Source organism: Eulemur rufifrons, chromosome 2, assembly GCF_041146395.1.
Source record: "Eulemur rufifrons isolate Redbay chromosome 2, OSU_ERuf_1, whole genome shotgun sequence".
Lineage (NCBI taxonomy): Eukaryota > Metazoa > Chordata > Mammalia > Primates > Lemuridae > Eulemur > Eulemur rufifrons.
The window spans coordinates 16,684,770-16,822,284 of record NC_090984.1 but is presented as its reverse complement, the minus strand read 5'-3'; the positions used below and the strand labels follow the sequence as shown (position 1 = coordinate 16,822,284).

The 137,515-nt window shown below is 55.8% G+C and overlaps 5 protein-coding genes and 1 non-coding gene across 8 annotated transcripts; 3 read left to right on the top strand and 3 right to left on the bottom strand.

Annotated features, from left to right (window-relative positions):
• The first annotated feature begins 14,089 nt into the window (after positions 1-14,089).
• ATCAY (ATCAY kinesin light chain interacting caytaxin) lies at positions 14,090-46,448 on the top strand. The gene is made up of 12 exons (XM_069491764.1): positions 14,090-14,166; positions 26,578-26,636; positions 30,287-30,508; positions 32,850-33,035; positions 33,411-33,513; positions 34,750-34,881; positions 36,296-36,382; positions 37,537-37,635; positions 40,047-40,082; positions 40,961-41,032; positions 41,957-41,989; positions 46,328-46,448. Exons 1-12 carry the CDS (start codon positions 14,090-14,092, stop codon positions 46,446-46,448), a joined length of 1,227 nt encoding a protein of 408 aa, XP_069347865.1.
• Positions 46,449-53,276: 6,828 nt separating this feature from the next.
• Positions 53,277-57,161, top strand: NMRK2 (nicotinamide riboside kinase 2). Of its 3 annotated transcripts, XM_069497458.1 has the most exons (7): positions 53,277-53,320; positions 54,723-54,813; positions 55,243-55,291; positions 55,379-55,535; positions 56,047-56,118; positions 56,412-56,518; positions 56,826-57,161. In XM_069497458.1, exons 1-7 carry the CDS (start codon positions 53,295-53,297, stop codon positions 57,116-57,118), a joined length of 795 nt encoding a protein of 264 aa, XP_069353559.1. In that variant the 5' UTR covers positions 53,277-53,294; the 3' UTR covers positions 57,119-57,161. The 3 variants fall into 3 exon arrangements, with proteins under 3 accessions (XP_069353559.1, XP_069353568.1, XP_069353578.1); XM_069497467.1 differs by lacking the exon at positions 56,047-56,118 and having other exon boundaries at positions 53,295-53,320; XM_069497477.1 differs by lacking the exon at positions 56,412-56,518 and having other exon boundaries at positions 53,295-53,320.
• A 13,449-nt stretch (positions 57,162-70,610) lies between these two features.
• DAPK3 (death associated protein kinase 3) lies at positions 70,611-83,645 on the bottom strand. The gene is made up of 9 exons (XM_069480420.1): positions 83,608-83,645; positions 82,304-82,459; positions 75,808-76,168; positions 75,548-75,677; positions 75,182-75,230; positions 74,655-74,681; positions 73,405-73,557; positions 72,565-72,610; positions 70,611-72,107 (listed from the first exon to the last, which is right to left on the bottom strand). The coding sequence occupies exons 2-9, from the start codon at positions 82,363-82,365 to the stop codon at positions 71,571-71,573; spliced, it is 1,365 nt and encodes a 454-aa protein (XP_069336521.1). The 5' UTR covers positions 82,366-82,459; positions 83,608-83,645; the 3' UTR covers positions 70,611-71,570.
• A 2,983-nt stretch (positions 83,646-86,628) lies between these two features.
• Positions 86,629-95,611, bottom strand: EEF2 (eukaryotic translation elongation factor 2). The gene is made up of 15 exons (XM_069480405.1): positions 95,526-95,611; positions 94,307-94,521; positions 93,258-93,439; positions 92,951-93,162; positions 92,428-92,606; positions 92,144-92,249; positions 91,517-91,630; positions 91,106-91,244; positions 90,795-90,990; positions 89,940-90,198; positions 89,348-89,455; positions 88,469-88,822; positions 88,052-88,234; positions 87,831-87,963; positions 86,629-87,333 (listed from the first exon to the last, which is right to left on the bottom strand). Exons 1-15 carry the CDS (start codon positions 95,526-95,528, stop codon positions 87,140-87,142), a joined length of 2,577 nt encoding a protein of 858 aa, XP_069336506.1. The 5' UTR covers positions 95,529-95,611; the 3' UTR covers positions 86,629-87,139.
• On the bottom strand, positions 92,692-92,756 carry LOC138381200 (small nucleolar RNA SNORD37). Its single transcript, XR_011233112.1, has one exon. It is a non-coding gene; the product is annotated as a small nucleolar RNA SNORD37 (small nucleolar RNA).
• A 15,999-nt stretch (positions 95,612-111,610) lies between the features above and the next one.
• Positions 111,611-136,041, top strand: PIAS4 (protein inhibitor of activated STAT 4). The gene is made up of 11 exons (XM_069497446.1): positions 111,611-111,662; positions 116,290-116,716; positions 126,264-126,348; positions 127,548-127,589; positions 127,962-128,052; positions 128,140-128,268; positions 128,345-128,450; positions 131,328-131,401; positions 131,553-131,713; positions 134,055-134,185; positions 134,301-136,041. Exons 1-11 carry the CDS (start codon positions 111,636-111,638, stop codon positions 134,558-134,560), a joined length of 1,533 nt encoding a protein of 510 aa, XP_069353547.1. The 5' UTR covers positions 111,611-111,635; the 3' UTR covers positions 134,561-136,041.
• Positions 136,042-137,515: the final 1,474 nt, after the last annotated feature.

Here is a 137,515-nt window from a genome sequence, read left to right as displayed (position 1 = left end):
CACTTGAACAACGCAGACCCTCGACCACAACCCACACTGGTGCCGACTCCTGAACACAGAGCCCTCAGGACGGCCCTGCCGACTGGCCCGTCGGGATGGGAGGCTCCTGCCGGCTGTGAACCGCACCGCGCCTTTGAATGACCAGATGCATCCATGACAGCGTCCACACCATCCTCTTGCGACAAAGCTTTCACACACGAAGCCGGGAGGGACTTCTGAGAGATCCGACTGGGTCATCTTTGCTTCCCAGCGATGCCGGGCTGGGCGCTTTCTCGGCTTTGCCACCCTGGAGAGGGGTTTCTGTTTCCTTAGTGTCTGAAGAATACAGTCCAGACCACACACCTGGCCAGCCCCAGGTGAAGGTGTACGGAATGGCAATGACACGGTCTCCACCAGCAGGCACGATGTCTACACCGATGTTGTCAAGGCTGGGCTGGCCACACGACCACCTCCCCAGCCTCACGCGTGCCCCACTGCAGGGCAAGTTGCTTGCTGGCTGGGGAGCCACGCAGCCTGGACTCGTAGCCAGACCCTCCGTGGTCACTGCACCCCTGGGCCTCACTTTCCTCGTCAGCAAAATGGGCACAATAACACCCACCTCAAAGGATTACTGTGAGGACTCAATGGACACGGAGTGCCCGGGACTCACATAGTGCAGAGAACCAACAACCAGCAATTGTCACCATTAGCTTCCACCCCCAGAGCCTCACAGGATTCCAACCACACTGCCAACTTCCTGACATTCTGCAGGGGAAGGAATTTATGCTGAAAGTTATTAAGACAGAGCTTCTTTTGACAGGAAATCAAGTGTTCACCCAAATCCAGCCATCCTTGCGTTTAGATTTAACAAGAACACGAAGGCACAGCAGCCGGCTGTGCGACACCGGTGGAACTGTGACAGGACTGCTGGATGAAGACAGAAATGCAACAGCAGAGACGCCGGCCTGGCACTCTCCACGGGTCTGGACTGTCAACGTGCAGCTCTGTGCTCATTAGAAGCACCGTCCAAGCCGATTTTCCACATGGGATGAATCCATAATTCGGAACACCTGCAGCACTAACTCAAGCCTAACAAGGAATCATGTGATTCTTAAGACCACGGCCAGGGGTGGTGCTACACCTGCAATCCCAGCACTTTAGGAGTATCACTTAAGGCCAGGAGTTTGAGACCAGCCTGGGCAATGTAGTGAGACCCCCGTCTACAAAAAAATAGAAAAATTATCCAGGTGTGGCAGTGGCACCTGTAGTCTCAGCTACTCAGGAGGCTAAGGCTGGAGGATCACTTGAGCTCAGGAGTTCAAGGCTGCAGTGAGCTATGGTGTCACCACTGCACTCCAGCCTGGACATCAGAGCCAGACCCCATCTCTAAAACAAGTAAATAAATGAATTGATAACAAAATAAAATAAAATTTTTAAAAAGATATCTGTAAGACCATAATAAAGAAAGTAAATGATAATCAACATTAATGATAGGCACTCACAAACTTTTCTTATGCCGTGCAGAGTTAATACGCATGCAATTCCTACTGGCCAGCAGCTGAACAGCTCAGACCCGACTGTGCTTACAGGTGGCAACATCGGGAACATTCCTAACCAGGGCTGTGCTTAGCACTTTTATAAGACAAGAAAGCCCACCAAACACTCCCCAGAAATAAATTGTTGTCTTCACTTTGGCGATTCAAGAAATGGACTTCGCAAGTACTGCTGTCTAAATCTACCCTAAAGCTGGTACTCACGAGACCAGCCATCAAGCAGCTTTCCTACGGCACATCGTTACATAAAGCACGTGTACTTTAAAAGCAGCGAAGTTTCCAAGCAAAAGTCGTTTCCCCCAAAGAGAGAATTTCTGGTTAATTTAAAATCATTGAAATAATGCAGATGATCTTGTGTCCAGGTCTGGTGAGACTGAAATTTATTTTGCTATGATTCACGTGTTATTTTTAGTTTTAGCAAATAGCTACTCTTTTCTCAAGGAGTAACACACTCTCTTGGAGACAATTCTAAAGACAGACTCCACATGTGGTTCATGACAGTTTCACATCCTTGGTTACATGTATACTGTATCACTTACATCATCAGGGTACAGACAGGAGCACGCGTAAGTACAAATTCCACTCAGTAATTCAGCAGATGACACAGACAGCTCAGTAATTACCTATTTGAACAGGATAAGCATTCAATTTCCCCTCCAGAAGGTAACCTGAACGGAAAGCATAACATTCAAGGGACTGTCCACATCTGACTAAGGAACACAACTGGCGGAAGAGAGAAAAAGAGAGAAAGAAAGAGAAAGAAGTTTCTGACAATGAGCCCTGGAGGGTGGAGTGGGGGGAGAAAAAGAAGGAAGAAAGCGCTAGCAAGGAAAGAGACAGGCCAAGTGTTTCCAAGCGTCCGGTCTCCAACGCCCTGTGACTAGCTGAGCCCTGCCTGGGAATACCCCTGAGGGCAAAGGAAACCAAAGAGAAGACAAAATGAAAATTAAACCCCCTGTCCCAGGCAAACAACAGGTGACAGAGTCTTTCCTTGACAGAAAATCCATGAGTAGCCAAATACTGCACGGCAGAAACCACTCCGGGTACAGAAAACATTAGGAGCCCTCCTAATTGTCACCGTCCTCATATCCAAGCCCTGGGTGGTTTCTCTATGGCTCCACGAGAAAGACCACAGCAGAATCTCAACCATCCGGCCGATGGGACGGTGGTGCTAACTTGCCACAGCGTGAGACTGAAACACTAGCCTCAGTCTACCTTTGACGCACTGAAATAGAGTGGTAACGAGAGGTGTGGTCACCTATGAAATAGAGTAGTAATGAAAGGTGCGGTCATCTACTCATACCAGGTACCTAAGGGGTGGCTAGCATCTGTGGGGACTCAGCAAGGGCTGTGAGAAATCTGGCCCAGGTCATACCAGCTGGAAACTGACACAGGGGTCTTGGGTGACACGTGGAAGGACTGAGGACAGTAGAGTTGCTCCAAGGAGTACACAGAAGGGTGTGGAGTGTGTGTTTTTATATCTGGGCTACAGACCTACACCCCCCATACCTACCCACTGAGCCCTCCTGCCCTGCGGGTTCCCAGCCTTTGCCCCCCTCATCTCTCCTCCAGCCTCCCTCCCCTCCCACATGCCTGGGTCCCCATCCTGTACTAGGTCATAAATATCCACACACCCAGGTCCCGCTCACCCTCCTCTCTGTCCTGGCAGGGCCCCGGCTCCCTGGAAACCTCAGGTGCCCACCGGTATTGGGCCTCAGGACCTACCCCCCCCACCCCGTGTGGAGTCTGCTCCCCACCAAGTCTCAGCCCCTCTCCCCCACCTCTGTCTCTGCCCCTCCCTCTGTCACCGTCCCAGGTCCCTGTCTCCTCGTCGCCATCCCTATTCCACTCCCCATCCCAGGTCTCTTCCCCTGTCAGGTCAGGTCCCCTCCCAGGACTCTGCTACCCCAGCAGGGGTCAGCTCCCGCCCCTCCCCCGCCCGGCCAGGTACCGCCCCCCAGGTCTCCACCTTCTCCTTCCCGGCCTGCTGCAGGTGCAGCCCCCCTTGGGGGCTGGGTCCCGCCCGGCCTGGCCCAGGCTCCATCCCCCCACCCACACACAGGCCCGGGCCCCTCTCACGTCAGGAGCCCCCTCCCCGCTCCCTACAGACACAGTCGTCTCCGCAGCCATCTCAGCCGGAACCAGCCTCCCTGCCCGCGACCCGCCGGTTCCGACCGAGAGGCTGCCCTGCGGCTCCTCCCGGCGCGGCTTCCCCCCGGTCGGGGTCGGGGTCGGGATCGGGGCCCGGGCTGGGCGCGGGGGGCGGGAGAAGGGCCGTTACCTGTGCTGCGGGCCAACAACCTGCGCGGAACCCCAATGGCTACTCGCCGCCATCTTGGCGTCCTCCCAGCGCCTGACGGGCCGGTGACGTCACCGGCCCCGCCCCCGAGCCGCGGGCCGCTCGCGCCCCGCCACGCGCCCCAGGCCCCGCCCAATGCGCGAAGCCGGCGCCTTCTCACTTCTCTGCCAATGGGGGGCGCTGTCTCGAGCCCCGCCCCGTGAGGGGGCCCCCGCCTTCCTGTTAACCACCTATATGGGAGGGCCTGTATTCAAGCCCCGCCCCCCTCAAGTCCCGCCCCTTAGTCTTAGCCCCGCGTTCCCTTTAACCACTCAAGTGGAGAAGTCTGCATTGAAGCCCCTCCCCTCCCTCAAGTCCCGCCCTGGTTCGGAGACCCGCCTTCCTTTAACTACTCAGAAGGGGCAGTCTGCATTCAAGCCCGCCCCCTCCTTCTAGTCCCGCCCCTTACTTGGAGCCCTGCCTTCCCTATAACCGCTCAGACGTGGGAGTCTCTGCACCCCAGGCCCGCCTTGGAAGGGGTCCTTGCGGCTTCCTGCTTGGGAGCTGGTCCTTCTGTCCTGCAGGGTCCTCGCAGCCACCTGAATGTCCCGTCCTGCATGGATGGTTTTTCTCTTTGTCCCAGATGGGTGGGTTTGGGAGCCCTGCTGACCACCCTCTGGCTGGGTGGACGAGGCCCTACTGACGTGGCCAAGTCCTGAGTGTCCCTCCAGCACCCCCTGGCCACCAGCCTTTATTTGGGGACTTCGAAAAGCCCACTCAGTGCCCCAAATTCAAATATTCGGTGCCGCTAAATTGGTGGTTCTCAGCCAAGGGCAGTTTGCCACCAAGGGAGGCTTGGAGCTGTATGGAGACATTTGTGGTTGTCCTAACTTAGAGGGGGTGCTGCTGTCATCGAGTGGGTGGAGGCCAGGGAAGCTGCTCAGCACCCTGCAGTGCCCAGGACGCCCCGCCACAGAGAGTGACGTGGCCCTACATGTCCACAGTGTCGTGGTGGAGAGGTCGTGCTCTAAATGTGTCTGGTTTTGAGAGATCTCTAATGAGCCGCCTACTGTGGGCTGGGCCATTTGCAGGATGCAGCAGGAAGCAACAGTGACATTGTACCGGCCCTTGGGGAACTTAGAAGCAGGAAGGCAGATCTTAATCAAACTTTGCATTACCATTATGGCACTTTAAAAGTTAATAACAGCTTTATTGAGATATAATTCACATATCATACAATTAACCCATTTCAAGTGTACAATTCAATAGTTTTTAGTATATTCATAGAGTCATGCAAGAACCACCACTGTCAGATTCCAGAACATTTTCATCACCCTAAAAAGAAATGCCATATCCATTAGAAGTCATTTGCTTTTCCTCCTTCCCTCCAGCCCCCGGCAACCACTAATCCACTGCCTGTCTTTGTGGATTCGCCTGTTCTGGTCATTTCATATAAATGGAATCTCACACTAGATGTCCTTTTGTGTCTGGCGTCTCTCACTGAGCATGATGTCCTCAAGGTCCATCCATGCTGTAGCCTGTGTCAGAGCCTCATTCCCTTTATTGGCTGGGCATGGTGACTCATGCGTATAATCCCAGCACTTTGGGAGGCTAAAGCAGGAGGATCACTTGAGCCCGAGAGTTCAAGACCAGCCTGAGCAACATGGTGAGACCCCATCTCTACAAAAAAATAAAAAATCAGCCAAGCGTGGTGGTGCCTATAGTCCCAGCTACTGGGGAGGCTGAGGTGGGAGGATCGCTTGAGCCCAGGAGTTGGAGGCTGCAGTGGGAGCTGTAATTATGCCACTGCACTCCAGCCTGGGTGACAGTGTGAGACCCTGTCTCTAAGAAAAAAGTCTTGTCCTTCTATTAACTTTTGTTTTGCTGAAGTCTTTCAAATCTTTTGGCTTTTTGACAATGAAGTATTGCAAGAGAGTTAGAGTAAAAAGCACATTGGCTGGCTGTAGAGGAGTGGTGTTCCTTTGTCACCTTATAGTGACCAGATACAGGACTAGTTATTTCTTGGACAGACACCATGGAGAGCCCAGGGTGCCAAGAGAAGCCACATTTGGCAATTTAGTAGATGGCATTCTTCCATCCGTGTCTTCACGACCATGTGTGGCCACTAGGTATGGTCTGGCGGGTCTGGCCAATGCAGCCTCTCCTGCCATGCCCTGGCTAGGGTCCAGCATGGTAATTACATTTGGCCTCTTTCCAAGTCCCTGCAGTTCTAATTAGATAATGAAGACTGCATCCTCATCACCAAAGTGGGCCTGTTGTAGTGTTTTCTCTGGGTGGCATAATATATTTTTTCCTATTATTTACTGCAAGCACTGTGCTAAATACTTTCCATGTACAATCGGATCTAGTCCTCACAGCAGCCCTCAGAAGTAGATACAGTCAGTTCTCACTAGTTCTGCTCTATAAAGTCACTGTGAACACCGAGCTTGCGAGTACTGACGATCGCTTCTAAGGGAAACACGGGTTAGTTCCTGTGAGCTTCTGGTCACATTTTTGCCAACCAATCAATACGTGACCTCATTTTATGTCTGTTTCTGTTTAAAGACATCTTATTTAGCCCAAGTGTGGTGGCTCATGCCTGTAATCCCAGCTACTAAGGAGGCTGAGGCAGGAGGATTGCTTGGGCCCAGGAGTTCAAGGTTGCAGTGAGCTATGATGATGCCACTGCACTCCAGCCTGTACAACACAGCAAGACCCTGTCTAAGGAAAAGGAAGAGAGAGAGAGAGAGAGAGAGAAGGAAAGAAAGAAAGAAAGAGACAGAGAGAAAGAAAGAAAGAGAGGGAGGGGAAGGAAGGAAAGGAGGGAGGGAGGAAGGAAAGAAAAGGGAATGAAATTAGAGGCATAATAATGAAAAAGAACATCAAAATTTTAAACATAAGTTTTCAATATATATGGCACCTGGGTTCCACCAGAAAGGTGGCACCAATTGCATGCCCACCAGTAGCATAGAGTCCCCATTTTCACAACTGCATTTTTAATGTAAATTTTATTGAATGTAAAGTACAAAAAATGTGCTTCATTGGGAAAGAATAATCTTTTCAACAAATGGCACCAGGACAGCTGGATATGCGCATGCAAAAGAATGAATTTGGACCCCCATGTCATATGCAGGGGTCATATATTAATACAAAAATTAACTCAAGGCCGGGCGCGGTGGCTCACGCCTGTAATCCTAGCACTCTGGGAGGCCGAGGTGGGCGGATCGTTTGAGCTCAGGAGTTCAAGACCAGCCTGAGCAAGAGCGAGACCCCATCTCTACTAAAAATAGAAATTATATGGACAGCTAAAAATATATATAGAAAAAATTAGCCGGGCATGGTGGCGCATGCCTGTAGTCCCAGCTACTCGGGAGGCTGAGACAGGAGGATCGCTTGAGCTCAGGAGTTTGAGGTTGCTGTGAGCTAGGCTGACGCCACGGCACTCTAGTCCGGGCAACAGAGTGAGACTCTGTCTCAAAAAAAAAAAAAAAAAAAAAAATTAACTCAAAACGAATCAGAGACCTAAACATAAGAGCTAAAACTATAAAACTCTGAGAAGAAAACACAGGGGTCAGTCTTCCTGGCCTTCAGTGACACAGCAGTTTCTTAGATGTGACACCAAAGCCCAAACACATGAAAAATAGATAAATTGGACTTTACCAAAATAAAATACATTGTGCATCAAAGGACTCCATCAAGAATGTCAAAAGGCAACCTACAGAGTGGGAGAAAATTTTGCAAGTCATATATCGTATAAGGATCTAGTGTCCAGAATACATAAAGAATACTTATAACTCAACAACAGAAACACAAACAAGCCAACTCAAAAATGGGCAAAAGATATAAATACTTTCTTCTCCAAAGAAGGTATACAAATGGCTGATAAGCACATGGAAAGAGACTCAATATTATCTATTATTAGGAAAATGCAAATCAAAACCACAATAAGATACCACTGCATGCCCACTAGGATAGGTTTATTTAAAAAAAAAATGAAAAATAACAAGTGTTGGTGAGAATGTGGAGAAATTGGAACCCTGTGCATGGCTGGTGGGAATGTAACACGGTGCAGGTGCAGTGGAAACCAGTCGTGCGGTTCCTCAAAAAGTTAAACATACAATTCCCATAGGACCCAGCGATTCCACTCCTGGGTATCTACCCAAAGGAACTGAAAACCGGTCTTCAAGCAAATACGTGAACATACGTGTTCATAGCAATACGAGTCACAAAGAACTAAAATGTGGAAACAGCCCAAATGTCTATCCACGGTTGGATGGATAAACACAGCATGGTCCCTCCACACGCTGGAATATCACGCAGCCATGAAAAGGGACGAGGCTCTGACACAGGCCACAGCGTGGATGGACCCTGAGGACATCGTGCTCAGTGAGAGACGCCAGACACAGAAGGACATATCCTGTGTGATTCCACTCACAGGAGGTTCCTGGAGGAGTCAGAGCCACAGAGACAGGAAGGAGGATGGTGGGTGCCAGGGGCTGGGGAGGGGGCGGGGAGTGAGTGTTTCATGGGGACAGAGCGTCAGTTTGGGAAGATGAGAAAGTTCTGGAGAGGGAGGCTGGTGATGTCTGCACAGCACTGTGAATGTGCTTAATGCCACTGAGCTGTGAACTTAAAAATAGTTAAAATGTAAATTTTATGTATATTTTACCACAATTTAAAACAAAACAAAACAGAACAAAACCAGACAGGGAACCAAGCTCAGGTCACCCGAAGCGGCTCCTTAGTGGCAGCCGCAGCACCACGGACAGCTCCCAGGGCCGTGCCATTGGCCACAAGCTGCTGTTCCTCAGAGCGCCCAACCAGGTCCGGGCAGGCCTGTCTGTCCAGAAAGCCTTTCTCCCTCTTCAGCCTTCTGACTCCTGCTCACTCCTCCAGGCCTGGCTCACATCGCCATCACCCTGTCCCGTACGTAGCAGGAAATCTGGCCCAAAGAGCCCTCTCCAAGGATGTCCTCAAATCAGCGCAGTTGTTTGACCACCTGCTTCTCCCAAGCAAATAGGAGTTCTCTGAAAGCAAAGTGTTACTCACACCTTGTGCTTGGGGACCGGCCAGAATGTCTCCTTCAACTAACACAAGTGTCTCTTGCAAGAGCTCCACTTCCTCCAGCCAGGAGGTGAGAAGTCCAAACCTTGTGCCGAGGTCTCAGGGCTCTTTCTGTCCCCAGCAGGGCCCTCTGGCCCCTGCTGCGGGACAGGTTGCCTTAATGCCTGTGATCGGAGGGCCACAGACTCCGTGAGTGAGGGGCCAGCGTCAGTCATCAAGTGTCCGTGAAGGGACCAGCATTCGTGCATCCTCCCTGCATTTCCTGTGCCTCTCCTTGGCAGCAGGAGTCGCTGCCCTGGGCAGAGAACTTATCGGTAAATGAGACCAGCTAAGTCTCTGCTTTCTGGAAATTTAGATCCTAGTAAGGGCCAGGCGCGGTGGCTCACGCCTGTAATCCTAGCACTCTGGGAGGCCGAGATGGGCGGATCGTTTGAGCTCAGGAGTTCGAGACCAGCCTGAGCAAGAGCGAGACCCCATCTCTACTAAAAAAATAGAAAGAAATTATATGGACAGCTAAAAATATATATAGAAAAAATTAGCCGGGCATGGTGGTGCATGCCTTTAGTCCCAGCTACTCGGGAGGCTGAGGCAGGAGGATCCCTTGAGCTCAGGAGTTTGAGGTTGCTGTGAGCTAGGCTGACGCCACGGCACTCACTCTAGCCTGGGCAACAGAGTGAGACTAGGTCTCAAAATAAATAAATAAATAAATAAATAAAAAATAAAAGTAGATCCTAGTAAGGGTGGAGGGGCAGAGGATTGACAAAGAAATAAGTAAGTAGTTTCAACTAGTGGTAAGCGCTGTGAAAAAAAATCAGATCCCTTAATGAGTGAAATGTAGAATTACAGTATGATCCAGGAATTCCACGCCCAGGAAGGCACCCAAGAGATCAGACACAGGGACTCAGGCACTTGTACACACGGTCGCAGCAGCCAAGGGGTGGAAACAACCCAAGTGTTCATCAAGGGATGAATGGAGACATAAAATATGGTCCATCCACATGTGGAACATCACTCAGCCAGGAAAAGGGACGAGGCTCTGACACAGGCCACAGTGTGGATGGACCTTGAGGACATCGTGCTCAGTGAGAGACGCCAGACACAGAAGGACACACAGTGTGTGACTCCATTTATGTGAAATGTCCAGAACAGGCAGATCCACAGAGACGGGAGGTGGATTCGTGAGTGCCAGGGTGGGGGAGGGGTGGGGTAACAGCTAAGGGGGACAGGACTTCCATTTAAGAAAAAGTTCTAGAACTAGACAGCAGTGATGTTCGCACAACAGTGTGAATGCCCTTAATGCCACTGAGTTGTACAGTCTCAATTGGTTAAAATGGTAAATTGTAAGTTGTGTGTATTTTACCACGTTTTTTTTTTAAATTTCATCATACTAAAAAAAAACAAACTGGGCAATGGATGGAGGGTGATGGGGCGGTAGAGTGGAGGCTGGAGGGGGATCTGGGAAGGCTCCTGTGAGGAGGTGACTTCTGAACTGACACACGAATAACACGAAGTTCTGGAGAAGCTCGTTCCTGGCAGCGGACACAGCACGGGCAAAGGCCCTGCGGTAGGAATGCACTTGGTGTGTTCGCTCAAAGAACAGGCGAAAAACCACCCCAGTAAGTCAGAAGAGCAGGAGAGAACAGATCCCAATTCTTACTTAGGGTCATATACTTTGCTTCCTGCGGCTGTTGAAACAAAATATAATAGCACTGCATGGGGTGGCTTAAAACAATAGAAATGTATTCTTTCACTTTCGGGAGGTGGGAAGGCTAAGATCAAGGTGTCCACAGGGTTGGTTCTTTCTGGAGTCTCTGCAGGAGAATCCATTTCGTGCCTCTTGCCTGCTTCTGTCGGAAGCTAGGAAACCCTTGGCCAGTAGGAGCCTCACCCCGATCTCTGCCTCCATCTTCACACAGCCACCCCGTCTTGCATGTCTTCTCTTCTATTCTAAGGACACCTGTCATCGAATTTGGGGCCCACCCTAATCTAGGACAGTCTCATCTCAAGATCCTCAACTTAATTCCATCTGCCAAGACGCTTTTTCCAAAGAGACCCTACATCATCCCACCGTCCCCTCCAACTCCTCCAGGTGGGCGCCACTCCGCGTGCACAACTGCAGGGGGCGCTGTTCGCGGGGCGAGTCTGCCTGAAAAACTCCTGCCTCCCAGGGACCCAGTCCGGTTCAGGGCGCACAGCTGCATCAGCACCGCGTGGGTGTCTGATGGACCCACAAAACGGGGTCCCTGGGACATTTTTCATCTCTTTGCCTACTTAGGGGACACCTCCCACCCTGCTGCCTTTGAAAGGGGAAGTGCCCCCAAGACCTCCTTCCCCGACCCCCCATTCTCTACAGAATGAGGCCATCGCACCATTTATTTATTTGTGTGCGCCCTGTTTTGTTTTTGAATCTGTGGTGCGCCATCAGAAAATTATTTCTGCCTGGCGTGGCTCTGGGCGATGCTTTCTCCTTCCAGCCAATGGCGAGGCTGGGACTGTGGCAGGGGGCTGTGCTCTGTGGTCAGGCCTGCCCCCTGCCACCACCCTCCAACCCCCTGCACACAAAAGCAGCGTAATTAACTGTCTTAAGGAAGCCTGAGCCTCTGTCAGCTGGGAGCCGGGAAGAAGGAGGTATTTTCCTCAGCGACAGGGCGCGGGCGGGCGATGGTGACAGGGGACGCGGCTGCCACAGCCCCTTGTCGGGGAGCCCACCGCTAACTGGGAATCGTGCTCCCCACTCCCTGGACAAAAGAGCCCGCGGGCGCTGGCCACGTTGCCCTCGGCGACCTTCCTCGGATGCAGAACCCGCCCCTGCGAGCATCTTCCTCCTCGATGCTCTGAAGGCCTGGGGACCGCGGGACATGCCCGGCTGCGCCAGGGCCGGGCCGGTCTTTGTTTGCCAGTGAGGAGGAGGAGAGGCCGCCGCTGCGGAGGTGAGTGCAGGCACCTTCCGGTGGCATCTGCTGCTTCTAAATCCCTCTGCGGCAGAGCGGCTGGGTGGGAGCAGAGAGCCACAGTCCGGTGACTCTTCCAAGGCCCCCGCATCCGTGTCGCTGGTGCTGTCTCCGGGTTCGCTCGGGCACAGCTCACCTTCACCACCGGCCCCGGAAGGCAGAGCTTTGCACCATTTTCAGGACGCTGCTTAGAGCTTAGGCGGATAAAAAAACACCTGGGCGGCTGAAACGGACCGTCCCGCCTCTGTCGTCTCCTATTTATAACCCCCAGAGGGACCGGGACGGCCACCGGTGGTGGATTTGGAAGAAGGTTTCCCTAAGCGTGTCGCTAAAGGCTCACCTGGGGGGTGGGGAGGCAGGGAGATGGTTACAGACACAGACCCCCACCCCCGTTTCGGAACCTGTATGTGATGCCCTAATAATTCAACATCCGAGCTCAAATGAACGCCTGTCACCTGTCCCCTCCTTCCTGCCTGCCTCTCTCTGCCCCCTTTGCTGTCCCCAAACGTGAAGCCAGGATCTCAGTGCGGGAGTGTATGGGGTCCACGGGGGACCCGCCACACCCCATCTTTAAAGGATTGTGGACCCAACACATGTGGCTCCAGCTGTGGGCTCCCCCACGCCCCCGAGGACTAGGGAGCTTGTTCCTGGGGCTCAGAGGAGGCGACAGACCACTCCCTCCCTCCAGATAGCAGATGAATTTCCACGGACATGACGCAAACTGTCCCTCGCAATAAGGGTCTAGGCGCTTGCCGTTGCGCGGAGCATCCGGAAGGGATTTTTTTTTTTTTTTCCATACTGCATGTTACTGTCCCTCCTCCAAGAATGAATGACGACATTCAGGACAGAGAATGGAGTGAGAATCTCGCACCCTGAGTGGGGGAGGGGCTGGCTCTAGCCCTCCCCTGCCGCCTCCCCCCTCCTGCCTGGCACTCGCCTGACCTGGGCTCCCTGGCTGAGCCACAAGCCCAAACGCAGAGCCGCCATCTAGTACGTTGGGGGCTCCGGGTGACACACTGTTAGGCATGCACCAGGCCCACGGAGGGCAGCCGGGGCGTGACTCAAGTCGGGGGCCTTAGACGCTGCAAAGGGGACATGACAAGACAGGAGCTGTCGGGAGGACGGAAGGAGGTAACGGGGTGACGCGGCCTGAAATCTTTTCACTAACGTGCGAACAGAGAAACAGCCATTCCCTTTAAAACAGGGTTTCTCAACCTCGGAGCTAGCGACAGCTGGGGCCGGATCGTTCTCGGTGGTGGGGGCCGTCCTGGGCACTGCGGGGTGTTAGGGAGCATCCCCGGCCTCCACCCTAGAGCACTCTCTGCCCCCAATTGTGACAATCAGAGAGGCCTCTAGACATTGCCAAATGTCATAGGGGGTGGGGGAGGGGTGGCAGACTCTCCCCTAGGTGCCAACCGCTGGTTTCAAGGCACAAAACAGGTGGCGTTGGTTGAATCATAAGATCCCGGAATGTTCTGCCCGGACGGTGTTGTAGGGGTCACCTCTCATTCAACCCTTTCATTTACAGACAGGGAAACTGAGGCCCAGAGAGGTGAGTGGTCTGAGACTCTGCCACGCCCCGGGACAGACCCAAATTCAGTCTCACTTGGTAGCTCTGATCCTGCCCAGACCACCACCCAGAGCGCCACCCCTACCCCTACCCCACCGTGGGCTCCTCAGTACGATAAACACAAAATAGGCATTTTGTAGTTGGTGGTGATGATGATCTCTTTCCACACTGCCTCTGTTAGCCCCAGGGTCAGCAGGCTGTTAGGACTTGCTTCCCGGGAGGACAGAGGGGCAGACCAGGTGGCTTGGTGGAGATGAATTGGAGTTAACCAGGACCTCTTTGAAAGTAGGGAAGCTTAAGCATATCAGTCATTCACACTTTAGTATAAATGACTATTGGATTTATTGTTTCCCAGTTGAGGTCCAAGGTAAGGGAGGGAGAATGAGTCTATCTGGGTCCTGGCTCTCCCAGGAGAGGGTGGAACTCAGAGCTTCCCAGGGAGAGGTGCTTGCAGCTGAAGGCTCAGCCCCTCACGCAGGTTCAAACTCTAGACCCACCTGGGTGTCCTCAGCTCTCTACGCCTCTGTTTTCTCACCTGTAATATGGGGAAGCCCCGGGGAGCTGGGCGGTGATTCAGCAAGCCGTGCTGCACGTGGGGGGCTGTCATTACGATTATCGCCCAGTAAACCCCGTTCCTCTGCACATCCCCTTCAGAGCTCACCCCTGCTCCAAGCCGGCACCCCCCCCTGCTCCCATGGGGACCACCGAGGCCACGCTGCGGATGGAAAACGTGGACGTGAAGGAGGAATGGCAGGACGAGGATCTTCCCAGGTAGGACTTCCAGGCTCCCGAGTCGGCCATGGAGGGAGTGGGCGCGGCACGTCTCCCAGGAGGGTGCAGGGGATACGCAGGTAGGGGCAGGGGATACTGCAGGTGGGTGCAGGGGATACGCAGGTGGGCAGCAAAAGCCTCCTCTGGAACTGCCGCCTGGCCGGGGCATCTCTAGGCAGGAGCTGGCCAGGGGCTGGCCCGGATCTAATCTGCTCACATCCTCACCTCCACACTCCGTGAGAGCTGAGACCACGTGGGCAAGACCTCCCTGTGGCCTCATAGAGGACTATCTGGGCCAAACACATGGTGGATATTTAAGACTGATTTCCCCTCACCCAAATCTCCAAAAGAGCCCCCACCCCTACACTATTTTAAGAATTCTAAACATTCTCCTAAAACTATCTCATTGATACTACAGTATTCTTACCTGGTTCCCATGAATCCAGGTGACAGCGTATTTTTCCATGCAGCAGCCGGAGGGACCATGTCCTATCCTAGCTTAAATATCCTCAGGCAGGCCGGGCACGGTGGCTCATGCCTGTAGTCCCAGCACTCTGGGAGGCTGAGGCGGGAGGATCGCTTGAGCCCAGGAGCTGGAGGCTGCAGTGAGCTGTGATGACGCTACTGCACTCCAGCCTGGGTGACAGAGCAAGACCCTGTCTGAAAAAAAAAAAAAACCCCAAAAAACAGGCAAATGCTCATTCCATTGAAAATCCGGTGTCTACCCTCCCCCCAGGTCTGCAACCTCCTTTCCCCTCGCCCTTCCTGCCCTGGTAGCTGCAGTGGCTCTTACCTATTTCTTCTTGACAGGCTTACTCTTACCTTCAAACTTTGCACTGGCTGTTCTCTTGGCTCAGAATGCTTTTCCCTCATGCCCAACCTCCCTTACTTTGGGTCTCTCTGCCCATGGGCCACATTTTCAGGGAGAGCCTCCCTAGCCCCTTTCATCACCTCCTTGCCAATTGCCTGAATTGTTTCCATCCTGAATAACGGCTTTATCATGGCCCTCTGCAAAGACAGCCACGTCCTGATCTCTACGACTTGTGACTATTATGCTACCTGGCAAAAGGCACTTTGCAAATGGGATTAAGTTAAGGATCTTAAAATGAGGACATCATCCTGGATGACCCGGGGGCCCAGTGTCAGCACAGGGTCCTCCCACGAGGAGGCAGGAGGGTCGGAGGCAGAGAGACTGGAAGACGCTGCGCTGCTGGCTCTGGAGGGGGAGGAAGGGGCCCGAGCCGAGGGACGCGGGCGGCCGCTAGATGCTGGGAAAGGCGGGAGACGGTTCTCCTCTGGAGCCCCCAGGAGGGACCTGCCCTGCCCAGTGAAACTGATTTCAGGGTTACTTCTGGCCTCTAGATTTATGAGACGACAGACGTTGTTTGAAGGCACTCAGGTTGTGGTATTTAGTTAGGGGGATGCTCACACCACCCCACATGCTGAACAAGCCACCAGAGGCCCACAAGAGCAGAGATCTTTGTTTTGATCACTGTTGTATCCCAGCCTGATGATAGTGCCTGGCATACAGTCGGCGCTCAATAGATATTGAGTGAATGAGTGATGGACACTGGTAGGGACAAAAAATCATGTGGGAAGGAAGCTGTATGCATTTTTCTTTTTCTGAGACAGGGTCTTGCTCTGTCACCCAGACTGGAGTGCAGTGTCGGTCGAGATCATAGCTCACTGCAGCCTCCAACTCCTGGGTTCAAACGATCCTCCTGCCTCAGCCTCCCAAGTAGCTGGGACTACAGCCATGTGCACCACAACCAGCTAATTTTTAAAAACTTTTTTAGAGATAAGGTCTTGCTATGTTGCCCAGGCTGATCTCGAACTCCTGGGCTCATGTGATCCTCCCGCCTCAGCCTCCCAAAGCTCTGGGATGACAGGCGTGAGCCACCACGTCCGGCCAAGATGCGTGACTCTGACTCCCTGGCTGAAGACAAGTGCTCATCCCTCTCTCTTTTAATGCAAGAAACTCACCCGCAGGCCATGACGCGGAAGAGTTTGTTACGTAAACTATCTGGGGAGTTGTAGTCTAAAGGGCTGGGTGTGTTCAGCCTGAAAAGAGAGAATTTGAAAAAGCATTTCCAGCTCTGGAAAAAATCTCATTTGGGGAGGGTTCCGGAAGGCAGAACTAGGGCGAATGGACAAGCCTGAGAGTCGGGTTTAAACGCAGTACAGAAGACTGCTTTAAAACACAGGTCTCCCATCCAAGCACTGACCAGGCCTGACCCTGCTTAGCTTCCGAGATCAGACAAGATCGGGCACGTTCAGGGTGGTATAGCCGTAGAAAAAAATAGTTTAAAAAGTTTTCAAAATATAATAAAACAACAGATCTCCATTGGGCTGATGTGGGACGTTTGAGCTTCTTGTCCACTGATGTCCAAGCAGAATGTGGCACCCACTGGGGAAGAGGGGTCCCCCATATTTAAGGACTTCAGGCCTCTTCTGGACTCAGTCATTTCCAGGCCTCTGAATCCCAGGCACCTGTGTGTTTCTCTGTGACAAGGGGTGCCTGTTCTCAGAGGAGCTGAGCCTCTCCTGCCTGCCTGGTACCAGTGTCCGTGGGGTTTACACTCAGGGTCTGCAAGTTTTGGCAGAGAGATGGCCCCTCGGTCAGCACCTACAGCTCCTGTCCACACACCTTTGCAATTTCTTTCTCCCTTCCACAGGCCCTTCTAGAAGTCTCTCTCTCTTCAACTCAATATGAATGATATTGATGCCTGAATATGTAAAAAGGGTCATCAGGCCAGGCACAGTGGCTCACGCCTGTAATCCCAACACTTTGAGAGGCCGAGGCAGGAGGATCATTTAAGGCCAGGAGTTTGAGACCAGCCTGGGCAACATATGAGATCCCATCTCTACAAAAAATAGAAATAAAAAATTAGCTGGGTGTGGTGGTGCCTGTAGCTCTGGCTACTCAGGAGGCTGAGGAAGGAGGATCGCTGGAGTCCAGGAGTTGGAGGCTGCAGTGAGCTGTGATGAGGCCACTGCACTCCAGTGTCCTGGACCTTGAAAACCTTCTTCAACCTGGTGTCTCCAGGCAGAAAACTGTCCTAGACATAACAATATTCTCCCAGCAGCACAGATTCCCTGCCGTACGTTCTGATGTTATTCACCAAAACAGCATCATTTTTTGGAATCTGATGGCCGCAGTTCAAATCCCAATTCCCCAACAGGTTTGCTCTGCCACCTGGGGCAACTTTTGGGGCATCCTAGCGTCTCTGTTTCCTTAACTGTAAAATACGAATCATAATCTTTCACTCACGAAATCATCCTGAGATATTGGTGAGGTAGCTGGGATGGGCTCTCGAAATGGTGAAGGCCGAACAAGCGAACGATCATCTCCGGTGTTACTATTGTTATTAGGTTGTATCTTGTTCACTCTAGTTCTCTGTTCTGCCACCGATATTTTAAAAGCTATCCCAGCCCGGTGCTGTGGCTCACGCCTGTAATCCCAGCACTTTGGGAGGCCAAGGTGGAAGGGTCACTTGAGCTCAAGAGTTCAAGACCAGCCCGAGCAACACAGTGAGACCCCGTCTATATAGAAAATTTAAAAATTAGCAGGGCGTGCTGGCGCGCACCGGTAGTCCCAGCTACTCGGGAAGCTGTTGTGGGAAGATCGCGTCAGCCCAGGAGTCTGCGGTTGCAGGGAGCTATGATCGCACTCTAGCCCAAGCAACAGAGTGACACCCTGTCTGAGAAAAAGAAAACTAATTTTAAAAAGTATTTTCTTAATTTAAAAAAGCTATCCCCGCGCTCAAGCCTGCGTGAGACAAACCTGGGGCTGAAGGCAGCTCTGATGTGGCCTGGAGGCCTGTTCTGGGAGAGGGTGAGCCCTGTGAACACAGGGTGAGCGTGTCTTTCAAACGGGCTCCTCTTAGCTGCAGGGGCTGCCCCGGGGGTCAGTAGCTCAGTGTCTGCGGGACAGCGGCCTCGCTGTGCAGCCTGGGCCTTGAGCCGTGACTTCGCCCACGTGGCTGCTGTCTTCCTCGTCTCTGGAAACCAGTGCGGCCCCTTGGCGCCAGCGTCCAGCTGTGGCCGCACACAGGCCCCTCTGTCTGGGGTCAGACAGCTTGCGATTCTATTCCTCCCAGCTCAGGGCCCCTCGCCCGGGGAGGTGGGCTCAGAGAAGGGTCTTTGTGCTTCCCCGTGGGATGTCAGAGCCCTGTGCTCTCTGCCTTCTGGCACTTTCCTTGACTCCTTCAACCCCCCACCCTCACCCCCACCCCCCCTTCTGCAGATGCCTCCAGAGCTACAGCTGAGAGCTGCCTTGATTTCTCCACGCATTCCTTCTAATAATAGGCACCCACTGTATACCAGTCCCTTATAGCCTCACAACCCAGTGCAATACGGCAGCTGGGTTCACGGCACTGCGAGGGCCCCTGGGTGGGGTCTGACCATGTGAGGGGCGTCAGGGGAGGCCTGATCCCCTGGGAAGAAGGAGGAGGGCAGAAGCGGGGGAGGAGGCTGCCGGGGGAGGCCACGGGCTCCAAGCAGAGAGAGCGGCGTGTACAAAGGCCCTGGGCCCGGCAGAAGTAGGTTGAGGGACTGGACGAAGGCCAAGTGGGGAAACTGAGGACAGGGCGGGGGGTGCGTGGCCAGGTCTCACTGCTGAGGAGGAGCAGGTGCAGAGTCAGGTGTCACATGGGTCCCTCAGCCCCTTTCCTTCACCACCGAGTGCTCCGCGTCTGGTTTGTTTGTAACTTTTTATTTTGATAGAGTTCCAAACTTACGAGAAAAATTACAAGAATGGCAAAAGGAATATCTGTGTGCTTGTGCCAGGGTTACCCCGTTGTCAACATTTCGCTGCCTTTGCTTTTAGCATTTTCTGTGTGTGTGTGTGTGTGTGTGCGCGTGTGCACACGCATGTAGATGGCGCCCAAAGTCCGTCCGTCCGTCTTCCTGTGTACGATACAGAAGACGGCGTGTGGACAGGCGTAGGTACAGATGCACGTGTTTACGGCTCGAGTGAGACCAGCGTTCTCTGTCTCTGTGTGATACAGAGAGGGAGGACAGCGTGTATGGAGGGAACGGTACCATTGTCCCTTCATGTACGCAGGGGATTGGTTCTGGGACCCCCAGCACCAAAATCTGTGCCTGCTCAAGTCTCAAAGTTGGCCCTGCAGAACCTGCATGTACGAAAGTTGGCCCTCCACACTCATGGGCTTCACAGGCCTTGAATACTGTATTTTGAATTGAGTTTGGTTGGGAAAAATCCACATAAAAGTGGACCTAGGCAGTTCAAACTCATGTTGTTCAAGGATCAACTGTGTGTGTGTATATATATACAGAGAGAGAGAGAGAATAGTATATATAGGTGCACACCTGCAGTCCTAGCTACTCGGGAGGCCGAGACAGGAGGATCACTTGAGCCCAGGAGGCTGCAGTGAGCTGTGATGACGCCACTGCACTCCAGCCTGGGCGACAGAGTGAGACCTTGTCTCAAAAAAACAAAAGTATATATAGAGAGAATAGCACATATAGAGACCAATAATATATATATATAGAGAGAAAAGCAGATATATAGACAGAAAATAGTATAATATATGTATAGAGAAGAGCGTAGCCAGAGAACAGCTTACAGGGAATAGTGTGTGTATATCTATAGAGTCCAATATCTGTCTAGTCCTCTATATACTATATAGAGAGATTAGTATACATATGTGTCTGTGTGTATATATATGTGTGTGTGTGTATATAAGTTGACCCTTGAATAACATGAGTTTGATCAGCACGGGTCCACTTCTATGCAGATATTTTTCAATAAACACATTGGAAAACTTTTTGGAGATTTCCAACAATTTGAGAAAACTCACAGATGAACCACATAGTCTAGAAAAACCAAAAAAATTAAGAAGCACACATATGGGAAGTAACATTCACAGGGTGTCAGGCCGGTGGCGGGGGGCGGGGGAGGAGAGGAGGGGATGGGTAAATTCACACCTGAGCCATGCGGTGCACGCTGTCTGGGGGATGGGCAGGCTTGTAGCTCTGACTCGGGCGGTGCTAAGGCAATTTATGTAAGCAAAGCCTTTGTACCCCTGTAATACTCTGAAATTTTTTTTAAAAATTTAAATAAAAAATTAGGCTGGGTGCAGTGACTCACATTGTAATCCCAGTACTCTAGGAAGCCGAGGCAAGAGGATCACTTGAGGTCAGAGGTTCGAGACCAGCCTGAGCAAGAGTGAGACCCCGTCTCTACTAAAAATAGAAAAATTAGCTGGGCATCATGGTGGCACCTGCAGTCCCAGCTACTGGGGAGGCTGAGGCAGGAGGATCGCTTGAGCCCAGGAGTTGGAGGCTGCAGTGAGCTATGATGACACTACTGTACTCCAGCCCGGGCAACAGAGCAAGAGACTCTTGTCTCAAAAAAATATATTAAATAATTAATTTAAAAAAGTAAAAAATTAAGAAAAAGTTAAGCATGTCATGAATGCATAAAATATATGTAGATATTAGTCTATTTTATCATTTACTACCATAAAATATACACAGTATATTATGGAACGTTAAAATTCATCAACACTTACGCACACAAACATGTGGCCCCATTCACAGTCTAGAGAAATGTAATCAAACACAAAGGTGCAGTATTAAATCACAACTGCGTAAAATTAGCTATAATAACATACCGTGGCACCATAATCGTTTCGTGGCCACCTCCTGTTGCTGTTACAGTGTAGCGAGTATTCGTTAAAAACACCGCAGGACTCTAATCATCTTCGCGTGAGCAGTTCCTTTCCCTGCTATCGCAATGAAAAGCAATCTCTCGAGGTTCTCGTGTATTTTTCATCGTGTTTCGTGCAATACTATAAACCCTGCATATCGCCATGGCGTCCCTACCTAAGTGCCACTCGTGTTGCCAAAAGTGTTCCCAAGAAGCAGAGAAAAATCATGACATTACAAGAAAAAGTCGAATTGTTTGATTTCTACCATCGGTTGTGTTCCATTTCAGACAATTCAGCTTGTAAACAGATGGTGTAAACTTACGGTATCAATAAACACAGTACTGAGCTGTAAATGTATTTTTTTCTTCCTTGCGATTGTCTTAATAACATGTTCTTTTCTTAGCTTACCTGACTGTAAGAGTACAGTATTTATATAATCCCCATAATGTAGAAAATCTGTGTTCATCAACTGTTTTGTTATCAATCAAGAAGAGGCTTTTAGTAATTAAGTTTGGGGAAGTTAAAAGTATATGTGGATTTTCAACTGTGCAGGGGGGTTGGTTCCCCTAACCCCGAGAAGTTCAAGGGTCAAGTGTGTAGTGAATACGTATGTGCGCGTATATGTATACATATTTTCTAATTATTTGAAAATAAGTTGCTGACTTGAGGGTCCCTTGCTCCTAAATACTTCTGTGTGTGTTTCCTCAAAGCAAGGAAGCATTTATGTTTATCTTAACTTCATGACGTCAGCGAAGACCCCGGGTTTGGGGAAATCTAATAACAAGCTTACCTGGCCTTAAAAACCACAGCCTGTCCCCTTTCTCTGCCTCCCCCCACCCCTGATGTTGCCCTCTGTCTGCTCCCCTCCCCCACACCTCGTTCCTCTGTCTGCTCCAGGCACCCTAGTCTGTTCTCTGATGTGCCCCGAACTTGCCTTTGCCCCAGTCTCCACGTAACAGTCACCTCCTCAGAGAAGCCCTCCCTGACCACCCCTGAAATGACTCCCTCTCTGTCCCCAGAAATCCGCCAGGCAGGCCAGCAGGCAGGAGGTGACGCTGCAGTCTAGAGGCCCAATTTCTTCTTCCTCAGAAAAACCTCTGTTTCTGCTCTTAAGGCTTTTTGACAAATTGCAATCCTATCGCAACCCCACGTCATTGAGGAAAATCTTTACTTAAAGTCGACGGGTTGCAGGTGTTAATCACATCTGCAAAATGAACAACACCTGGACCCGCACTTGATCAAGGCACTGGGCGCTGTCGCTGAGCGTTGACACTGAAAACCACCCGTAGCACCCTCCAGACTGGACTCATCCTGGCTGGGCCCCTGCGTCTGTCTTGCAGACCAGACACCCAACATACATAGTCACGCGCCGCATGACGACATTCCGGTCAGTGCCGGCCCACGTCATACAACGGTGGTCCCATAAGATTATAATGGAGTTGAAAAACTCCTGTCGCTTGGTGGCATTGTCACCATGGCAACGTTGTAGCACAGTTACTTTAATTCTGTATAATTTTAGTGCAGCCTAAGTGCACAGTGTTTACAAAGTCTGCACAGCGCACAGCAACGTCCTAGACCTTCGCGTTCACGCACCGCTCACTCACCGACTCCCCCGGCGCGACTGCCAGTCCCGCGAGCGCCGTTCACGACCAGTGCCCCGTACAGGTGCACAACTTTTTATCTTTGTGCCATATTTTTACTACACCTTCTCTCTATTTAGATACACAAATAGCATTGTGTTAGAGACGCCTCAGTATAGGAACATGCTTCGCAGTTTGTAGCCTAGGAGCAAAAGGCTATGCATACAGCCAGGGTATACAGTAGGCTGTACCATCTGGGTGTGTGTGAGTACACTCTGTGATGCTCACGCAACGATGAAATTGCCTGACCACGCTTTTCTCAGAGCGCATGCCGTCGTTAAGCAACGTGTGACTGTGTTTGTTGAAGGAATGAAAAGTAGGTCCCGGGGCTGTTCCCATTTTACTGATGAGGCAAACCGAGGCTACGAGAGGAGAAGGCGCCACCTAGGCCCGCAGCGCGGTGGTGGCAGGGCTGGGGTTGGCTCTCAGACTCTCTGGGTCACCCGCACTGTTTCTGCACCGCGCTGCTGGGATGCCTTCCGCAGCAGGACATTTTAGCTGGTGCCGAGTGACACTCCACCTGATGAGAAGCCAACGTAGGATCTGCACGGACCGTCCAGGGATGGGAGGCTGAGTCACATCCTGGCGGGAATCCAAGACAGTGCTGGCTGCAAAGGGCCAGCACTTTCCTCTGGCAGGAGGAGCTGGTGGCTGGACAGGGTTGTCCCCACCAGAGTTTGCGCACATGTGCCGGCCAGGCAGAAGGGGGCAGGCGAGTGCAATGACCAAGCACTCAGGGCAGGCGTCAGGTGGCCTGGACGGAGTCTCAGCGCTGCCGCCTTGAACGGTTCAACCTGGGCAGGGTCCCCTCAGCCAGCCTCAGTCTCCCCCTCTGTGCAATGGACTTCTACCTGCCTCTTGGGGTTACTGTATGGAATAAACAAGATCGCGCTGTGAATATCCCAGTGTGGTGCAGGTGTAAGGTATGATTCTAGATGATTCTACACCTACAGGCATTGTAGACTCAGGTGCTGGTGGGGCCCGGGAAAGCAGAGAAAGGAATCCGAGGGAAATTCTGACACCCGGGAGAGCATCGGAGGGCAATCTTTGCTGATTATTGGACTGTTATCTGTTGAATGACGAGGGCGGTGGCTCACATCTGTAATCCCAGCACTCTGGGAGGCTGAGGCAGGAGGAGCGCTTGAGGCCAGGAGTTCGAGACCAGCCTGAGCAAGAGCGAGACACCGTCTCTACTAAAAATAGAAAAATTCATTGTATGTGGTGTAGGCCTGTAGTCCCAGCTACTCGGGAGGCTGAGGCAGGAGGATCGCTTGAGGCCAGGAGTTGGAGGCTGCAGTGAGCTGTGATGACACCACTGCACTGCAGCCTGGGCGACAGAGGGAGACTCTGTCTAAAAAGAGAAAAGACTGTTATCCGCTGGGAAGGAAAGGTCTCCTGATCCCAGAAAAGATGGAAATCTAGACTTTTTGTGTCACATCTCTGATTTGACAGCAAATGTGGAATGTTGCTAAATGCCGCGTGGCAGGACCCAGCTAGGTTTGGCGCATCCGCTGTCAGCCTGCAATTCTGTCGAACCATTTTGGGTAACCTGGTACGTGGGTAGTGTGTTTCCTACACGCCGGGACCCCGGGCGCGTGAGTTGTCTCTTCAGCCCGGTCAGCCTCTTTAAAATCTTCTTCTGGCTTTATTTTAAGCTTTTTTTTTTTTTTTTTAGATGAAGTGGAATTCACATAACATAAATTAACCATTTTAAAGTGTGCAATTCAGTAGCATTTAGTACATCCACAATGTCACACAACCACCACCTCTATCAAGTAGATATCTTTATCTCCCCAATAAGAAACCCACCCTATTAAGTCACCCGCAAATCCCCAGCCCCTGCCACCCACGAATCCACCTCCCGTCTCTGTGGATCTGCCTGTTCTGGACATTTCATATAAATGGAGTCACACACTGTGTGTCCTTCTGTGTCTGGCGTCTCTCACTGAGCACGATGTCCTCAAGGTCCGTCCACGCTGTGGCCTGTGTCAGAGCCTCGTCCCTTTTCGTGGCCGAGTGATGTTCCACATGCGGACGGGCCACGCTGTGTTGATCCTTCCATCTGTCAGTGGACACTTGCGTTGTTTCTACTTTGGGGCTGTTACGAATCACGATGCTGTGCACGTTCGACTGTGAATTTCTGCGTGCACAGATGTTTTCACTTCCTTGGGGCGCCTACCCTGTTTTGACCTTGTCATCCACGGGAGCTGGGTGACACCTGATTCATCCCTTACCTCCAGGACCCGAAGATGCACTGGGAACAGCATAGTTACTCAAAGAACATTTGATGAATGGGTGACTGAGGACAAGAGGGAGGGAGGGAGGGGGACACCCAGTCCATAGACAGATTCCACCCCGAAAACGTTGCCAGCTCACGCCCTAAGCGGAACAGAGGCAAGGAAATAAACAGTTTCTTAAAAGGAAAGGAAGAAACCATTCCACCGTCCTTCCGGTTTAAACAGCCGGCCTTGCAGCTGAGCGGGCAGCTCTGAGTTGCGGAGAAGAATTAATTTGACACAGCCGCCTGGGTTCCCTGAGTCAGCACGCCCTGCAGCGAGAAGCGCTGGCAGCCCCGAGCAAACCGCTTCTTCCTGGAGTTGAACGTTTCCCAGGGGAGTGAAGGAGCCAGAGCCCCGGGTCAGACTCAGCCAGCACGAGCTCTTCCCGTCCAGAAGGAATCCGGGAATTGCCAGAGAGCCAGGGCCGCTTCTGCAAATCGTGCTCAGCCACGGACACTCCGAGTGGGAGTCCGGGGCCACCTTAAAGGGACATCAACGTATGTAGTTGGCCGCGTTTCTTAAAATAAGCTTTATTATTGAGAACAGTTCTAGATTTACAGAGAAGTTGCAAACAGAGTTCCCGAGCGCTCTGCACCCAGTTTCTCTCGTGATTAACATCTTCTATCAGTGGAGTACAATTGTCACAATGAATGGAGCAAGAGGGGTAAACTGACTCCACACTTGATTCAGACTGTCTTTTTCTTTTTTTTCTTTGTTTTAGAGATGGGGTCTCACTCTGTCACCCAGGCTGGAGTGCAGTGGCCTCATCACAGCTCACTGCAGCCTCCAACTCCTGGCCTCAAGCGATCCTCCTGCCTCAGTCTCCTGAGTAGCTGGGACTACAGGAGCACCACCACAGCCGGCTAATTTTTTAATTTTTTGTAGAGATGGGGTCTCACTATGTTGCCCAGGCTGGTCTCAAACTCCTGGCCTCAAGAGATCCTCCTTCCTCGGCCTCCCAAAGTTCTGGGATTACAGGCATGAGCCACCAAGCCCGGCCTCTGTACTGCAGTTTTTGGAATGACATCACTGTGTGCAGCTGGTGCTTAAACAGCAGGGAGTTATCTCCTTGAGGGTGGAAATCTACATGAATTATTTGCAGTTCTTCTGCACAGGAGATATGTCTCTTCTCCCCTGTTTATTTATCTATGCAATCATTTATTTATACCAGTATGGACTCATGGACATTTATTTTATACTTTAGGTTATAATCCAATATTTCATTATTTATGCGGCTGCTCAAACCGTTCCAGCATTGGCGTGTAGAGTTCTTAAGGTTGACTCTTTTTTTTTTTTTGAGACAGAGTCTTGCTCTGTTGCCCGGGCTAGAGTGCCGTGGTGTCAGCCTAGCTCACAGCAACCTCAAACTCCTGGGCTCAAGCGATCCTCGTGCCTCAGCCTCCCAGAATGCTGGGACTACAGGCACCACCACGCCTGGCTAATCTTCTCTAATTTTAGTAGAGATGGGGTTTTGCTCTTGCTCAGGCTGCTCTCGAACTCCTGACCTCAAGCCATCCTCCCGCCTCGGCCTCCCAGAGTGCTGGGATTACAGGCGTGAGCCACCACGCCTGGCCTCAAAAGGCTTGATATTCGCTTGATATCTGAAAGGAGCCTCCAGTGCTGACGTTGTATGGGTTCTCCGTGCTAAGAAAGAAACGTATTAATATTTGGGCCTGTGATTCCCCAGAACTAACTGTGTTTTGTTGCTGCTGTTGTTCTGTCTGCACTCTCGTGGCTGGACCTGTGCGGGTGGCCTGGCGCTCCTCGGGCCGGATTTGCGGTGCCTGGTGCGATGCCTGCTTTCGGCTGCGTCCGCAGGCCTCTCCCAGAAGAGACGGGGATGGAACTGCTCGGCAGCCCGGGGGGAGACACATCCTGTAAGTTTCCACGTGCGCAAACACGAGCCCCTTGTTCCCAGGTGTCAGTTCTGCCTGGGGCTGTCACCATAGAAATATCAGAGGCCACACACAGGCTGGGTAGAACGTTCTGGTCTGAGACCTGCATGGGAAATGGTCGTGGTGGGACCAATGAGAGCGCTGTCATGAAGACAGCATGCTGTGTTGCTGTGTGTCCTTGAGCTGATCACTCAACCTCTCTGTGCCTCCAACGCCTCATCTACTAAATGCAGGTAATGATCTTCTCACGGGTGGGGGGTGTAAGGATTAAATGCGGTGATACGTGCAAAGAGTTCTCGGGGGTGCCAGGCACAAAGTCAGCACGGTGGAGGGTGGCCGGGGAGGCTCTCCTCTGAGGTTCCAAATATCCAGACACCGGGGACAGGTGGCTCCAAGAGGGATCTGGGGGCAAACCTGGCCTCCGCAGCCCTTATAACTGGGCAGGATTTACCAGGTTCCCCGCTCCCTGTCCCTCCCCCGTGTCTCAGGCACCAGCAACTGAAAGGAAGTGTCCATGTCATTGTCCCTTGAGTACTTAGGGCAGAGCCGCATCAGCCTCTGTCACCCCAGAACCCATCCCCAGGACGGGCAGTGGAGGAAGGAAGCAGGGGAGGCCAGGATATGCCAGAGCCAGCCTGGGTGAGGAAGGAGAGGGAACATTCACCAGGTCCCCAAGGTGTGTCAGCAGCCACCTGTCTGGCCCCTGGTGGCACGTGTCCCGTGTGCACCAAGACCTGTGTCCGTGTCCTCGGGGCCGCTGTTAGGAACCACCACAGCCCGGGCAGCCTGAGCAACAGGAGTTCATTTCTCCCAGTTCTGGAGGGCGGAGGTCCAAGGTCAAGGTGTGGGCAGGGCTGGTTCCTGCTGAGGCCGTGAGGGAGGGTCCGCCCAGGCCTCCCCCAGCTCCTGGTGGTGGCCGCATCCTTGGTGTCCCTTGGCGTGTAGAAACATCACCCCACCTCTGCTTGCGTGTTCCGTGGCGCTCTCCCTGTGTGCGTGTCCCATCCAAATTCCCCCTTTTTATAAGTCAGAATTAGCTTACGGACCCACTCCACTCCGGTGTGACCTCATCGCAACTAATCCCATCCACGGTGACCCTGTTTCCAAACAAGGCCACATTCTGAGGTCCTGGGGGCTAGGGCTGTGACATATGAATTTCGAGAGGACATGATTCAACCCAGAGCACTGTGCCCGCTGGTCCCTCCGAAGCGCACATCCTGCCACCTGCAAAATACGTTCACGCTCACGCCATCCAGTGTCCTCGGAAGACCTAGCCCACTCCAGCATCAAGTTTAAGTCCAAAATCTCATCGAAATATCCTCTGAACGAGATGCAGGTGAGACGCAGATACGAGTCGTCCCCAGGGAAAATTCCTTTCCGGCTGTGACGTTAGGCACTTCCCAGAAACACCGACTGTGGTGCAGGCGGGGGCTACACGTTCTCATCCCCACAGGGACAGAGTAGAAGGAAGAAAGAGATCGTAGGTCCCCAGCCAGTCTGCAACCTGGCAGGGGACGCGCCATTCGATTCTCTTTCTTTTTTTAGGGCAAATTCCATTCGATTTTAAAGCTTGAGAATAATCCTCTTTGGCTCAAAGCTCTGTCCTCCAGGCCCACGTGGTGGTGTTCCTGCCTCCCTGCTAGTGACGAGTGTCACGTCGACACCTTCAGTGCCTCTGTCACCGCGCTGTGACCTTCGGCTCTGCCCCCTCAGGAAGAGAGAGCAATGTCTTTTATCAATCATGCCTAATTCACCACTCTAAACCCAGTCCCTGTGAGAAAGGCAGGTGACCCGAGAGGCCTGGAGTCCAATCCCGACGCTGCGCCTCCCCAGGAAGGCATCCCTGGGCCAATCACTGCCTCACTGTTCCCATCTGTGAAGCGGGTACCATTTCCTGCCACCCAAAGTTACGGTGAGATCTAGAAATTACATCAGTGCCCAGCCCCGAGTAGGCACCTGGGTAAACGTGACTGTTTTGTTCTTAATCGTTTTCTGCTAAAGCACACATGGATGTCCATCTCCTGAGGCTGCTACCTCTGACCAGCTGTTTAGGGGCCCAGAAATTTAAAGGGAATAAAAATAGAGGAGGCCGGGTGCAGTGGCTCATGCCTGTAATCCCAGTACTCTGGGAGGCTGAGGCAGGAGCATCGCTTGAGGCCAGGAGTTTGAGACCAGCCTGGGCAACATAGCCAGACATCATTTCTGCAAAAAAATAAAAAAAAAAATTAGCTGGGCACAGTGGCTCACACCTGTAGTCCTAGGACTTTGGGAGGCTGAGGCAGGAGGATTGCTTGAGGCTGGGAGTTTGAGACCAGCCTGGGCAACATAGCAAGACCCCATCTGTACAAAAAAAATAGAAAAATTAGCTGGGCATGCTGGTACGCACCGGTAGCCCCAGCTACTTGGGAGGCTGAGGCAGGAGGATTGCTTGAGCCCAGGGGTTGCTGTGAGCTAGGCTGATGCCACAGCACTCCAGCCTGGGCAACAAAGCAAGTCTCTGTCTCAAAAAAAAAAAAAAAAAAAATGCTCAACATCACTAATCATCAGGGAAATGCAAGTGAAAACCACAATGAGATATCACCTTACCCCAGTTGGAATGGGCTATTGCTAAAAACACAAAAAAACAGCAGGTGCTGGCTGGGATACGGAAAAAAGAGAATTTATACACCATTGGTGGGAATGTAAATTGGTACTCTATGGAAAACAGTATGGAGATTTCTCAAAACAACTAAAAATGGAATTACCACTCAATCCAGCAATCCCACTACTGGGTGTTTGTCCAAAGGAAAAGAATCGTTCTATCAAAGGGATACCCACGCCCGATGTGTATCGCAGCACTGCCCACGGGAGCACAGATACGGAACCCACCCAAGTGTCCATCCACAGGCCACTGGATATCAGAGGCTGAGAAGGGATGAGCCGGGGGGGGGGGGGGTGCGGGGCAGGGGGCGGGGATGAGGGAGGTTGGTTAATGGGCACAAACATGCAGTTAGACAGCAGGAATAAATGCTGTTGTTCAATAGCAGACTAGGGTGACTGTATTAGCAACAATGTATTGTATATTTCAAAGTAGCTACACCAGGGTACTTGAAATGTTACCAACGCAAAGACAAGATAAATGGTTAAGGCAGTGGATACCTAGACACCCTGCCCAGGTCCCTACACAGTCTGTGCTTGCAACAAAGTATCACATGGACCCCATACATATGTAAAATATTATGTAGCAACTAAAACATTCAAGACTTTTTTTAAAAGCACACACTGTCTGAGGTCTAGTCCATGAGATCTTCCCCAATTCACCTGTGAGCCCCATTTTGCAGATGGTAAAACTAAGTCAAGCTTGGAGAGGGGAGGTGGCCCCCTCCAGGGTCTCTAAGCTATTAATAGGAAGTAGCAAAGTCTGCCTTTGAACCCAGGTCTGCCCAATGTCCGAGCGTCCACCCTTGACCTTGGAGGCAGGCAGTGTTCCCATAGGAGAGCGGTTGTGGCAGTCACCGCTGTCGTGGAAGGATGTCCACTGAGTTCTATAGTGGATGGGGCGTAGCCTCCATCGTCACAAGGTCAGGAAGTGGGGAAGAGAAAAAAGAGAGAAAAAAAAACATTTCTTTTCTGTTTTTCCCCTTTCCCTGCAGCCCCTCCCAACACGCTGAATTTCAACGGGGCGCATCGCAAGAGGAAGACCCTGGTGGCCCCAGAAATTAACATTTCCCTGGATCAGAGTGAGGGCTCCTTGCTGTCCGACGACTTCTTGGATACCCCTGACGACCTGGACATCAACGTGGATGACATCGAGACCCCCGACGAGACCGACTCGCTGGAGTTCCTGGGGAATGGGAATGAACTGGAGTGGGAAGGTGACGGTCATGGGTGTCTCTGCGGCTTGCCGGAGCTATCCCCGTATCCCTGTAGGCTCAGGGAGCGACAGGAGGGGCAGAGGCTCGAACCCTGGCTCCGGGAGGGTCCGTCCGTCATCCATCCTTTGATGCAGATTTTTCTTGTGGACTTGCAGATTTTTCTGGGAATGTGGCTGTCACCAGATTCCCTCGGCAATGTCTGGGGACATCTATGGTTGTCACAACTAAGAGAGGGGGAGCTCCTGGCATGGCATAGGTGGAGGACAGGGACATTGTTCAGCACCCTGCAGTGCCCAGGAAGGCCCCACCCCAGAGAAGGATCCAGCCCCAATGTCCACAGTGTCCTGCGGGGAGAAACCTTGTGCCCAGAGAGGGGCTCCTCTTAAAAAGTGGTCAGCACAAGCCACCCTGAATAGGTGTCATTTTAGCTGAGATCCAAGGACAAAAGCAAGGATCAAAAAGGCCTCCAGTGTGATTGGCGTGAGGGGGTGGGGAGCAAGGGACAGAGGTGACCAGGTAGGTGGTGGGGACAGAGACAGAGGCAGCAGATCACAGAGGGCCTAGAACGTCTTGGCGAGGAGTTTGGCTTTTATTCCCAGCACAATGGTCAGCTGCCCCCAGGTTTGATTTCCGATGTGTTCAGAAACCCTCCGTGTCCCATCCAGAGAGGAGTGGACGGGTGGGGGAGGGGGCTCAGAGGACGGCATCCTGGGAGACGGTGGTGGCCCCGGGGGTGGAGAGAAGTGGGAGGGTTCAGGGTCCCCTTTGGAGGCAGAGCCCACAGCACTTGCTGGGTCGGGGGTGTGTGGCGTGTACAGTGAAGACAGGGTCAGAGATGACAGCTGAGTTTTTTCGGCCTGGGCAGGTGGGTGTATGGCTGTGCCACATTCTGAGGAAGGAAGCGCAGCGGGGAAGAGGGGGCCATTTTAAGAGTAGTTAAGCACCCTGAGAAGCCCAGAGAGGGAAGCATTGTGTGCAAGATCACACAGCAAGTCGTTCAGAGAAACTGGGTCTACCCAGGTCACCTGACTTCTACCTCCCTGAGCACCTTCCTTTAAAAAAAAAATAGATGAGTATTTGGGGGTGGCTTTTTGACTTCCGGTTCCCTCATTTCTCCCAGCAAGCCCATAGTCCCTTGGCAAAGTATAGGATAACTGCCTGTGGCCCAGAAGACAGAGGGAGATGCCCAAGAAGACAATTGTGTGATGACACACACAGCAGGGACACAGAACAGAACTGCTCATCCGTGGCCCTTGGTGTGCAGGTGCACATGTCTGTTGGAGGAACATAGACATGGAAACTATTAAGAGTACAACGTGGCCAGGGTGGGGCTGATGCGGGGCTCAGGAGGCTCAGGGCAGCCTGCTGACTGGGGGGAAGTGGTGCAATCAAGGAAGACTTCCTGGAGGAGGTAGCTCCTGTACCAAATCTTAACAAACACACAAGCAGGAAGTGGGCAGAGGTGGCCAGCCCCATGGAATGAGTTTGGAAGTGTTCCCTCCTATGCAATAATCTGGAAGAGTTTGAGAAGGATTGGGGTTAATTCTTTAAATATTTGGTAGAAGCCAGCAATGAAGCCTCCTGGTCCTGCCATTTTCTTTGCTAGGCAGTTTTTGACGACTCTTTACATCTTCTAGGTCTGCTCGGATTTCCTATAGTATTTCTTCTTGAGTCCGTTTTGGTAGTTTGAGTGTTTCTAAGAATCTGTCTGTTTCATCTCAGTTACCCGATTTCTTGGCACACAACTGTTTAGCCTGTTGGCTTGGAATCCCTTTAATGTCTGCAGCCTCCAGGGGAGTTTAAGTAAATGGGTGTCGTGATGTCACTTGGGGTTTTAAAAACAATTCTCTGGAGGTTGAGGGACAGACCACAGGGAGGAGTTCAGGGCTGGGTCCAGGCACAAGGGCATGTAAACGCCAAGGCCTGGGCAGGATTTGGGGAGCCAGGAAGGGGGTGGGGGGATCCACCTGGGGCCAGAAGGAGGCTTGATCCTGCCCTGCCCCTGTGTGCCAGGCTCCCAGAATAAAAGCCAAGCACCCACGCCCGGGAGTGCACTCATGGTTTGCTGAAGCAGACACACACTTTCACAGACTCTGGGAAGCCCCAGGACAGACGTCCAAAATGAACACTCTTGGGAGGCTTCCTGGAGGAGGTGGCATTTGAGTCAGGCCTCTAAGGGGGAGTAGGAGAGGAAATGGGCCCGTGGGGCAGCCAGGCTGGGAGAAGCAAAGGACACGTGGCCCCGGCAGCAAAGGGAGGCGGGAGAGGATGGCTGGGGGGGAGGTTGGGGCACGTCTGGACTCACGCGTCCCTTCAGCTCACCCCCCTGGTCTGGTTCCAGATGACACCCCTGTGGCCACCGCCAAGAACATGCCTGGGGACAGCGCAGATCTGTTTGGGGACGGCGCAGCAGAGGACGGCAGTGCCGCCAACGGGCGCCTGTGGCGGACGGTGATCATCGGGGAACAGGAGCACCGCATCGACCTGCACATGATCCGGCCCTACATGAAGGTGGTCACCCACGGAGGTGAGAACGGCACCCCCAGCACAGCCCGGCCTGCTGGGCAACTGGATGCCCGTCAGTGCCCCTCTCTGAACCTCGGTCTCTTCATCTGACACACCGGGGTGTTAATCTGTTGAAGCGCTTGGGGTGGGCAGATGGGAGGCGAAGGCGTGGATTGTGGGACACTCTCTGGGGCACCTCAGAGGGCAGCTGTGGCCCCCCGCCAGAGGCACAGACTGCTCACGGGGGTGCTGGCTCCCTGCCAGGCGGCTGCAGCCGGAGCTGTGCCTCCTGAGCAAGGCGGCGTGGTGGGTAGCGCGTGGGCCGCTCAGATCTCACAGAGGAATCCGCCGCCTCTGCCTGGGAGCCGGGGGCCACTCGCTGCCTGCCTCTCCCCAGGGTACTACGGCGAAGGCCTCAACGCCATCATCGTCTTTGCCGCCTGCTTCCTCCCGGACAGCAGCTCCCCGGACTACCACTACATCATGGAGAACCTCTTCCTGTGAGTCGCCTGCCCGCCGCCCGCAGCCTCGGGCCACTTCTGGGGCCTCGCTGGCCGCTGGGGGCACCAGGAAAGGGGTGGCTGCCACGGACCTCGAACTGAGTGCCTCCTAGCCCACCGACTGCCCGGTGGCCTTCTTTCTGGGCCTCCCTGTCCTCCTCCATCTCCTCCTCCTCCACCCCCTCCTCCTCCTCCATCCCCTCATCCTCCTCCTCATCATCATCGTCACTGTCACCATCTCCATCATTTATTGAGCACTTATTAATACTATGTGGCAGCTACAAGGCCAAGTGCTGCCTGTATGTTAACACGTCTGCCTTTACCACAACCCTGTGGAGTTGATGTCCTTGTCTCTCGTTCTGTGGGTGAGGAATCTGATGCACAGAGAGGCTGAGTCACTTGCCCAGGACACACAGCAACGGTTTTATTATGACAGATACAGGTGACACCTAGCAAGCACCTGAGAACATTAAGACCCAGGAAATCATTAGTTCTCTTTTCATTGTTCCTCCTAAGATTTCCAGACTGGGCACAGTGGCTCACACCCAGAATCCCAGCGCTTTGGGAGGCCGAGGCAGGAGGATCACTTGGGGCCAGGAGCTGGAGACCAGCCTGGGCAAGAGCAAGACCCCTATGTCTGCTAAAAATAGAAAAATTAGCCAGGTGGTGGTCGTGGCACCTGTAGTCCCAGCTACTCAGGAGGCTGAGGCAGGAGGATCGCTTGAGCCCAGGAGTTGGAGGCTGCAGTGAGCTGTGATGATGCCACTGCACTCCAGCTAGGTGACAGAGCCAGCCCAGCAAAACATTCTTTGAGAATCACACAGGGAAAGATAAGTCTGAGATGGATTGCAGGTCTCCTAACTTCTGGTGCCTGGGGACCGTGTGCCACGCCCCCGGCTCTCAATGGGCACCTGTCCCCGCTCTAATGGGGATCATGGCCAACCCTCCGCATTAGTCTCAGGAGACATTACATGGGATTGTGCATACAGGAAACACTTGCACCTAGTAAGTGCTCGATAAAATGGTAGTTTCTGCAATGGTGGATACTCACTGACACATCTGTGGGTTGGGCTGGGATTACCTCCCCCTGTCCCCAGCCGGGACACTACACAACACCTGAACAGGTGAGGCTGGCCCGGCTGGGACAGAGGTGGAAGCAGACGGCACAGGGACCACAGGTGTCCTGATGCCGGGCCCCTCCATGCTGGGTCCCTGACTTCCGCCCCCCGTGAGCAGGTACGTCATCAGCAGCTTGGAGCTGCTGGTTGCCGAGGACTACATGATCGTGTACCTGAATGGTGCCACGCCACGGCGGAGGATGCCCGGCATCGGCTGGCTGAAGAAATGCTACCAGATGATCGATCGGAGGTGAGGGGCTGGGGGTGGGATCGCCTGGGGGTGCAGGGGGCACGAGTGGGGGGCGTGGAAATTCACAGAGCACCTCCGTAGCCCTGAGCAGCGGGGTCCTGGCAGGTGGTGTAGCAGGTTGCAGGGCTGCTGTGACACACGCCGCAAACCGCGGGCCTTAAGCAACAGGCAGTTCATTCTCTCTCCGGATTCCGGAGGCCGGAAGTCTGGCATCAAGGCACGTGGGGGAGAATCTGCTCCACGTTTCTCTCCGAGCCTCTGGGGGTTGCTGGCAATCTTTGGGGTCCCTCGGCCTCTAGATGCGTCACCCTGGTCTCTGCCTTAATGTTCACGTGGCGTCCTCCCTCTGTGCATGTCTGAGTCCAAATTCCACCGCCCCCCTTTTTTTTTTTTTGGAGACAGAGTCTCACTGTTGCCCGGGCTAGAGTGCCGTGGCGTCAGCCTAGCTCACAGCAACCTCAAACTCCTGGGCTCAAGCCATCCTCCTGCCTCAGCCTCCTGAGCAGCTGGGACTACAGGCATGCGCCACTTTGCCCGGCTAATTTTTCTATATATTTTTAGTTGTCCATATAATTTCTTTCTATTTTTTTAGTAGAGCCAGGGTCTTGCTCTTGCTCAGGCTGGTCTCGAACTCCTGAGCTCAAATGATCCACCCGTCTTGGCCTCCCAGAGTGCTAGGATTATAGGCGTGAGCCACCGCGCCCGGCCCAAATTTCCCTTTTTTATAACGACACCAGTCATATCGGATGAAGGGTCCACCCTACCGCTGTATGATATCATCTTAACTGAACGAATCGTATCTGCAGTGACCCTGTTTTCAAACATGTCATATTCTGTAAGCGCACACCTCAGGGGCATGAAGCACACGCACATTGCTGTGCAGTCACCACCCTCCGTCTCCAGAACTTTCTCGTCTTCCCAAACTGACGCTCTGTCACAGTGAAAGGCTCACTCCCCACCCCCTCCCCAGCCCCTGGCACCCACCGTCCCACTTCCTGTCTCTGTGGATCTGACGACTTCAGGGACCTCCTGTGAGTGGAATCACACGGGATTGCCCTTCTGAGTCTGGCGTCTCTCACTGAGCACGATGTCCTCAGGGTCCATTCACGCCGTGGCCTGTGTCAGAGCCTCGTCCCTGTTCATGGCTGAATAATATTCCACAGCATGGACACACCACATTTCGGTCTCTCCCTTATCCCACCCCCCAGGGGTCTGAGGGAACCAAGGGTGTGTCTCTACCCTGCCGTGGGACCCACGACTCCTGGTTGGGGCAGGGATGTGATGGGCACCTGGAGACCACATGCAGAGGGAGCCAACGCGTGCAAATGCTTGGGTGCGGCTCTCACCCTGCTCCTCTCCCCTCCCTGGACTCCTCCCCCGCCCAGGGCTCACCCTTCCTCCGCTCCCCACACAGATTGCGGAAAAACCTGAAGTCCCTGATCATCGTCCACCCCTCTTGGTTCATCCGGACCGTGCTGGCCATCTCGCGCCCCTTCATCAGGTGAGACGAGGATGTTGGAGCCTGTGCCGGACACCCCGTGGGTGTGTGTGCGTGTGTGTGTTTCATCTGCATCTTCCACCTTCTCTAAGATGAGTAGCAGTATTGCTTTAAACAGTTTTGGTTTTTTGTTTTTTTTTTTTTGAGACAGAGTCTCACTCTGTTGCCCGGACTAGAGTGCTGTGGCATCAGCCTAGCTCACAGCAACCTCAGACTCCTGGGCTCAAGCGATCCTCCTGCCTCAGCCTCCCGAGTAGCTGGGACTACAGGCATGTGCCACCATGCCCAGCTAATTTTTTCTATATAATTTTAGTTGTCCAGTTAATTTCTTTCTATTTTTTTAGTAGAGATGGGGTCTTGCTCTTGCTCAGGCTGGTCTCAAACTCCTGAGCTCAAGCAATCCTCCCGCCTCGGCCTCCCAGAGTGCTAGGATTACAGGCGTGAGCCACCGTGCCTGGCCAACAGTTTTAAATTATAAATACATAGTTATTAAGTGACAAGCATGGGAAAAATATAACCACCATCTCTCACATACTGAATGCTGAGTACTTATTTTTTCTTTTTTGAGATGGAGTCTCATTGTGTCACCCAGGCTGGAGTGCAGTAGTGTCATCATAGTTCACTGCAGCTCTTGGGCTCAAGCGATCCTCCTGCCTCAGCCTCCTGAGTAGTGGGGACTACAGGTGCCACCACCACGCCCAACTAATTTTTCTATTTTTTTGTAGAGATGGGGGGGTCTCACTGTGCTGTCCAGGCTGGTCTCAAACTCCTGGGCTCAAGTGATCTTCCCACCTCAGCCTCTCAGGGTCCTGGCATGAGCCACCATGCCCGGTCTGGTTGGCAGCACTTTGTGTGTGTTGTCCTACCTTGTCGCTGGGAGAGTTCAGGGCTTTCTGTAAGTCTCCACCAGGAGAGGACAGCTAGAAGCTTCCTTCTGATCTCTCCTGGACTCCCTGCTGCCCCTTGCCGGGCGCGTGGCCCTGCTGGCCAGGGCTTTGGGGCAAACTCAGGATCTGCTCTCTCCACCGCAGAGAGGATGGAGTGTGGCCTCGGGTGGGAGGAGGCGGGGAGGTTGGGACGCATGTGCCGGGGCATCCCCGGCCCCACTGCTCTGTCTGCACCTTGGTAACCCCAGCCCTGCCTCCTGCTCCCGCCAGCGTCAAGTTCATCAACAAGATCCAGTACGTGCACAGCTTGGAAGACCTGGAGCAGCTCATCCCCATGGACCACGTGCAGATCCCAGACTGCGTCCTGCAGTGAGTGTCCCCGGGCCGCCTGCGCCCCACACGCACCTTCAGCCCGAGGCTCCTCCCCGCCCAGCCCCACAGCGCAGACGGGGGTGGGGGGGGACTAGACCCCACCCATTTTACTTCCTGGAGTCCTTCAGGGACCACCCAGAGCTTGCGGGTGGGACATGCAGCTGTGGGTTCTGCTCTTTTTTCGACGAGCATCACATCATAAATATTCCCCCCACCGCCTGTCATTTCAAGCTGTGGGAAATTCTCCTTAAGCATCATTTTCCAAAATTGTGCTAAAATATACATAACATAAAATTTGCCATCTTAGTCATTTTTAAGTGTACGACTCAGTGGCATTAAGCGCATTCACAGTGCTGTGCAACCATCACCACCCTCCGTCTCCAGAACATTCTCATCCTCCCAGACTGACGCTCTGTCCCCATGAAACACTCCCCACCCCCTCCCCAGCCCCTGGCACCCACCGTCCTCCTTCCTGTCTCTGCGGATCTGACGCCTCCAGGAACCTCCTGTGAGTGGAATCACACAGGATGTGTCCTTCTGTGTCTGGCGTCTCTCACTGAGCACGATGTCCTCAGGGTCCCTCCACGCTGTGGCCTGTGTCAGAGCCTCGTCCCTTTTCGTGGCTGAGTGATACTCCGGTGTGTGTTTGTTCACTCACCTGTCGATGGCCACCTGGGCTGTTTCCAGCCTTTGGCCGCTGTGAACAGTTGTGAACAGTTGTGAACAGTTGTGAACAGTTGTGAACAGTGCTGCTATGCACACGGGTGTACAAGTGTCTCTTCGAGTCCCTGCTTTCGTTTCTTATGGGCACATACCCACAGGCGGAATTGCAGAAAATTCCATATTTAAGTTGTTGAGGAACCACTATGCTATTTTTCCATAGAACGGCATCAGCCCACATTCCCACCCCAGTGCACAAGGACTTTAAACATTATCTTTTAAGTTACAATTTGTATCCACTTGAGAGTGAGCAGTTGTCAAACTATGTTTTAAGAAAGTCCAAGTTTTCTCCGAGCACTGATATAATGGATGTTTCTATTCATTCATTGTCTCACTCCCATGGTCACGTATTCAAAAAATATTTGTGCCACATAGACATTTATAATTAAAAATGTGGCCGGGCACCATGGCTCACACCTGTAATCCTAGCACTCTGGGAGGCCGAGGCGGGAGGATTGTTTGAGCTCAGGAGTTCGAGACCAGCCTGAGCAAGAGCGAGACCCTGTCTCTACTAAAAATAGAAAGAAATTACATGGACAACTAAAAATATATATAGAAAAAAAAATTAGCCGGGCATGGTGGCGCATGCCTGTAGTCCCAGCTACTCGGGAGGCTGAGGCAGTAGGATCGCTTGAGCCCAGGAGTTTGAGGTTGCTGTGAGCTAGGCTGACGCCACGGCACTCACTCTAGCCCGGGCAACAGAGCGAAACTCTGTCTCAAAAAAAAAAAAAAAAAAAAAAATGCATCTATGATAGTCGATCTTCTAAAAATACAAAAATACAGGGGATCAAAATAATTATTGGATTATCATGATTTAATTCTAGGTATAAATGGAAAATCCATGAGAAATTAGGAAAAAAATTTTAAATAAACAAAAGCACTTTTTCCTGTGCTACCAAGCAGATATTGCTATTATAGATGTTGTTTTTTAGCTTACCTCCCCAAAACAAACAAATGAACAAAATATTTTCCAAGTGTCCTTGTATATGCTAATGCGTTACTTTTAATAGCTGCATAATATTCCGCTATAAGGCAGGTATAATTCTAGTAAGGCCACTTCAGTAGTGTCCCAGCTCCTAGCGAAGCAGAGTCCTGTGAAACAAGCACATGGGAGGTCAGAGAACACAGCGGTCCTGGCAGGGCAGCAGTTTGCAAGCCACGGCCCTCGGCTTGTTTTTATAAATAAAGTTTTATTAGCACACAGTTATGCTCATTCATTTACAGGTCATCTGTGGCTCTTTTGTGCCGCAATGGCAGAGCTGAATAGTTGCAATGGAGACTGTCTGGTCCTCGAGGCCAAAGATAGTTACTTCCTGGGCCTTTACAGAGAAAGTCTGAGGAGCGCTGATGTAGGGACAGGTGGATTAACCCGTGTCAGGAGGGCATTGGCTTGTAAGGGTGCTGTCCAGTCGCTGGCTCTGAACGGGGCAAAAAAAGTGTCTGCTGAGTAACATCCGCGCAGATGCTGCAATGCACCAACAAAGTAGATGTTCCCTGCCTTGGGGAACTTGCAAAGTAGGCGCAGGAAATGTGCAAAAGAAGATACGAAACTATTGGCTCGGGCCGTGTGCACTGTCCTGCAGCCTGGTGTGTTCGTACACGACTGGGGATTGCTTTCTCTGCTCACAAAGGAGAGGAAATTCCTGGGGAAAGGAGAGTTGTCTCTGATGTCCTTTTCTTTCGTTCAGGTATGAGGAGGAAAGACTTAAGGCCAGGAGAGAGAGGTATGCGCCGAGCGGCCCCTGTCGGGGCTGGGTAAGGGCTGGGTCCAGGGCTGGGGGCTGAGCTGGGTCCTCATGGGCGGGAGTGGGGAGCCCAGTGACTTCTGCTCAGCAGGGACCAATGTCCCACACACGGCTCAAGACCCTTCCCTTCTGGTGAGGGCTTTAGAGTTAGACCCAGGCTCCGGGTTCAAAGGAAGTAAAAAGTTCCCACCCACCTTGGAGGTTATTGTGAAAATTCTGGAACAACGTAGCCCACTGGGCCAAAGAAGGGGGGCACGGAGTTCATGCTCAGTAAAGAATAGTCGTCACCATGGTGTAACATCAAGTTCTCCCGTCACAGACTGAACACAAGCCCGACATTGACCCCTGCAGACATGGAAACGCACCCTCATTAACTTATTGGCTCGATTTCCATGGGTGGCACAAGCCATTCACGTCACACACAGAATTTCAGGACTATTCTGGCCCCAACCAGATATGGAGTCCTTAGACCAGCTCCTGGGTATTTTAGAATCCCCCTGAGAGCCAGGCAGGGTGAGGATGCCTATCAGCATCTTACAGCCTGGGAATCTGTGGCCCAGAGAGGGCAAGACACCTGCCCAAGGCCACACAGCAAGTTTATGAAAGAGCCGAAGCTTTCCGAGGCTCAGAAGCATTTATCATGCGAGGCCTGATGCTAGCCTCGGAGGAAACAGAGGCACATAAAACAGAGTCCTGTTTTTAGAAGTTTTCTCAAATAGCGTGGAAGAGGGATGCCTCGCTGGGACGGAAAACAGTTCCCAGGGAGAGGGAAAAAACAGAGAGGCCAGTGGGGAGCTGAGAGACCCTCGGCCCGGCCTGGCTGGTCTCCCTTGACACCTTGCGCTCTCTGTCCACAGCGCGAGGCCCCAGCCAGAGTTTGTGCTGCCCAGGTCTGAAGAGAAGCCGGAGGTGGCGCCAGTGGAGGACAGGTGGGTGTGCACGTGACCACGAGGCGAGACCAGCGGCTGCCGAGTCCCCACAGGCAGAAAATAGAACCAGGTGATGCCTCAGCCTAGGAACGAGGTGGGACACGGAACACGTGGTTGCCACGTCGACTGAGCTGGCTCCAGCCGCATCCCACCAACCCATGGGGCCAGCGCTGCTGGGGTTGACATAGCTCGGGGGGCTTTTCCCAGGAGGGGCTGCCCTCAGATTGTCCCACGAGTGTCCACAGGAGCCAAAGCCAGCCCACTGGGGTGGGGCTGCCCACGTGGAGCGAGAAGTCAAGTGTTATTAATCACTGGTTTCCCCAGACCTCCACCTTCAGCCAGAATGACTCAGATTTTAAAACCACCTGCTACCAGCCTGACAGTGTGGACATCCCAGCCCTGCCCCGTCCTAACTGTGACCTCATGCACGTCCATGACGCTCTGGGCCTCAGTGCCGTCACCTGTAAAGCTGGGATGACCACAAGGCCAGCGTGAGGATTGAATAAAGGAACCCACATTAATGCTTATAGTGTCTCAGTTCGAGGCTAAGCATGCAGAAATGTCCAGATAAAAGTTACAGCGATGTTATCACGCTACCTCGATCAGATATTATCATAATGGTGAAAGGGAACTTTTTCCAAGTCCCAGCAGGTAGATTCAGCCTCGAGAGTCTGGCAGGCCTGCAGCAACAGTATCAATTTCATTTTGTGTTAATGAAGGGCCTTGGCCAATGTCTTCAAAACTGCCCGTCCAGGCTTGTTTGTTACACAGCAGATGCGCACTGACGCCTGCATTGTACCAGACCGAGATGAAGCAGTGTCAGCCCTCATGGGGCTCACAGCCTCCACCAACAGATAGAAAATGCCCAGGTGCCCCAAAATAAGCAAATAATAATGCCATGCCCCTTCTCTCTCTGTCTCACAGATCTGCTCCCGTCACAGAAGATCAGGAAACAAGGTGAGTGTGACGTATGTATGGATGGATGGATAGGTAGGTGGGTGGATGGAAGGATGAATGGATGGGTGGATGGATGAATGAGTGAGTGAATGGATGGATGGATGGATGGGTCGGTGGGAGGATGGGTAGATGGATGGATGGGTAGGTGGCTGGATGGGTAGATGGATGGATGGATGAATGAGTGGGTGGATGGGTGGATGGACAGATGGATGGGTAGGTGGGTGGATGAGTGGGTGGGTGGATGGATGAATGAGTGGGTGGATGGGTGGATGGATGGATGAATGAGTGGGTGGATGGATGGATGGACGGATGGATGGGTAGGTGGGTGGATGGGTGGATGGATGGATGGGTAGGTGGGTGGATGAGTGGGTGGGTGGATGGATGAATGAGTGGGTGGATGGGTGGATGGATGGATGAATGAGTGGGTGGATGGATGGATGGATGGATGGATGGGTAGGTGGGTGGATGGGTGGATGGATGGATGGGTAGGTGGGTGGATGGGTGGATGGATGGATGGGTAGGTGGGTGGATGGGTGGATGGATGGATGGGTAGGTGGGTGGATGGGTAGATGGATGGATGGATGAATGAGTGGGTGGATGGGTGGATGGACAGATGGATGGGTAGGTGGGTGGATGAGTGGGTGGGTGGATGGATGAATGAGTGGGTGGATGGGTGGATGGATGGATGAATGAGTGGGTGGATGGATGGGTGGATGGATGGATGGGTAGGTGGGTGGATGGGTGGATGGATGGATGGGTAGGTGGGTGGATGGGTGGATGGATGGATGGATGGATGAGTGGGTGGATGGGTGGATGGACAGATGGATGGGTAGGTGGGTGGATGGATGGATGGATGGATGGATGAATGAGTGGGTGGATGGGTGGATGGATGGATGGGTAGGTGGGTGGATGGGTAGATGGATGGATGGATGAATGAGTGGGTGGATGGGTGGATGGACGGATGGATGGGTAGGTGGGTGGATGGGTGGGTGGGTGGATGGATGGATGGATGAATGAGTGGGTGGGTGGATGGATGGACGGATGGATGGGTAGGTGGGTGGATGGGTAGATGGATGGATGGATGGATGAGTGGGTGGATGGGTGGATGGACAGATGGATGGGTAGGTGGGTGGATGGATGGATGGATGGATGGATGAATGAGTGGGTGGATGGGTGGATGGATGGATGGGTAGGTGGGTGGATGGGTAGATGGATGGATGGATGAATGAGTGGGTGGATGGGTGGATGGACGGATGGATGGGTAGGTGGGTGGATGGGTGGGTGGGTGGATGGATGGATGGATGAATGAGTGGGTGGGTGGATGGATGGACGGATGGATGGGTAGGTGGGTGGATGGGTGGATGGATGGATGGGTAGGTGGGTGGATGGGTAGATGGATGGATGGATGAATGAGTGGGTGGATGGGTGGATGGACGGATGGATGGGTAGGTGGGTGGATGGATGGATGGATGGATGGATGAATGAGTGGGTGGATGGGTGGATGGATGGATGGGTAGGTGGGTGGATGGGTAGATGGATGGATGGATGAATGAGTGGGTGGATGGGTGGATGGACAGATGGATGGGTAGGTGGGTGGATGGGTGGATGGATGGATGGATGAATGAGCGGGTGGATGGGTGGATGGATGGATGGGTAGGTGGGTGGATGGGTGGATGGATGGATGGATGAATGAGTGGGTGGATGGGTGGATGGACAGATGGATGGGTAGGTGGGTGGATGGGTGGATGGATGGATGGATGAATGAGCGGGTGGATGGATGGATGGATGGATGGGTAGGTGGGTGGATGGGTGGATGGATGGATGGGTAGGTGGGTGGATGGGTGGATGGATGGATGGATGAATGAGTGGGTGGATGGGTGGATGGATGGGTTGATGCCTCCCTCCAGTCTCACTGAGGGCAGAAGTCCCAAGTGTCTGCTTTGCTGGGGCACCAGGAAGGACGTCCCCTTCAGAGCCTCAGAAGGTGGCAGTCCCTAAAGAGCAAGTGGTTCTTGCTGTCAGAGCTCACCAACGCTGGGTTGTATCACCCCTTTGGATTCCACCCATGTGGAACAGCATTTTCCACGTTTAATAATAACAATAACCCGGCCTGTGTTTCTCTCTAGCATGTCTTGAGGCAACGTGAGCATAGAGAAGGACACGCAAGAAGATTCCAGATGCCAAGAAACCTCTGTCCGACGCCCTCTGGCCCTGGATCTCATCCCTCCTCATCTCGACTCCCCACCTCCCGAGGACGCCAGTCCTCTCCACTCATCTCTGAAACCCAGTGTCCTTTTTAGCTGCTTGAAAACATTTTTTAAAAAAGTAACGATGCAGTATTCGTGCATTCCAGACAAGAGCGGGGTTCTGAGTCCTTCGCCTTCCACGCTCGTGAGCCCACAGCCCAGGACAGTGAGAAGTGCAGGGCGTGGCCCGCGTGGCCCCGGTGGCCTGTGCTCCTGCTCCCAGCCCCGTGAACTCAGACACTCCACTCGCTGCCCCTGGCCAGCGCTGGGCACGCAGTTCAAGACCATCCTCCTGCTTGTAACCTGTCACCTGTCCCAGGTTGGAGCCACAGACGTCCCCCCATCCCGGCACTCTGGCTGGGTCTGCATTTGTTCCTGTGCCTTTTCCTTCCAGAACGCGGCCCCCCTCCCTGGGGCCTGGAAGCTCAGCCCCCTCCCGCCCTCCTTGCAGAGCCACGTCCAGGGCCACCGCCCGGCCTCCAACCGTCTGTCCAGAATTCACACCGTGGGTTTGCATTTGACCTGCCCCCTTTGCCCCAGTTAACACCCAGCTTCTTTGGGACCATCAGAGCCCACAGCACAAGTGAGAGCTGCTGCTAGTCATTCTTGTCTTACCGTTGGAAAATGACACTCCAGCAATCTAGAACATTCTCAAGCCCCTTTAACTCGGATGCCACACCACAGGGCAATACCTCCAAACAAGGGAATGACCTGTGCCCACCTCACCACTCCCCCAGCCAGAGCAGGGGCTCAGAAGACGGCTTTGAAATAGCCAGGCCCGGAAACAGGAAGATACAGGGTATCAGACGTTCAAGTGTTTTGAAAGTCACTTGGGAAAATAAGTCCCAGTGAGGGACTGGCTGTGGCCATGCGAATTCGAAGCCGGGAGCAGCGGGTCCTCATTCAGAAGGAAGATTAACCCTGGGATGAAAAATGGACTTTTCTAATGTGGTCCAAACACCAGTCACCCGGTCACGTGGCTTCTATAAGTAGTGAGCTCCCCGTCTCTGGAGGCATTCAAGAAAAGGCTTGGACAGTGTTTGCAAAAAGTGGTGTGTGAGATCCCCTCCAATCCTACATGTCTCTATGTCTGTGAATCTGAGCAAACTCGGTCAGGCACATTCTCCGGCCCCTCTTCTTGGCTTTGCAGTTGACTTCTCAGCAAGTGATTGATCTCGAGGTCTGGTCCACCAGCGTCCCCGTTAACTGAGGTTCATGGCCTCAGTGGAAATGTTGACTGTTTCTCGACCCGGGACTGCAAGGAGGTGCGTGTTGAGTTATCCCAGTGACGGGCGGGCAGCTGGTGGCGTTTAGTGCTGAGGGGCAGGGATGTGTGACAGGGGGCTGGACGTCCCACCCCGAAAGCCAGCGGCGCCCGCCCTGAGCGGGGCGGGTTTCTGAGCGGGCAGGGCCCGCAAGCCGCGCGGGGAGCTGCTGCTGCGCCGGGGACGTCTCTGAGCCCCGTCATCGTCCTGGTGAGGTTGGCACCTTTGCGGGTCTGGTGGGTTTTTTAAATTTGTGCTTCCCAAATGTCAAACAAAGGACAAAGGCAGGATGGTGTCCGGGGTCAGATGTGTCACCCGAAGGCTGAGGAGCGAAGGCAGGTGGCAGGGCCCCTCCCGGCTGCCCGAGGCGCCTCCTGTGACAAAAGGTGCTCTGTGAACCCGCCCGGCTCCCCCGGGCTCCAGGCCCTGGTGGCTGGCCCTGCCCACCGAAGTTGACACGTGGCCCAGAAGACCCCAAACTCCCACCCCAGTGAATGGCGTCTCTGCGCAGCCAACGCAAGATGACAGACGCCGTCAGACCACTCCGAGCGGGGCAGCTCCCAGCAGATGCCGGGCAGGCCCAGCCACCACCGCAGTTTGTCTGTCTCCTGTGACCAAAGGGACGTCGCTCCAGCATGAACCTTTCTCCCCCAAGCAGTGACAGTGACTCCTGAGCCTCGATCTTCCTTGAAGACTGGGGCCTCCTCCTCCAAGTCGAACAAAAGAGCCGGGGAGAGGAAGGGACTCGTTCTGCCCACGCGGACAATGAATTATTGAGTGCCTACGGTGGCGTGACATGACAAATACGGCCCTACCCCCCCGCAAAGCTGTGACGCCGGGACCCACCCACCACCCCTTCGGATCACCAGCGCAGCCATGGACCTCGGGCACACGGGACCCCGACTCGGCCGCGGTGGACGCTCCAGAGCAGAGAGAGGCCGCCAGTGAGGCCACAAGGCTGTACCTCTGGGCTGGCCACCTGTCGCCGGTGGGGACAGCTCCGTTCCAAGGGGGCCACCGTCCCCAAGTGGGCCACTCCCAACCCCATCCAAAGTTCGGCTTTGCGACAGATTTGTATATGGGGGTGGGGAGGAACGGTTTTGGACAAAATGCAAAGGACCCCGAGCTCTCGGGGCACAGGGACGTTCGATTTCTCTCTGGTGACACGTGGGATGCATCACAAACCCTCCCCCGAAGTCGCAGTGCGCGTCCGTCCCTCGTCCAGCGGCGAGTTTTGCGGTTTTTCGAAACCAGAAGCGATCGTGATGATATTACTGTCGTGACGTGAAGACATCACCTCCGTGAGCTTGGGGGGATTTTTATGTGAAATAAATAAACTATCTGAGAAGGGGGGCTGTGCTTTCTGTGCTTTGCCCTTGGCCTTGGGCGCGGCCAGAGGGGAGGGCTCTGGGTGTGCAGCTGCTGGTGGGGCCGGGCAGCTGGGTGATCCCAGATTTCTCTCCTGCCACTAGACCTCTCTGGAATCCGACCTGTTCAGCAGGAAGTAATAATAACAACATCAATCACACTATTAATAACAATAATAGCTGTGCCCGCCTGGCACCTCCCCCAAGTCACCAAGAGGGAGACTGAGGCACAGAGAGGTGACGTGGCTCCCCCAGGGTCACACGGAGAGTGAGTGAGTGAGGGGTCCAAGGCCTGGCCCTGAGCCCCGTAGCTAATGCCACCACGCCCAGGGCTGGGGACCTGCCACCCCTCTGTCAGCTGCAGGAGAACTGGGGGGCTGTGCCTCATGGGGGGTCTGAGTCGAACTTCCAACTGCAGGTGCATTTGTCCGTGCTGGTGACAGGGACACCAAGGCGGGCATCACAGGGCCACAGCGCAATGTCCCCACCAGGTGGGTGTCGAGAAAGGGCAGGGTGAGCCCACCTGGCTGCACCGTCCCCCCTCTCCGGAGCAGGCTGCTGGGAGGAGACGCCCAGGCCTTGAGTGGAAAGTGGGGGCTGCCTGAGGGCGGGGGGAGCTGGGATTGTGGGGGCCACTCACAGTTTGAGGGTGACAGTCACTCCCTGCCCTTTTCCCACCCCTTGGATTCTACCCTAAGGAGCTTCTTGAAAACCTCACTTATTCATTCACTCATTGTTGGGTTCTGGGGACCCAGCCCCATGTTGCTCCCAGCCCAAGGGACTAGGAGGAAGGGCTCTCTCTGACCTGAGACCCCGAAAAGAAGCGACAGTCAGCCGGGGCCTGCAGGGAGCGCAGGGCTGGGGGCTGGGGTGGGCCTGGGGCCGGAGCAGGCTGCCCGCGGGTGTTTCAGCAGAACCCAGAACTAAATTAAGGGCCTAGTTTCTTCCTTCCTTCCCTTCTTCCCTCCTCTCTCCCTCTCTCCCTCCCTTCCTTCCTTTCCTTTCTTTTCTTTCTTTCTTCTTTTTTTTTTTTTAGAGACAGAGTCTCACTCTGTCGCCCAGGCTGGAGTGCAGTGGCGAGATCACAGCTCACTGTAGCCTCCAACTCCTGGGCTCAAGCAATCCTCCTGCCTCAGCCTCCCGGGTAACTGGGACTACAGGCATGTGCCACCACCGCGCCCGGCTGATTTTTCTATTTTTTGTAGAGATGGAGTCTTGCTATGTTGCCCAGGCTGGTGTCGGACTCCTGGCTTCAAGGCATCCTCCTGCTCTGGCCTCCCAAAGAGCTGGGATTACAGGCTTGCGCCACCACCCACAACACCTGGCCTCCTTTTTTTTTTTTTTTTTTTTCAGGTGAGAGTCACTTAAAATATAATTAACCCCTTTCAAGAGTACATTCAGTGGCGTTTAGTACCTTCACAATGTTCTGCAACGACTACCTCTCTCTAGAGGTTCCAGAACATTCCATCATTCCAAAAGGAAGCCCTCTGCCCATCAGCAATCACCCCCCAACTCCCTCCCCAGCCCCTGGCAGCCACAAATCCACATCCTATCTCTGTGGGTCTGCCTGTAGTGGACATTTCCTATAAACAGAATCCCACAGGGTGTCATGGGTCACTATTTAATGCCCCCAGACCCCGGGCCGTTTGGGGACAGACCAGTCTGCATTTGGAGTCCCCAGGACCTCCTCCCTCTGCCCCCGCTGGGGCTGGCTGGCACAAGAAGCCTCCCACAGGCGTCCAGCCAGGCCTTTATCTGGGGACCTCAGTCACTGTCGGCTGAGGCCACGAGCCCCAGCAGGAGGCTCCCAGGACATTCTTGCCACGGAAACTGGGCCAGAGGTCATGCGCCCAGAAGCTGGGCTGTCCTGCCCGCCTGCTGGGCTCCTGGTGGAGCTCAGACATCACAGACTCGGCCGCCTACCATGCTGCCAAATGGGGAAACCGAGGCCCAGGGAGGGACAGAGCTGAAGTTCAGCCAGGGTGGCCGGACTCAAGGGGGGAGGGGGAGGAAGTCAAGGGTGGGGTGGGCAGACGGGTCATTTGGACACTGCTCCCGGTGGCCGCCTGTCCCCCCTGACCTCTCCACGAGGTCTGTCCTGCCCGGGGCCACACTCACCAGGTGTCAATATGACCAGACACTGTTTCCCCCACTGGCCGATTCTATGCAGTCGGAGCGGGGACCACAGCTGTCTTGGCCACCCAGGGTCCTGCCAGCGGAATCGGGTGGGCCAGGAGAGGGCAGGAGCAGGTGAGGATGGGAGGGGGCCACGGGAGAGTTCAGGACAGAAGAGGGAACACACCTGTCCTGAGTCTTTACGAAGCTCCCTCTGGCTCAGCCATGTAGACAGAAGGGTCTCAGGAGAAGTGGCCGGGACACCAGAGAAGCAGGGCGGGCACCGGGGCTGGGGCAAGGCGGGACGGGCAGGTGCAGATGCAGGACTTGGGGAGCAGTCAGAGGTGCTGCTCACTTCCTCTGGGCGCTACAACAAATTATCCCCAGCCCGGTGGCTCCAAACAACAGGCATGCAGTCTCTCGCGGTGCTGGAGGCCACACGTCCGGGAAGCCGGCGCTGCTGGGCTGAGATGGAGGCATAGGCGGAGCCCGGCTCCCACTGGAGGCTCCCAGGAGGATCTGTCCCCTGCCTCTCCTCCCAGCTTCCAGTGGCTTTGGTGGCTTCCGGTGTCCCTCTGGTCCCACGGCCGTCTCCTCTGTGTCTGTCAAGTCTCCCTCCTCCCTCCCTCATAAAAGCAGCCTTTATGGTATTTAGGGCCCACCTGGCCCACCCACGGTCATTCCCCAGCTCAAATTCCTTAAATTTTATTTTTTTGAGACAGGGTCTTGCACTGTCGCCCAGGCTGGAGTGCAGTGGTGTCACCATAGCTCACTGCAGCCTCCAACTCCTGGCCTCAAGCGATCCTCCCGCCTCAGCCTCCCCGAGTGCTGGGATTACAAGCATGAGCCACCGCGCCCGGCTGATTGTTATTTTTATTTTATTTTTTAATAGCCCAGGTGTGTGCAGATTATTTTTAAATACTAATGAATGTTTTAAATTCTTCTCAGCTTTCATTTATAATGAGGTAAATATTATCAATGACCACAATCCACTTAAGTGAAAGAGTCCTGTGTCTTTTTAAGAGTGACGGGGGTGTGGACACCAATGCACGTCAGCTGGGGGGGCTCTCGCCCAGTCCTGGGTGTGGGTCCCAGCTGCCAGGCCGCAGCGGTTTGAACTCGGGCAAGCCCTTCATGTCTGTGACAGCCCCAGATGAGTGGCTGGGGCAACTGTATCAGGCCAGACTTTGAGGACACGCCGCCCGCCCAGGAGAAACACTACCCGGGGAAGCATCTGTGACCTGTACTGTCTGCAGAGGAGCTTGGGGACTCGGTATTTAAAGAGAGAGGACACACAGGAAGAAAAAGGAGGGTGGGGCGGGCATTGGGAGGCAAACGGTTCCATTCTGGTGAGACTCTAGTTAAATGCCGGGAAACCGACATTTCATGCAAGACAAGGCGCATGTCAGAAGAGAAACGGGGAGTGAAGGAAGAATGGATATTGCAGACGTCCCCGGTAGGTGGGGCAATGACCGATCTTATCTTGTGTCTGCTCTGCGCCCGGGAGGATAAACTTGTCACCAACATTATTAGCGCAGAATCCAGCAGGCTTTGGTTTTCGGAGCTAGACCAGCCTGCAGACCCCGAGTTACAGCTTGCACGTCCTTACGTATGGGGGCCGGGGAAGAAAGATGGTGGCTGGGGCAGCCCTGGGACTTGCCCGAGGCCTTTTATTAATACTGTTCCGTGCTGGGGAGTCTGGCTAATGCGTGAGGTTAGTAACAGCCATGCGCTTGGAAGCGGGTGTTGCATGACTCAACGCCCAGGTGTGGGGGCTTCTCTTTTGCAGCGGAGCTGGGGGTGGCCCTGAGGTTTGCATCTCAGCACCCTTCATGGGCGTGGTGATTAAAGACTCTGTCCTTGACCAAACTGTAGCCGAGGCTTCCTGCCCTTGGGCAAGGCCTCCAAGAGCCCAGTTCCGGCAAGAATCCTGCCAAGTGGGCCTAGCCAGAACGCCCCCCACTCTCCATATCTGATCGCCCTCGATCTCTAACCAAATTCCTCATCCCCCCAACACCTGTCCGCACCAAGAATCCCCTTCGATCAGTTGCCAAGAATCCTCCACTTCTCAGCCACCCCCCCATTCCCCTGAACACCGACCACCCTCCTGCTGCCGGGCTACAAATCCCACCTTCCCTGTTGTCGTGGGGGGAGGGAAATTGAGCCCAGTCTCTCTCTCTGCTCCTGCAAAACCCCAGGTTGTAGTCCTGTTAACGAGGAAAAAAAAAAAAAACACCAAACTCTGTAAAATAATTTAAAGAGATTTTATTCTGAGCCGAGTGTGTGTGACCCACAGCCCGGAGCACCTGTTTCCAAGAGATTCTGAGAAAAGGTGCCCTCGGTAGCCGGGTTACAGGTTGGGTTTTTTTTTTTTTTTTTTTTTTAGACAGAGTCTCGCTCTGTTGCCTGGGCTAGAGTGAGTGCCATGGCGTCAGCCTAACTCACAGCAACCTCAAACTCCTGGGCTCAAGCGATCCTCCTGCCTCAGCCTCCCGAGTAGCTGGGACTACAGGCATGCTCCACCATGCCCGGCTAATTTTTTCGATATATTTTTAGTTGTCCAGGTAATTTCTTTCTATTTTTTTTGGTAGAGATAGTGTCTCACTCTTGCTCAGGCTGGTCTTGAACTCCTGAGCTCAAATGATCCACCCGCCTCGGCCTCCCAGAGAGCTAGGATTACAGGCATGAGCCACCGCGCCCGGCCTACAGGTTGGTTTTATACATTCGTGGGGACAGGAATGACACTTAAAATCACAAATCAATACACGGAAGGTGGATGACTCCAAGTGGGAGGAGGGGGAGGCTTACGGGTTCTAGGTGGGTTTAAAGATTTTTAGATTCGTAGTTGGTTAAGGAGATGCAGGTTTGTCTAAAGCCTTGGAATGTTTAAAGACAAGGGAGTCCGTTAATCGGAGACCAGAGGTCTATTAAGTAAATTGATGGCCTGCAGGTGTTTTGCATGGTTTTAGGTCCTGGTAATGATCTAGTATCTTTATGGTTTTTTCTGGGGTCCCCTTGGCCAAGAGGAGGTCTCCTCATTAGGCTGGGGGGCTTAAGATTGTATGTTAGTTCACAGCCCCCGCCCACCCCCAGTGACGTCTCCCTTTTTTTTTTTTTTTTTTTTTTTTGAGACAGAGTCTCGCTCTGTTGCCCGGGCTAGAGTGAGTGCCGTGGCGTCAGCCTAGCTCACAGCAACCTCAAACTCCTGGGCTCAAGTGATCCTCCTGCCTCAGCCTCCCGAGTAGCTGGGACTACAGGCATGTGCCACCAAGCCTGGATAATTTTTTTCTATTTTTAGTAGAGACAGGGTCTCGCTCTTGTTCAGGTTGGTCTCAAACTTCTGACCTCAAGCGATCCTCCCGCCTCGGCCTCCCGAGTAGCTGGGACTACAGGCACACGCCACCATACCCGGCTAATTTTTCTATGTATATTTTAGTTGTCCAGATAACTTCTTTCTATTTTTAGTAGAGATGGGGTCTCGCTCTTGCTCAGGCTGGTCTCGAACTCCTGACCTTGAGTGATCCGCCCGCCTCGGCCTCCCGGAGTGCTAGGATTACTTACAGGCGTGTCTCCCTTACCACTTTCAGAACAAGTTTTTCCCTTCACCCACAGAAGCGGCAGATCAGCAGAGAGGCCCCACCCCAGGCTACCGCGGATGTCACCGAGTCAAGTGACTCCAGGCCACGCCATGGGCACACTATGAATGGCCCCTGCTGTCACGCTGAGATTTTCTGGCCGGGCCCCTGGTCACCAGGGCAAAGCTAGTGTGATTCACCACTACAGATCTTAAGTCCCCCTCGGCCTGAACGCCCTTGGAAAAGGAAGAGCCCGCAGGGACCCAGCCCAGCTAGGGCCACCGCTGCTGTTTCTGGCGGGGCGAGTTCTCTCCCCTTGGCCCCGCCAGCACCAGTCTTAATGTCAGGGTCAGGGCAGGGGACACAGAGACTGTGATATTTTCGGGGAGGGCAGATGTAGGGCTGGTGATCTGGGCTCTCTGGCCAGGAGGGGGGAGGCGGGTGGGGAGAGGGGGTGGGGAGGAGGGGCTCTGCCTGGCCAGCCCAGCCCGTGACTAATTTAGGCAAAAGGCAGCCTGGAGCTATCTCCATTCGGTGGCGGGAACAGGTGCCCTTCCTCGCACCCCCTTGAGTGCCCCGCCCCTGACCGCTGCTGCCACCTCCCCCGGGGCCGACCTCCGGGCTGCCAGGCCCTATAAAGGCCCCGGGTTTTCTCAATGAAGGTGGGACCAGCTAGGGCTGCCTGGAAGCCACCAAGCACAGACCCCTCCACCGCCGCTGCCTCTCCACTCGGGGACATGAAGCTGATCGTGGGCATTGGAGGGTGAGCGCAGGGGAGGGGGAAGGGAGGAGGAAGCGGAGGAAGAGGAGGAGGAGGACACGGTGACAGGGGAGGCTGGGGAATGAATGGAAGGCTGCCTGGGGCGCCTGAGGTCGCAGGGCCCACCACCCGAGGTCTAAGTGCAGGGAGGACTCTCTGCCTGGGGGTGTCTCGGTGCCCCCAGCAAGGACAGGGGGGTGAGCGCGGAGCCCAATTTTTCATTTTCCAAATGAAAATCATCTTCCCCCAGTGAGTATACTCAACATCAAAAAGCAAAAGTCCCATCTTCGTTTCTCACTGGAGGTAAAAAAAAAAAAAAAATCTGGACAGAAAAGTAAAGCCGGGGAAAGACATGTGGTGGGGGGCCAGGTCCCCACAATGTCACTGGGCAGGACTGTGCGTGGACCTGCCTTGTAGGCCACCCGTGTGTGGCCTCAGGCAAGAGGCCCCGCAAAAGTCCCCCTGGAGATTCTAACTCTGTTTTATCAGCGATGATGAGGGACACATTTACCAAGCAGGCTAGTTTCCTGGGCTGCCACCGGCCACCGGCCCTCGGGAGGGACCAGAGCTGGGTGTCAGGCTCTGCTGTCCCCTCTCTTGAAATTCCTGATATGTTTTGCACAAGGGGCGTTGCATTTTCATTTTGCACCCGGCTCTGCAAATCCCGCGCCCGGCTGTGAGCGCAAGCTGAACCTTTTCCTGACAACCCGGATCGATGTCATGTTTTCCAACCTGCTGCTTCTGGGTCACCTGTGGGGTTCCCTCCCTCTTCCCCTCAGTCCTCTGCAAGGGCTGCTATGTGTGTTCCCTTGTGCCACACCCGGCTTTATGGCCGGGATTCTTCCAACAGCAATAATTGAGGCAAAGGGACATTGGATTTCAGAAAGGCTTTCTTTTTCTTTATTTTCTTTCTGAGACAGGGTCTCACTCTGTCACCCGGGCTAGAGTGCCGTGGCGTCAGCCCAGCTCACTGCAACCTCAAACTCCTGGGCTCAAACGATCCTCCTGCCTCGGCCTCCCAGAGTGCCGGGGTTACAGGCGTGAGCCACCGCGCTTCCTTTTCTTTTTTAATTAATTTTTTTAAACCCCTGTGGGGGCTAAATCAGGCTCAGGCCTCAGATCAGCAAACGATCCCCCTCCTGGGTTTGCACCGTGGTGACGTCAGCCAGCACTTGTAAAGGAGGACTTACAACGTCCTTGGCACGTGCCGAGTCTGTGCACACGTTAGGTTTTTTTTTCAATGCTTTCTACCTCTTTTCAAGTCTAATCCTGCAGAGATCATTTGCAGGGAGGTTCCCCTCCGCCAGACCCAGACAGGCCCCAGGGGACCTCAGGCCCCCAAGCAGACCTGCCTGGGCTTCTCCCGGGGGTGCCCGGCAGCCTCACGCACACGCTCTCTCGCCAGCGTGACCAACGGCGGCAAGACCACACTGACCAACAGCCTGCTCAAGGTGCTGCCCAACTGCTGCGTCATCCACCAGGACGACTTCTTCAAGGTGGCCGCCCTTGTCTGGGGGTGCAGGGGGCAGGGGACGCAGGGCAAGCCGCCACTCCCCACCTGACCCCTCCCGGGTGACCCCGGGAGAGCAGCCACTGTGACACGCCCAGCCCAAGCTCCCGGGACACCCCTACAGCGGGGAACAACATTAGACTGATGGGGAAACTTCAGTCCCCTGAGGGGGCCCGCGCCATGCTGTGGCCTTCTGAGTAAATACCCTTTATTCGTGGGCACCTTGATCTTCCCATCTGCAAAATGGGCTCTGAGCCCACGCTGGCTGCATTGTCAAGGGTGCGGGCTAAGGAAGTGACAGTCCCAGGAGAATCCAAGTGCCACCCCACCCGGGCTCTGTCACTGCAGGGCGGGGGTGAGGCGGGGCGGGCAGCAGCCAGCACTGAGCCCGAGGTCCGGGCCCCTCTTGTTTCAGCCCCAAGACCAAATCGCAGTTGGGGAAGATGGCTTCAAACAGTGGGACGGTAAGGACAACGGCGGCCCCTGACCTGCCCGCCCCCGGCCCCCCGCTGTCCCCGGCCCTCCTCCAACGCCCGCCCTGCCGCCCCCAGTGCTGGAGTCGCTGGACATGGAGGCCATGCTGGGCACCGTGCGCGCCTGGCTGAGCAGCCCCCAGAAGTTCGCCCGCGCCCACGGGGTCAGCATCCGGCCGGACGCCGCGGACACCGACATCCTCATCCTGGACGGCTTCCTGCTCTACAGCTACCGGTGAGCGTGCCCCGGCCCCGGCCCCGGCCCTGACGACACAGGCCCTCCGGGGTGGGTCCTCCCGGGCTGGACGCATCTCTGTGTTGACCGAGGGGACCCCATGTCCAGGGGGAGCAGCGGGAGGGCAGGAGTCGGGGCCAGAGCGGGGATCAACTCAGGTCCGGGGCAAACAGCCACACTTCTTGGGGAAACTGAGTCCTCCTCCTAGACCCTCAGCATTCTCAGGCAGACCAGGAACCTGGGCTAGACCCTCTGACCTTGCTGTGTGACTCTGGGCAAGACATTGCGCCTCTCTGTGCCCGTCCGAACTGGGGGAAGGGCGTGACTCCATTTTCGGGGTGTTGCCGTAGGGATGTTGGCCCATCCTGGTTCCCTCCCTGGTCCCTAAACGCACTGGCTCAGACCCCCAGCCCTCTCACTGCCTGGAAGCCGAGGCCGGGGGGATGGTGTAGTTTGGCCGTGGTTGAAGGAAAGGTCACTGGGACTGACGGTGTCACCACGCCCTGCCCAGGCCCATGGTGGACTTGTACAGCCGCCGGTACTTCCTGACCGTCCCGTACGAAGAATGCAAGTGGAGGAGAAGGTGGGTCTGGGGTCTGCGGGGCTGGGGTCGGGGGTCCCGCCGGGCCCGGCAATGAACCAGAAAACGCCGCCAGACACAGGCCACCCAACGCAGCAGGCAGCGGACACTTAGCCGGCCAGGGCTGAGCGCCAGGAGCCCCGAGCCCGAGGCCTGGAGAGTGTGGCCCACGGCTCCCGGCCCCGGGACCCCTTGCTCCGTGTGCTACCCCTGACCGAGCCTAGCTCCAGGCCCGTTCTTGGCACCCCCCACCGTGGGTGCGGGGCTGTTCCTCACCCTGCCGTCTCCCTGGGCAGCACCCGCAACTACACAGTCCCTGATCCTCCCGGCCTCTTTGACGGCCATGTGTGGCCCATGTACCAGAAGTACAGACGGGAGATGGAAGCGGACGGTGTGGAAGTGGGTAAGCCCCCACGTGAGACCAGGCCTTCCCTGGCTGGGGGGACCCGAGCCCAGCCCCTCTCCACCCTCAATGCCCTTTAGGCCTCCTGGCCGGGGACCATTTGGGAAAACTGGAAGTCCCTCCTTGAGTCTCACCATCAGTCCCTCTTGCTGTTGGCCCTGGAAACTGTTCTAGTCCAGCAGGCTGACCCTGCAGGTCAGCCTCCCCCGACCCCGCAGTCCGCCCCTGCCCCTGTGCGCCGGCCGCCTTCCTCCTGGCAGCAGCCCCGGCGACCCGGCAGCGCTGACTGTGGCCTTTCTGATTCCAGTCTACCTGGACGGCATGAAGTCCCGAGAGGAGCTCTTCCACCAGGTCCTGGAAGACATTCAGAACTCGCTCCTGAACCGCTCCCAGGCCTCAGCCCCCACCCCGGCTCACCCCGCCAGGCCGCAGGGACCCGGGCTCGGTGGCGGCCACAGGGCAGCCAGGCCCGCGGCGCCCCAGCCGGACACTGAGTGGCTGTTTCCCTTTGGGGAGTCTGTGCAGACATGCCAGAGTGGAGGCCCCTCTCGCAGCCCAGCGCCTCGGGCTTCCGGACCCAGCCCCAGGACGCGCTTGTGATCACCACTCGGCTTGAGTATTAAACCGCGTCCTGTTTTTTTAACCACCAGGGTCCAGCGTGTTCTGTTGGAGGTCCTGTCCCCTCTCTCTGTCTCATTGGTGGCTCTGGGGGCTGAGAGCTCTGGACAGCGGGCTGGTTGGGGGTCCCTGGAGCCTCAGTTTCCCCAAAGGAGAAATTTCCTGGGGGCTTTCAGGACGTTCCCGAGGTTGCCCGGGCCCTTCACTGAGGCTGTCCCTCCCCGGCCCATCCTGATTCTCTGTGACTGACCCAAAATGTCCACAAAGCACACACTTCCCGTCCAGGAGCCGAGCCCGACCCCTCTGCCACAAAACTCACGTGTCCCTGAACCCTCCCAGCAACCTCGGTCAGAGACAGTTTGTGATTTATGCCCATTTCATGGAGGGGTAAACTGAGACTCAGAGTAGCCTGGTGGAGCTGGGGTTTGAACACAGGTCTCCCCAGACGTCTTTCCTTTGGCCCAGGGCAGGCGGATGGGGTTGGGGCACACCTTGGCCCGAGGGTGACACCCCATGGCCGGCTGTGGAATTGCAGTCATCAGCCCACTCAGTCCAGAAAAACTCCTGCAGTCCAGACAGGTCTGGACAAAGCCAGCGACTATGTAGAAATTATGGGCGCGGTGTGGGGCGGTGGAGAAAAGAAAAAAAGCCATAACTATACGGCCCTGCAGTTCCACTCCCAGGAATAGACCCAGAAGAATTTAGAGGGGTTCAAACAAAAGTGCGTTCACAAATGTTCACAGCAGCGTCTTGTACAACAGCCAAGAGGTGGCAACAGCCCAAATGCCCCGGGAGGCATGAATGACACACATTGTGGTCTGTCCCCATGATGATATGTGATTCGGCCTTACACAGAAAGGAAGTTCTGAGCCATGCTGCCACGCGGGTGATCTCAAGGACATTACGAGAAAGACGCCAGTCACAAAAGGACACCGTTGTGCGATTCCACTAACGGGCAACGTCCAGATCAGACACATCACAGAGGCAGAACGTGGATTCCCGGTTGCCGGGGGCTGGGCGAGGGGGCGAGGGGTGAAGCCCATGGGGACAGGTGCTGTCTTTGCGTGATGGAGTCCGTGTGGAACAAGGTAGCGGTGGTGGCTGCACGACACTGTGAATGCACTAAACGCCACAGAATCATTCCCTTTCCAGTGGCCGATTTCATGCTGTGTGAATTCCACCCGGACAAGGAGAGGAAGGCGGGAAGGGAGAAGGGGAGGAGGAGGGGCACGGTTTCAGGAGGACACGCAGGGCCGCAGGAGCAGGAGGGTCCCGGCCTGTGCTGCTTCCTTGCTGCATGTGTGGTCAGTGGTGGGACGGGAAGGTGGTGGGACGAGGAGTTTGGGCGTCTGACTCGCCGCAAAGCCCAGGCCCCTTGGTCCCCAGTCCCCAGGCTTCCCACCTGGGCGACATGGATCGGGCTCTCTGTGTGCCCCGCGGCCCCCTGCCCTCTGCCACGGAACCTGCGAGCTCTGGCCCCCTGGGTGCCTGTCCTGCCTCTGCCCAGCCCCAGCACAGGGGTCCCGGGCCCCCTGGGAAACTGCTCACTTCTTGTGCCCCAGCCTGGGGCCTCCCCTGCTGCCCCGGTCTATGCCCTTCCTGCAACAAGAATTGCCCTGTGGAGTGGCCTATGACAGCAACACTTCTTCCCTCCTCTGGCCTTGGGACCCAGCACAGAGCAAGGCACAAAGGAGAGTGTACTAAGCAGAGGGACAGAGGGACAGACAGAGGGATGGATGAGTGGATGGATGGACGAATGGATGGGTGGGTGGATGGGTGGATGGTGGATGGATGGGTGGATGGATGGGTGGATGGTAGGATGGGTAGATGGATGGGTGGATGGATGGGTGGATGGATGGATGGATGGGTGGATGGATGGGTGGATGGATGGGTGGATGGATGGGTGGATGGTAGGATGGATGGGTGGATGGTGGGTGGATGGATGGGTGGATGGATGGGTGGATGGTGGGTGGATGGATGGGTGGATGGATGGATGGTGGATGGATGGGTGGGTGGATGGTGGAAGGATGGGTGGGTGGATGGATGGATGGGTGGATGGATGGGTGAGTGGATGGTGGATGGATGGGTGGGTGGATGGATGGATGGGTGGATGGATGGGTGGATGGTAGGATGGATGGGTGGATGGATGGGTGGATGGATGGATGGGTGGATGGATGGGTGGATGGATGGTGGATGGTAGGATGGATGGGTGGATGGATGGGTGGATGGATGGATGGATGGGTGGATGGATGGGTGGATGGATGGTGGATGGATGGGTGGATGGATGGATGGGTGGATGGTAGGATGGATGGGTGGATGGATGGATGGGTGGATGGATGGGTGGATGGATGGTGGATGGATGGGAGGATGGATGGGTGGGTGGATGGATGGGTGGATGGGTGGATGGATGGATGGGTGGATGGATGGGTGGATGGATGGTGGATGGATGGGTGGATGGATGGATGGGTGGATGGATGGGTGGATGGATGGATGGGTGGATGGTGGGATGGATGGGTGGATGGATGGGTGGATGGATGGATGGGTGGATGGATGGGTGGATGGATGGAGGGATGGGTGGGAGGGTAGACAGATGGACAGAGGAGTGGAGTTGACAGCTGCTTTCTCCCCACCGGTAGCTGCCACCAATCCCAAGCCCAGTGCTGTTTCCTATTTCCAGGCTTTGCTGCCAGGCCCAGGGGCACAGGTGTCGGGGGCTCACCCTTGGCATTCATCTCGGCAAAAGCCTCATGGGACCCCTCTCCCCAACCCAAAGACCCCGTCCAGGCTGCTTGTAGGGTGACCAACTTGTCCCGACTTGCCTGGGACATTCCCAGTTTAGCAGCAAAAGTCCTGCATCCTGGGAAATCCCTCAGTCCCAGGTGACCCAGGATGGCCAGTGGGTCACCTGAGCCACTCATCTGGGGGCCCACAGGGGACCTTGCAGAGAGGCAAAAGGGGCTCCAGGCCAGGCAGTCAGTGGGGCTTGAATTCTGGTCCCTGCTTGGGCCGAGGGTGAGTTCAGGGCTTGGAACCCCAAGGGCCCTTGCAAATTTAAGCAGAATTTGAATCCAGTTAGTCTCTCCATGCTTAAAACAAACTAAAATTAAAACAAAAGACACTGTTCTGGGCTAAATCATGTCACCCCCAAATTCATATGTTGTTCCCCCAGCACCTCATAATGTAACTCTATGAGAAGTTGAATAAAGAGGTAATTAAGGTACAATGAGGTCATTAATTGGCCCCTAACCCTGTGTCCTTATACACAGAGGAGATGAGAACACGGACACACACAGAGGGACAACCGCGTGAGGACACAGGGAGAAGACGGCTGCCTACCAGCCAAGGAGAGAGGCTCAGAAGACGCCAGCCCCGCCAGCACCTTGGACTGGGACTTCCAGCCTCTAGACTGTGGGGGAATAAATTTCTGTTGTCTAAGCCCCCAGCCTGTGGTATTTGGTCACAGCAGACTCAAAAAGACTAACACAGACACCGTCATGAACGGAAAAAGACGCCCACAGAACAGGAGAAAGACTTGCAAATTAGACATCAGATAAGGACCCTGTATCTAGAATCGATAAAGCACTCTTACAACTCAACAGTAAAAAGAGAAAACAACCCAATTAAAAACTGGGCAAAGGATATGCCCAGACATTTCTCCAAAGAAGATACCCTGTGGCCAAGAAGCGCAAGGAGAGATGCCGACATCGCCGACATAGGGAAATTCGCATCAAAACTGCAGTGAGCTACCACGGCACTCCCACTGGGGCGGCTGTAACCCAAAGCACAGACAGTCACAACTGTCGGTTAAGAATGCAGAGAAGCTGCAACACCCCGGAACATTGTTGCTGGGAATGTAACATGGTACAGCTTCTGCGGACAATGATTTGGCAGTTTGTTAAAGAAGTTAAACGGAGAATTACAAGGTGACCTGGCAGTTCCACTCCTAGGTACACGCCACGAGGACCGAACACAAAAACCTGCACCGCTTGTTCACAGTGGCATTATTCGTGGTAGCTGAAGAGTGCATTTCATCCCACCTTCTGGTATGAAAAGGAAAAACAAGTGGAAACAACTCAAATGTCCATCAGTGATTGCATGAATGGATAAACTGATGTGGTCCGTCATGCAATGGAACATCACTCAGCCATGAAAAGGGACGAGGCTCTGACACAGGCCACAGCGTGGATGGACCTTGAGGACATCGTGCTCAGTGAGAGACGCCAGACACAGAAGGACACACAGTGTGTGACTCCATTTCTATGAAATGTCCAGAACAGGCAGATCCACAGAGACAGGATGTGGATTAGTGGGTGCCAGAGGCTGGGGGAGGAGGTAGGGGGTGACTGCTGATGGGGACGGGGCTTCCCTTTTAGGGGAAAAAAATTCTAAAATTGATTTCAGTAATAGTTGTGCAACCCTATGACTATACTAAACAAAATTGCAGTGTACATATTAAATGGGTAAGTTGTATAGTATGTGAATTCTATCCCCATACAGCTGTTTAAAACATCCTTCAGATGTTTTAAGATAAGAAGAAAAAAAAACCGGCCAGGTGCGGTGGCTCACGCCTGTAATCCTAGCACTCTGGGAGGCTGAAGCAGGCGGATTGTTTGAACTCAGGAGTTCGAGACCAGCCTGAGCAAGAGCGAGACCCCATCTCTACTAAAAATAGAAAGAAATTATATAGACAGCTAAGAATATATAGAGAAAAATTATCCAGGCATGGTGGCGCATGCCTGTAGTCCCAGCTACTTGGGAGGCTGAGGCAGGAGGATCGCTTGAGCCCAGGAGTTTGAGGTTGCTGTGAGCTAGGCTGATGCCATGGCACTCTAGCCTGGGCAACACAGTGAGACTCTGTCTCAAAAAAAAAAAAAAAAGAAAGAAAGAAAAAAAAACCCACACACGCGCATGCACACACACGATGTGACTTGTATTTTATTCAGTGGTACTTTCAACACTTACGACTTTAATCAAAAATGCATTCCTGCCCATCTACTCATTAACGGCATGTGACTGCCACGCTAATTGCACTCAAAATGCTTTAATGGGGTATTAAACGTTAGTTCATTCAACAAACGTTTATTGGGGGTATAGTACACAGATCAGCTCACTACGGTTTTACAGTTTTAAATGGTCAGGGCAAAAAAAATAACAGGAAGCATTAAATTTTCTGACACGTGCAAATTAAATGGAATACAAATTTCAGTGTCTATAAATAAAGTTTTATTGGCACTCAGCCACATTCACTTGCGTACGTGTGGTCTGTGGCTGCTTTGGCACTGCGGTGGCTAAGCTGAGTCGCTGAGACAGAGGCAGTCTAGTCTGCAAAGCTAAAAATATTTACTATCTGTCCCTTTGTGGGCAATGGATGCTGATGGGTGTGGTATCTGCAAGGTCTAGAGTTGGGGACAGGCAGTCTCCGAGGTCCCCAGGCCCTAAGAGGGCAGGCAGGAGTGCGGATGGAATGAGGAGGCAGAGGTGGCTTGCCAAGGCTTGTCCTTTGCCATGGACACGGAGCATAGTAAGGATGATCTGCGGGTCACTGTGCCCAAAATAGTCCAGGACGGGACGGGGACATGGGAGAGGTGGTTCCAGGGCAGCTGGAGCCCTGCACGGCCACCCAGGCACCTTGGTCATTATTGTTAAAAAAAAAACAAGAGTAAGAACAGTAGCTATAGGGCGTATTGGGTGAGCAGCTCAAAGAAACAGATGACAAGTGTTGGCAAGGATGGGGGGAAACTGGAACCTTCCAGCGTGGCTGGGGGATGCAACATGGCGCGGCCACCGCGGAAGACAGTCTGGCAGCTCCGCGAAGAATTAAACGTAGACTTGCCATAAGACCCAGCAATCCCCCTCCTAGGTATCTGCCCACAGGAAGGGAAAGCAGAGACTCCAAGAGATACTTGCACCCCCGTGGTCACAGCAACAGGAGTCACAGTCGCCAAAGGCAGGAGCAACGCAAGTGCCCACGGATGGATGGATGGATCAACACAGAGTGGTCCGTCCACACGCTGGAATGTCACTCAGCCACGAAAAGGGACGAGGCTCTGACACAGGCCACAGCGTGGAGGGACCCTGAGGACATCGTGCTCAGTGAGAGACGCCAGACACAGAAGGACAAATCCTGTGTGATTCCACTCACAGGAGGTCCCTGGAGTCGTCAGAGCCACAGAGACAGGAAGTAGGATGGTGGGTTCCCCCGGCCCCATATGCTGGAAAGAGCCCCTGTCACCCAGCCCCGGGGCAGTGTGAGGGGCCCAGGGAATCCCACCCAACGCTGCCCGAGCGTGGCCAGGCTCTGGGCACAGTCTTGGCATCGGTTACGCCAGCCCCTGCCTGCCCTGCAGCCCCTGCCCTCCACGGATGGAACCTCAAGCTGCCCAAAGACAGGCCAGGTGTGACCCTTCCTGCCCCCACGTATCCCCTCAGTCAGCCACAGGGACCCGACACCCTGAGGCCACACAGGCCTGTGTGCAGCTGGGCACCTCCAGAATCCAGCCACCTCGGCCCTAAGCTGGGCAGGCCCCACCAGTCCCCAGTGAGCTGGCCTCTGGCAGGCCACATGTCGCCTGTGTGCCTCAGTTTCCTCTTGTGTCCTCAGCGCAGTGCCGGGCAATTGGAGTTATCATCAGTGCTGCTGGGTTCGCGGTGGGTGGTGTCATTCGCCGTGGGGAGGGGTCGAGGCCGGTGCCCCCAGCCCCTGGCCAGCCCACCCGGCGTCCAGCAGGGTTTGGGGTTCTCCCTACCGCTGGCCCCGTGAGCTGCTTGTGATGCACCCCTTTTGCAGATGAGGAAACTGAGGCTCAGGGAGCAGAGTCCCCTGCCCAAGGCCAAGTGGGTGAGCCCAGGGACATAGGCCAGTGTCAGCACGTAGGTGCCTCGGGGGTCCCCCTGCTCCAGGAGAGACCCGCAACGCCCTCAGCGACCCCCGATTCTGTGTCCAGTTTCCTGGGATCCCCTCAGGGTCCTGCTGGTCCCCCAGAGCCTCCAGGAACCCCCCACTGAGGCGGCAGCCCCCAGCGGCCTCCCGTTTGGCTCGGCCCATCTGAGTCCCTTGTTCTCCTGCCGCCCTCCTGACGGGGGCTGCAGCCACAGAGACCCCCGCGCCTGTGTCTGGACTCGTTTTCTTCAGAGTCTCTTATTTTATTCATCTTAACTAAATTCACTTGGAGAGGACACTTTATGGCATCACATGGGAAAAACCTGAATTTTCTGATATGCACAAAAATAAACCATAGAATTTCTAAGACTAAAAATTCCTGTTCATGCATCCTCTAAAAATCGTTCCCGGGGCCACCCAGCACTAAGCGTCCTGCCTTCCTGACACATCCAAGGCCAAGAAGGATCTCAGATCTCCTGGAGGCGATACTGTCCCTTCCCCCGGGCACACTGGGTGATGTCTGGGGACATCTGTGGTTGTCCCAACTGGGGCTGATCCTGGCATGGTGGGTGGAGGCACCTGCAGGGCCCAGAACGGCCCCACCCCAGAAAACAGCCCGGCCCCAGTGTCCACAGTGCCCGGGGACAGACCCTGGTCTAAAGGGCAGAGCCTGCCCCCGGTCCCTGAGGTGCCCAGCACGGGACACAGAGCGCAAACACAGCCCCAGGACACACACGCTCCCCACGTGCCACCTGTCCCGTGGCTAACACCTCTCGGGCCAAGTCATCCCCCAGCCCCGAGGAACTTGGCTGGGCTTGCGGGGGGGCCCCCTTCCCCAGCCCCTGCAGGCCCCAGGGTGACAGGGACCTCTAGGGCCTGGGGGAGGACAGAGGAACTCGGGGCCACCTGCCCAGGCTTGTGGGGTTCGGGGCAGCCTTCTGAGCTCCCGTGTCAGGTCGGAGACTTGTGCCCAGAGCGAGGCCCTTGGGTGGGGCCTTGGGGGGCTTTCCCCGGGGGGCATCACAGAGGGGTGTCTCAGGATTCCAGGGGCCTGAGGGGGACAGGTGGGACCCTGCTGGGCCAATTAGGACGCCAGCCTGTACCCGCTCCCTGCCTGGGGAGACGTCATGCCACGCGAGCCCAGACTACCACAGCGCCCACCCCGACTGCCCTTCCCCAAAAGCCCTGCCGGCCACCGGAAGAGAGGCTGGAACCCACCCCAGCGGAGGCAGAGGCTCTGGGGGTTTGGGGGCCGGTCCTCGGGGCGGCCTCCCCCAACTCTATTTCAGGACCCACCCAACCCCCAGGCATCTGACACCCACGTCAAGCAACACTCGTCTGCCCTTAATCAGCAGTTACCCTGCAGGCACTGCCGCCACCCCCACCCCACCCCACCGGCGCCAAAGCTGTCACCTCCAAAGGCCACCTCCCGGCCACTGGGCCCCTAAACCAGGGCATCTTTGGGGCCAACTGGGGGCCAGCCAGGGCCTGGGGGAGGAGCGGGCTGAGGGGACCGCAGGGGTGTCGGACAGCCTCAGACCACTGCGTCTGGGAGCCTGTCCCCACCCAGGGCTGGGGAGTGGGTGTCGGGGGCCAGCAGCTCCTAGGGCAGGGACACACATGCAACCTCAGGGTTGCCTGGCCTGGGGCAGGGGGGTCCCGGCTCTGTCCCCTCTGGGACAAGGAGAACCCATGGGAAGGTCCAGCCTCCCGGACAGCTCAGTCACCTCTTCCTCCTCCTCTTCCTCCCTCCCCCTCCTCCCCACTGCCATCTTCCCGGCTGGCCCTCAGGCTGGGCCGGCCCGGGCTGTCCTGGAGGCCACCAAACCGCCTGGGACAGCTAAGTGCCACCGAGGATCTGTGTTTGGGACGTCCTGTGAGTGGGGGATCTCATGTCACCACTGTTCTGTGTCGCATGTGCTGCCTGGGGCGGGGCAGAGGAGCGGGGAGATGGTTTTGGTACTTACTTTTCTTTTTGTCTCACAACAGAGGGGTTAAAGTTCTCAGGGGCTGAAGGAGCCGCTCAGGCTGGCAGGACTGGCTTTATAGGGCCGCCTCGCCCGGGCCCTGGAGCGGGGACCTTGGTTATTAATAGCGGCCGAAGCGAATTGCCCGTGTATGGTCAAGGACGCGGCCGCAGCTGGGCTGGGCCCGCCCCTCTCCCGGCACCTGCTGTGGGCCCTGGGCGGGGGCAGGTGGCGCACAGGGCGCCCTCTGACCCACTAGAAGGGGCTGACCCAGCGTGAGTTGGCGATTACTACATCTGAGCCCCCCAAATACAACAAGGCTCATAGTTGGGGGGCCCTGGGGGTGTGCTGGATCCCGACACACCCTTCCTTCCACCGTGGGCGCCACCTTGGGGGGCAGCCAGAGTCCCCGTCCCTCGGGGGGAGGGGCACGCGGAGGTGGCGCTGTCTGCCAAGAGCCCTGGTAGGATTAGCTCGAACCCAGGGCTACTGACGCACTTTGCAGGCGGTGCGGAACCCAGTCCTGGCTGCCCGCAAGGCCCAAAGCTAGGGCTCGGTGTCATGTACTGCGGTGACGTCTGGTGAAACTGGGGCGGGCTCCCCTAGGCTCCCACGCACCACGGTCCCTAGCAAATAGCCCTCCTGAGCTAGGGGGCCCGGGCACAGTTCCTTCCTCTCCCCGAGTGGCAGGTTTCGGTTCCCTGCGAGCCCCAGAGCCACTCGAACAAGATAGTCACCTCCTTTCCCAGGAGCCAGGGGCCGCCTCGCCCTCTTGTTACTACAAACCTGCCTCCGCCGGTTGTTGGCTGTGGTCCCCAGTGCAGCCCCCGTGTGGCCCTGAGTGCTGTGCGGTGTCCCCTCCCCTGGGGTGAGAGGAGCCGGGCTCCTTGAGATTTTAGCGGCCCGACACGTTTGATCACTGAAATAACGGACAGCTGCAAGAGGCCCTTGGCGCTTGGCACAGTAACCTTCCGCTTCCTGCCCAGCAGCCCTTGTTCTCACGGCAATCTTTTTTTTTTCTTTTTGAGATGGGGTCTCACCCTGTCGCCCAGGCTGGAGTGCAGCGGCGTCATCACAGCTCACTGCAGCCTCCAACTCCTGGGCTCAAGCGATCCTCCTGCCTCAGCCTCCCCAGTGGCTGGGATTACAGGTGCCACCACACCCAGCTAATTTTTTTTACTTTTTATAGAGATGAGGTCTTTCTATGTTGCCCAGGCTGGACTCGAACTCCTGGCCTCAGGTGATCCTCCTGCCTCGGCCCCCCACAGTGCCGGGATTACAGGCACGAGCCACCTCGCCCAGGCTAACGGCAGTCATTAACTGCGGACACAGTGCTCTTTGGTCAAGCAGGAGGGGGTAACTCCAGGGTCACCCGGAGAACCTACAGGTTTGTTTCGTCTTCACCAGGTGCATCAGCAAAGACCCATTTCCAAAGAAGGTCCCACTCTCTCCTCTGCCAGCTGGGCTCAGGCTCACCCTGCTGTCGAGGGGCCAGGGCTTGAGCCTTTGAAGATTGGGGGTTGGGGGGATGGTGCTCAGGGCTGTAAGCACTAACCAGATTGGAGGCATTGAAGTGTTTCTTTCTTTTTTTTTTTTTTTTAGACAGAGTCTCACTGTTACCTGGGCTGGAGTGCCGTGGTGTCAAACTCCTGCGCTCAAGCAATCCTCCTGCCTCAGCCTCCCAAGTAGCTGGGACTACAGGCATGCGCCACCATGCCCTGGTAACTTTATATATATATATATATATATATATATTTTTTTTTTTTTTAGCTGTCCATACAATTTCTTTCTATTTTTTTAGTAGAGATGGGGTCTCGCTCTTGCTCAGGCTGGTCTCAAACTCCTGAGCTCAAACGATCCTCCCACCTCGGCCTCCCAGAGTGCTAGGATTACAGGCGTGAGCCACTGCGCCCGGCCTGAAGTGTTTCTTATCGTGACAAAATGCACGTCACATAAAATTTACCATCTTAACTGTATTTAAGTGTGCGGTCCAGCAGCACTGAGTGCGCCCACGTCGCTGTGCACCCTCCTGCACGGCTGTCTCTGGCAGCCCGGCTGCTGTAACGGGACACCACAGACAGGGTGGCGTGAACCACAGCCACCTATCAATCCTGCTCACAGCTCTGGGCCTGGAGGCCCAAGATCACGGCCGGCATGGGAGGGCCACTTCCCAGCGTGCAGACAACGCCTTCTGGCTGTGTCCTCATGCGCCTGTGTCCTCTTCTTACAAAGGCACAAATCCCGTCACGTGGGTCCCACGCTCGGGACCTCAGCTACGTCTGAGTACCTCCAAAGGCCCCCTCCCAAGACCACCCCACTGCAGGTCAAGGATTTGATATAAAGAATGCGGCAAAGACACAGACATTCACCACATCAACCACCATCCCCAGAACTTTCTCGTCTTCCCAACTGACGCTCTGTCCCCATGAAACACTCACTCCCCGCCCCCTCCCCAGCCCCTGGCACCCACCATCCCACTTCCTGTCTCTGTGGATCTGATGACTCCAGGGACCTCCTGTGAGTGGAATCACACGGGATTGTCCTTCTGTGTCTGGCGTCTCTCACTGAGCACGATGTCCTCAAGGTCCATCCACGCTGTGGCCTGTGTCAGAGCCTCGTCCCTTTTCGTGGCTGGGTGATACTCCAGTGTGTGGATGCACCACGTTGAGTTTATCCATTAACGGACACTTGGGCTGTTTCCACCGTTTGCCTGTTGTGGCCCTGCCACCGTGAACGTGGACGTGCAGGCGTCTGTCCCATTCACTGTCCCATTAAATGCTCGTCCACCCTGGGCTGTGGCACGTGGCATCCTGCAACTCTGAGGCGGTTCCAGCCTGGGGGCTGGGGGCTAGGACTGGCCCGACTCCATGGTGCCACCTCGTGGCGGTGTCCTCACATGGCTCCCACGGCAGGCCGGAGTCTGGGCCATAGTTCAGCAGACTGCAGCCCCCTGGCCGAGTGCAGCCAGCCCAGCCTGAGTCTGTGACGTCTCGCTGGCGCTCAGCCATGGACACTGGGTCACATACCAGCTACGGCAGCTGTGCCACGGCGACGGCGGAGGGGAGCACCCACCACCAACGGCTCCAAAGCGTCCAACATTCTGGCGTGAACGAATGCCTGTTCGAGGCCCAGACCACACAAACACGCCCGAGCAGCCGTGTCCCTGGAAACCCAGACTGCGGAGCGAAGCGTGCAATGGTCACTGCTGCTGCTCCGGTGTGTTTGTCGTTTGATTCATCGCCCTCCACATGGGTCTGAACAACAGCCACACATTTGAACTGTCGGGTGGAGTCACACACAACTCCTTCCGGCGATTGGTGACCTGGGCTCGCTGCACCAGGGAACTGCGAGCTAGACCACCGGCAGGACTGCCGTCTCCATGGCAACGTCTGGGGCTCCCAGCGGTTCCGCCTTTGCCACAGTGGTGGGTGACCCACAGGGCTAGGGCTTCCCCGTCTGCCACGGGGCGCAGTCCTTCCTCGATTTAACCTGAATGAGGACTTGAGGCTGGACGAGACGGGCAGAGGAAGGCGAGCGACATTGTCTACAGTTTGCACCAGGGACTGGCAGGGGTTTCTTTTTCCATTTAATTGTGGTAAAACACATGCAATAAACATCAGCCACTTAGGGAGTACAATTCAGTGGCATTACATACACATACACTGTTGTAACCGGCACCTCCATTTAGTTCTGGAACATTCCATCGCCCCAAAAGGAAGCCCCGTCCCCATCAGCAGTCACTCCCATCCCTTCCCCCAGCCCCTGGCGACCACGAATCCACGTCCTGTCTCTGTGGATCTGCCTGTTCTGGACACTTCATCTAAAAGGAGTCTGGCGTCTCTCACCGAGCACGATGTTCTCAAGGTCCCTCCACGCTGTGGCCTGTGTCAGAGCCTCGTCCCTTTTCATGGCTGAGTGATGTTCCACGTGCGTACGGACCACGCTGGGTTTCTCCATTTATTCAATTCGGACATCTGCCATGGTTCTACTTTGCATCTTTTATGAATCCCGCTGTGAACACTCTCATGCAAGTCTTTGTGTGGACATACATCTTCCTATTTCCATGAATGTACTAAAACCACTGAACTGTACGCTTTAAAAAGGAGAATTTTATGGTGTGAATCATAGTTCAGTTAAAAAAACTGAATTTAAAAAGGAGAAACTTGGATGGGCGCGGTGACTCACACCTACAATCCTAGCACTCTGGGAGGCCGAGGGGAGGATCGCTTGAGGTCAGGAATTTGAGACCAGCCTGAGCAAGAGCGAGACCCCGTCTCTACTAAACATAAAACATTAGCTGGGCGTGGTAAAGGCACCCACAGTCGCAACTACTCGGGAGGCTGAGACAGGAGGATGGCTTGAGCCCTGGAGTTGGAGGCTGCAGTGCGCTGTGACAATGCCACTGCACTCCAGTCTGGGTGACAGAGTGAGACTCTGTCTGAAAAAATAAAAAGAGAGAGAGAGAGAGAAACTTGCCGTGTTTCTGGAATGAGGCAGCAGAGTTACGGCCAGGGCCACCAGCAGCTGAGCTCAGCTCCAGGGAAGGGAGCAACAGGTGACAAGGGCCCCTCTTAGGAACCACAAGACAAAAGGGAACAGGAGACCCCCCGCCCCCCGCGACCCAATTCTGGCTGCCTAGAAGCTTCCATCTTGCTACAAGGAAAAGAACCATCTTGCTCTGAGGTCACCCTGTGAGCATCTGAGGGGTCCCGGGTTTGCCTTCTTCTTCCAGAGGACAGAGGCAGGCGGGACAGCAAGGAAGAAACACAAAAGCCTCGAAGGGCACGTCACTGCATGGCCAAGGGCTGGCTCTCCCCTGCCAGGGCCTGAACCACAGAGAACACGTGGATGTCGGGGAAGTGGGGATTTTATTTCTTTTGGCTGCAACAGGAACATTCTCGTGTAGGCGTGCACAGGCATTGCAACGGAGCTGAGAGGTGTGTGCGGCACAGGTCACCACAGCCCTGGGGACAGGCCTCGCCACAGAGGGCCTGGCACAACAGAGGCTGAGTCAGACCCCTCTGCCGACCCCATGCCAGGTCCCAAGGCCCTGCCCCACCTGGCAGTGTCCTGGTGGCCTGACCTCCAGCCAGCAGCCCCAGCACGCTGGGGACTGTCCCCACCTGCCCAGTCCTCCCTGCACCCCCATCACCTGTCCCAAGGCCTCCTCCTGGGCCGAGGGGCAGCACCTAGCAGTGCCCGACGATGTTGCTGCCCTGACCCCTCCCCAGCCCACGGGGCCAGAGCAGCACTCGGGACGCCGCCGTGGCCACCATGTCCAGTTCTGTCCGGGTGGTCCCAGCCCCTCGCAGAGCACCTGGGGCCGTGCTGCCCTGGAAGACCCCGGCGTTGCTGATGCTGCAGGACGGGGGCTGAGCTGGGGCAGGGACATGGAGCTGGCGTGGGATCCTGCCCCTCCTGGGGACAGAGCACCGGCAGCAGAGCTGGGCCTGAGCTTTCCTGGGCTCTTCCCGCCTCAGCCCCCAGCCCAGGGCTTGGCAAGGGCTGGAACGGGATGACAGGGGAACCGAGGCCCACGCGGAGCCGTCCCCAGCCCAGGCCCGGTGCCCGAGCGCCCTGGGGCCACCTAGCGGAGGCCGCACTCCACACCCTGCAGCTTCTCCTGCTCCAGGGCGCGCACCAGGTCCTGCACGAACCGCATCTCGGAGGCCACCTGCTTGGCCAGCGCCTCGTAGCGGTTCTCGAGCCGGCTGAAGCGGCGTTTGAGCCCGCTGGTCCCCAGCAGGGCGCCCCGGGCCTCCTCCTGCGCCTGCCGCTTGAGCGCCTCCGTCTTGTGCAGTTCCTGCCGCAGCCGCCGCAGGTCCTGGCCCAGGCTGTCACTCTCCTCGCGGTACCAGGCCTCCTTCTCCTCGTAGATGGCGGCCAGCGCCTCCACGTCCTCGTGGCACAGCCGACGGCTGCGCTCCAGCTCGCGCAGGCCCTCCTCGGCCGCCGCCACCTCCTCCAGCACCTTGGAGAAGCGCTCGAAGTTGACGTAGGTGTTGTTGGGCGGCATGCTCGAGTGCGACTTGATGGTGTACTCCTTCAGCCGCGTGGTCTTCAGGCGCCGCCGCTCCGGCTTCTGGCCGCTGTCCTCGCTGCGCACGTTCCGCCGCCGGATCGCCTGCGGGGACGGCAGTGGGGGCGCTGGAGTGGGGGGTCCTGGCCACATCCGGCCCCCCTACACACACTTCCCGGAACCAAGTTTTATCCGCACAAGGGTCATCCACCGCTTTCTCGTGACAACCAGAGCTGAGTCACCAGCAGACACCGCCCAGCCCGCAAAGCCACGCACTCGCCTCCTGGCACCCGAGGGACAGGGCTGCTGGCCTGGCCCAGAGGTGTCGAGTCAGCCCCGTGGGATGTAGCCAGGCCAAGGACCCTAGCAGGCTCTCAGCAGGACAGCGGCAGCCCCCGACACCATCTCACGAGTGTCAGGACCCCACGCCCAGGCCTATTCTCCAGGGACCCTCCTCAGATGCTGGGGCTTGTCACGCCTGTCACCCTTCAGCAGGGGAGATCACCAGTACCCCACAGGAAAGGCCAAGGCGGGCAGACCCTGGTGCGGCCCCGGCCCTCACCTTGATCCAGGAGTGCTCCAGGCTCTGGGCGATGGTCATTCTCCTCCTGGAAGACCCCACCGCACCCTGGTTAGTGACACGTGGGCCACCCGCAACATCCTCCTGTCTCCCCACTGTGGCAACCTCAGACAACCAGCCCCTCCAGGACCCCCAGGCCCTCCAGGCCCTGAGGTGTCCCTCCAGCCTCCACTCAGCCAACCGCAGGGGAACACGGGGTTTTCTGGGGTTTGTGAAGAGTTGAGACCTGGGGCTGGGGGTCACTGGAGGGGCAGGGTGGCCAGGGAGGACCACAGCCACAGGAGCATCTATATGCAAGGGAGGGCAAAGCGTTGCCAGGATTCTAGACTTTTCTAGGAAAAAAACAGTCACCTGGAATTTTATGCAAAACCCATTTTACAGGCCAGCAACAAATGAAGTTCTTAAAAACACAGCATGGTGGCCAGGCACGGTGGCTCACGCCTGTCATCCCAGCACTCTGGGAGGCTGAGGCAGGAGGATCGCTTGAGCCCAGGAGTTGGAGGCTGCAGTGAGCTATGATCACATCACTGCACTCCAGCCTGGGTGACAAAAGCAAGACCCTGTGTCTTAAAAAAAAAAAAAACAAAGCCGTGGGCGCACCACTGCCATTGGTTCACTATCTGCACCCCAAGGAGGCGGCCAAGCCTGGTTCCCAGCCACAGGGAGGTGGCGCTGGGAGGAGATACTTCTCAAAGCCATTGTGACGGGGAGAAGGCCCCAGTCCTGCCGCACGGCCACTCAGCTCACGTCCCTCCTGTCGTTCTAGGTGGCAGGGGCCACCCTGCGACCCCTCTGCCCAGGCACCCCCCGCCCTGCCCGTACTTGGGGTCTTTGACCAGCAGCCGGCGGATGAAGTCCTTGGCCAGCTCGCTGGTGTTGCCGAAGTACTCCTCGTCGAAGTCGTAGTTCACGGCCGAGATGTTGGTGAGAGTCTCCTGCTTGGTCTCGCCCAGGAACGGGGACGCGCCGCTCAAGCTGGAAGACGGGCGGAGGCTCAGTCGGACCCCCGGCTCCCCCTACAACCTCCAGGGATCCCCGGAGATCCCCTGGCCACCACCCAGAAGCCACTAAAATCCCTCCCCCGGTCACTGATGGCGGCAGAATGAATGGGCCAAAGTCTCTGCAGAAAGAAGCTATCTGCGCAGACACAGAGTCTCAGAGCAGCTCCCCCAGAATGCTCGGTAACCACTGGGGCAGGAGGGCAGCTTTCCTACGGAGGGTCCTGGCAACACCATCTTAGCTAAGGGACCCAGGTTAACAACCCCCTGCGATGGCGTGTGCCTGAGGGACACAGCGTCACCCCTGGGGTCTAGGCAGAGACGCAGAACCCCCACCTGACTGCGAGCAAGCACCAGACACGCCCAGACCGAGGGACGTCCTGCCGGACCCCTGACCGGTGCTCGTGCAAGAGTCAGGGTCACGAAGGACGACAGGCGGAGGAACAGCCTGGGGCTGGCGGGGCCCAAGGAGACAGACGGCTAACCGCCACGTGGGGTCCGGGACCAGAGGGGGTGTTAGTGGGAGAACTGGGGACAGCTGACTGCACTGGGAGGCGCTCTCCTGAGTCTCGCAGTACCAGGCTAAGCCCTCAGTGGGACAAGGTCTCACGTCTGTCGGGGAGCGCAGGCTGGGCGGAAGGTGTGCGGGAGTCTGCGCTGTGTCTGCAAGTCTTTGTCAGGCCAAGACTGTCTCAAAATTTGAGAAAACCCCCACACACTGTCTAACACGCCATCTCCCAAAGCCTCGGGGTCCGAGGGCTACGCCCACTGGACAAGCGAGAACTCGGAATGGCGGGCACGCTCGGCTGGGGAGAGACGATCAAAACGGGGTCGGGGTCAGGGGTCAGCCCCCTCCTCGCACAGAGGGAGGCCGGGTGCCGGCTGGCGACCAGAGAGAGGGAGGACACGCGCCCTCCCAGAGTGGGGCTTGCACCGCTCACTTCCCACATTATTGTCCTGCCCTCAGAACTCTCCGGAAGCCCCAGTGCAGCAGCCACACGAACCACTCACTCACACATTCAGTCGTCCCGTGTCCCCCTCCCCGGTGGGAGCGAGGCAGCCCCAGGTACTCACAGAATGTAGGTGATGACGCCAATGCTCCTGGAAGACAAAGTTGGGGTCAGCCTGCAGCCAGGCGCAGTCACCCCGACTCACTAAAGGGCCGTGGGGCCAGAGCCGGGCAGGGGGAAAGGCTGGGAAAGCTGGGCCAAGGCCAGGCAGGTGTAGGTCTGTCCCCCTGAGGGCATCAGGGACTCGCCACAGCTGCCTGTCCAAGCTCAAACTGGCGAGGGGTAAGGACAGAGCAGGCAGACATATTGGCTGGACAACTCGGCCAGTGGACCCACACAGGGGGACCCCCCGGGACTGGCGTGGTCCGAGACGGGCTGGCAAACTCTCCATAACGGGTCAGACAGCGAGCAGCTCAGGCTCTGTGGCGGCAAACGGTCTCTATCGGCTACTCGCCCGTTTGGTTTTTTTCACAGCCCCTTAGAAACATGAAAACCACCCTCAGCCCACAGGCCAATCGGCCCCAGGGCACAAGCCTGGCCTGTTCTAAGGCTCCCACAGCACCTGGGCCGCGAGGACGGCTCCACACTCACCACATGTCGGCCTCCAGCCCCAGCGGCTCGTAGTTGACAATCTCAGGAGCTGTGGGGGACAGGGAGACACAAGGTCGGGCTCTGGGGACACAGTGGCCAGTGAGGAGGGCTGCAGCCCCGCCCTCGAGGCTCCCAGCATGTAGACTCGGGTCCAGGCTTTCGAGGCTGGCACTGCACTTGGGGCGAGCCACGCGGCAGGGCCGGCCGGCAGCACCCGCGGAATCCCTGAGTCCCCGCGGTGCCGGGCGCAGGAGGGCTGACCTGGGGGCCGTGGACCAGCATCTGGCAGATGGGCCTGTGCCCCCTCGCTCAGCAGGAATCCTCAGACGGCCCCCACCGGGGCCCAGACACACCACGGGCCCTTACCCACGAACTCGGGGGTGCCAAAGATGTTCTTGAACTCGTTCCCCGCCTCGATCTTGTGGGCGATGCCGAAGTCGATGAGCTTGATCCGCGGGTTGGGCACGTCCTTGTCCAGGAGCATGATGTTCTCTGGCTGGGCCAGGAGGGTGGGGGAGAACAGGCCTCAGTGGCTGCTGCCCACCCAGTGTCTGGCCTGCACCGCAGGGGACAGCCCCAAACCCTCCCTGGCAACCTCAGCCCACGGGTCCCCGGCCGGGGCCCACCTTGAGGTCGAAGTGGGCGATGCGCTTGGAGTGCAGGTAGTGCACGCCGTCCAGGATCTGCTTGAGGAACTGGGTGGCCTCGTCCTCCGTCAGCGACTCCTTCTCCGCCAGGAAGTCGAAGAGCTCCCCGCCCGAGACCAGCTCCAGGATGAGCACCACGTCGGTCTTGTTCTCGAAGATGTCGTGCAGCGTGATGATGTTGGGGTGCCGGATCTCTCGCAGGATGTTCACCTCCCGCTCGATCTCCTCCCGGCTCACGCCCCGCCGGCTGGACGACAGGCGGCGCTTCTTGATGAACTTGGCCGCGTACTCCTTGCCCGTGCCCTTCTGCCGGCACTTCCGCACAATCGCGAACTGGCCGCTGCGGTGGGAGGGGAGGGAGTGAGTGCGGCGGGAATGGAGGGTCCCCAACAACTCCCCCTGCTCCTCCGGGTGCAGCCTGCACAGGGACCTTGAGGACAGGAGCCTGCAGACTGGGGAGGGGGATGCCTCAGCCGCCTCGGAGAGCAACTCGCCAGTGTCCATCAGCCATTCCCATCCTGGGCACCTGGCAGGTGTGTGGACAGGTGAGCGCAGAGCCACCCAGCAGACACCAGCACTGGGGCACTTTTCTTTTTCTTTTTTTTTTTTTTTTTTTGAGACAGAGTCTCACTCTGTTGCCCAGGTTAGAGTGAGTGCCGTGGCGTCAGCCTAGCTCACAGCAACCTCAAACTCCTGAGCTCAAGCGATCCTCCTGTCTCAGCCTCCCGAGTAGCTGGGACTACAGGCATGCGCCACCATGCCCGGCTAATTTTTTTTTTCTATATATATTTTTAGCTGTCCATATAATTTCTTTCTATTTTTTAGTAGAGGTGGGGTCTCGCTCTTGCTCAGGCTGGTCTCGAACTCCTGAGCTCAAACGATCCGCCCACCTCGGCCTCCCAGAGTGCTAGGATTACAGGCGTGAGCCACCGCGCCCGGCCCACTGGGGCACTTTTGAACAGCGAAAGACCAGAAGGCGCCCAAGGCGTGTAAGAGGGAACTAGGACAAATTATGCTAAATCCAGTGGAATTTTACCCTGTCATGACAAAGAACGGGGGCGGCTCTCCATGTGCGGACCAGAAAAGACTCAGGAGGACTTGCCAAGTGACACAGGGGACGGGGACTTTTATGTCTGAAAAGGGTTGGAGGCCCCGAGGCAACCTGTTAACAGCAGCCCCCCGAGAGCGGGACTCAGGGAGCGCGGGCGGAGGAGGGGTGCCCACTTTTCATATGATGCAATTCCACCCCGACGGAACTTTTCACAGCGAGTTCCATTTTATCGTTTTTTTAATCTAAGGAAGAAAAAGAAATAAAACTGCTGACTTCAAACAAGCTCCTCCCTTAACAGGCAGAGTAAAGAAATGCACACGTTTGCAAAGCGCACCGTGCACACATTGCGGACTGTGGCCTCCCGCACAGCTGGGGACACAGAATGATGTGGCTGCCGGGAAGAGCGAATCTCCCATGGAACTAGGCACACCTGGTACCTTGACGTGGGAGGTCACCCTGGATGACCTGGGGGCCCAGTGTCAGCACAGGGTCCTCCCACAAGCGGGCAGGGGGGTCGGAGGCAGAGAGACTGGGAGACGCTGCGCTGCTGGCTCTGGAGGGGGAGGAAGGGCCCGAGCCGAGGGACGCAGGCAGCTGCTAGACACTGGGAAAGGCGGGAGTCGGTTCTCCTCTGGAGCCCCCAGAAGGGACCGGCCCTGCAGATCCATTTTAGGCACCACAGCCCCAGAATTTTCAGAGAATAAACCCCTGTTCTAAGGTGCTAACTTGTGGCAGTGTTAGAGCAGCCGTAGGAAACTCTCACCAACCGACAAGCTGAGCGCACAGGTCGGAGAACAACGAAGTCGACCTAATCAGACCTGGCCCCACCGCGCCCACCACAACCGCGTACACTATTCTCCTGCCTGGGTCTTTGCTGTCACTCCCCCACCCGAAAATGCCTTTCTCCTTCCCCTCTGCCTACACCACCTCCCATCCCACAGTAACTCCCATGGTGACAACATCCAACGCCAGGCACTTCCCACGAGCCAGGAACACTGCAGGAAATACCAGATGTGTCCCACATTTTCAAATATAAAGATCTTATTCCTCTCGCATCGTGCCAAGCTAAGCTATAAAGAGGAGTAAGACCGAGCTCACGGGTAAAGGTAGAGAGACGCTGTTATGGGCTGAACTGTGTTCCCCACCACAATTTGCATACTGAAGTCCTAACCTCAGAATGTGACTGTATTTGGAGACAGTATCATTGAGGTGGGCCCTAATCCAATAGGACCGTGTTCTCATAAGAGAGGAGATGAGGACACAGACACGCACAGGGGGACGAGCACGTGCGGACCCAGGGAGAAGGCGGCCATCTGCAAGCCAAGGAGAGAGGCCTCAGAAGGAAACAGCCCCGCCAGCGCCTTGATCAATCCTGGACCTCCAGCCTCCAGAGCGTGAGGAAATGCCTGCTGCATAAGCCACGCGGTCTGTGGCACCCTATGACAGCAGCCCCAGCAGACTAACAGACGCCACCACGCCAGGACGGGGACCCAGGGTGGAAGTCAGCGACTCACTGGCTCACAGCTTCATTTCCTTCCCAAGACCGTGGATGCAAATTAGAGTTGGGAAGAAAGCACACGCTTGCTCGCACACACGCATGCACACACAACATGCTCCCATGTGCATTCCGTGCCCCCAGCAAGTCATATCAACAGCCGTGGTCCCTGAGGTGAGCAGATGCGGCTCTGCTTCACTCACGGGTCACTACAGTGACTCCCGTCAGCTAATTCCCCAAAGACAGTCAACGATCAGACTCCGGAGAGATGACGTGCCGCTCGGAACCGAAGCCCAGCGCATTCCTGACTGGGGGCTCATCCAGGCCGCCGGCTTGAGAGGCCCACGCTGAGAATGTGAGCGAGGACGGCGTCTGGGGCGCCTGTCCGCACTCCCACTCTAACGTGCAGGGGCTGGACCGTGTTTGCACAGGCGAGTTCCAGGCTGTCTTCGTGTCACTTCACCTAGAAACTGACCCTACAAAGCAGGTGCCGTTACTACCCCACTGTAGAGATAAACTGAGGCAGAGAAAAGGAAGGCAACTTGGCCAAGGCCACACAGTCACAGGCACAGCTGGACTCGCACCCTTGCGCCAGGCGCCATGGGCTCTGGAGCCCAGGTGCTCCCACAAGAGCTGGGAAACAGAAACAGATACGTATATATCGCCTCCCTCGGCTACATAAATTATAGCACATTTCACAGCCTTCCGTGGCTTCATCCTTCATTTCACGTATTTCCGAGAATGTTCCAGATCATTACATGGAGCAGTGGTATTCAAGACGGCCACGTGCAGCTGTTGAACCCTGGCAGTGTGGCCGGTCTTGAATGAGATGTTCTGTGAGTGTGAAATACACACTAGATTGCAAATACTTCATAACAAAATCAGAAAACTAAATAGTTTAGTAGAGAGACCCCATCTCTACCAAAAATAAAAAAATCAGCTAGGTGTGGTGGTGGCGCCTGTAGTTCCAGCTACTTGAGAGGCTGAGGCAGGAGGATCACTTGAGCCCACAAGTTTGAGGCTGCTGTGAGCTAGGCTGATGTCATGGCACTCTAGCCCAGGCAACAGAGTGAGACTCTGTCTCAAAAAAAATAAAAAATAGGCCGGGCGTGGTGGCTCACGCCTGTAATCCTAGCACTCTGGGAGGCCGAGGCGGGCAGATTGTTTGAGCTCAGGAGTTCGAGACCAGTCCGAGCAAGAGCAAGACCAAGACCCGTCTCTACTAAAAAAAAAAAAAAAATAAAGAAATTATATAGACAGCTAAAAATATACATAGAAAAAGTTAGCTGGGCATGGTGGTGCATGCCTGTAGTCCCAGCTACTAGGGAGGCTGAGGCAGGCGGATTGCTCGAGCCCAGGAGTTGGAGGTTGCTGAGAGCTAGGATGATGCCACGGCACTCTAGCCAGGGTGACAGAGTGGGACTCTGCCTCAAAAAAATAAATAAATAAATAAATAAAATAAAAAATAAATAAAAACAAAAGACAGTGCTGGGAAAAGTGGGTATCCACATACAGAAAGTTGAAACTAGACCCCCGCCTCTCACCCTATATAAAAATCAACTCAAAATGGATCAAAGACTATAAAACTATAAAACTACCAGAAGAAAACAGGGAAAATGCTTCCCAGACATTGAGCTGAGAAAAGACTTAACAATAAGACCTCAAAAGCACAGGCAACAAAAACAAAAACAAACGGGATTACATCAAGCTAAAAAGTTTCTGCACAGCAAAGGAAACAATCAACAGAGTGAAAGGGCAACCTACAGAATGAACAAAAATACCCGCAAATTATCCATCCAACGGGATTAACGCCCAGAATAGACGAAGAACTCAAACGTCTCAACAGCAAAAAAAAACAATCGGATTAAAAAAATAGGCAACGATCTAAACAGACATTTCCCAAAAGAAGACACACAAATGGCCAACGAATATATGAAAAAATGCTCAACATCACCGATGACCTGGGAAATGCAAATCAAAACCACGGTGAGGTACCATCTCACCCCAGTGAGGACGCTACTAACAAAGAGACAAAAAACAGTAAGTGCTGGTGACCAGGCAGAGAATAGGGAACACTTACACGCTGTTGGTGGGAATGTAAACTGGTACAGCCACTATGAAGGACAGCATGGCGGTCCCCGAAAAAGCTACAGTGGAACTATCACATGACCCAGAGACATCTGGACCCCCGTGTTCACTGCAGCACTATTCACAACAGCCAAGGTACAGAATCAACCTAGGTGTGCAACAACAGAGGGGTGGATAGAGAAAGTGTGGTACAGACACACCATGGAATGCTATTTAGCCATAAAAAAGAATGCAATGCTGTCATTCGAGGCCATATGAACGGGACTGGTGGACATTATGTTAAGTGAAATACCAGAATGCCAGGAACAAGAAGTTAAACACCAAATGTTCTTGTTTATATGTAGAAACTAAAATAAGCTGATCCCAGACAAGTAGAAGGCAGAACACAGGATACTAGAGGCCGGGAAGGGAAGTGGGGGATAGGGAGAGGTTGGTTAAGGGACACAAAATCACAGCTAGATGGAAGGAACAAGTTCCAGTGTACTAACCACTGTAGGACGGCTACAGTTGACAATAATATATTACACAGTTTTAAATAGCTAGAAGAAGGATATTGAAAATTCCCAACATGAATAAATAACAAATGTTCAAGATGATCTACTCACTAATTACCCTGATCTGATCACTTTACATTATATCAAAATACCACTATGCACCTCATAAACACATATAATTACTATCTGTCAATTGTAAAAGAAGGAAAAAATTGATGATGCTACTAGAAAACTTCAACCAATCACTTCTGTGGCTTGCACTGTATTTCTATTGAACGGCGCCGACACGGAGTTGCCCGGTTCTTTTAAGAGCTGTACCACGTTCTAGCCACAGATGCGGGGGCTCGGGGGGCCACTTAAGAGGTTGCCCATCTGCTGCTCATACACACACTGCTACAGCAACGACCTGTCCCTAAATCATTCCATCCATGTATTGACATATTTCCGCTGATTTACTTCCTAGAGGTGAAATCAGTGGGTTAAAAGGAACGCACGCGTTAAATGTTGCCGACTTTTGCCAACCTACCCCCCCAGCAGGAGGTCCTGATATGTTTTCAACAATGAAATATGAGATTTCTTGGGGGGGGGGCCTTCTTACCGCGCCTAACGCAGGAAATTCCTGAAGGAAGGACTTCAGGATCCCAAATGAGCCTGAGACACTCTCTCTGGCCTGACGCAGGGCTCAGTTATTTACATTCCCTTCTGGTGACATCATGGGGCGGGATGAGGTGGCTCCGGGAAGGCAGTCCAGCAGCAAACTCACCAAATAAGGTTTGAGGCTCCACAAAACAAGGCCAGGCCTAGCGGTGCCTGGCTGGCTGCTGTGCGGGGCGTAGGGGTCTCAGGGGACCCGACACAGCCCAGACAGGCAGGAAATCAGCTGCTCCGCTAGAGGGGGAAACCTCAGCCTTCTCCCCCAAGAATGCTAAACAATTGGCGGGGTGTAGACCTAGGCAGAAGTCCCCCCTCCCCTTTAAATGCGCAAGAGCTGGGGAATCTCAAGTGTCTCCCAACAAAAGGATACATATTTTTTAAAATCTGCTTAGAGTGCAGACCTTTGAGTGACAAAACTAGCCAGCACCTACTGCTCTCATGCCACACGCCAGGTGCTGTGTTGGTGCTGTAACTACTCCGTACTATTCTCCACAAAGGAAATACACAGAGGACGCCCCAGCAAGAATCCACTGCTGGGGCTGTCTGACTCCAAAGTCCAAACGTGTGCCACCGGCACATGATAGCGACCCATTCCTTCTTGGAATAAAAGGACAAAGGACAGGAAAGGTGAGTTACTGTTCAGAAACCCTCTCCCCCATCCCAGGAGCCCCATGGTCAGTGTGGACCACTCACCTGCCCAGCTCTTCCCCCATCTCATAGTGGTCCTCCACGTCTTCCTGCCTGAACGTGGACATGGTGGCCAGTCTGCCTTCCAGCAGCTTCCACTCAGGAAAAGCGCAGTCACTGCAGCCTGGGGACAGGTTCTCGGGAAGTCCCCTAACCTTGACCCTGGAGGAGACATGGACAAACAGGAACTGAGACACCTGCCTTTCCTCCTAGGTAAATGGAGAGAACTGCTCACCCAACATAGGGCTCATGTCACTCCACAGGGAACCTCCAACCTCCTCAGAGAGCCACTGCATTTAGTGGGTTAGGTCCTTTCATACATCACCTCTTTCAGACTCTGTAATCACCCAGGTCAACAGCAAACCCACTGGGCCACTTTTACCCCCATAACTCCCTCCAGCCACATAACTACTGATTCCCCACAAACTACCCACGTCTTTCTTTTATTTTTATTTATTTATTTTTTTGGACACAGGGTCTCACTCTGTCACCCAGACTAGAATGTAGTGGTATCATCATAGCTCACTGCAGCCTCAAACTCCTGGGGTCCAGCAATCCTCCTGCCTCAGCCTCCTGAGTAGCTGGGACTACAAGTATACACCATCATGCCCGGCTAATTTTTTTTTTTTTTAAATAGAGATGGGATCTCACTCTTGCTCAGGCTGGTCTTGAACTCTTGGCCTCAAGTGATCCTGCTGCCATGGCCTCCCAGAGTGCTGGGATTACAGGCACCGAGCCACCAAGCCACGGAGCCCCATCCCACTCCCCCTACATCCCCTCCTCACCAGGACAGGTCTCTTAAGCCCCTCATCAATGAGGAGACCTCCCCTCAACCCCCCATCTCAACCTCCCTCCAATCCCGACTTCCCTAGGCTCCTGCAAGCCCACTTCTGCCTCCCGCTGACCTTCACCGTCCTAGCAAAGATTAACCTCTTGCTCCCTGCTCCACGTACCAAATCCCCCAACCGCAGTCACCCCACCGCCAAACGGGCCCCCACAAAGGGCCGTATCTGCGTCTCCACCGCCCTTCACCCCCTCCCGCCCCCAACCTCCGCACAAGCCCCAAGGCAGACCCCGGTGACTGACTCCCTCCGTCGACCCCCGAGGCCTTCCCCATCCTAACGCTCCTGCCCAAGCACCCCCGAGGCCGCCACGCCCCTCGCAGGCCCTGCTGAGCCCCTTCTCCGACCGGGCACTCAAAGGGGTCCCCAAATTTATCCCTTCTGAATCCCCTATCCTCCATAGGACCCCCGAGGAGCCTCCCGGGCCCACCACCAGCCCGCCTGCCTCGGCCCGAGCCCGCTCCGTACCCTCCGCGGCCCCGAGTTCCGAGCCGGCCCCGCCACCGCCAAGCTGGCCGCGGTTGCCTCCTCCTCCGGCCCAGCCGCCTCGGCCGCCGCGTCGCGCCCGCGCCGACGTCACCACGGCGGCCAGTACCCGCCCCCGGGAGGCGGGCTCCACCGCCCATTGGTAGACGCCCCCGCCGCTCGTGCGGCAGCTTGACGCCCCGCCCTCCACTGCGCTTCCGGTCCCCGAACCGGATGCGGCCTCCCCACTGGCTAACCGACTCACCTTCCCTGATCAGATTGGCTGTCATGGACGCTGGTCAAACCGACTGGAAGGCCGACTTCCGGCCCCTGAGCCGTCCCGCCCACCTCTCCTCTGACCCTGGTGCTGAAGCTGCGGGGAGGGATGCTCAGGTGCTGCATCCCGAGCCTCCTGCCTTTCTTGAGCACAAGAAGCGCGAATTGATGGCCTGTGGCTGAGCGCGCATGGCAGCTCCCGGGGCGGACCCCGGGATGGCTTTAATCCCTATGCGGCAGTTTCCTCCTCTGTAAAATGTTACCCACGTCCTTTTTTTTTTTTTTTTGAGACAGAGTCTCACTCTGTTGCCTGGGCTAGAGTGAGTGCTGTGGTGTCAGCCTAGCTCACAGCAACCTCAAACTCCTGGGCTCAAGCGATCCTACTGCCTCAGCCTCCCGAGTAGCTGGGACTACAGGCATGCACCACCATGCCCGGCTAATATTTTTTTTCTATATATATTTTTTAGTTGGCCAGATAATTTCTTTCTATTTTTAGTAGAGACGGGGTCTCGCTCTTGCTCAGGCTGGTCTCGAACTCCTGACCTCGAGCGATCCACCCGCCTCGGCCTCCCAGAGTGCTAGGATTACAGGCGTGAGCCACCGCGCCCGGCCTACCCATGTTCTAAATACTTAATACACAAATGAGGAGGTTAGTAGAGTTGCCATTCGCAGAATCCGTGACTCCTGTTCGTCTCAAGCTAGCTAATATCAGCAAACCTTTATTGAGACTCAGCATGTACCAATCAACACCCTTAGGAACTATGTTAATATTTTCCCCATTCTACAGATGAAACAGAGACTCAGAGAAGTTAAGTAACCTGCCCAAGGTCACACAGCTAGGAAAGGGCAGAGCTGGGATTCATGCCCAGATAGATCTGAACCCAAAGCCAATGCTGACACCCAGATGCCATCAGACACAAGGCCCGGTGTATTCTGACCACTGTCAGACCACCCTCACTTCATCCCCTGCCACTTTCCCCCATCTCCTCCATCTCAACCCATTTTCTGTCCTTCTGACCTCAAACATCTCATTCCTACCCCAGGTCTTTGCACAAGCTGTTCCTTCTGCCTGGAAACTGCCTTGCCCACTCTTGCTAGTGCCTGCCCATGCTCGAGTTCAAAGCTAAGGCAGCACCTACACCTGGAAGGCCCTCCACCTTGCACCTGGATGGCATCTTTATAGATCCAATCACAGTTGCACTTATGAGTAGAGCAGATGCTCACCTAAGTGACCTGGTGGATGAACAAGCCACTGTCCTCTCTGCAAACCAAGCCCGAGGCCACATTGGTGGACTTTTGCCACATCACATCAACCTTCACTCTTGTTAATCATACTCACATAATTAAGTTGAATCAGTGCAATGTAACTCATCAAGAGTTACCGTTTCTTTGAAAAGTAAATTCAGCTTTGGAAAAGACTTAAGGACAGGGATTTTTTCCCCCCAATGCTATAGAATTAGGCATGAGGAAAACCAGAGAGAGGAAAATATGGCCAGGCATGGTAGCTCACACCTGTAGTCCCAGGTACAGAAGCTGAGGCAGGAGAATCCCTTGAGTAGAGTTGGAGGTTGTCAGCTATGATGCCACTGCATTCTAGCCTTGGTGACAGAGCAATACTGTCTCAAAACAAGGAGTAAACGCTATTGTAACTTTACTTTCACTCATTTTTTGTACTCCGTGTAAATGGAATAAAAAAGCAAGCTTGCTTTTGGATCAGGTTTCTTATTAAAGTGTGGGTAAGGCCTTGGCTGGAGCATGACCCCATGCAGTGTAGAATAGCCAGAGTGGCCCCTCTCCTTGCCAAAAACCCTCCCTAAACCAGTACTTCACAGCCCACACCTGAGAACAAAGATGGGAAAACACCAAAAATGAAATTTTAACCTCATGTAAGATTTGAGTGGATAAATCCAGAATCGTATAAAACAATGTTAAAAGATATGATTGATATTGCTGCTATAACCATGTGAAAAACAAAAAACAAAAAAATAATAATTAAAAAAAAAAAGATTATTGGCATTAAAACTAGAATTGGCCTCCTACAATGTCCTAGGCACTGTTTTCAAAACAAATGGGCAGGCTGGGTGCAGTGGCTCACGCTTGTAATCCCAGCACTCTGGGAGGCTGAGGTGGGAGACCAGCCTGAGCAACAAGCGAGACCCCCTCCCCACCAAAAAAACCCAAAATTTAGCCGGGCGTGGTGGCACCTGTAGTCCCAGCTACTCTGGAGACTCAAACAGGAGGATCGCTTGAGACCTAGAGTTTAAGGTTGCTGTGAGCTAGGCTGATGCCATGGCACTCTACACCAAGTGACAGAGCAAGACCCTGTCCCCCAAAAAACAAATACAAATGGGCTCACAGGAAGCTTTGATCTCAGGATAGGGTGTGAGCACACCGGCAATTCAGAGGATAGTCTAAGCCAGCAATGTCCGTCCAGTAGCCCCAACCCCAGACCAACTGAGTGCACTGCAAATGAAATGACATTTTAAACTTCAGTTCCTTGGGGCACTGCTCCTACTTCATGTCCTCAGCAGTGGCACCCCCACCATCCTACAAAATTCCACTGGGCACACCTACTACTGCAATGGCGGGCCTGGACAGTCCCCTCCCGAAGCAGCCATGTCTTGGAGCATCCGAGTGTCCCTTACAGGCCAAGGTGACCTTTGGTAGCGGCACAGCACCAATGGCCCTGGTACTGGCACATGGCAGCCCTGCTCCCCGCAAAGGGGCCGCAAGAATGATGCAGAACAGTCATCACCATATCAAATTTATTATTCCAATGGCACTAATACAGCTGGACGTGCTCATGATCACACCGCACAGGACTTCTTGCCTTCTAGAAATTACCTACCCGCTTGTTCCTTTCCCCTTTCCGGAGAAAAAAGCCACTACGGGCCATTAACCCAAATAAACCTCTTAATGCGTTCATTTAAAAATTTTTTTGGACATCTGAGTTTCCCTCTGAAGAAATGGAAAAAAAAGTTAGGTGTCCCACCCCACCTCCCCCTCCACCACCGGCCAAATCAGTCCCTGCAAAGAGGGCATCTCTGCGACCTGGAAATAAATATAGAAAGAAACGGCATCAAGTGTTAAGGTTGAGCGATGGCACGGAGTGGCCCCGGAACCTCTCAGGTGGAGCATCACTGTGTTGGGACAGTCTGAGGTGTCGTCTGATAATGCAAGGACGTGCTGCTGTGGTCGAACTGGGTGTGGGTGCTGTGCCCGTCCCACCCAGGGTGGCGGGCGCTGCAGCCGGGGCCGCCTACAATTTGTCCAGGAAGTTGTCCAGGGCTGGGATGCCTTCCTTCAGGCCTTTGCGCTTGCGGGTCTCCGCCACCACCTGGCTGGGGCGGCTGGTGTTGTCGAAGGGGTCTCCGGGCAGGATCTGCCAGTGGTCAAACACGCACTGGGGGAAGGCCTGGCCGCCAGTGTTGGACCTCAAGTCGGCGGTGAAGCCTGTGGTGACAGCAGGGAACAGGGCTCACTGGGCTGCCCGGGAGAAGCAGGTTCTGCTGGTAACACAGAACTCCTGGGCCCCACAGCACGTGTGCAAAGAAGGGCGGCTGGGACAATACCAGGCCCTGAGGCCAGATGTTGAGCCTGGTGCCCTGCACATTCTAAGGCAACCGAGGTGAGGTGTGACAGCCTTTCCCATGGCTGCCGCCTGCTCCTTGCGGGACCACCTGAGCTACGGCCAAGCTCTTCCAACCTAGGCCCTGAGCTATCCCTGAGACACACGCCCAAAGGCCTTCTCACCTTTGGGTAACAGAACCTCCCCCCGTACATTCGGTGACTTGGTCCACACAGAGTCAGGACTGGGCAGCCCCCAGGTGGAGAGGGCGGCAGACTCCATGGACTGCTCCCATGGGGCCCAGGCAGGGGGACACTCTGCTGAGCCCAAGAACATTTCCTTCTCTCTGGCCTGGCTACAGTCACGCTGGGCCAGCACTTACCAAAGGACTCGTTGACGGGCAGGTAGGCCTTGACGACAAACATGGGGGTGCCAGCCACCTGGGACTCCTCAAAGACGTGACCCCGCTTCCTATTCAGGACACCGTAGATGCCGCCAACCACTTGTTCTGGACACTGCCAGGAAACAAAGAGAAAGCCATTCAGCACCAGCGGGCAGAGCAGGGCAGGACGCCAGAGGTCATGGGCAGGAGGGGCCGCTCACCTGGATCTCCACCAGATAGATGGGCTCCATGAGGCGGGGCTGGGCGGTGAGCACACTGGCGTACAGGCAGCGCCGCGCCGTGGGGATGATCTGGCCGCCCCCACGGTGGATGGCATCGGCGTGCAAAGTCACATCATGGACATCGAAGCGCACACCCCGCATGTTCTCCTCGCACAGCGCTCCCTGTGAGGGGGAGCAGAGCCAGGATCAGGGACCGAGTGGACACCAGCTCCCTCTCCGGGCCACGCCCTCCAGGGCTCGTCCCCAAGCAAACTGGGTGCATCTCATCTTGCATCTTCAACCCCTCTCCAGAGGCAGGAAATAGGTGAGGTCCCTGCATAGATATCTGCCTCCCAGGCCTGTCCCCAGCGCCCCCAACCAAGGCCCCAGCTTGGCTCACAGGAGGTGCACCCTCACCTCCTTGGTAGCCCACTGGAAGCCGGCCACCACGCTGTCCTTGATCTCGTTGAGGTACTGCACACCCTTGGTGATGTCAGTGAGGATGTTGGGGCCGGTGCCATCAGGCCCAAAGCACCAGATCTTGCGGGCCTCTGCCACGTCCCACTCGTACTTCTCGGCCAGGTATCGGGCCCGCTGCTTCAGCTCCTGGCGGGCGGACACCTCCCCCTTGTCGATGTCCTCAGCCAGGCCATCAGGGAAGGGCCGTGCCTTCATGTACAGCCGGTTGTGCTTGTTGGGGGACTTGGAGAGGCAGAGCACGTTGGACTCCTCACTGACCGTCTCACGGTACGAGACAACTGGGTCAGATTTCTGCAGAAAGAATGGGAGGAAGGTCACACAGCCTCAGAGATAAGGAGGCAGAGACCACATTCACAGACAGGCATTCTCGAAGCTTTCCTAGCGAGGCAGAGTTGACATGGCCCAGCAGTGAGTGGCACATTTAGTCGGAAGGAATAGGACAATCTTACTCCTGGTGTGGGCGCAGAGAGTGGGCTAGGCTGAGCTCCACCCGCTGCCAGCAGGACCAGGAGAAGCAGCGTCAGTTGTTAAGTGAGATTTTGCAAGCAGGCCTGGCCCTGAGCCTGTCACGCATGACCGTGTTTCCTTATGCACAAGAGAGTAGGGGAAGCTGCCACGCAGCTAACTCACAATCAGACCCCCATTCCTGCATCAGCTGAAGAGGCCCAGTGCTGGCTTTGGCCTGTGCGGAGCCGAACTTAGCCTGGGAGGAACCCAGAGCACGCAGTGGCCTGAGGAGGCCGGGTGGACACCAAGCCATCCTGTCAGTGCCAGTCATCCAGCCCGAGAGGGGGCAGGCACGGCCCCATGGCTCACCTTGATGGGGATGCAGGCGTGGTCCTCCTCCAGGTCCTTCAGGCAGATCTCCAGGTGCAGCTCGCCGGCACCCGCGATGATGTGCTCCCCGGACTCCTCAATGATGCACTGCAAGGGCCAAGCGTCAGCCCGGGACACTGACAGGCAGCAGCCTCAGGCCCGGGGGGACAGTGAACTTTAGGGATGGGCACAAAGCAGGTTCCTCGTCCTCTCCAGTTGGCGGGAACTGCTGGGCTCCCCAGACAAGGCTTTAGAACAAGGTACCAGGGACCCGGGACCATCAAAGGCAGCAAGAGGCCCCATCTGCCTCTGCTGCATCCTGCCACAATTAACCCTGAACAAATTTAAGATCCACAACCCACGGTAAACCTACAGGCATTCAAGTAGCCTAAAATGGGGGGCGGTGGCTACCTGGGCAAAAAATCGCCACTTAAAGGGCAGCAGCTCTACTTGGGCACGTTTGGGGCCCCTGCAAACCAGAGACCCCACTTTTGTGTCACTCAAATCTCAAAACCCTGGCAACCAAGTTGGCCACACCTCAGGCAGCAGCAAACCCTCCCCCTGCAGGTGGCATCTGCGCCCTCGTGCCCACCTGCACCATGGGGTCCGACTTGGCCAGGCGCTTCAGCCCCTCCACCAGCTTGGGGAGGTCTGCCGGGTTCTTGGCCTCCACGGCAACCCTGACAACAGGGCTGACGCTGAACTTCATCACCCTCATGTTGTGGGCGTGCTCAAAGGTGGTGATGGTGCCCGTCTTCACTAGGAACTGGTCAACACCCACCAGGCCCACGATGTTCCCGCAAGGCACGTCCTCGATGGGCTCCACGTAGCGGCCCATCATCAGGATTGTTCTGTGGAGAGTAGCAGGTGTCAGGGGGCTGGCAGCAAGGCAAGGCCGTTCCAGAGCTAGTGACCCTCCTGTCTGGAGTAGGAGTGACGCCCCTGCCCAGGCCACAAACAATGGCTGCACTCTGCACTCAACCCAGATAACTAACTCCATGGGATTCTGGCCCATTCAATACCACCCCCCATGCAGGTGCCTCAACTGTGTGCACAGAACCGAGAGCAGACAAAAGGCACGTGGGCACCCACCTGCTACCAACACAGGTAATGCTCCTGAGGAGCTGGAGTAAGCATGAGCCCATGGCTGCTGGGTGGGGACTGCCATTAAACATGATCTTTAGGGTCACTGCCTGCTCTGAGCACGGAACAAGACTGTTGCCACCACCCTGGAGCCCAGACACATTTGTAGCCCACTCTGAGCTGGCCTTCACCAAGCAGCCCCTGCTTCCCGCGGTCACCTAACGCCCCCAGGGACTTTCCTCATCCTCACTGGGCCATGACAAAATAAGGAGACTGGAAAGAACTTAATGCTGCTTGTCCACACCTCCTCAGCCACCGGCTGAGCAGCAGAAGCAGCAGCCGCAGGTGGTGCCCAACCGCTCACCTCTGGATGGGCTTCAGGTAGAGATCCTCCTTCTTCCCGGGGGTGTAGTTGGGCCCCATGATCCTGACCTTCAGGCCGGTAGACACCAGCCCCGAGAAGACACGTCCGAAGGCGTAGAACCGACCTTTGTCGGAGGTTGGCACCATTTTGGAAATGTACATCATAAGGGGGCCTTTGGGGTCACAGCTTTTAATGCCTGAGAAAAGAAACACCCCAGTGGGGACAGCTTTATGGCCCTGCAGCTTGTGCTTCCAAAATACCTTCTGCCCAGAGCTGCGCACTATAGCTCTGGCACCCCCGCGCCCACATACCCATGGCAGCCTCGTCGTCCGGGGGCCCCTCGTACAGCAGCTCACAGCGGTACTTCTGGGCCGTCACTGGCGAGGGCAGGTGGATGGTGATCATCTGCAGCAGGGCGTCCCCAGCGGGCAGCCAGCGGCGCATCACAGCCTAGGAACAGAGGGGAAAGGGCTTACACAGGAGCTTGGGGCACCCCAGGATGATCACGTGCTTACCCTTCCTTTCTTGGGGACCTGAGACAGACAGGAGCTTCCTAAGAAGCGTGGCCCCTTCTAGAAGGGGGTCAGGGCAGTGCCCACAGCTGTCCCAGAGGGGACTGGCTGCTGTGATGCCTCAACAGCAAAGCGCCCAGAACTAGAGGTCCCAAGGGAGAAAGGCTGACAACCATGACCCCCAGTTGGGGACCTCAGCGCCCTGCGCACCTTCAAGAGGGGTTTGCCTTCTTTGTCCTTATCCTCACTGTCCAGTTTGATGTCCAGTTTTTCAATCAGTTTTGCCGTCTCCTCTTTCTTGAAATTCATGATCGCGTCAAATACCTAAATTCATGATCACAAGACAAGACAACATCGAGACAGGAAGCCACTGCTGCTTCTGCTCCAGTGCCTTTGGGCCAGCCACGGCACAGCAGCCGCCCCGCACAGAGCCTGACCCACTTACTGCGAAGGGCGTGACCCCACCGAACAAATCCAAAGAAGCCTCGTGGTAAATTATTCAAAGGAAAAAATCCATCTAACTTACAGGTGAAAAAATCTTAATTTATGAAAATTTAATAAATTCCTGGTCAAACCTAACCTCCCCCTACCAGAGAAGATGCCTCTTACCCACTACGCACAGCCCAAGGACCTTGACGTAACATGTCCAGATGCAACCTGACCCTAAAAGTGCCTGCTCACTCTCTTGTCCCTGCCCGTGAGCTGCCAGCAGCAGGTGAGGTGACCTGTCAAGGCCTCCAGGTACAAGGAGGATGCTCCCATCACCACCAACAGCCCGAGAGTGCCCAGCCAGGAATCACCTGCTGTGGAGGGCTCAACTGGGTTCCAGCTCCTCACCTTGAAGATGGGGTCTAGGATGAGCTGACAGAACGTCCGGGGCAGCTTTTTCCCGTCAGCGTTCGTGGCTGACTTGCTGAATTTGCCATTGGCTGGGTCAAAGTACCTGGCAGAAAAAAAGCCCAACGCATCCAGGTGAGGGGTGGGGTGACCCAGGTCAAGGGCAAGAGCCTGGGCAGGAGACCACCACCACAGGTCTGGGGAGCTTGAGGCACGGTCCTGAGCGCCACCTCCACCCCACTGGAGTGTCCTGGATCCCCTGCCCCCTGCCCCGCGAGGCTCACCGGTCACCCCACAGCTTCTTCATCATGTCCTCCACTTTCCTGGCCCGCTCAGCAGGCCCAAGCTGGCCCTCGCCCTTGGCTGCAAACTTGGCCACATACATCTCCGCAAACTGCTTCAGGGTGAAGGCCCAGCCATGCAGGCCAGACCCGAAACCCACAGTGCCCAGGACAGGGTCGATCTGGGAAAGCAAGAGGTGAGTGGCCTGCACGGGCCCCCAGGCAGATCTGCAACTGCCACCTCCCCACCCCACTGGGACCCTTGGGCCTCAGACGCTCAATTTCTTCAGTAGATGTCAGGTCAAAGTGAAGAAATGTCAGTCATCATGTGGGACCAGCCCTGCCTGCAGGCGGGAGCCTCCGGCCCAAGGGCGGGAGATCCAGTAAGATGGGAAAACACCCCACCCCTTTCCGTGCCACCCCACCATTTCTGGGGTGGGCACGCATCCAGTCTTGAGCCCTCCAGGACAGGACAAAGCCCTTCAGGTTGCTGGGCCCACCCACGCCAGGAGGGGAAGGGTCATACCATGATATTGCCCATGGGGCCGCTCTCGCCCTCCCCATAGGTGGAGATGATGACGTTCACGTTCTCCACGATGCGCTGGAAGGTCTGGTAGAGTTCCTCGGGCTCCAGCTGCAGCTCGAGCAGGGCACGGTCCATCTTGTTCATCATCAGCACGGGCTTGATGCGCTCGGCGATGGCCTGCCGCAGCACCGTCTCCGTCTGCACGCACACGCCTGGGGGCAGCGGGGGTAGGACGGCTGTCACCCAGAAGCAGGGAAGGTCCAGTGGCCCAGGTTCCAGGCCCTGCATCGGGGGACCTGCTGCTTACCTGACACGCAGTCCACCACCACCAAGGCGCCGTCGGTGACTCGGAGAGCAGCCGTCACCTCCGAAGAGAAGTCCACATGCCCAGGAGAGTCAATGAGGTTGATGAGGAAACCAGAACCGTCCTTGCTCTGCTTGATGAAGTTCAAGTCGTTCTCAGAAAGCTCGTAGAAAAGGGAGATGGCGCTGAGGAGAGAAGGAGGGGTCAGGAGGCTGGAGCCACCCCTGGCCCTCCGCTGTCCTACCTGCCAGACCCCTGGGCTCTGCCTAGGTTCCTGCCCAAGGGAGCCAGTGATGGCGTCAGCAGCCCAAGCAATCAGTCAGCAGCCCAAGCAATCACTCGGCACTCTCCACCCTGTCCCCTCCCCCTCTGGATTACTCATCCAGAGTCAGACTTCAGGTTTCCCACATGGGAGCCTACCCTCTGGCTTTGCGGGAGTTCCCACACCTGGACTCAAAGTAGCAGTTACATGATCAAAGCAAGACTACAGAAGCCCCAGAAACCACTTTTGTTCTTTTTCCCTCTCTCCTCCAGCCCCAGCTGAGATTAACCAGTGAGAACCTCCCAGCATCACCAGCTGATGACAGGTCACTTGCCCTACACCACTTTGGGGTCAGAAAACTGTCACAGACTATCCTGAACAAACACAACTGCTTTTCAGCATCCCTAGATGCCAGCTCCACCCCGACCAGTGACAACACAATGTCTCCAGACATTACCTAGTGTCCCTTAGGGCAGAAGGCACACAGTCCTCCAAGCACAAGCAGGGAGAACCCCTGGGTTAAGCATTCTCCTCAAGAACCCCCAGCTCCCAAAGCCCACCCACCCCTGTGCCTCTGCTCCTCTGTCTCACTACATACAACCTCATTCTCTTCTCTACTTTAAAATATCAGCTCAAGGACATCCCATGATTCGTGGGAAGGTTGCAGGGAGACAGTGAAGGGGGAAGGTTTCAGTGCCCACAGTTCTGCCCCTCCCACTCGGGTACCCCAGCCTCCAGCTGCCAGGCCGGGAGCCCCCACCCAGGTCCAGAGGGCACCGCAGCAGCTCACGTTGACTTGATGGTGATGCAACGCTCCTGCTCATCCTTCCGGGTGTCAGTGAAGCGAGTCTCCCCGGCCCGGGCCGACGCAATGATGCCCGCCTTGCACACCAGGGAGTCTGTCAGCGTGGACTTGCCGTGGTCCACGTGGGCAATGACAGACATGTTCCGGATGTTGGCCTTCTTGTCCATGATGGCCCGGATCTGGTCTACCGTGAAGTTCACCTGCGGGAGAGGGGGCGGCTCAGACCAGCCTGGCATTCCAGGAACCCGGCTTGGCACAGAACATCCAGTCGATACTAAACTCCCAGGGCAAAGGCCGGGAGGAGGCTAGTGCTAAGTTGCCCCTCAACGCCCACCCAGTCTTCTCGCCAGACACCCCTTGAAAAACCACTCCCCCAATCGCTAAGGAACCACTGATTCCAGCTGTCATTCAAAATTGACAACCCTGAGAGCTGAAAAGTCTCCAGAAACGACAGCAAATTTCCTTGAGACCAAACACGGTATTGGGAAATGCCAGGTGTCAAATATGGAATGGACGAAACTTCCCCCCAAACGCCCTCCACGTTGCCACTGGGTCACCCTGGCTTCCCTCAACCAACAAGCCTCTTTAAAACACAAGGTGACCCCTCTACCTGGGGATCAGAAAGGGCCGGCCACCCTCGGGGAGCGTGAGCAACGCCACCAGGCACAAGCCCACACCCGAGGCCCAGAAAGGAGCATTTCGCACTTGGGAGTCACAGAAAGGACAAGGACACAAACCAAGACTGCACAACATCAAGAGGAGGTTTTCGGGGTGTCAGGTGACTTTTCTATGTGTCGCTTCCCTGGTTTTGCCATTTCCCCGCTGCCCACGGCCCCTGGCAGCAAATCGACCTCCAACTCGTGGCCCCGGGGTTACGTAAGGCGACTCCCCGCTCCCACCGCGGTGCCCGCCATTACAGCCTCTGCCACATCATCGCACCCAACCCCCATCCCCGCCACCACCCCCGCGCCGGCCGGGACCGGGCTCCCGCCAGGCGGCGGCGCCCCCGGAATCGAAGACGGGGCTCGGCAAGGAGCCCGGCGCGCAGACATGGCGGCGGCCGCTTCCCCAGCCCCGACTCCGCCGCCGCCGCCATGTCTTCTCCCTCCCTATCCGAGCGACCACAGCGTCCCAGGCTGGGCCGCGTCGGCCGCACGGAGGCCCTGCCGCCGTTCCGGGGCACGAGCTGAACAGGGCTGCTCACCATGGTGGCGGATGGCGGTGGATTCTCCTGGGTAGAACCAAGTGAGGCAAGCCGCGCCGAGGATGGCGGCGACGACGGCGGAAGAGAACGCTGACGTCAACACTCAGCCTTTTATAGGCGAACGCCGGTTGGGCGGATCATATGACCGCGTTGCGGGGGCGGGGCAAAGCGTCGTTCCGCGCAGGCGCACAGAGGCGCGTCTCCGTGTTAACCCACTGGGTGCCGGCCCGGGTTGCAACAGGTTACGCGGTCAGCGTCCCCGGGGGCAGTGGTGGTCCCCAAACTGGGCGCGCGCCTCTGGTACGCACTGTTCAAGTGCACAAAACGGAGAGCCCTGTTTTAGCTGAGAACAATAATCATAGCAACTGTATTAGCTTGCAAAATGCCAAGCACTTCTATTAAAAGCATATTACAAGATGAATAGTCTTTGGACCCTTCCGAATGTCAATTTCCCGGTTTGGGCATTGTTATGTAAGATGATATCCCCCGGAGCAGCAGAGAGAAAGGATACTCACGACCTCTATGTACTGTTTTGCAACCCCTTGTCTATTATTTCAACATAAAAAGGTTTTTTAAAAAATACGTATCATACCACCATTATGTGCTCATAATCATTAAAAATAAAATATATATTTTAAAAAGTCGTTAATCCCTTTTTTAGCCCACAGATATATACTGAGCGTCTACTATGCACCAGGCATTGTTACAAATGTTGTGGATACAGCAATGAACAAAACACCTTCCTGGCTTCATCAAACTACATGTTCTCACACTAGCCAGTAGGGTTTCTCTGTGCCTCAGTTTCCCCGTCTGTAAATTGGGAGGGGGGAGGTAATCAGTACTCCCTGATTTTGGGGGGAATAGAGTAAAATGAACTAAATATATGTACAGGGATTAGCACATTTCCTGACACCCAACGCTGAATACACGTTAGCTATTTTAATTAGCTTTCATTGCTATTAATAAAACAGTTATTTCATTTCAGGGGCTGGTTTGCCTGGTCTCCGGCACCCGGCTAAGCGCTTTTCCTTGCGCAATCTCATTTTCTATTTCCTGTCCTCTCCAGAGGGAGGCGCAGGAAGACTGTTTAGCATTTGTGTCCTAACCTGACCCTAAGAAACAGTTTTCTGTAGTTCAGATCTTTGGCTCAAGGAAACGAACTGATATTCCATTGAGTATCTTTCTTCTTTCTAATGAACCCAGCTCCATGCTCCATGCACATAGTAGGCACTCAGTATTTCTTACATCGACCAAGGATGTTCTCCTAGCACCATTCATTCTGCACCCCCTTGGGTAAATTATTCCCAAATCTCACTCTCTAAAAAGGACAGGACTGCAGTGCTTTTCCTGGGCTGGGAGAGGGGGAGGTGAGCGTCCCCAAAAAGCGATGCAAATTCGAGCCTGGACTCTGAAATAAACCTGAACCCTCCTCCCTCCCCCTGCAAATACTTTGCGCACTCTGCTTTATAAAGCGCTGTCACAGCCCTGCTGTCATTTAACCAGCGATTGCTCCTGCCATCTCCATTTAACCCAGGAGGAGAGGCGGATGGAAGATGCTCAGTAAATACCTATTGAATGAGCGGGGCTCGGAGCGGCAGAGGGCGTGGCAGGGGCAGACGTCAGCAGCATCTGCAGCTGGGTTCGAGACTCGTTTTGTGGGCTGGCTGAGGCAGGCGCATGCGCCATGTGGGGGACGCGTTCTTTGAAGATGGGTATCCGGTTTCTCATTCTTAATAATAATTTTTTTTAATGTGTAAACGCACCGAGCGCCTACTGTGTGGGGGGTTCCCTAGGAGGCACGTCGCAGCCGTTTCTTCCTTGCAAAGTGGGGGCATTTCAGAGAGGCAATGCCTAGGGTTTCATTCAAAGGGAGGGTTGGATTTGCTCGCGAGGGAATGCATTGCTTACGACAAATTACAGTATAAGTTACAGAACTTGGGGGAGAGTTTAAGGGGAGTAGGGAAAGACCCCCTTCGTGGACAGGTGTCCAACCCCACAGGTGCACAGACGGAGCCAGGTGTAGGCAGGGAAGGAGCTCTCCGCACTGTCATCCCCATACCCACGATTAGCAGAAGCCACAACCAGGTCTGCAGTAGTTAATAGAGTCGTAAATACAGGTTGGGGTTAAAGGGTGGGGAACAAGAAAAAAACAAAAAAAAAAACCCCACCTCTGCAGGCAGGCTCCGCTGCGCATGCGCCCACTGCGGCGCCCGATGGGACAGAGGCCTCGGCAGCGGCCCCTGCTGACCAGCGGTCGCCACTGCACCCGTCTCTTGCTACGTATGGGGCGCTCACTAGGTGCTGGGCACACGGCCTTTATATCAATTAATTCACTTAATTCTCTCCACACCCTAGGCTTTGGGTGGGTTCCTTTATGCCTGAGGAAACTGAGGCTCAGAGAAGTTGAGTCATCTGCCCAAGGTCACACAGTTAGTAAAGGGGGAGCCAAGTCCCACCCAAAAAGGCGTGGTTTCAACAATATGCTTATTGGCTCATACTGTTCCCTAGATGTTCTTCAGATTTGGTTAAACCGAGCCAGATATCCTGAGTTTAAATTCTGGTTCAGACCTCACTGGCTGTGTGACATTGGGCAAGTGACTTGACTTAACCTCTCTGAGCCTCAGAGGCTGCCTGGAAAACATTGAGTAATAACAGAACCTATTTTGTGGGGCTCTTGCAAGACATAAATTAATATATAAATAAAGCACCCAATATAATAGAAATAAAGCGCCTAGTATACAGTGCCAGGTATACAGTAAGCGATACTTAAAAGTTTGCTCCTGTTATAAACTGAATTGTAGTTCCCCCAGTTCCCATGTTGAAATCCTCGTCTCCAACACCTCAGACTGTGACTCTATTTTTAAGATAGGGTTTTTAAAGAGGTCATTAAGTGGAAATAAGGTCATCAGGGTGGACCCCCATCCAACAGAGAGAGATCTCAGAAGAAACCAACCCTACCACGTTGACCTTGGACTTCTAATCTCCAGAAATGTGAGAAAATAACTTTTTTGTTTCTTTAAGCCGATCTGTGGTACATCGTTAAGGCAGCCCTAGCAAACCAATACAGCTCCTATTATGGGTTAGAAATAATAGGTTTTACATATTGCAATCATTCCTTCTATGAGCATTTATTGGCACCTACTGTCTGCTGGCTGGGACTGGGACTCGGATGAGGCCAGTGAGGCACTTGCCTCAGGTGCAAAACTGAAGGCAATGCGAAAAAAACCCAATCACCATGATAATAATATTTTAATATGTGTTTTCAGGGGTGGGTCTTACTGTGTTGCCCAGGTTGGAGTTCAGTGACTGGATCATAGCTCATGGTAACCTCCAACTCCAGAGTGCGAGGGATCCTCCTGCCTTGGCCTTTCAGGTGTCTGGAGTACAGGTGTGTGCCACCATGCCCAGGTAATATTTTTATTATTATTATTTTTAGAGATGGGAATCTAGCTATTGTTGCTTAGGCTGGTCTCGAACTTGTAACCTCAAGTGATCCTCCCACCTCAGCAAGTCCAATTGCTGGGATTACAGACATAAGCCACTGTGCCTAGACAATATGTTTAAAAAAAAAAACCAAAAAGTCAAAAGAGTCCACAATGAACAAAACATCACATTTTCAATAAAGACAAAATCAGTATTGGTGATTTTCTCTCTTCTTCTTTTTTTTTTTTTTTTTTTGAGACAAGAGTCTCACTCTCTTGCCTGGGCTAGAGTGCCGTGGCGTCAGCCTAGCTCACAGCAACCTCAAACTCCTGGGCTCAAGGGATCCTCCTGCCTCAGCCTCCCAAGTCGCTGGGACTACAAGTATGTGCCGCCATGCCCGGCTAATTTTTTCTATTTTTAGTTGTTTGGGTAATTTCTTTCTATTTACAGTGGGGGGGGGGGGTCTCACTCTTGCTCAGGCTGGTCTTGAACTCCTGAGCTCAAAAGGATCCACCCGCCTCCCCACCTCGGCCTCCCAGAGTGCTAGGATTAAGGCGTGAGCCACTGCGACCCGACCTGGCCTGGTGATTTTCTCTTTTGCCGCAGGGTCCAAACAGCTCTTCATTATTTAGTCCCAGCCCTGCTAGATGCCCTAAAGCGGGTTGAATTTAATTCTCCCTCAAGAGCCTTGGGATAGGTCAGGCGAGGTGGCTCACCCCTGTAATCCCAGCACTCTGGGAGGCCGAGGTAGGAGGATCACTGGAGGTCAGGAGTTTGAAGCCAGCCTGAGCAAGAGCAAGACCCCGTCTCTACTAAAAATATAATTAGCCGGACAACTGAAAATACAAAAAAAAAAAAAACTAGCTGGGCATGGTGGCACATGCCTGTAGTCCTAAATATTCTGGAGGCTGAGACAGGAGAAGGGAGGCTGAGGCAGGAGAATCGCTTGAGCCCAGGAGTTCAAGGTTGCTGTGAGCTGGGCTGACGTCACTGCACTCCAGCCCAGGTGACAGAGGGAAACTTTGTCTTAAAAAAAAAAGAGCCTCGGGAAAGTGCATTTTTGCCCTCCTTGGAAGTTTAAACAAATGGGTTTAGGGAATAGGAGCTGCAAGCAAAAGTTGCAGCCTGTGACCACTGAGCTATGCAGAGCCTTAGTAACCACCAGAAAACCAGAAAGCTCTTCCCAGGGGACGCATGCAGCCCGAGTTTACAGAGGCACAATTTGAGGGTCTCAGCCCACCAGGACTCTGCCCCCTGCCTGGGGCTCCAGGCCACACCTTAGGGACTTCCTTTAGAGCCCTAAGCAAAGTGTTTTACATTTCTTTGTTTGCAAGCTGCCCTAGGGGACCTCCTGGCTGGGGACTTTCCAGCAAGCCCGGCCCCTCCTCACCTGCAAACACACCCATCAGCTTCCCCCTGGTTTTCAACTTCTCCCCTAGCCCGATTCCTCAGATCCCTCAAGACTCCAGCACTCACGGGGCAACACGTATTTCCCGGGGGCACAGCTATGAAGGAAACAGACAAAAATCTCTGCCCTCAGGGAGCTGGCCACCCGGTGGAGGAAGTAATCAAATATTAGCACAAATCGACTCTCCAATTGTGCCAGGAGCTCTGGGTAGAAAGAACAAGGAAAGACAGAGTACGACAGGAGAGTGATGCAATCTAGACTGGGGGATCCCGGAGGGCCTCCTGGAGGAAGTGACTTTGAAGCTGTTATCTGAAAGGTGAGAAAGAGTTAGTGGAGCCAAAGTGGAAAGGGCCATCCAGGCAGAGGGAACAGCAGGTACAAAGTCCCTGGGGTAGTGGGAGCCAGAGTGGAGAAGATGAATGAAAGCCATGAGTCTCTGCTGCTACCATCTCTAATAAGTGAGTGTAAACACAGAAGCTGATGTGGTATAGGGTTACCTGAACGCAAAAACAAACACAGGAGGGGCTGCTTCAGATGCACTAGCCAGGGCATGTCTCTAGAACAAAGTCTTAAAGGGCCCCATGGAAAATATTGAAAATATTTTGGCTTTTTGGGCCATGTGGTTTCAGCACAAAAGCAGCCATAGACAATACGTAAACGAATGAGCATGGTCGTGTGCTTTAATAAAATTTTATTTTCGGGCACCAAAATATGAATTACATATAATTTTTATGTGACTTGAACTGGTGTTCTTCTTTCAATTTTTTTTTCTATTTTTGCGACAGGGTCTCACTCTGTCACCCAGGCTGGAGTGCTGTGACATCATCATAGCTCACTGCAGCCTCCAACTCCTGGGCTCAAGCGATCCTCCTGCCTCAGCCTCCCGAATAGCTGGGACTACAGGCACGTGCCACCACACCTGGCTAATTTTTCTATTTTTAGTAGAGATGAGGTCTCGCTCTTGCTCAGGCTGGTCTCGAACTCATGACCTCAAGGGATCCTCCCACCTCGGCCTCCCAGAGTGCTGGAATTACTGGTGTGAGCCAGGCCTGTATTCTCTTTTTATGACTCTGCCACAATGTATTAATACTTATCCATTTTACTGTTGGTGGGCACGTGTGTGGTTTCCAGCTAGGGGCTGTTATGAGCGACGCCGCTATGGAACATTCTAGCACATCGTCCTGACAGCATTTCTGCTGGGTACATACTGAGGGGTGGAATTGCTGACCACACGGTGTGGACACATCCCTTTAACCAAAGTGCAAACCAGGACGATTTGCAAAGTGAAAGGGGCACTGGCTTAATTGTACCAGGATGACGGTGGACACGGGGCCTCCGGGATGTGTCTTTGCTCTGCACAAAGTGAACACATGAGTGGAGACCCCCATGAGAAGAACCCCCTATATATCTCGTGCCCACTCTAAGCCCGTTTGTAAACTGGAACCACCTAGTCCTGGCCTACATCAGTGGATCTCACCCAAGAGGATGCGCCCCCCCCCATCCCCAGGGAACACTTGGCAATGTCTGGGGACATTGGGGGTTGTCAAGACTGGAGGCTGCTCCAGACATGGGGTGGGTGGAGGCCGGGGACGCTGCTCAGCACGCTGCAGTGCCCAGGACGGCCCCGCCCCAGAGAATGATCTAGTCCAATTGTCAATGGTACTGTGGCTGTGAGACCGTGAACATGATTGTTTGAAATCGTAATATGCTCTAATTATTTCAGAGCTGCCATGCAGATTGTGGCCTCTCATTCCACGCATATTTAGGGAGTACTTCCTTTCGGCCAGGCATTAACTGCCAGGCTGGGGACACAGCTTAGGGTCTAGTGGAAGTGAGGATAGGGAGAGGATGGGACAGATCTTGCAGGGCTTGGTGGGCCCCAGGGAGGACTTGGGCTTTGACCCCGAGGGAGGTGGAAGCCACAGAGGGCTGTGGGCAGAGGAGGGACAAGACCTGACTCAGGTGCTCGCAGGCGCCCTCTGGTGGCTGCCGTGGGGAGGACAGACTGTGTGGCGAGAAAGGCAGAAGCCTGGGAACAGCTTAAAAAAACGAGTCCGATTCCCGAAGTTCCCTGTTCCTTGGGGCAACAGAAACCCACTGTGTGAGCAGCACCCGCCTGGGCTCGTGGGGCCTGGGAGACTCGAGGAACAGATGCCAACACGATATTCACTCTGCTTGTCGACGTGTGAATAAAAACATCCTCTGTGGGCCCGGCCTGTTGGCTCACGGCTGTGATAACAGCACTTCCAGAGGCCAAGGAAGGAGGATCACTTGAGGCCAGGAGTTCAAGACCAGCCTAGGCAATACAGCAAGACCCCATGTCTACAAAAAAATTAAAAATTAGCCTGGCGCAGTGGCACACACCTGTAGTCCCAGCTACTTGGGAGGCTGAGGCAGGAGGATCACTTGAGCCCAGGAGTTGGAGGCTGCGGTGAGCTGAGATGACGCCACTGCACTGCAGCCTGTCTCAAAACCATTTAAGAAAACCTTTGTTTCTTGTGTTTTCTGCCAGCTTCCATGAAACAGTGACGGGCTCACTTGTTGGCTTACTAGGAGGGTGGAATCCCAGAACCTGATGCTATTATTGGTCCCATTTATAGATGAAGAAACTGATACAGAGAGGGCAGGTCGGTCGTTTCGTGGTGTGTGAGTCCCCGTTGTTGCCATAACACCTTATCACTAAGGAATGCAGTGGTTGGAAACAACACACATTTCTTATCTCACAATTCTAGATGTCAGAAGTCTGAAATGGGTCTCCCTGAGCTAAAACCAAGGTGTCAAGAGGGTGGGTCCCTCCTGGGGGCTCCAGGGGAGAACCCTCTCCTGCCTTTCCCAGCGTCTAGCGGCCGCCCCTGTCCCTTGGCTCGGGGCCCTTCCTCCCCCTCCAGAGCCAGCAGCGCAGCGTCTCCCAGTCTCTCTGCCTCTGACCCCCCTGCCCCGTCGTGGGAGGACCTGTGCTGACACTGGGCCCCCTGGATAATTTAGGATAATCTCCTTATCTGAAGATTCTTTTTTTGGTGGGGAGACACACTCACAAGACACCGTTCTTAGTCCCATCTGCAGGGCTGCTTCTGCCATGTGAGGTGACATAACCACAGTTTCAGGGTCTAGGACTTGGACATCTTTGCGGGCCATTATTTTGCTTAAAACAGGAGGTAAAGAGAATACAGGTAGATCGAACAACCTGTGCAAATGTCCTGAGGCCAGCAGGGTTTTGATTCATTGGAGAAACTAAAGGCAGACCAGGATGGACTCACTGAGGAAACCAGGCCTTATGGGAATTTGTCATGGACCCTGGTGGACCCACTAGAAGTGACTTCGGCTGCAAGTACCATATGGAGCAATTCACAGTGCAGCAAACACATAGAGGCTTATTTTGTTCCCCACGTAAGAAGTCTAGAACAGCATTGTCTGATAGAAATATAATGCGATCCATTGACAGCTGCTATGGTTTGGATGTCCCATTCCCCAAAGCCCCCAAAGCCCCTCACCAAAGCAGATGTTGGCACTGTGCTTCTTGTACAACCTGCAGAATGAAATAAACCTTCTTTCTCTATAAATTAAATAAACACAACATATCATAGAAACGTAAATACAAAACATGTTTATAACTATAAATATAAAATATAAAATTTAGTTACAAATATATAAGTACAAATATAAACAAATACATTTATTTATAAATATAAATATAAAATTTAGTTATAAACATATAATTAGAAACATGAATATACAAATATACATGTAAACATAAAAATGAAATTTAGTTATAAATGTATAAGTAGGAATATAAATATATAAATAAAATATAAACATAAACTTTATTTATTTATTTTTCTTTTTTGCTTTTTAACTTACTTTTTCTCTTTTATTATCTCTTTCCTCAAAATCATGGCTTGTTGGACATGGACTTTATTTATGTACACAAATGTAAAATATACTTATAAATATAAAATAAACAGAACCAAATAAACCTTTTTTTTCCTCTTTAAACATTATCCAGTCTCAGGTATTCCTTTACAGCAACACAAAGCAGACTGAGAAAACAACTTCCTACCATACTCTACATGTTGTAAAGTCAAACTATTTTGTGGTACATTATCTCCTGCTTCTGCAAATTCTAATAAATTCTGTCTATGGCTTAAAAAAAAAGAAATATAATGGCAGCCACATTTGTAATTTAAATCTTTCTGGTAATCGCAGTAAAAAATTTTAATAGGGCCAGGCGTGGGGGATCATGCCTGTAACCCAGGATTTCGGAAGGTGGGGGCAGGAGGATTACTTGAGCCTGGGAGTTGGAGGCTGCAGTGATCTGTGATGACATCACTGCACTCCAGGCTGGGCGACAGAGGAAGACCCCATCTCCATTAAAAAAAAAAAAATTCCACTGGGTGAAATTAATTTTAATCATGCATTTTATTAAATCCAATATATCCAAAATATCATCATTCCAACATACAACCAATCTAATAATTATTGAGATATTTAATATATATTTTTAGAGAGGCAACTTCTGGCGTAGGTCCAGTCACTCATTGATATTGGAGCTGGCATTTCTGAGTGTCTCCTGACCTTTCCCTCATAGTTGCAAGAGGGCTGCTGCAGCTCCACGCATCTCATCCACATTCAAATTAGAAAGAAGCAGAGAAAGGGAGATAGCGCCAGCGATAGCTATCCCTGTAATCAGGGTGGTGAGTGATTTGTTTTCATCCCCCAGGAGGCTTCAGATCTGTATCCTACGGGCAATTTCAGCTCCAAGAGAAGTCAAGAAAGCATTTGGTTTATTCAACCTCTTCAGAGGCCAGATAGGGAGACAGAGAAATGGCCAATCAGCCAACTGGTGGCGCCCGCAGCTAGCTGGGAATGTGCTCTTTGTTCTTCCCCCCAAGCCGGTACCTGAACTCTTCAAGGTTACCCTCGCATAGTATCCCTTCCTACCTTTGGTCAGCCCAGATTTCCTTCCCCGAGCCTGGCTTCAGGGCAGTGCACAGACTCATCAGCTCCTAACTACCTACCTAATGCTCACGCCTATTCATGCCCGGGCCCTACCCCCTATTCAGAAAAAATTTAGGTAAAATTCACATAACATAAAATTAACCACTGACCATTTAAAGTAGACAATTCAGTGGCATTTAGCATATTCCTGATATTGTGCCACCATCACCTCCATCTAGTTCCAACACAATGTTTTTTTTAAAACACGGTCTCCCTAGAGTACAGTGGTGTCATCATAGCTCACTGCATGAGCCTCGAACTCCTGGGCTTGAGTGATCCTCCTGCCTCAGCTTTCCAAGTAGTTGGGACTACAGGTGTGTGCCACCATGCCCGGCTAATTTTTTTTTTGTAGTTTGATGGGATCTCGCTCTGTTGCCCAAGTTGGTCTCAAACTCCTGGCCTCAAGCGATCCTCCTTCCTGGGCCTCCTAAAATACTAGGTTTACCATTACCACCCTGCCAACCTGTAATAGTACTTTAAAAAGGAGAAAGAACAACAGTGAAAAGAAAGGATTTTTCTGCTGCCCCCAAGCGAGGAAAAAGAAAAAAGAAAGGAACCCACCCTGGTGAGCCCTGGAGGTGACGAGGGCAGTCACTCTTATCTTTCAAAGCAGACTTCAAAAGAGACAGAATTTAGCATTTGACCAGCCTCTGCCCTACAAACGGTTTTCCAGTAGAGTCAAGTACCTCCAGTCGATAAGGAAAAGTTTTCTTTTTTCCTTTTGCAGAAGAATTCCATTAATAAATAAAGGAATGAAGCCACCACTTGATGGCTGTAGAATGAATTAGAGACACGACATTTTGCAACTTTTTTTCCCCTTTACCTAGAGGATCCACTTGGGTAGACGTTTTGCAACGTCTATAGAAATTATTTGGAGTGTATATTCAGGGCAACTTGACCCTATGCTCCCAGGGTAAAAAAATATGATCCTTTTGATGTCATGCAATAGGTTGGGCGCGGTGACTCACGGCTGTGATCCCAGCACTCTGGGAGGCCGAGGCGGGATCACTTGAGGCCAGGAGTTTGAGACCAGCCTGGGCAAGAGTGAGACCCCGTCTCTACTAAAAATAGAAAAATTAGGCAGGTGTGGTGGCGGCACCTGTGGTCCCAGCTACTTGGGAGGCTGAAAGAGGAGGTTCGCTTGAGCCCAGGAGTTCACAGCTACAGTGAGCTATGATGACACCACTGCACTCCAACCTGGGTGACAGAACAAGACCCTGTCTCAAATCAAACAACCAAAGAAACAAAAGACAGACACAGAAGGACAAATCCCGTGTGATTCCACTCATAGGAGGTCCCTGGAGTCATCCTATCCACAGAGACAGGAAGTAGGATGGTGGGTGCCGGGGGCTGGGGAGGGGGTGGGGACGGGGGAGGGGGTGTTTCATGGGGACAGAGCGTCAGTTTCGGAAGATGAGAAAGTTCTGGAGACGGAGGGTGGTGATGGTTGCACAGCAATGTGAATGTGCTTAATGCCACCGAGCTGTGCACTTAAAAATGCCTAAGATGGTACATTTTATGTTGTGTATATTTTACCACAATTTAAAAAAACGAGGTCAGATCTTGTTATGCTGTCTGGGCCGGAGTGCAGTGGCTACTCAAACTCCTGGCCTCAGCTTCCTGAGCAGCGGGACTCCAGACACGCACGGCTTTGCCTGGCTGGAATTATTCGTTTGTTTTCCTTGTGGACTTGGTCATTGGTGATATGCAGACACACAGCTGAGTTTTGTGTCTTGGTTTTGCATGCTGCACTGTGCTGTGTTCCTCTCTTCCAATAGTTTTACTGTGGATCACTCGGGGTTTTCTACCTGTGTGATCACATCATCTGTAAAGAGAGATAACTTTCCTTTTTCCTTTCCAATGTGGACGCCCTTTATTTCTTTTTCTTTTTTTCTTATTTTTAGTAGAGACGGGGTCTTGCTCTTGCTCAGGCTGGTCTCGAACTCCTAATCTCAAGCTATCCTCCCACCTTGGCCTCCCAAGTGCTGGGATTACAGGCATGAGCCATTGCTCCCAGCCTAGGCTTGTTTCTAACATCTCTTTTAGAGGCCGAAAATATCACCTATTATGATAATACATTGCTATGTTCTGGAATAATTCCACATACATGCTGCATTTAGCAATAAATGGTAAGGTGCTTTCAATACGCCGCTATCATCAAATTCACAATTTCACAGGTATTCTTGTCGAGGAAATGACTCCATTTCTTTAAGTACAAAAAGGAAATAACTGTATCTATATATACATCTCTCCATCTATACCCATGTGTGTTACATAACCGCGGAGGTGGTTTGTGAATTTGGTCGCAATTGGGAAGGATCGGATTTAGATCTGAGGAATTCTGCCTAAAAACTGGGCTGCAGGCGGGGCGCGGTGGCTCACGCCTGTAGTCCCAGCACTTTGGGAGGCTGAGGCGGGAGGATCGCTTGAGGCCAGGAGCTGGAGGCTACAGTGAGCTATGATGACGCCACTGCACTCCAGCCTGGGCTACAGAGCAAGACACTGTACCAAAAAAAAAAAAAAAAAACCACCAACCAACCAACCCTGGCTGTAAAGGTATAAATTGGTCATATGGGGATTTTCCACACCCTCCCTCTCTGCTTTACTGTTCTATGTACTTCTCATCACTGTCTGAATTTCTTCTCCATTTAGCTTTTTCTTTCTTTTTTTTCGGGGGGGGGAACAAGGTCTTGCTCTGTCACCCCAGCTAGAGTGCAGTGGCATCATCACAGCTCACTGAAACCCCCCTCCTGGGCTCAAGCAATCCTCCTGCCTCAGCTTCCCAAGTAGCTGGGACTATAGGTGCACACCACCACGCTTGGATAATTTAAAAATTTTTTGTACAGATGGGGTCTTGCTATGTTGCCCAGGCTAGTCTCCAACTCCTGGCCTCATGCGATCTTTCCACCTTGGCCTCCCAAAGTGCTGGGATTCCAGTCACAAGCCACCATGCCCAGCTGTATTTACCTTTTTATTTTGCTTGTTGTACATCCCACTCCTGGCATGTCAGCTCATGAGGACAGGGAATTTTGCCCGGTTTGGTCACCACTGTGTCTCAGCATCTCCAACAAAGGTTAGCAAACTATGACCCTTAGCCCAAGCTGATACCTGTTGTTATACGGTCCCTGAGCTAAGAATGATTTTCTCTTTGTCCTTTAAATGTTGGACGAACAAAAGCAAAAGAATAATATCTGATGACACGTGAAAATACATACGATTGAAATTTCAGTGTTTATAAATAAAGTTTTATTAGCACACAGCTACACCTCTTTGTTTACATACAGTCTGTGGTTGCTCTTGCCCTAGATGTACAGTTGAGTCGTGGCTGCAGACATGGTGTGCAGTCCACAAACAGAAAATATTTACTATCTCGAACTTTGTAAAAAACATTTGTAGACCCCTGCACCAGTGTCTGGCATACAGTAGGCGCTGGGTAAGATGGAGAGGCTATTGCTAAATGCCTGGTGCGAGAGTCTGAAGCAGTTTATGACTGTAGCCTATGGCGACAATTGGATCCAGATTACGGATTGTGGTTTGGTTGATGTCTGGGCAGGTACTTCCCATCTCTGAACCTGGATTTCATCATCAGAAAATTGGGGTCGATGGGAATAGTGATAACACACAAACCCTTTGATCTGGCAGCTTCTAGGAAAGGGCTCAGGAATGTTAGCCGACAACTAGGACTCTCTCGTATCCATTCCCCACCTTCAGCAAGTAATTAGCAACTCACAGTCTATGTTGTTTCCTCTGTTCTTCCCCCACCCACGCCTTTCCCATTCTTCCTTTCTTTTTATTATTATTATTTTTGAGACAGGGTCTCGCTGTCGCCCAGGCTGGAGTGCAGTGGCATCATCACAGCCCACCGCAGCCTCCAACTCCTGGGCTCAAGCGTTCCTCCTGCCTCAGCCTTCCGAGCACCTGGGACTACAGGCATGCGCCACCATGCCCGGCTACTTTCTCCATTTATTGTGAAGATGGGGTCTGGCGATGTTGGCCTGGCTGGACTGCAGTGACTATTTTTTTTTTTTTTTTGAGACAGAGTCTCACTCTGTTGCCTGGGCTAGAGTGCCCTGGCATCAGCCTAGCTCACAGCAACCTTAAACTCCTGGGCTCAAGCGATCCTTCTGCCTCAGCCTCCCGAGTAGCTGGGGGCTACAGGCATGCGCCACCATGCCCGGCTAATATTTTCTATATATATTTTTAGTTGTTCAGCTAATTTCTTTCTATTTGTTAGCAGAGACAGGATCTCGCTTCCTCAGGCTGGTCTCGAACTCCTGAGCTCAAACAATCCGCCCGCCTCGGCCTCCCAGAGTGCTAGGATTACAGGCGTGAGCCCCCGCGCCCGGCCTGCAGTGGCTATTCACAGATGACTTCCTACTGCTGATCAGCACAGCACCTGCTCCTTTTCCAACATGGGCCAGTTCACTCTCCTTAGGCAACCAGGCGATCCCCGCTCCCAGGAGTTTGCTATATTGATGCTGAACTTAGTGCAGACACCCAGCTGGCACCACACTGAATAGCCAGAACTCCTGGGCTCCCACCTCAGGCTCCCAGGTAGCTGGGACTGCAGGTGCACACCACTGCGCAGGCCTGTCATTATTTCAAGGCAAATCGTATACCATTTCCTCTATAAATTTGCTTGAAACTTGTCTCTGATAAAGACTCCTTTTGAAACACAGACACAATACCATTATCATAGAAAACCTTCAAATCATGAGAGTTGCAAAAATCTACAGGTCTGATAAAATTTTATGGAACTACACACACACACACACACACACACAGAGCACGTAAAATCTGATGAAATCTAAATAATGTCTGTACTTGAGTTGATTGTATCGTACTAATATCCATTCCTGGTTGCCAAAACACACTATGTTTATGTATGTGGTTATTACAAACGATGCACAAAACTCTACTATTTTTGGAACTTCTTGTGAGTACTAAACTTTATCAAAATAAATAAAAATCAGGCTGGGCACAGTGGCTCGTGCCTGTAATCCTAGCACTGTGGGAGGCCCAGGCAAGAGGACTGCTTGAGGCCAGGAGTTTGAGACCAGCCTGGGCAACATAGCAAGACCCTCATCTCTGCAAAAGTAGGAAAATTAGCCAGCCTTGGTGGCGCGTGCCTGTAGTCGAATGAGCTGAGCAGAAGACTTTGGTTTTATAGACAGAGAAAGGGTGAAGGAAAGCAAAAGCAAAGAACAAAAAGTGTATTAGTCCTTTCAAAGGCAGGGACAGGGAGACGAAAAAATAAGTAATTAGTTAACACCAGGTTACTTCTGGCTACATTTGTGCCTAAGGATTAAAGCAAAGGAACGTCACTACCGTGCCCATTGGAGGTTGAAACTGGCCCGGTTGAGAAATTAGCTGTTATAGTCTCCCTTCAGACATCTCAGCAGGTCAGATAATTTAGTTTAGATTTGGTGACCTGGAACACCATCATGAATGACTCCATTTTGATTTTTAGTCTGGTCTGTTGGTGCCGAGGGCAAGAGGTTACTCCAAAACAATGACCTCTTCTAGTTTTTCTTAACACTACTGCCTTTCCTTAAAATTTTGGTATTTCATCCATCATGGCCAGTTTTGCATTAATTTTTACGTTTGGCCGGGCACGGTGGCTCACGCCTGTAATCCTAGCACTCTGGGAGGCCGAGGTGGGTGGATTGTTCGAGCTCAGGAGTTCGAGGCCAGCCTGAGCAAGAGCAAGGCCCCGTCTCTACTAAAAATAGAAAGAAGTTAGCTGGACAACTAAAAGCATATAGAAAAATGTAGCTGGGCATGGTGGCGCAATCCTCCTGCCTCACCGAGGCGCAGCGCTGCACGCACTGACGGCCGCTGCAGTTGAACAACCTTCCCCTTCTCCGGCGCCGCCGGAGTCTGGGCACGCACCTGGCGGCCGCCGCGCGCTGGAAGCCGACGCACCTGGCCGCATTGTTGTTGCCGTCACCGCCCCCTCCCGCGTGCCGTCCCCAGACGCGACCCAGCATCCGCCCCCACCTGTGCGACGCGCCTGCCCCTTTAAGAAGGCAGACGCCGCCAGGGGTGGGCGTGACCGCCGCGAGCGAAAGAGGAAGGGGGAGCGGGAGTTCGGCGTCTCTGATTGGCCCGGGGTCCGGGCGGCGGCCCCGTGCGCCTGCGGAGTACGCTGCAACGCGCGCCGTTGGGGGGAGGAGCGTGCGCGGGTGCTAATTGGCCCGAGCGGCGGCCCCGCCCGCGAGTGGCGGGCGGTCACGTGACGCGACGGCTGGGGGCTCCCGGCGCGGGGGACGCTGGTGGCCAAGATGGCGGCGGAGCTGGTGGAGGCCAAAGTGAGTGAGCGGCGGCGGCGCCGGCCCGGGCGGGCTGGCGAGGGGGCGGGGGCCGGGCCGCGGGCCGAAGTCTGCTCCTTCCGCCTGGGGCCCCACGGCGCGGCCCGCCCGCGGCTCACCGTACGGGCCCCCGGCCCCCGCCCCCGGGGCTCAGGGTGCGGGCGGGGGGCGGGGAAGCCGGGGGCGGGGCCCCCAAACCTCACCCGGGTCTTCGCGCCGGGAGTCGTTGCCCTCGACCCTGCCCGAGCCGTTAGGGTCCAGGTCCCCAGCGCGGCGACGGGGCCGCGCTTCCCGGCTTGGGGCACAGGCTCCCTGGACGGCGGGACGGGCCGGCTGCTCCTGCTCTCCCCGTTCCGAGCCGGCGTCCGTGCTCGGGTCGGGGGGAGTGTCCACGCCTCGTCGCCCCCGTGGCACCGGGGGCTGGTAGTTGGGTCTTATCTTCCCCACCCAGCAAGCCAGCCTGTGGGTTGCGACTCCCTCCCTGCTCGGAAGGGTCCCCTGACTCCGGGTAGTGTTCTGCCCCTAAAGCACAGTGTGTCTTCTTGGGGTCTGCACCCCAGACAGGGGCTGGGAGCCCCTATTCCGCTCCCGCGTTGGTCCCGGAGCCCCGCCCCCCTCCTGACACTGTCCACACCCCGGGGTGGGCTCTGGGTTCACATGGGACCCACACTTTGCCCTCCCCAGGGGCCAGAGCCCTGACCCATGTTCTTGCCAGACCTTCCTTACTCCCCTTTTTCAGTCCGGAGTCTTGGGCTCTGCTTTCCTTCTCCTTGCTTTCCCACGGGACAGAATCTGTTAACCCGTCAACTCTGCCTCTGGGGCTTAGAAGCCCCACGCTTGCAGGATCACTTCCTATCTCCAAGCCTCACGTTCTATCCCCAAGCCTTGGCTGCCCCTATGCTCCCTAGCGATTTTACGTAGGTCAGACTCCTTTCTGCCTACACAGCCCCCAGAACGTTTCTGCACCCCAGCCCTGGCTTCCTAGCTCTCTCCCTTTCTGCCTGTTACACTGGTCCTTGGAGGGTCCCCGCTGGGTCAGGGTGGGCCTCTTTCTTTAGCATAACTGCCGCTGTTGCTTCTGTGTGCTCTGGGTCCTGGTCCAGGTTCCATGTCCTGTAGATGCAGTCCTCTGCCCTAGCTTGGGGCCCCTTTTAACCTACTTGGGACTGAGCTCAGAGTGACCCTGTCCCAGGAGTGTACCTTCTCCAAGTGCCTCCCCAGAGATGTGGGTCCAGGACCCTTAGAAGTGCACTCAAGGCCACTCGTACCAGGGAGGTGGGGGATCCCCAGCCCTCTTCTGGTTTTCCCTCCCCAAGGTCCTGCCCTACCTACGTTTTCTTTTTTTCTCTCCTTCCATCTTCATACGTCGCCCTTCTCTTCCCGCTGGGATCTGAGCTGCAGCCCCAAAGTTCTGTGACGAGAGGGTATACCCTGTCCCCCAGCCCCCAACTCTACACCACACACACTTCTGCCTCTCTCTAGGGTTTTGGAAAACAGAGACTTGCCCTACAGACGTGTAGGTCTGAACTCTGCAACCCCAAGGTGGCAGCCTCCAGGTTTGAAGTTCTCTGGAGCCCTGAAATGTAACCTCCTCTCGAGGCTGTGGACCCCATCCCTCCGACCCCAGCCTCGGGTCTGGTCTGCAGTCTTTTTTTATACCGTCCAGGGCCTTGAAATATGATCTGATGAACTCTCCTTGACCCTCTCGTGGCTGGGCCCCCCACCCCAATTATATCAAGTTGACCCTTCTTTCAAGTTCTCTAAACTGTGAGTCTACATTCAGGGGGGGCTTGGGGCTGCGGCACAACTTCCCTGACCCTAGGGAGCTCTCTGTCTCCCTGAGTCTCTTGCTACCTCAGAGCACCCTAAATGCCATTGAAATGTCCCCCTTTTTATGGCAGCTTTCCCCAAGCTGTCATACTAATGGCCATAGATTCTGTTTTTGGGGTGCACAGTGGGCTGGTCGGAGGGGAGAACGTTTCAAGTGCTTGCTGATAAACTTTGAAATCTGAGATTCCTGAGGCCTTGGAGTCAGGTTTTGGGGCCAGGGGTGTCCATTCAAACAGCACCCCCCCACCCCACCCCACCCGCCATTTTCCTGGAGAGGGGCGGCTTACTGAGCTCCTCCTGTGCGCGAGGAGCCCGAGCCGGACAGCTGCCTTGTCTCGCCTGGTGTTTTCCCACGCGGCTTCCAAACAAGCCTGGAGTTGAAACGCGGCTCTGGAAGCCATCGGGGCCTGGTGCTGTTTATAAACACGGGTCCAGTGGCAGGCGGGTCAGGATGAAGCCAGGGCAGAAAGTGATCTTCAGAGCATTCGGGGCTTCTTCCTGAATGTCTGTACCTGCCTCATCCCCCCAAAGTGTCAAGGGCAGGCTCCTCGGTGGTGGCAGCTGCGGAGAAATCTGAGTCCGGAACATATGGCAGCCCAAGGGGTGTGCTGTGGGATGCAAGAGCTCCGGATGTGCAGCCCGGACGGAGGGGCTCCCCGGGGCAGGTTGACGTCAGCAGGTTCGCCAAACCCACCTGCCTTTGGCCCAGGTGCCAGCAGTAAGCGTCCCCGTGACACTGCCTCTCCTAAGGGCTTGGGCCTCTTCCAGAAGAAACATCTTGTCCGCAAGCCTTGTTGTTTTCCGCACAAGGTAGGAAGTCAGGCCAAGGGAGATGAGGCTTTTTTGTTCTCAGAGCATCCTGGAGTCTCTGAGGGCCAGCAGCCCGCGTAGGTGCCCGGATAGCCGGTGTACTGGTGAGTGGGGGTCCTCCAGGCGGCTGGGGGTGAGTGGAAGGGACGCTTTCAGGAGCCTGGGGGACAGGGGTCCGAGTGCCAGCCCTGCACTTAGACTTGGTGGGCTGTGGGCCAGCCGTGACCCTCTGAGCCTCAGTTTCCTCACACGATGGGCGTGGCCACTGTGAGGTTAGTGACGTGGAAAGACCCTTCTGGCACCTGGCACGAGGTAGACGCTTGGCACCACGAGTGCTTTACAGAGCTACGGCTGCAAGCGCAGGGGGAGGACCCTGCAGCGGTAAGAGGCCTCTGTAGGCAGATGTCTGTGTTCTTCGAACCTGCATGGTGTCTCTGCTTCTGCAGGACCTTGCGCACCCCTCCCCTCATCCTTCGCCAGGAGCTGGAGACCCCCAAGCCTTGTGGCACGGGGGCCACTGCATACGCACCCCAGCGGGGCTGCCACCAGCTCGGGCCCTTAGGCTCTTCCAAGTCGAGTCTCAGCAGTTTATTGGTTTTTTTGGGTGCACTCCTGCCCTGGGTGCCAGCTCTCTGTGTCCACTCTTGTCACTTGCACTTTCTTTTTCCATCCCCCAGGGCGTCTTTTTTTCCCCCCACTACGTTTCATTCCTCCCTGGCAAGCTCTGGGGCTCTGTGGGTGGCCCCCAAAACCCTGCCAGCCCATCTCTGTAGGACACTTTGCTTATGTAGCTGGTCGGGAGCTTTCATGGGGGGTGGACCACCACCAGGTAGCCCCTGCTCAGACACTGGAGTTGGCTGGGCACTTCTGTTGGTTCCATTTAGCTGGACAGGCCCTGCCAGGTAATGGGGGCTGGGTCCTGCCAAACCTCATTTGTCACTTTGCCGCAGCTCTGTTAACAGCCTCTATGGCAGCAGGAGCCCTGAGGCCTCCCCCTTGGACCAGTGGGTCTCAACTAGGCCCGGCTGCTGCCTCGCTCCTCAGATGCTGGGCAATGTCTGGAGATGGTTTTTAGTTGCCACGACTGGGGTGGGGGGTGCTCCCTGCATGGGGTGGGTGGAGGCAGGGATGCTGCTGAGCGCCCTGCAGTGCCCAGGACGACCCCACTCCAGAGAACGTTCCAGCACCAGTGTCCGCAGTGCTGAGAGGGAGAGAGCCTGCCAGAGACGGCCAGCAGGCATTTTGGGGACTTCTGAAGTGCCCGGCTCTGTGCCAGTGCCCAGGGTGGTAGTGTGGTAGAGGGACCACCCGGCTTTGGTGTGGGGCCTGGGTTTCAATCCTGGTGCCGTCTTCTCCGAGCTGCTGCTCCGTTGTCTGTAGTGGCACCCACACCGACTGAGCAGGGGCGCTTCAGGAGTCAGAGTTAGATAGATAATCGCACGTCCCACTAGTTCTTGGCAGGTGACTAGTATTAAGCACACGTGCGACCATCGTCGAGACTGAGGGAAAGGTGTCTGTGGCTCAGCTGTGAGCACTGGCTCTGCCAGGTGCTCTACATGAGTCACGTTGTCTGCTCCCCCAACATTCTGACGAGCTGGATGTTGTTTTCCTCTCCAACGAAGAGACTGAGGGTCAGAGAGGCTGTCCCTGTTTGCCAACTAGGCACTGGCAGGGACCGTTTGTGGGCAAAGCCAGATTCCTGGTTCCTGCCCTGGGGATGCTTTCAGGCTGGAAGATGGGGAAAGGGAACCCGAAACAGAAGGTGGGGGCTTTCAGAGGAGCTTTGCTGCCTTGGTAATGCTGGGGAAGTTGGGGGGGCAGGGCTTGGTTCAGAGGGGCACCGTGGGGGGGGGGCGGCGAGCATTGGGCCCCAGCAGGGGGTGCTTCTCACGCCCCCAGGTCAGAGCCTGGGAGGTGCCCTGTCCCCGTGGTGGCCGGGTTGTGGTTGCGCTGGCCTCTAAGTGCGTGTGTGGTTGCTCTTCCCCAGAACATGGTGATGAGCTTTCGAGTCTCCGACCTTCAGATGCTCCTGGGTTTCGTGGGCCGGAGTAAGAGCGGACTGAAGCACGAGCTGGTCACCAGGGCCCTGCAGCTCGTCCAGTTTGACTGTAGCCCCGAGCTGTTCAAAAAGATCAAGGAGCTGTACGAGACCCGCTACGCCAAGAAGAACTCGGAGCCCGTCCCTCAGCCCCACCGGCCCCTGGACCCCCTGACCATGCACTCCACCTACGACCGGGCCGGCACCATGCCCAGGACTCCGCTCTCGGGCCCCAATATTGACTACCCCGTGCTCTACGGGAAGTACTTAAACGGACTGGGACGGTTGCCCGCCAAGACCCTCAAGCCAGAAGTCCGCCTGGTGAAGCTGCCCTTCTTCAACATGCTGGATGAACTGCTGAAACCCACTGAGCTAGGTGAGTCGCCGCCGCGCGGGCGCCTGTGCTCTGAGTGTGCACCCGCACCCGCCGCCCGGCCACACAGCCGACGAGGATGTTCTCTGTGGTGCAGCCAGGGCGGGGGTGCCACGGGGGGCGGGGGGGCGGATCGTCCTTCCCAGGAAGCACAGGGACTGTCTTAGATGTCGGTTACCTATGGCCTGTCACAGGTTACTCCCAAATTGAGCAGCTTAACACGGTGGCCGTCTGTTAGTTCCTGTAGCTGCGGCTGGGTGGCTCATGTGGCTGCCTCATGTGGTGGCTGGCGGGCCTCAGTGCCTTGATGGCTTTGGCTAAAGACACATGACCCTCTGCATGCTGAGAGCCCCACGGCTCACACGCACCAGAGCCGGTGATCCAAGAGGGAGTGTGCGCAACCCAGGTCCAAGCCCCGGTCCTTGTTATAATGTAATCTCCGGGCGTGTCTGCCTTGGCTTCCGCCACATTTTGGTGCTCAGGCAGCTCTGCTGCGGCGTGGCCGTCACGGAGGGCCGTGTCAGAGGCTGGCTTCTCTGCTCTCTTTTCCCGCGGGAAGGGGGCTGGACAATCGTATCCAACCTTCCTTCCTTCTTGCCCCTAAGGCTCTTGTTCCTGGTGGCGTCCTGCGGGAGCAGCCTCTGATTGCAGGCTCCGACGGCTGCTGGGCCGCTTCTGCCGTGTGTTCCCCAGGGGCTGGGTGATTGGGGCTGGAGGGGATGTGCTGGGGCTCCATGGTCCCCTCTTTACTCATTTTTTGGTCCCCAAGTGTTGATTGAACACTGCCATGTGCCAGGACCTCGCAGTACACAGCAGTGTGGGTGGCCTTTGAGGACTCAGGCTGCAGCCTGGTCCCTGAGATGCTGCCCTGAGCTTGGGGCCGGGAGGGCCTGCCCAGCCCCAGCCTGCCGGGCTCCTGAGAGCAAGCAGAAGGGGCCGGGCCTTTTGTGGGCCATGTCCAGGCTAGCGGCTTCTACCAGGGTCCTGAGTGCCCCTGGAGGCCCCGCCCGTGGTCTCTTCCTCCTGCCCCCACCTCCTTCTCCGCAGTCCTTCACTCACACACAGGGCATGGAGCAGGGCTCTTGACAGAGCCCCTGCCCTTGCAGAGGTTCCCTTCCAGCACTCCACTGGTGGCGCAGGGGCCCCCAGCCTGTGGCCTGCTCCATGGGGCCGGTCACTGCCCGCCCCCCCCACCATGGCCCACTGTCCGCATCTCCCACTCAGCTCCTCCTGTCTTTATGAGTTGGCACCATGTGCTGTGGCAGAGTGCGGCCTGACAGAGGCTGCAGTCCCCGTGCGCCCTGCCCCCACGTCCCTGGCCTGGCAGTTCAGAACCTCGGTGCAGGCCCCCTCCCACCTGCTGACCCAGCGCCTGGCTGGCCCCCTGCTGCGCTGGGGGCCCCTCTTTGGCATGCAGGCCTAGGCGCCAGCCCAGCCGGCCTCCTCTCCTCTGCCCCAGGAAGGGGCTGATGTGGGGAGGGATACATGCTGCCTCTCCCTTCCCACCTGCAGCCCCCAGAATTTGTGACGTTAGGCTGGGGGGGCTGTGGTTTCAGGTGGGGTTGGAGGAGGTGGAGGCAGGAGGAAGGCCCTGCCTGTGTTTCCTGTAGCAGCCTGAGGCTCCGCCTTCTGGTCCAAGGCTCCACCCTCCATCCTTAGTCTCCGCCCTATGGGCCGAGGCTCCTCCCCACAGAGGAGGCGTTTCACAGGTTGGCCCAGCTGCACCTGTCGTGGAGTTGAAATGGTGACGCTGGGGACCCAGGGCCTCATCTTGGGCTCCTCCAGGCTGGCTTCCCTGCCTTTGTGCTCCTGTCTAGGTAGAAGAGAAGGAAGCCTTTTCCCTGCAGGCTTCTCCAGCAGGGCTGGCTGGCTCTGGCGTTCGTTAGGGCTGGGTTCAGACTCCTCAGGCCTTGAGCATGACCCGGGAAGCCTCAGGGCGGGCTTGGTGCTGGGCGCAGGGCCGGGACTGGCCGGCCTGGCCCCCCTCCTGCCGGATCAGATCGCAGGCTTCCTTCCTGCAGGGTGAGCAGTTGCTCCGCCCCACCATGCATCACTGTGCCCTGAGCCCCCAGGGACCCCAGTCACCTGATCTCCGGGAGAGCCGGCTCCCCGTCTACACCCAGAATGACTCTGTTGTCGGCTCAGAACAAAGAGGCCGACCCCGCCCTGCCTTTCCTCCCCACAGTTCTCTGCCCCCATCTGAGGGCCTGGGAGGGGCACTCCCACCAGGGTGCACCCCCTACCCTGGACCCTGTGCTCTTGGGGGTCCCAGGGGGCCAGGTCCTTAGAGGTTTGCCTGTGCCGTGTCCTGAAGCGGTCGGTGGGCCTGTTATTCCAGGGCTGAACTCTGTGGCACTGGCGTTGCCCAAGGGCCACCAGCCTCCCCTTCCCCTCACCCCTGGCCGTGACCTGCCAGCCAGAATGAGGCCCACTGTCTGGCCTGCTTCCCTGGGATGGAGAGTGCGCTGGGCGACAGGAGCCATAAATCACGAGGATCAGGGCCGGGGCTGGGGGAGGGGAGGGCTGGATCCCCTGGGGAGGGGAAGGCTGGCGCCCAGGACCGTCCGGAGACTTGCCCAAGGTCACACGGCAACCTGACTTCATCCTCCCGCCTCTGACCCCCTTTGTGAGCACTGAGCCCCGTGGCCCTGACCTCATGAAGGTTGGGGACCCCATCTCACCGAGGGGAGCTACCTGTCCTCCCCTTCCCAGCCTTCAGCCAGGTGTGCCCGGGGCCCAGGCCCTCCTGCTGGGGCCCACGGGGAAGAAGAGAGGCTGTTGTGAGACTTGGGGCAGAAGGAGGGAACACGCTGGCGGAGCCGCTCCTCAAAGCTTCCCAACATCCCCTGGTGCCTGGGGTGTCAGCCTGTCCCACTGTCGTGCAGGGTGCGTGGCCCCTGTCTCGATGACCCCAGGTGCCCCCCAGAGGTGGGTGGCTCTGACACTGGCCGAGAACCCCTGGTCTGGCTGTACGTAGGCACACACGTGCCTCTTGTCCGGGCTTAGGTTCTTTGCCCAGCATTGCCGGAGTGAGAAGCAAGGTAGTGGTGGGCCCTGCCCAGCGCTGTGCAGGTGATGGTTAGACAGCGCCAGGTGACACATGCTCTGACGGTTACAGGGCTCCCAGGACAGGCTGGTAGCACGTTTATTGCACATCTGTGAGGAAGTAGCCAGCAGGAAGGCTTCCTGGAGGTGGCGGCACTCCATGCAGACACAGAGGGCCAGTTCCAAGAGGCTGGGCAGAGAGGAGGGGCAGGGGAGTGTGTTCCAGGCAGAGGGACCAGCGAGGGCAGAGCCTGGCCGGGAGAGAAGGCTCATTCACGGGACTGAATGGAGGACATTGTGACCCAGGGTTGCTTTGCCCTGGGAGGAGGGACAGAGCAGCCCGGCCCTGGGTGGCAGAGGCCAGAAAACCTGAGAATGGGGACTGGGCACCCTGAGGTCCTAGTGAGCTTTTCCTGCTCCTACTTTTGGGGATCTCTCTGAGGTCAGAGGGGTCGAGGGGCAAACCTGCCACTCACAGCCAGGCCTGGCACGGACCCAAGGCCACCGTTCCTCCATGGCATCTTTGGGTCTGTCCTGTGCCCTGGGGGCCTGGGCAGTCACGTGAGGTCTTGTGCCACTGTCTCCTGTGCAGGGTGGTCTGGCCCACTCAGCTGGCTGGGGCCTCCCATGCCCAAGGTTGGCTGGGGTGAGGGGACCCACGGGCTCTGCTGCAAACTCCGGCCTCTGGGAGCACCCAGTGCTTGAGGAGGAGGGACAGTCCTCCCAGGACCTGCTGAGGATGCCCACCTCCAGGCCAAGTCCTGCTGCCCATCTGTCCCGTCTGCCCCATCTGTTTCCCACCTGGAGGTCCCCTAGTCCCTCAGCAGCCAGAAGCTTTCCGGACAGAAGGCTGGCCATATCCCTGCTGTTCAGGTTGCTCCCCTACCTGGGCCGTGCTGACTCCTGCCTGTCCCGTCCCTGCCCTCCCTTCCTCCCTCTCTCCTCCTCTGCACCCTGCTCCAGCCACATGGGCCTCCTCGCTGTGCCTCCCACATGCCAAGCACTGTCCTGCCCCAGGACCTTTGCACAGGCTGTGCCTCTGGTGTGCTCATTCCTGGGTGCCCACATGGCTCCTCCAGGGCTAGGCTCTGTGTCACCTCCCCAGAGGCCTCTGTCTGCCCTCACTGCACTCCTGTTGTCCACCAGAGCTTTCTCCCTGTGTTGACTTTGCTTTTTATGCCTTTAGTTTTTTACATTTTATTAATTTCTGTGTGTTATTTACATCTGTAGGACTGGTTTGTTTCCCATGGCTGGGTCAGGTGGGAATGCGGGTGCGGTGTGAGCAAGGACGGGCAGTGACAGGCAGCCGGGAGGCCACAGAGAGAACAGCGGGGAGCTGACGCTCAGGCTCCTCTTTCCATGGTGACCGTGGTCTGTCCTGCGTGTCCCTGGGAGTAGACTGGCAGGTTCCTCGCTCTGTGAGTGGAGGAGCTGGGGTTTGAGCCCGGAGCTCCCTGGCCGGGCCTGGCTCTGTCCAGGTGTGGCCGCCAGTGGCCCTTCACACAGCCAGGACACCTGTTCTGCCTCCTCCGGAACAGCACGTCCCTCAGACCTGGACTCCGTGCCGTGCCGACTCGATCCTGGGAGTCAGTGAGGACCTGCCTGTGTCTGGAGTCCCCGGGGCGGGGGTTGGTGCTGGTGGCTCTCACTGGGCGGGCAGCGGTCAGAGCCCACATGTGTCGGGGAGGGGTTGTCTGTCCCTCTGTCCTGGGCCTGGCCGGGCCAGGGGTCAGGAAGCTGCCAGCAGACAGCATGGGCCGGTGGGTCGGGGAAGGGTGTCCCATCCCATCAGCTTTCTAAAATCTCCATTTCCTTTTCGTTAAAACTTTTATAAAATGACACGTTTGTGATAGAAGACCCAAGTGAGCTGCAGAGAAAGCAGCCGTGACTCCATGGCCCGGAGCAGCCCTCGGCCGTTTGGGCCTGTTTCTGCTGCTGCCTTCCTTTGTGCAACTGTATGAACATGTGGCTGTGTCCTGACGGCAGTTTGTAACCTCCCCCCACACACCGTGAGCATCTGCTCTCGGCATTAAATATTCATCATCGGCGGCATCTTGGGAGGCTGCCGGCAGCCCGGGCTGGAGATATGTGCCGGGCCTGGGATCGTGCACCCCAGCTGCCCTGCCGGCTTCTGGCTGTCCCCTCCCCTCATCCCTGGGTGATGCGAGGGCCTCGGCCTGGGTCCTCCTCAGCCTGACCTCCTCAGCACCTCCTCCCAGAGCCTGCTCTGCTCCGCCGTGACGTCACCTGGCCTCGTGGGAGCCGTGGGAGGTGGCAGGTGCTTCTGGTTCCTGCCGTGTCCGCTCCTTGGTATGGAAGGCCCACAGGTGCCCCTGTACGCCGGGCAGCAGCACTCAGAATGGCCCGCCTCGGTGCAGCTCACGCCTTAGTGGCCCAAAGAGAAAGAGTGAGAGAAAGATGGGAAACCGAGTTGGTTCTCGGGAGATGACGGTTTTGGGGAAAGGTCAGACAGGGAAAGGAGAAGCTGTGGTCTCTAAACAAGGCGCCCAGGGAAGCCTTTCATCCTGGTAGCCTTTGTGCAAAGACCAACATGGGGACCATGAAGACAGTCGGGAGGAATGTTCCAGAAGAGGGAATGGCGAGTGCAAAGGCCCTGTGGCAGGGCATCCACAGCTGGTGGGGATTCGAGGAGGCCAGAGTGGGCATGCACAGGAGGCCTTCTGGGGTCCTGTGGCCCTGAGCAGGGGGCCGGAAGGGGTGTGGTGGGCTGGGAGGCTGCAGCTCTGGCCCTGCGTGAGGAGGCCCTGGGGCACCAGCCCAGGCAGGCCGGCAAAGTTGGCGGCAGGGGTCCACATGGGGTGTGGTTTTTGTTTTTGATTATGTTTTGAGACAGAGTCTCACTCTGTCACCCAGGCTGGAGTGCAGTGGTATCATCACAGCTCACTGCAGCCTCCAACTCCTGGGCTCCAGTGATCCTCCTGCCTCAGCCTCCAAGTAGCTGGGACTATAGATGCATGCTACCACCATGCCCAGCTAATTTTTAAGTTTTCGTAGAGATGGGGACTCGCTATGTTGCTCAGGCTGGTCTCAAACTCCTGGTCTCAAGTGATTCTCCTGCCTCGGCCTCCCAGAGTGCTGGGATTACAGGCATGAGCCACTGTGCTGGGTGCTGGGTGCTTTGAAAGCAGAGCTGGCAGGATTGGCCGAGGGAGTGGACATCTGGGGCGACAGTGGGGATGAGGAAGTCATGGACGTGCCGCGTTTCTGGCCCTGATCAGCTGATGGGGCATAATTGCTGCTGACCACGATGGCAGAAGCACAGGTTCAGGGGAGACCCCACAGCCCCTTGTGACAGCGTAGGGTGGGCCATGTTTCTGGAGGGCATCAGGCAGCCCCCTGGGACACTCCAACAGGAGAGTTGGGGTGCAGAGCATGACCCCAGGGTAGGACCCCGATCCTTGCTGTCCCATGCCTAGGTCACGGCCTTCCTCACTTTCTGAGCGCTGTCTGTCCAGGCACAGGATGGCAGCCGTTCCCTGGCCAGCTGGGTGGCTCCCGAGCCGTCTGCTGGGACCCATGCTCCTCCCCTGCCTCCCAGAAGCCACTGCGGGTGGGGGTGGGGTGTTGGTATTTCGACCTCCTACCCAGCCTCTGAGGCCTAGCTCAGATGTCGGCTCCTGCGAGGCCTCCCTGCCCCCTGGCCCCCCAGTAATTGCTCCCCAAGCTCCCCGGGCAGCTCTGGGTGTGCCTGCAGGTGGCCTGTGCGCACCCTACCCCCCCAATTAGGCGGCCTTCCTCAAGGGCCCCGGCCAGTACTTGCAGCCTGGCAGCGCCTAGGGACCTGCCAGGCTCTCAGCAAACAACCGGGGTTGGCTGTAGCCATCGCAGCACCCTCCTTCCTGAGCGTCGGCCATGCGCACTGGGCCCCCGAGAGACAGGACGCGCAGGTGCAGGCCCGGGAGGGCCCCCCCCCCCGGGCTGGGGTCCGAGCCCAGGCCATCTGGCTTCTGAACCTGAGCTACTAAAATCAAAATCAGGCCGGGCGCGGTGGCTCACGCCTGTAATCCTAGCACTCTGGGAGGCCGAGGCGGGTGGATCGCTCGAGGTCAGGAGTTTGAGACCAGCCTGAGCAAGAGCAAGACCCTGTCTCTACTAAAAATAGAGAGAAATGATCTGGCCAACAAAAAATATATAGAGAAAAAATTAGCTGGACATGGTGGTGCATGCCTGTAGTCCCAGCTACTCGAGAGGCTGAGGCAGGAGGATTGCTTAAGCCTAGGAGTTTGAGGTTGCTGTGAGCTAGGCTGACGCCACGGCACTCTAGCCCGGGCAACAGAGCAAGATTCTTATCTCAAAAAAATAAATAAATAAAATAAAATCAAAATCAGACGTGCTTGTCACAGAGCTACCTGTTCTCATGGTTGGGAAGGCTCTAAGGCAGGTTGGCAGATGCAGCCCCATCCCGACTACCTGTCTCATAAACAGGGTGTCACAGGCGTGTGGCCACTCCTGCTGTGGCGTTGTGGCATTTGCTTCCGTGGCACAGTTGCTTGGTCATGACAGAGAGAAGGTCACCTGCAGAGCTCAGCCCTATGTAGGAGCCGTCGGCCACCCCAAGTTCTGAAGGGTTTGAGGTTCTGTCTCCCCTCCCAGCTACTCAGGGCCTGCCACCGTGGCCAGATTCTTGTCCCTGCCCTTCAGAGGTATAAGCAAATACACATTTACACAGAGCCTCCCTCTGTGTTTGCCTGAGCAGTAGCGTGATGCTCACGCTACTCCGAGCTTCGGGTTTTAGAGTGGCAGAAACATCCGGAACTTTTCATCCTTTATCCCCATTTTCACAGTTGCATAGTATTCCGTTGTGTGATGGCCCAGAATGTTCTTTTACCCAGACCATGTTGACAGGCATTTAGGTCATTGACAGCCCTTTGCCGGTAGAAGCCGTCCTGTGTGACGTGTGACCCCAGCGTGTGCGAGTCCGTCTGCGGTTGCGGTTCCTGAAACACAGGGTTGGTGGTCTTGGCTTGTGTCTGAGCTTCCGATAGCTCGTGCCGTGGCCTGCCTAGAGGTTTCAGTCCTGCAGCCTGTGTCCTTGTTACATTTTATGTGTCTTAACTTCACGTGGGCAGCCTCCCCAAGTGGTCATACAGCCTCTTGGTAACCCCACCTGCAGAGCGTTCCAATCGCACCACGGCCTTACCAACTTCTGGAATTGTCAATCTTTTAATTTTAGACACTCTGGTGGCTGTGTCGGAGGTTCCAAACCGGTCTTGGGTTCCTGGAACAAATCCCAGCAACCTGAGACACTTGCTAACGTTTCATTGAGAATTTTTACATCTCTGTTCATGGGAGATATTTACCTGTGATTTTCCTTTCTTGATGCATCTTGGTTGGGTTTTGGTATCAGGACTATTTGGGCCTCATAAAATAAGTTAAGAAGTGGTCCTGCCTTTTTGTTTGCTGAGAGTTTATGTAAAGTTTATATGATTTGTTCCCTAAATGTATTTTGGGTGTGTTTTGTTTTGTTTTGTTTTGTTTGAGACAGGGTCTCACCCAGGCTGGAGTGCAGTGGGGTCATCACAGCTCACTGCAGCCTCCAACTGCTGGGCTCAAGTGATCCTCCTCCCTCAGCCTCCTGAGCAGCTGGGACTACAGGCGCCACCACCACGCCCAGCTAAATTTTCTGTTTTTTAGTAGAGACGGGGTCTCGCTCTTGCTCAGGCTGGTCTCAAACTCCTGAGCTCAAACAATCCGCCCGCCCCGGCCTCCCCGAGTGCTAGGATTACAGGCGTGAGCCACCGAGCCCGGTCAGTCATCCGTGTTAACCCTTTCATTGCTCAGCATAAGCATTAAGGGCTGCCCCTCTCTGCCGGCTGCCCTGGCTGCATCCCGCAAGCGCCGTGTCTTCGTGTCTGCTTCAGAGCGTTTTCTGACCAGCCCGCGCTGCTCAGTGCGGTTACAGTTGAGAGCTCGGGGCCCCCGACTTGTCCCTTTGCGGAACATCCCCCGACTCCTGCAACCAGCAGGTGCTTTGTGACAGCAAGTGAGGCCCTGCGGTGGCATCTCCAGGCCTCTGCTGCTCCCGTCACACCCCGCCGGGAGCCGGCCTCTTGTGGACTCACGTTGGTGCGCTTGGAGGTTGACTTCCGTGCCTCTTGCGCAGGCCTGGGAGTGCCCCAGGCGGACCGTGCAGGTGACTGGTGGCCTGAGGGCAGGTGGAGAGCAAGGGCCAGGCCGCTGTGTGCTGCGTGAGGGTGGGCGGGTGTCCTGCCGCGGGCCATGGCCTCCTCCCCCAGCCAAGCAGTCGTCCGTGTTCCTGCACGGACGCCTGAACTCCAGAGGGCCGTGGGGCCGCCCCGCCCCGAGAGTGGCCCTACCAGGGAGCATGGGCGGGGGAGCTGAGCGGCGCCCACCCCGTCCCACACGTTCAGCCAGCCAGCTTCCCACCTCCCGTTCCCTGGTCCGAAGGGGCAGGCGCGTGGGAGTGGCGGGCTGCGGGGCTCGCTGGGGACCCCACGTGGCACTGACCCGCCCGTGTCTTCAGTCCCACAGAGCAACGAGAAGCTCCAGGAGAGCCCGTGCATCTTCGCGCTGACGCCGCGGCAGGTGGAGCTGATCCGGAACTCCAGGTGCGCTGGGGCCCCACTGTCCGCTGCCGACCTGCTGGCTTGGGGGAGCCTCGGCCTTGGCTGCCGCGGGCCCTACTCGGTCCAGAGCAGCGCAGGGAACAGGAGTGGTCGTTCTAGAAAGCCCCATCGTGGGTCTTAAGTGCCTGCCCCGACGTGCTGGGCCGAGTGCTCAGTGTCAGCACACACTTAGCCCTCCGAGCCCTGCAGCCCGAGAGCGGCAGACTCAGTGTCCCCCTTTGACAGGGCCCCGCCCAGATTGTTCTCTGGGGAGGGGCGTCCTGGGCGCTGCAGGTGCTGAGCAGCGTCCCTGCCCCCACCCACCCCATACCAGGAGCTCCCTGCCCTCAGTGTGACAACCACAGATGTCCCCAGACATCTCCGTGTGTCCCCTGGGGGCAGGATGGCCCCCAGGTGAGGACTGCTGAGCTATGGCAGGTGAGGGACAAGGGGCTGGGAGTGGCCACGCTGCTCCCTGTTCCCTCGCTCAGGCTCTGAGGCCACGAATCCACGTCCTGTCTCTGTGGATCTGCCTATTCTGGACATTTCTTATAAACGGAGTCACACACTGTGTGTCCTCCTGTGTCTGGCGTCTCACTGAGCACGATGTCCTCAAGGTCCCTCCACGCTGTGGCCTGTGTCAGAGCCTTGTCCCTTTCCATGGCTGAGTGATAGCCCGTGTGTGGATGGGCCGTGTTGGGTTTGTCCATCCACCTGTGGGTGGACACTGGGTGGTTTCCACGTCATGACTGTTGCTGGTCGTGCTGCCGTGAGCACTCACATGGGAGTCTTTAGGTAGACGTGACTTCTCACTTATCTCGGGTGATTTCTTATTGAGATCTGTCCTTGGGTGTTCTTGGGTGTTGTCCCACTGCTGTGCGTTGGCTGGGTGACACTGGTTTGCGCCTGTGACTTCCTTCATCCCGGCAGTGGCCGGCGTCACCGCCTGCCTTTATTCCCGGGGCTTTGCGCCTCATTCCCACGTTCCCAGCTAGCAACAGCCCCCTCGCCGTGGCCCCACAGACACCCACGTCCGCCCAGCCTGCACAGAAGGGGACTGGGCCTCAGTGTCCCAGCTCGGGTGGGGGCAGCCCTGCCCAGGCAAGGTCCCCTCCCCGCTGGCCTGATGGGCAGGTGTGCTGTGCTGCCGCCCACGCCCCCCGTGCCGACCTGTCCTTTCCTCCCCTTGGTTTGCTCGACAGAGAACTGCAGCCCGGGGTCAAAGCCGTGCAGGTCGTCCTAAGGTAGGCCCAGGTGTGCCCACGACCCCAGGGGTGGGCCCTCGAGACCCCTGCCCCTCTCTCCATCCTGGGTGGTGCGGCCTTTCCACGTCATGTCGCGTCCCGGACGCATCATGGCCCAGGCCCCTCAGAGTCTCCAGCCAGGGCCAGAGCCTGGCTCCCACTTCCTGCCATCCGTCCTTGCCAGGGACACACTGCGACCCCCGGCCACCCAGGCAGACACTGGGCCCTGTGAGCCCCATGCACGGTGCAGCCACGTGCCACCTTCTCCACTGCCCCCGTCACTGCTGTCCAGCACCCACGAGTATCCTCCCCGAAGCACCGCACCTGCACCCCCTCCTCTGCCTGAGGCCCCCCGGCCTCTTATTGTTGCAGAATCTGTTACTCAGACACCAGCTGCCCGCAGGAGGACCAGTACCCACCCAACATCGCCGTGAAGGTCAACCACAGCTACTGCTCGGTCCCGGTGAGCAGCGGCTGCCCCTGGATCCACTGTGGGGACGGGGCCCGTGGGGGGGCGGGACCGTGGGACCCGTGGCCTGTCTGCTTGCAGGGCTACTACCCCTCGAACAAGCCTGGAGTGGAGCCCAAGAGGCCCTGCCGCCCCATCAACCTCACCCACCTCATGTACCTGTCCTCCGCCACCAACCGCATCACCGTCACCTGGGGGAACTACGGCAAGGTGAGTGCACCCCCGACACCTGGCCCCGTCCCACCTGGCCCCGGCCCGGCCCTGACCTCCAGCCTTCTGTCCCCAGAGCTACTCGGTGGCCCTGTACCTGGTGCGGCAGCTGACCTCGTCAGAGCTGCTGCAGAGGTTGAAGACCATCGGGGTGAAGCACCCGGAGCTGTGCAAGGCTCTAGGTGAGCAGTGGGTGCCGGGGGACACCTGGGTCCGGGGCACCTGGCCCACAGCTGGCTCCCGCCCTCGCCTATTGGGGCAGTCCCAGTTCTGTCCCTGGGGACCCTCCGTTTGCTGGGTGTGATGTGCAGGTGTAGGCCCAGCCTTCGGAGTGTCTGGTCTGTCAGGGGCCCCGTGGGGACCTGGGCCACCCAGGGTCCAGCTCTGGGGCCTCAGGACAGACAGCCTGTCACCTCGGGGGTCTGGCAGCAGCACGGCGGGAGGTCTCTGGAGGAGGCTGGAGGAGGAGGGGGAGCTGCGAGCAGAGGCCCCCAGGCAGGGTTGAGCCCAGGCTGGCCTGGGAGCGCCCCGGCTGCAGCCCCCGGGGGTCCAAGCCACCGAGGAGCTGGGGCCTCATCCCTAGGGCAGCACAGAGCCCGGGAATGGCTGGGGGGACCCCAGGCAAGCCAGGCTCTGAGCAGACGCTGCCAGCTGCTGTGCGGTGGGGTGAGGGGTACGGGCGGCAGACGGCAGAGAAAGTCGGAATGTGAATGGTGAGGCCGAGTTTATCTTGTTTGTATTCGCAGCAACTGAACCTTTTTTTAAAGTGACATATAGAGCATTTTAAAAACAAAACCCCAAGACTAAGCTAGACTGCCCTGTCTGTTCCTGTGCCCCCACCCTGCGGCCTGCCCAGGGCACAGCCAGGGCCCAGCGTGTCCCGCCTGGCCGCTGTGCGGCCTCGGGCAGCTTGCTGCCCCTCTCCGGTGGCCACTCTCTTCACGAGAACAGACCTGAGCCGTCTCGGGGCCATCCAGGCCCCTCTCTGGGTCGCCCCGGGCCTGTCTGTCCCATGGAGGGGGCGGGGGTGGGGCCCTGCCGGGGGTGGAGGGGTGGGGGGGGTGGGGGGGTGGGGGGGGTTGGGATGGGCAGGGGGCGGGGGAGGGTGGTTCCTGGGCCATTCTCAGGTGGGCCCGGTGCCAACCCAGCCCCTGCAGACGGTGCCGGGAGCACCTTGCTCGCCCTCCTGGCGCCAGGCTGGGCCCCTGCCCCTGACATCCGGAAGCATAGAGCGGAGCTGGCGTTTTGGGGGAGGGCGCTGTGAGCCCCGTCGTATTGAAGCCCCCGCCCACTGCAGGCATCCGCAGCCCCTACAGAGAAGGACGGGAGGGGTGATAAGGGGTCACCTAGGGAGGTGAGGCCCGGTGATGTCCCCGTCTGACCAGGGACACTGGTGCAGAGCGGCAGCCTCAGAGCCCTGTGACCCGAGGCCCCACTGGCCCTCCGCCCCCACCTGCCTCTGCCGACGGGGCAGTGGCCGCTCAGCAGGGCGGAGGCTGGGCGTGGTGGGCTGGACAGGCCTGAGCTGGGCACCCAGAGCCCTGTGGCGCTGGCCGAGGGGGCCCCTCCGGGGGCTGAAGCCTCAGGTTTCCTCTGAAGCCGGCCCCAGGCTTGGCGTCTTGGTCGCTGGCTTTCTCTAGTTGACTCGCAGCTTGGAAGTTCTGTCCTTTGTCTCACTCGCCCCCTTCCTGCTGCGCACCTGGTCTTTCTGTATATGGGGCACGGGGGAAGGAGGTCTCGCTTGAAAACCAGACTCGGGCTCGGCACTCTCTGCTGGGGAGGCTGAGGCAGGAGGATCGCCTGAGCCCAGGAGCTGGAGGCTGCAGTGAGCTGTGATGAGGCCACTGCACTCCAGCCTGGGCCACAGAGCAAGACCCCATTTCAAAATAAAATAAGACCATGTATGCCTGCATCCCCTTCTCGTTTCCCAAGGTCTTTTGGAGGGAGGGTTCAAGGCTTTTGTTGGCCAGAGCAGGAACCAAGGAATGCAAATTCATACTAGGGTGTGAGTGACTGACGTAGCCTTGGCTCACTTGGACGTCCTGCAGGAGGTTGAGCCGCCGAGGAGCCCCCAGCTCCTCACATGGGCTGTGGGTCAGGCCTAGCCTGTGGGGGTCCAGGGTTGGGGGTCAGGAGGAGGAAGTGGTCCCCGAGTTTGCAGAGATAAGTGATTTTCCAGGCAGGTAAGGGGGAAGAAGGGAGAGTTCCAGGCAGAGAACGCAGCAGGACAGCAGGGCTGGGGTAGGGACAAGCTGGCACAGTCACCCTCGCTTCCCTGGAGCTGGGGACAAGGGCCCAACGGTCTGGGGCACGAAGGGAGAGACCATGCAGGCCCTGGGCCAGGGTGGTCCCTGCCCTGTGGGGTCCAGGGCTGGGGTCTCCTCCTGGCTGGGCTGATCTCGGTGTCCCACATCCTGGAAGCAGAACATGCAGAAAAGCGCCAGGGAAACCAGACGGCCACTTACCCACCCCAGGGCTGCCCTCGGGGGCTTCCTCCCGCCCGGCTCTCCTAGTGGGGAAGAGGGACCTCTTGCCCGGAGTGTCACGTGGTGCTCCCTCCCTCCCGCACAGCTTGGCAGCAGGAAGTCAGGCTTGAGCTGCTCCTGGTGGCAGTGCCCGGTGGCTGGCAGGGGACGCTTCCTGGCCCTCTGCTGTGATCCGGGAGGCTACAGGGTCTGTCTCGGAGAGGGCGTCCCTGCCTTGCTCCTGGCTGTGTCCTTAGCGGTGGTGTTCTGATGGCGGAATTAACAGTCACCGAGAATGACCCTGTGGGTGGCTGTGTGTTGCCTGGATCTTCCGTGGGTCGTAAAAAGCCCCAGCAGGTGGGGAAGGCCCCATCTGCCACCTGTTTTTTGGGGTGCCAGTTAGTTGGTCTGGGGCACCCGAGCCAAGTCAGCAATGACGGTGGCCGCTGCCCGGCTTTCCTCACAGGGGTCCCTCGGGGCCCGAGCTGTGCAGTAAAACTGGGGTCTCATCGTCGGGGAGATGGGTGTCCGGGGTGCCCCCAGCCAAGCTGCGCCGCCCCTCCCTTGACGGCACCCTCTGTCCCCTCCCTGCAGTCAAAGAGAAGCTGCGCCTCGACCCCGACAGCGAGATCGCCACCACCGGCGTGCGCGTCTCCCTCATCTGCCCGGTGAGTCGTGCGGCCCTCACCGCCGTTGCCCCTCCTGTTGGCCCTTCCCGGGCTGCCAGGCCTTGGTTTGGTCCGTCAGCGTCCCTGAGGCCGCGAGCGAGTGGCAGGCCCTCATGGGAGAGCCCTTCTCACGCCGCCCGCCCTCCCGCAGCTGGTGAAGATGCGGCTGTCTGTGCCCTGCCGGGCAGAGACCTGTGCCCACCTGCAGTGTTTCGACGCCGTCTTCTACCTGCAAATGAACGAGAAGAAGCCCACCTGGATGTGCCCGGTGTGCGACAAGCCGGCACCGTACGACCAGCTCATCATCGACGGGTGAGTCTCGGGGCCTGTCCTGGGCTAGCCCACATCTTGGGCCCTCCTGTGGGAGGCCGAGCTGATCTGGTCCTCGAGCCCCGGGAGGCCCCGACCTCCCTCTGCAACTGGCGGGCACAGCAGGGGCCACGTGGTTGGTCTGGAGCTTTGGAAACCTCAGGCCATGAGAAAGGGCCGTTTCTTCCCGGCAGAACTTATCAGAGCCTTTGCTGCAGGGGCAGAGTATAGCTGAGGCAGCAGCAGGTGTCTCAGGTCCCCCATTGTTCCCATGTGGCTTGGGCGAATGTGACCTTGAGCTCCCACATAAAATGGAGGCCCGAGAGCCCAGCTGGGAGGTACTGAGGTGCAGGGAGCTGCTTCCCGAGGGCGCTCTGCCCCCTGGTCGTGACCCTGCACAGAAAGGGGAAAGGACAGGTGTCTCTGCAGGTTCCGGCCTGCACCTGCCCTTCCCAGCGGTGCAGGTGTGGCTGGGCTGCCCCCTGGCCGACACTATAGGCCCCTCCCAGGCCACAGGGGGACAAGGAGGACAAGTATTTTCTGCTCAAAAGGGAAACTTTGCTCTTTGCTCAGGTCTTAAGTTTCCAGAAACTGAGCTCTGTTGTCCGTGGCACCTGATGCGGCTCCTGCCCGGCGCCAGCCACGCCCACCTCCTGTCGCTGAGCCGCTGGCCAGGGCGTGAGGTCGCCGCCGGGCATGAGCTCGTCCCCACACAGAGGGGCAGGTGCTGCCCGGGCGGCAGGCCGAGTCCATGTAGATTTGTCCCCCAGACGACCCCTCCCCAGGCGTGTCCTCCTCTCCTGGGAGGTGACCCATGGTCCTTCCCGCTTTACTGACGAGGAAACCGGGGCTCAGAGGAGGCACCCGCAGCTGCAGACCAGCCCCGGCTTGCAGGTGGCTGGGCCGGGACTGGAACCTGGGTCAGGCCAGCTCAGCCTGGGTCGGCTCCCTGGAAGGGCCAAGCGGCAGCCTCCACGCTGCGCTGCCTGGGGTGGAGCGAGGAGGCCCCTGGGGCCCGGGCACGTGGGCTGGGCTTGAATGGCCGCTCTGTTCCCGGCCTGGCAGCTGTGCGGCCCAGTGCCTGCCTCCCCCATAGTCCCGGAATCTGGGGCTCAGGCCCGGGGCCGTGACAGCTCCAGGGGCTGCTGGGACCAGGGCAAGGGGCTTCCTGGAGGTGGAATCGTGGTTCATAGATTCATTCCACAAGGCTCTGCCACCTTGCCTGTGCCTGGTCTTGAGCTGGGTGACCTCAGGGTCCCCAAAAGGACCCTGTCCCAGACTTTGCCTTCGGGGAACCCTCCTTTGGGGGGTGGATGAGACGACAGGCCACACACACACTCCTCTCGCTGTGGCTCCCTGAGGCAGGGAGAGAGAGAAACTGGGTGGGGCTTTGGAGGGTGAGTAGGAGTTTCGCAGGCAGGGAGCTGTGTTCACACCCAGGTGACCACCTCTGAGTGGTGTGGTGGAGGCCTTGGGGTGGGGGTGTGGCTGGCCTTGGCGGGAGGGGTCCTGTCGGCCTCAGAGCAGGACCAGTGTCTGTCCTGTGCGGCCCTGACAGTGCCGGGGTCTGGTGGCCGTGGCTGCCACAGCCAGTGCGCCCCTCATGGGCCTCTCCTCAGATGCCCCGGCTGCCAAGCCCACCCGTCCTGCAGGTGGGGAACCCGAGACCCTGGTAGGAAGTGGCGGGGGCAGGTCCAGAAGCTGGGCTGGCCACTGGCCGTGTGGCCCACAGCCCTTCCTGGGTCTGTGCCCGTCTGCAGAGTGGGCTGGCAGCCCCTCGGAGCCAGCGGGTGAGCCACAGCGGGCACACGGGGATGCTGCCGTTGGTGTGTGAGCTGCTAGTCCTGCCCCTCTGTGGGGCCGGGGAAGCAGCCGCCTTCCCTCCAGGCCGCAGTGTTCTCGTCGGCCAGGCTGGCAGCGCCGCGTGCAGGGAGGCACGCACGCACCACTCTGGCCACTTGTCCTTGGGCAAAGTCACCTCCTAGGCTTTGGCTTACTCTCCTGTAAAAACAGCAGCGCAGAGGCGAAGTCCGGGGTGGAGGGAGAGCAGGGCGGGATGCGGCTAGGGGCAGGCAGCAGCCCTGTGGCCCCCGGGCCCATCCTCTGGAGGGCAGTTGTGGGGGCTCCTGACTGGTCGCCCCTCCCCATGACTGTGTCCCTGCAGGCCCCGCAAAAGCGCCTGACTGTGGGTCTCCGCTGGGCACCGCCCTGAAGCCACCTCTGGGGAGAGGTGGGCGGTGACCTGGTGCTTCTGGGAGGGGTGGAGGGTACCGGGGAGCCCAGGCAGGGCGGTTGGCGGGTGGGGGCGCCTCCCGGCCAGGCATCAGCTCACTGCCCCGCCCAGGCTGCTGTCGAAGATCCTGAGTGAGTGCGAGGACGCCGACGAGATCGAGTACCTGGTGGACGGCTCGTGGTGCCCGATCCGCGCCGAGAAGGAGCGCAGCTGCAGTCCCCAGGGCCCCATCCTCGTGCTCGGTGAGTCCGGCCCGTGGGTTTGGCCGTGTCTTTGTCTGACGCTGGCCCCGCTGATCCCCGAGGTGGGCGGCCAGAAAGCTCCCTGAGCACCTGTGCCCATCCCTGTTGCCCGCAGGTACCTCGGACGCCAACGGGCTGCTGCCCGTCCCCAGCGTCAATGGGAGCGGCGCCCTGGGCGGCAGCGGTGGTGGTGGCGGCTCGGTCAGTGGCGCCGAGAACGGGAAGCCGGGAGCAGATGTGGTAGACCTCACGCTAGACAGCTCGTCGTCCTCGGATGATGAGGAAGAAGAGGAGGAGGAGGAGGAGGAAGACGAGGAGGGCCCCCGGCCCAAGCGCCGCTGCCCCTTCCAGAAGGGCCTGGTGCCGGCCTGCTGACCGCCGGCCGGACGCTCGACTTTCCTGGTGCTCACACGCGGGGCGCGGCCGGCTCGGTGCAGAGGGAGGAGTGGTTTTTTTTTTTTCTTTTTACTGTCATTTATTTTGTTTTTCCACCCCTTTCCCTGGCTCCTGGCACCTGTACCTCTGGACTCTCCTATCCGGGGATTAAAAAAAAGTAAAATGACAAAAAAAAAAGGTACAAAAAAGAAAAATGAAACAAACAAAAAGTCAGACTCTTAACAACAAGGCCAGCCACGCACACAACTGCTTCCGCCGGAGCCGAGCCCCGAGTGGGAGCTGACCCCGGGAAGGGGCAGCGGGGGGAGGGACCCAGGAAGCCGCACGCGCCCTCCCCTCCGCGCCGCCCTGGCCACCGCCGTCCTGGTCCCACGAGCATTCCAGCTGGCGCAGAGGCGCGGGCAGGCGGGCAGGACGGCGGGCGGGGCGGCCCCTCTCTCTGGCGACCACCACTTTGACATTCGTCTTTGCTTTTCTCTCTGCAAACGGGTCCTCAGCCCGGAGACCCTCGAGCGCCCGCCGAGCAGCGAGCATTTTAGCCAAGAAGCCATGGAGTGGGTTGGGGCAGGGGGTGGCAGGGTTGGGGGGCGGGTGGTGGGCAGGGCGGTGGGGGGCTGGGGAGGGCTTAGCCACAGATGTGTTGTATTTTTTGAAAGTGCAATAACTTGGTATTTTGAAGACCCGGTGTGTGGCCAGGACCCCCCGGGGAAGGCGGGGGCCCCAGGGTGCGGCACCATGTGGCGTGGGGGGGTCTCAGTTTTCTAGCCAGCTACCTCGGTAACTCCAATTCAGGTTAACTTCCCTACGGAACAGCACAGATGTTCCCAGCTGCCGCTGCCGCCGCCAGGCCCCAGTCCACGGGGCAGGGAGGGCAGTCACCTCCCGAGGGGCAGCAGGGACCCGGCCCCCGTCTCTGGTTTGGGTTGGTTCCTCTCCCTTCTTTTTGCTCTTGGGTTTTCCACCGGGCGGGAGGCTGGCCTGGCACCCCCTCCCGGGAGCCTCGATCTGCCAGCAGGACCCAGCCCGGCCCCTCTGGGGTCCCTTCCCAGGCCCCCCAGCCCTCGGCCTCAGGGGTCCAGCAACTGTGGGGGCTTCCGGGGCCCTGTCCGACGCCTGCAGGAGCCCACGGCCGGGTGCCCAGGCCCTGCCCCCGGGAGGCGGCAGGGCACGGTCTTGCCCTGGGTCTCCGATGCCCCGTTCTGTTTTGCTTTTTCCTCCCCCCCAGCAGAATCATTCTTTGTATAAACAGCTCTTGTAGTCAGGAAGCAATATCATTTCAGGTCTGCAGAAGAAAGGGACATAGATCTGGTCGAGGGCAAATCCAGTCTCACTGTATAAACCGGCTGCGCAGCCCGGCCCCTCCCGCCTGCCCTGCAGCTGCGGGCCGCTGTTTTCTAATATTTGTATTCTAATTTAATTGTTTTTAAAAAACACAAATAAAAAAGGTCGAGGTGAAGCCACCAAAGTGTCTGCTATTCTGTGTCCTGGTCTTAAGGTGTGTCGCCGGCATGAGGCGCCCCGTAGGGTGGCGACAGGGCGCGGAGGACAAATGTGCATCTTTCCTCCTGTTGCCTGAGGTTGGGGATTTGGAAGGTGCAGCACGTCATCAGCGAAGCAGGTCGTACCTTGGACTGCCACTGCCAGGGCACGGTGTCCCCACTGCACTGGGACACTTGGGAGAGGTGGCTTGGGTGAGAGGAGGTTGTGCCTGGCTCCCCTGAGAAGACACAGGAAGGGCCAACCAGCATGAGAAGCAACGTCAGGGAAACACGCTTCAAATCCTGGTGCAGTGGCTCATGCCGGTGGTCCCAGCCACCCGGGAGGCCGAGGCGGGAGGATCACTTGAGCCCAGGACTTTGAGACCAGCCTGGGCGACATAGCAAGATCCCATGTGTACAAAAAATTTTAAAATTAGCTAGGTGTGAGGCTGGGCGCAGTGGCTCACACCTGTAATCCTAGCACTCTGGGAGGCCGAGGCGGGTGGATCTCTCGAGATCAGGAGTTCGAGACCAGCCTGAGGAAGAGCGAGACCCCGTCTCTACTAAAAATAGAAAGAAATTATCTGGCCAACTAAAATATATATGGAAAAAATTAGCTGGGCATGGTGGCGCATGCCTGTAGTCCCAGCTACTCGGGAGGCTGAGGCAGGAGGATCGCTTGAGCCCAGGAGTTTGAGGTTGCTGGGAGCTAGGCTGATGCCACGGCACTCTAGCCCGGGCAACAGAATGAGACTCTGTCTCAAAAAAAAAAAAAGCTAGGTGTGGTGGTGCACACCTGTAGTCCCAGCTACTCAGGAGGCTGAGGCAGGAGAATCGCTTGAACCCAGGAGTTGGAGGCTGCAGTGAGCTATGGTGACGCCACTGTACTTCAGCCTGGGAAACAGAGCAGGACCTTGTCTATAAAAAATAAAAAATCTGGCCGGGCGCGGTGGCTCACGCCTGTAATCCTAGCACTCTGGGAGGCCGAGGCGGGTGGATCGCTCAAGGTCAGGAGTTCGAGACCAGCCTGAGCAAGAGCGAGACCCCGTCTCTACTAAAAATAGAAAGAAATTATCTGGCCAACTAAAATATATATAGAAAAAAATTAGCCGGGCATGGTGGCGCATGCCTGTAGTCCCAGCTACTCGGGAGGCTGAGGCAGGAGGATTGCTTGAGCCCAGGAGTTTGAGGTTGCTGTGAGCTAGGCTGACGCCACGGCACTCACTCTAGCCAGGGCAACAAAGCGACACTCTGTCTCCAAAAAAAAAAATAAATAAATAAAAAAATAAAAAATCTAAAAAAACAATTAAAAATTGTGGCCGGGCGCGGTGGCTCACGCCTGTAATCCTAGCACTCTGGGAGGCCGAGGTGGGTGGATTGTTTGAGCTCAGGAGTTTGAGCCAGCCTTAGGAAGAGCGAGACCCCATCTCTACTAAAAATAGAAAGAAGTTAGCTG

What these genes read in the sequence shown, in the direction of transcription:
- ATCAY (XM_069491764.1), top strand. Translation starts at nt 14,090, where the DNA reads ATGGGGACCACCGAGGCCACGCTGCGGATGGAAAACGTGGACGTGAAG. An exon ending in GAAGGTGGTCACCCACGGAG is followed by an intron (nt 33,036 to 33,410) that starts GTGAGAACGGCA and finishes GCCTCTCCCCAG; the next exon opens with GGTACTACGGCGAAGGCCTC. An exon ending in TACCAGATGATCGATCGGAG is followed by an intron (nt 34,882 to 36,295) that starts GTGAGGGGCTGG and finishes CTCCCCACACAG; the next exon opens with ATTGCGGAAAAACCTGAAGT.
- NMRK2 (XM_069497458.1), top strand. Translation starts at nt 53,295, where the DNA reads ATGAAGCTGATCGTGGGCATTGGAGG. An exon ending in CTGATCGTGGGCATTGGAGG is followed by an intron (nt 53,321 to 54,722) that starts GTGAGCGCAGGG and finishes CTCTCTCGCCAG; the next exon opens with CGTGACCAACGGCGGCAAGA. An exon ending in ACCAGGACGACTTCTTCAAG is followed by an intron (nt 54,814 to 55,242) that starts GTGGCCGCCCTT and finishes CTCTTGTTTCAG; the next exon opens with CCCCAAGACCAAATCGCAGT.
- DAPK3 (XM_069480420.1), bottom strand. Translation starts at nt 82,365, where the DNA reads ATGTCCACGTTCAGGCAGGAAGACGTGGAGGACCACTATGAGATGGGG. An exon ending in TCGCCCACTTCGACCTCAAG is followed by an intron (nt 75,678 to 75,807) that starts GTGGGCCCCGGC and finishes CTCCTGGCCCAG; the next exon opens with CCAGAGAACATCATGCTCCT. An exon ending in TGGCACCCCCGAGTTCGTGG is followed by an intron (nt 75,231 to 75,547) that starts GTAAGGGCCCGT and finishes TGTCCCCCACAG; the next exon opens with CTCCTGAGATTGTCAACTAC.
- EEF2 (XM_069480405.1), bottom strand. An exon ending in AAGGCAAACCCCTCTTGAAG is followed by an intron (nt 91,245 to 91,516) that starts GTGCGCAGGGCG and finishes CTCTGTTCCTAG; the next exon opens with GCTGTGATGCGCCGCTGGCT. An exon ending in GGACGACGAGGCTGCCATGG is followed by an intron (nt 90,991 to 91,105) that starts GTATGTGGGCGC and finishes TTCTTTTCTCAG; the next exon opens with GCATTAAAAGCTGTGACCCC.
- PIAS4 (XM_069497446.1), top strand. Translation starts at nt 111,636, where the DNA reads ATGGCGGCGGAGCTGGTGGAGGCCAAA. An exon ending in GCTGAAACCCACTGAGCTAG is followed by an intron (nt 116,717 to 126,263) that starts GTGAGTCGCCGC and finishes CCGTGTCTTCAG; the next exon opens with TCCCACAGAGCAACGAGAAG. An exon ending in GGGCCCCATCCTCGTGCTCG is followed by an intron (nt 134,186 to 134,300) that starts GTGAGTCCGGCC and finishes TGTTGCCCGCAG; the next exon opens with GTACCTCGGACGCCAACGGG.